Here is a 144,179-nt window from a genome sequence, read left to right on the forward strand (position 1 = left end):
GGCCATCTGCAAGTTATATATTCTTCTGTCATATTTATGGACACTGATAGTGTCTGCCTGGAAAAAAATCACAATTGTTAACTAATAGAAAAATTAGTAAAACTTTTGAATTTCCCAGTACGAAAAATATTGCATATTATTTAAGTGAAAGTCAATTTATAGTTTGTAAATTAAAGACACTAAACCCAGGTCTCACATGACAGCAAAACACTACCTAGCTCACTAAGGATGCATTGTTTTAAGTGAGTAGTTTTTACTTTATGAGTCTTCAGACTTGTAAGGAGCCTGTTTCTAAGAGACCCGTACAAAAAATATATATGCCAATTGCAAACAGCTTTACGTTTGTTGTACAGAATCCCACTTCCTTGATGGAAAATATTTATAGTGTCTGTAAACCACAGCAATAAAAAAAGAAACTTGGAACAACATTTGTCTACTGCATTTTCAACCGCTTTGAGGTTCATAAAAATATATGTGGCCTAAGTAACCTTATGTTCATATGCCACAAATACTGGAAGCACACAAAGAGAGAGATTGTGAAAGGATTTGAGAGTGGAGAATTTTTTATTTACTTTGCTGTGATTTTGATATCACTTATAAGTCTGAAGGACAAGATAATAGATAGGAAGACACAAACTGCATTTTAAAAATTAGAGCTATTAACCAGTCAAGTTTCAATATGAAGCTATTTACAAGTTCAGAAAATTTTATGGATATAAGTCTGCATTGCTTAAGCCCAAGTTTTATCTTTGACTCCAGTTGAGAGAAGAATAACCAAATAATTTTACTTCTGAATTTAAAGTCTTGTTAAAGTACTAATACAAAAGGAAAGTGTAAACAGTTGTTGCTTACAGTTTAGTAAAAAAACATGCAGTAACTTGAATAACAGGTTTTCTCATTGAGCACAGAATAAAATACTGAAATTAAATCTTGAAGAAGAAATAATAGAACCTGACAAAATGATACAAATAATATTAGTGTATCATATGTAATGTCTTTGTAATGGTATGGTTTTATCCTTCTATCAGTGAACTGAAATATCCATGTTATGCTAGAGACCAAGTAAATCACTATTCATGTAGTGGCCCTCAGAAATTACCAAGTAACAGCTAACAATTACAACAAAGTATTACAAAGTGCTCTGTGAAAGCAGAGAAGTATAAGCTTCAGGTAAGCATCAGAAGTGTACATAGTCCTGATGGAAAGCTCAACATGATCTAGCTGAATATTCACATGGACATTGGTAATATTTAGATCCAATCTTTATAAAGGGAGGAAATACTGTCATAGTCATTGATAAGACAAGCAGAGGAGATGAAAGTTGTAAAGAGACAGGAAGGGCAGAATTTGCACACAGCTGAGCACCAGCTTGTTCAGGAATGCCTGAAGTGTCTGACCCACACCAGAGCCCACTAGCTGGAAAACAGCAACCAACAAAGGGGAAAAGGGACAACTGTTGTGTGTAGTCAGGGCTAATGTTAAAGTATAAGAATTTTTTAATTTCCAGCCTCTTCATACTCTTTAACAGGGGTTGTTATGTGTAGAGAATCCACATTAGTTTATATAACGTTCACATGAATATAATTTGAGTAGATATATAATATTACATGACAAAGCCAATTGACATACAATATCTGATGAAAAAGTTCAATTATTTTTTAAAAACATAGTTTCTTCCGCACATAGATCATCAGTATTCAGACAAACAAGTGAAATAACTCCCTTTTCTTTGCAAGCTAAATGTCATGAAATGCCAACAAATACTGATTTTGGATACATCAGAGAATAGTTAGAGGAAAATTCAGATAAGGCTTCTTGCTGCAGAGTCTGGGAAAGAAAGGGAAATTATACCTTTTTCAGCTATTATAATGAGAGTGAAATATAATTTCAATATAACTTAAAACAGGATAAATGGAAGACTGTGAACATACTGGTTATAAAAATAATAAATTATTTTATTCAATAAAATAAATAGTTATACTTGAGTACCTTATAATTAAAGCAATTGATAAGCACAAAGCACACAATTTTAAAAATTGTACAGGGCTAAGAAATCTTTAGTTAAAAAAAATCAAAATCAAATTTATACATTAATAACATGTTGAAGAAGCCATTGCTTTAGAAGGCATTAAAATGTATATATTAAAATTTCATTAAAAGACAGAGACACTGACTTATGCCAGACAAAAAGTAAAAAAACTTACAGAAATGCAATAAAACCTAGCTGTAAGCCACTGAAGTTAGCAGAATATTTTCTGACTTATGCAACTTGGAAGAAAGTGCTAAAAATTCCTGCAAAGACTAGAACAGCAAAAACCTGAACAATACTATGCGTACCTGAACAGGGCAAATACTGTTCACGGAAGGAAGAGGAGAAAAGAAAAGGTACACCTTGTTTATTGAAATACTGTTCTGTGTAAGTGGAGAAGGAAAGAAGAATAAAAATAAAAAGTGGCTTACCACACTTAAGCTTTGAATGCATGTGAAAAGAAAGATGATACTGAAATAAATACATCAGAAAAATCCAGAATGCTTTGGCTTTCAGAAAGAAAAAAAAAAGAAAAATAAACATTATATGTTATAGAGAAATCACCATAAATTGGGGATTTCAGCTATGAAGACCATCTTTTTTTAGTGATAGGTGCAAATACAACCTGAGTTAAAAACAAACTGTAATTAAGCATTAAATGTAATTCACTCTATGACAGAGGACTCACATGATTAAAACAAAACAATAAATAGAAAGTATGAGTGGTTTTGACTTGGTAATGGAGTATTTGAAGTAAGCCTGATGGCACATAAAAGAACTTCAGTGAACATAATTGGAGAAAATGTGTGCATATTTTCAAATGCCAGCAGGGAAATCAGAAAGTAAAAATATGGCTGGAGTAAGCATTTCTATTTTTAATTAACTCATAAGGCTCACACCCAAATGAGGAAAGTTTCACTTGTAGTATATTTTTCAATGTGTTGTCTGTTATAATTTCAACACTCAGAAGCTGATGCTAACAAGTGTGTTTTCTTATGTATTCATCAAGACCAAAAGGGAAAGATAAAGATCAAGAAATAGGTTTAACCTCAAGCTCCTAATTTCTTTTATGATGGCTTAAAGGCAACTGATAACACCTTTTTTATTGTTTTATTTTATGAAATTAAGTTATGTTCAAAATTACTCACTTTCATTATAACACAAGTGTGTGTAGGGGCTCAATCTGGAAATTAAGATAAAGTATTTAATTCTGTAATAGATAACAAGGCCTTCAATAATGATAGTGGTTTTATTATTGCATATGAACTAGTAAAGCCTACTATGTCACAAAAGGAGTTGTGAAATGAAAAGCCATTTCATGTGGTGAGGCAATATAATAAAAGCTCCTGAAATATTAATATTAAATCTGAAAAGCATAAACTTTAAAATACACCAATTAAAGAAGTTCTCTTTTGCAGGAAATTTGCATGATAGTAAATTCTGAAAGGTGAACACCTTTTAACAAATAATAACTTGTTGAACATAAATAGCTGTAAACATCTTTTGTTCAAGTTTTGAGTTCAAATGTATTGGAACAAATTATTGAGAAAGCAAGTCACAAGCTGTTCTGACAAGGCACATCATAGACTGTATTGACCTTATGTGGAAAGAGATATTTCCTAAGCAAAACTGATTTAAAGTATTTCAAAGTGAAGAAGAAACTGCTTAGATGCTTTGTTCAGCTGAACTATTTTAAGGTGGAATGTTTATTCTGCTGTACTTTATTCAGTTGATTGCTTTTCTACTTAGTCCTACTTGTCTACTTTGCAGTAGAATAATTCTTAAAATGTATCATAACCCCAATAGCAAAGAAGTTTTTCTAAAACTTATTTATATGTTATATTTTTAATTGAAACAGATAGGTGACTTCAGGTACTACTGTGGTAAACACTGATTTCCGTGAACTATGCTTACTCCCAGGCATGTGTATCTTTGAAGTTCCACAGAAAGCAGCAGGGGCTCTTAAAACACATGTAGAAAGTACTATTATTGCATATATTTTCAGTAAGGAAAAGGCTAGGGGCAGAAAATTTTAGTGGATTTCAAAATAAGTAAAACAGTAGATCCAACGTAACATAGACTGTTTTCATACTTTCTAAGCATTTATAAAACTAGCTTAATTCCTGGCACTCAGAAGCTCTGAAAAAGTCAAATCCATGTTTCTTGAACCGATTAAGTGAAAATAGTGATTCTAATGGACAGCCAAACTTTATCTACTGCATATGCATTATGGAAACTTGCATTTAAATTTCTGTACTTTTTGAAGAACACTTGTCCTCCTTTCCTGCAGCTTTTTTGTTCTTAAGTTTTTGTATTCTCTCTCTTCTTTCCTGTTCTTGAAACACTTTCCCTTTTCCTCCCCTATACTTGCCTTCATCTTTTCTTATTTTAATACTAGAAGCAATTAAAAAAAACCCACATTCTATACAAGGGGTAACATTTTCACATAAGTTTCATGTATGTTTCCATAAATATTTCAACACAGGTGCCTTCAACTACAGGAATTGCATTTGACTTGGATATCTAGGGTTTTAATTGCCCTGTATTTTCTTCTTTACCAAATAGGTCTGTAATATCAATATTAACATTACTTTCTGCCAATTATGTCACTACCAAATAATGAGATATGGTCACAGCCAAACCATCAAGAGAGCTTTTTTGTAAAGCAACAGGCAAATCAAACCTATACTTCAATTAAAAAAATATTAGAAAAGGATTAACTAACTATCAATGTTTGTCTGATGTCAAAAATACCAAAGTCCCTCCTCACAATAGGCTTACCGGGGTGTGCCTGTCTCCCCATGAGGTATGCAGAATATCAGGGAGAGACAAAGAGAATGCTCTAAAGAAATTATGAGAGTAAAGCAAGTACTATTGATCACTGTCTGTATTTCTATTCTAATTTCTACTCTTTTAGATACATGCTAGTCTACTGAACTTTCAGATATGAAGTCAATCCACTCCATTCTTTCCAAAATATGAGTACTGCCTTTATGAGTGCTGTGTTCCTCCAAGCGAAGTTTTCATAGAACTGGACATCTCATCAGTTATGAAGAGTGATATATTATGTCAATCTCACTTCCTACAGCAACAAGCAATAAAAGTATGTTTAGCAAATGCCTCAGCACTCTTCTTTAATAACTATATATTTTTTCTATTTCATAAGGTGAGAAATGAGTATAGAGAGACTCAACTTTTCTCTAAATGAGCAAAAAAAAAGCATGTGGTGGAATCAAGAGCAAGAGAAATGAATCAGCATTTTTTTATGACAGGATGTTTTTCTCTTACAGAATCATAGAATCATAGAATAGTTAGGGTTGGAAAGGACCTTAAGATCATCTAGTTCCAGCCCCTGTGCCATGGGCAGGGACACCTCACACTAAACCATGCCACCCAAGGCTTTGTCCAACCTGGCCTTGAACACCACCAGGGATAGAGCATTCACAACCTCCCTGGGCAACCCATTCCAGTGCCAGTAAAGAATTTCTTCCTTATATGCAACCTAAACTGTTTAAGTTTAATCTAAATCTGCTTAAGTTTTAACGCGTTACCTGTTGTCCCATTACCCATTATAGTCCCTAATGAATAGTCCATCCCCAGCATCCCTACAGGCCCCCTTCAGATACTGGAAGGCTGCTAGGAGGTCTGCACGCAGCCTTCTCCAGGCTGAGCAGCCCCAACTTTCTCAGCCTGTCTTCATATGGGAGGTATTCCAGTCCCCTGATCATCCTCGTGGGCCTTCTCTGGGCTTGTTCCAACAGTTCCATGTTCTTTCTATGTTGAGGACACTAGAACTGCACACAATACTCCAAGTGAGGTCTCACGAGAGCAGAATAGAGGGGCAGGATCACCTCCTTCGACCTGCTGGTCACGCTGCTTTTGATGCAGCCCAGCTCTTGTCTAAGCATATTTATGTTTAGTAAAACCATTTAATTTAGCTACAATAAGATTATTAGAATGTACTATCTAGTTGTGTATTCATGTGAAACAAAAAAAAAAAAAACAACAAAACAAAAACCCAGAGCAAACATCAAGTACAATTAAGAAAAAAGAATAAAAGATAATGTTGTGGCTCCCTCTCTTGGATAGCATATATCTAGTATTCAATAATAAAAAAACTCAGCCTGTCCTTAACACCAAAAAATAATACAAGGGTCTCTGTTTTTCCCCCATATCTTGATTAGCAGTGATAAATGCAGCCAATAAAACCATTTTTTTCAAAATACAATTATATCGCAGATATCTAAACTCTATAAAAGTAGGCATGCATTTCCCAGCTAGGACTGTAGCTGGAATATTTTTGAAAAATGGTAAATATTAGTCTATCAAGGACCTATAAAAACTGGAACATAAACTTCTCTTATGGATTACTCCTTAGTTTAGCAGTGCTGTTAATACAAAATGAAGGAGAACCATAAACAGAAGATTGATGGAAAACACTTACTGTCTGGACAAGTCACCAGAAAGGAACAAAATTTGTTCCTGCACTGTTATTACTTCATTAGGAACTGTGAGTGAGGCATAAAATAAACGGTCATTTGGGTTGCTCTTTGAAAATTTTCAGCATAACTGTGACACAGTTAAAAGTCCACAGACTTGCGTGTTCATTGGCTTCATGAAATTCTTGAACATATCCTAGAAGAATTAAAAGACATATAACATTTTTAGAAGAATATAAATTATGTCTGTAAAATATAAGGTGTTTTATGATGTGTGAAATGTGATGAAAGTTTTAAACTATCAGAAGTAATCAATCAACAAAAAAGAGTGAATCCAGACAGAGCGTATGGTTTAAGATTTTTTTCCTAATATAAGAGTAGTAATCAAATAATGTTGGTTTTATATATATATTTAATTCTGAATTTAGATCATAGAATCATAGAATCAATACTTAGGGTTGGAAAGGACCTTAAGATCATCAAGTTCCAACCCCCTTCCATGGGCAGGGACACATCACACTAAACCATATCACCCAAGGCCTCGTCCAGCCTGGTTTTGAACACTGTCAGGGAAGGAGCACAGGAACCTCCCTGGGCAGCCTATTCCAGTGCCTCACCACACTAAAAGGAAAGAATTTCCTCCTTATATCCAATCTAAACTTCCCCTGTTTAAGTTTGAACCCATTAGCCATTGTCCTATCACTACAGTCCCTAATGAAGAGTCCCTCCCCAGCAACCCTATAGGTCCCCTTCAGATACCGGAAGGCTGCTATGAGGTCTCCACGCAGCCTTCTCTTTTCCAGGCTGAACAGCCCCAACTTCCTCAGCCTGTCTTCATACGGGAGGTGCTCCAGTCCCCTGATCATCCTTGTGGCCCTTCTCTGGACTTGTTCCAACAGTTCTATGTCCTTTTTATGCTGAGGACACCAGAACTGCACACAATACTCCAGGTGAGGTCTCACAAGAGCAGAGTAGAGGGGCAGGATCACCTCCTTTGACCTGCTGGTCATGCTCCTTTTGATGCAGCCCAGGATACAGTTGGCTTTCTGGGCTGCAAGCGCACACTACTGGCTCATGTTCATTTTCTCATTGACCAACACCCCCAAGTCCTTCTCTGCAGGGCTGCTCTGAATCTCTTCTTTGCCCAACCTGTAGTTGTGCCTGGCACTGCTCTGACCCATGTGTAGAACCTTGCACTTGGCATGGTTAAACGTCATAAGGTTGGCATCAGCCCACCTCACAAGCATGTCAAGGTCCCTCTGGATGGCATTCCTTCCCTACAGCGTATCAACTGAAACACACAGCTTGGTGTCATCGGCAAACTTGCTGAAGGCACACTCAATCCCACTGTCCATATCAGCGCCGAAGATGTTAAACAATTTTGCTTTCTTAGCTATTGGAAGCATACTATCATTCTTCTACATTAATATCTAAGCATAAATCCACATTGCACAGCAAGTTCCATTTTCTCCACATCACGATGAATGCTGCTGTAAGACAACTAGAAATATTTTTTTTGGTAAAAAATGTTCATGAAAAATTCAGTAGCACTATTCAATTACTTCAGTTGTTTTATCTAGAAGATAGAACTTAATTCACTCAAAAATCCTTCCTATTGCTTTCTTATTACCTTTATATAAAAGATTCATGAATTTATATATTATTATATGCTATATATAATATCCAAATAGTTATATATATTATTACATATTCATATATTGTTATATTCATTATATTATAAAGAGCAAACTTAAATTATTAAATGTATATGAAGATTGCATGTTTCCCCACCTTCAGACTCAGTTCCTGATGGGTCTGAAGTTTTCTGAAGTTGCCTGTCGTGGTAGCAACAATAATCTTGAAACTTCAACTGCGGAAAAAAAACCCAGCCAACCCCAAAAGAATTACTTTAGATGAATTCTTTCCCAAGAGAGCTTTAAAACTTGAAGTAAAAAAAATTTCAGCATGAAATTGAGCATGGAAGACAAATTCTGAGCTACTGATCAGAGTTCTTGGTGGGCTTTTCTGTAGGACTGTCAAGCACCAGAGTGGGCCTGACTGACAGCATCTAGGCTACTGGCTCTTGGAGGGAGCATAAACATTTAGGATACAAGGAGCTGAAACAGGCTCCACTAGAACAGCATATACACCCAACACTTATTGCCACATATCTGTGTGATACATTTTCTGTCATTTCATGAGAGGCTGTGGAAACATTTTGATTTTAACAAACTATTATAATTAAAAAATGAAAGCTTGTTTGGTAAATTCCTTGAAAAATTTTACCATCAGTGATATGCTTGTAGCTACCCAGTATTCTGTGGTTCATTTGTCACAGTTTTCAGGAGAAAATAGGAGTTATAAACCTTTAAGTGTAAATACCAGGTTGGGTGGTTTTTTTTTTAATTTTTTTTTTTTTTTTTTTAACCAGGGACTCATCAGAACATCTGATTTCAGTGTCGTGGTATTTCAGGTGCAGCTATTTCACACATAAAATCAGGAAGCTTTGAAATCTCAGTGATGAAACTGCTGAAACAGTTCTATCAGGGACAAATTGCAGGGACAATGTCTGAGGCCTAAACCAGTGAAACTTATCAACTCATAAAGAATACCACTGTTGGACATACGACATGCTGGAGAAAACTCAGTACAGCCTTTGGAAAGAGAAGTCCTGCCTCACAGATATATTTGAGTGCTCTGAAAAAGTTATCAAGCATATAGATAGCTTTGACCTCTTTGATATGAGCTAGTTGTGCTTCTAGAACGTTTTTGACAGGGTCACTCACTGAAGGCACTTAAGCAGGCATGAGCCAGAAGTTAAGGTCCCCGCATATATCAGTGATTGATTAAATGACAAGAACTAGGAGGAAGAAGTGAATAATGAGTTTTCACATTGAAATAAAGTCTGCTGTAGTCTTACACAGGGATCTGTATTAGGGTCAGCAGTATTCAACATACTCATAAGTAACCTGAAAATAGGTTTGAATATCAAAGTGAAAAACTTTGTGACATTCTGTATTTTCTAGTTTTGGCTGCAATAAAATTAATTTTCTTCATAGTAGCTAGGATGAAGCTATCTTTCAGATATGTGCTGGAAATAGTGTTGATAATACAGGGATGTTTTATTTACTGCAGAGCAGTGCTTACAAAGGGTCAAGGCCTTTTCTGCTTCTCACACCACCACACCAGCAAGCAGGCTGTGGATGCACAAGAAGCTGCGAGGGGCCACAGATGTGACAGCTGACCCCAGCTGACCAAAGGGTTATTCCATACCATATATCCTTAAGCTGGCAAGGAAACTGGCTTTTCCAACGCAATTGTCCTTACCATTTCACCATTATTACAGTCCCTAACGTAAGTTTAGCCTGTACGAATTGGCACTCTCCCAGAAAATTCTTGTTAGTGTTTGAGGATGAAGCACAGGATGATTTGGACATGGTAACGCAGCTTTGGAGAGAGACAGGGAAGAGAAGAAAGTTCAGGCATATGGGTTTGAGCCTTTCCATGCAAATCCATCTCTAGCTAGCAATGGGTATAATAACTATAGTAGTTTTATATATATATATATATATACACACACACACATTTGTGGTCTATGCAATGCAGAGAGTGGACACCAAAATTATCTATGGTGAAATTGTTACAGAATTATATAAAAACACACATGTGGTAACCCCCAGATTTTACATTTAAAATTATAAAGTCTGACAATTGTCATTGAGTAATAACCATAATGCCACTAGATAATAACAGGAAAACTTTAACACAGAGCTCTGAAACAGAGAAAAAAAGCTATGTATCATGATGAAATTAAGTAGAGAATATGATTAAGCTGCTGTCTATACATGCATGAAGTTCCTGCCGCTTGAATACTACAACAGATTATGATCACCAGTCTCAAAAGATTTTGAGATCCCATTGGAGATGGTAGAAAGGCATAAAAGGGGTTGAGATCTGATAAATGGTAGCATTCAGCAGCTGCTTAGTTACTTCAGGAATGAAACAGCAACTATGGTCTGCAATTACCAGTCTGAATCTGCCGACTACATTTAATTGGTCAGCAACTGAATTTTTTTTCCAGTCCAGGGAAGTGAATGCCTATTTCCTTGTAGGCAGTAATTAAGTCTGATTTTCACGATCCTTTGCTATAAGAAAAGAAATTTCTAATGACTCAGATGCACTTGAGAAGAGGAAAAAAAAAAAAAAGGAGGATAGGAGGCACTAATAGTTGTGAAAAATCTAGGAAATATTGGCTTAAAGAGTTTTTATTCCAGGAAATGCTGGCTTGTAAGTACCTCTTAGGCCATTATACAAGCTGTGGACTCAGAAAGTTCAGAAAGCTCTCATCCTTGTACATGTTATACTTAGGAGATATGCAGAGGTATGAGACACCTGATATGGAGTCTCAGGCTGCTTCATTAAGACCTATCTGTGTGACTAACATGGACTGCTTCAGAATGAAGCAGCAAGAAAGAGGCATTTGGCAAAAGTACTTAGTCCTAGTTATCAGGACTATGTGCTTTCATAGGATATACCAGGACATTTGGTAAGTACATCCTGTCATTAAGAGTGCTGCCATAAATTAATCTCACCTGCTTCATGCAGAGAGACTGATGAGAATCAACACACCTGGAAAACAGGAGTCTATGCCTACAGATACTGCTTGGTTTTGTATCGGGCAGATAGAGGGCTATGCTGTTTGAGAAAAAACAAAGCAAAGCAAAGAACCACAAACAACAACCAAACAACAACCACCACCCCCCACCCCAACTAAGCAATAAAAGCCTTAAAAATATTTCAGGGTATCAATATCATAGTAGAGCCATCCAGTTTATGAGTGACAGAACTTGAGTCAATCTTAAAGGGGAAGTGAAGAACAGAATTTTGCTTTGATGACAGCATTTATTTGTCTTCCTTTTTCTGAAGGCTATTCTTTAAAAACTGTGAATGTGATGATGAATGTGATGAATATGCTGCATTTGTAACTAAGATGTGATATAAAAACTTATAATATAGCTTCATTATATGGTGAGTGAAATGTGTTCCCTGTGAAGAAAAATTGATAGTAAAGATCAAAGTAGTATCTTCAAAAGGCCTTGTGTTAAGGGTTTACAAGCGCTATATTTCCTAGTTTTTCTCATGCTGATGAAAAGTAGATCCTGTAGAAATTTTTATTATTGGATTAAAAGGTTATGGGTTTGTTTTTGTTTTTTTTTTAATGTGAAAATACACATTTCACTTTTGTAATCCAGTGGCCTGCTGCCTCAGGAACGGGTATTTTCAAAGTCTCTTTTTAGCTTGATTGAATACTGTTGCTAACAAGTGAGAGACTCTTATACAGGATGGCTTGGAAGTGCTACAGGCTTCATTTGTTAGCTGAAGGGAGGATGGTTGGGGGAGAAGCAGTCCAGAAACAATTTCATCTGCACCTTGGAAGAAACTTGTTCCAGGGAAGGGCAGATGTTATTTTCACTGCCCAGGGACAGTTGCTTTAAATCACAGCTCTATCTCTCCAGAGTCTTTGCCAGTGGGGATTGTCCAAACATGAATCAATACATTTTCTTGCCAGATCCGCCTACCCAGAGAATTGGTGATACTGTGTGTGCTATAGAGAAGATGACTCAAGCCACGTTGAGTTGCATTTGGGCCAGTGTCTCCAATATACATACCCTAGAGTCTGGCAAAACACTAAAATAAATGCTAGCTCTCTCTTGTCATAGGAAGAAAAATGTTGCTCCTAATGAACCTACAAAACATAGATTCATTTGCCTAAAGGCATTAATTCAATAGACATTCTAATGCAAATTGCTATTAATTCACTTTCCCTAAAGCTCTATTTATATTAGCGTGATTTCCTGACTCATGTAGCTGAGAGAACTTGCAGTAGTGTCCCAGATAGAAAGAACTGCCTTCAGGTGTTTCCTGACAAAATTTTCATGTGAGTTTATCTCCACTGTATATACTGTTGAACAGATCATCAACCCAATGGGAAAAAAAAAACTTTTCTGAAAATCTGTTCTAGAAGGTTTTCAGGAGGAGCTGCTGAATGGGAAAATGTTTCCTTTTTCATGTGGTCCATATTTCTGTGCCCGAATGGGAACTGAGTACTTGTACTCAACGAATGGGTGTTCATCAGTCAAAAATCTGTTCCTTAAATTTTGGGGATCCCTCAAAATCTACATCAGCTCTCATAGAAATAAATCAGAACACCTTTCTTCATTCTCCCAGGTTCAGCATGGGAGATCAGTCAATATGCACATTATCTCTTTTCTTTTCATCCTTTCAATGTTACCCCCAACCCCGTCTTTACCTATGAAGAGGGAAGGAAAAATGTTAGGAAAATGAAAACAAAATGATTCAGCTATCAGTGATACATCCATAGTCTATATTCCTGTTTGTACAATGACTGCACTCAGAGAATATTTGAGCACTGAAGTCAAAGGGAAGCATGTGTATGCATACATGGACTATCTTTTAATTAGTTTGGGGAGTAATAAAAGTGAACCTACAGTGGCACAGACCTAGCCTCTACTTAAGTCTTAGTGTTACTGTTGGCAGTGTTATTCATAGCATAACTTTCTACTGCCACATCTTCACCATTGTGACTATTCAGTCTAGATAAATTAAAGCTACATCAGATTGGGTTTTTTTCTTGTTTTCAAAAGAAACACAGCCAAATTCAGGAAGATCACTTCCATGTGTGCAAGCTACACAAGTTTTATACTTGCTATGCCTTGTTTTACAGATTTTAAATATCAGATGCATCTTTCCTATTTAAAGATTGGTAAGTGCAGTATGAAGAACTGCTGCTGCAATTAACTCTGCTAATTTTAGCTATACATGAAAATTAAAGCCTGTTTCTTTTAGAACAGAATTTTACTTCACTATTAACAAATGAAGCAAACTAATGTAGGACACATTATCAAGTTGCCGAAGGTTAGCTTTTCTTCATGTCATGCTTGTGAGTGACTGTGCTGTACTAATTAAAAACATTGCCATGGCAATTGCTATAGAAACATTTAAATTGGCATCATTGCTAACAAATCGCTGCTATTGATCCCAGCAGGGCTTATTTCACACTACACCTGAAGAATGTAAATAGAATATTTTACATTCAAAAGGACTTTAAAAGACGCATTTTTTCCAGTTGCTAATGTGCTGAGGAAAATAATGTCTTTCATACAGAGAAGATTAATTTACCTGGAACTGTTGCTGATATCAGACTTCTTACTGCAAGGAGAAACCGTAATGCTTCTAGGCTACCACTACAGATCCTTTAAACAGTAAAAATAAAAGACATTTATAGCCTCCACTAAGATCCTGTGCTTTGCAAAGCTGGGAAAGAATGTAGGTTCTCCACAATTTGGGGCATTGAAAGGTTTAAAACATTAATGCATCATCTTAAGAGACATTCCCAATGCAAGTAGGAAGAAAACCATTTTCCATTGTTCGACAAGAAGCTGAACGTTGTGCAGATTAAATAGTGTAAGCAGAAGTGGAATAACAGAGATTATGTGTATAATTTTGATCAGTTACTTAGGAAAAAAAAAACATTAAAATCATTCTCCTTTGTTTCAGACTCAAGATCTTTGTTCCTTTTAACAGAAATAATTTACCATAATGTTCAGTAGATCCAGACTGATCCAGAGCAATAACTCTTTACACTTAATGCATCCAACTATTGTAAAAAAACACCCCAAAATTCTGTCATTCCAAAATCTGAGTCATATCCTCCCTGACATGAAGGATGTTATTTTTCCTCTTAGTAATAATTAAGTTCTTCTGTTAATTTGAAAATCTGAAATCAGTAGAGGGCAGTACTATACAGAAAACCATACACTTGAAACCATCTCAGATTAAGTTCTGCCCTGGCTGAGACAAAATATGGGAAACTAGATTCCTTCAAGGAAAATAAAACCGATGCACAGTGTATTTTGGTCTCCTGAATAGCTGTGCTTGCTTTTCCAGACTACACCAGAATGCTTTGTTTCAGTATTAAAATAAAACTCAGACACCTTCTGAGTCTACCAAATGCAACTCCTGACCAGCTTGAACAGCTGACTCAGAGACAAGATACCACCTTGAAGTATTTCTTTGAGTACAAAGAAGAGAGTCATAAAAACATCTTAAGCATTTGAATGAGTATGGCAGATAGTGTTTGGACAGAATGGAATGAGGACAATTTCAGGAACTTAAAAATGTGTCATTTTGAAATGGCAAAAGTGAAGTATTTGAAATTCTATTTCCATTTGAAATTACCAAAAAACTGAAGATGTAATCACACAACTCCAAATGGCCAAATGAAAAGGTATTGATACTTCCCCCATTTCAAAGAAGAGTAAAAATAAAAAAGACTAAATCATCTGAGTGTTAAATTTGTCTAAGTTCTGAAATTATATTTTGAAGAGAAAATGTTGGTTTGTGAGACAAAGGAGGATAGGTATGAATGTTTATATGAAATTTCAAAATTTCAGTATCCTAAAACTTCTGGAGAGTGTGGCTTCATACTTCTATCACTGTTTATGGACTAGGATTCCCAAAACAAATGATGCTTTTGCTGCGGAATTGTTTTCCTATGCTTTCTATAATAGAAAATGGCAGCTCAGCTAAAGATATCCTAAACCAAAACCAGACTTGACAGGAAAACCAAGTTATGGAAAAGACTGGGGCATCAAGCATGTTGGTTATACTGCCAAAAAAAAGAAAAACTTATCTCCAGACCCTGCCCCAATAACCACACAACACCTTTGGTTTTGATTAAATGCTGTTTACAAATTTCTACACAAAACATCAACTCCATAAAAATAAAAATAAGCATAATATTCTATATCATGAAAATTCCTGCTCATTCAGTAGGGGAAAAAATAAAATAGATTCCAAATTCAGAATTCTGTCCCAAATGCAGATGTTTGTTAACCCCAGGAGGGTTTCTATGAATCAAAACTTATATAACAAGTACTTTTTCTTTCTTGAACAAGGAATCTGTTGAAGTTATCAATAATAATTTAAATTTCAGCTATTTTGAGTTCCTTTGCACAGAAACAGAAGCAGATCCCCTGGACCACTGGGGGGCTAGCAAAGGGGAAGAAGGGATTGTGTTAATCATGAAGTAACAGAAGAATCAGACTTGCAGCAATTCTGAACAGACAGTAAGAAAAGATAGCATCAGGCTGAGATGGGAGAGAATAGGTTGGAAGGCTTCTTATTATTTGGGCTGTTTAGGTGTGTCAGGAGGCTGCTGGAAGCTGAAGTTTTCAGATGTAGTATTTTCCTCAGAATTTTGCGTTAAATTTATGTCTTTATACAATGTGAGAGAGTGAAATAGAAAATGCAAAAGGAAATATTACAGAACTCGACTTAAAACTCCCTGAGTAATTTTTATGGTTATGTGCAATTCCCACAGGTTATTGTCATGATCACTAGTCTGTTGGTATTGCAACTTACTCAAATATTTTCTCCATCCCCTAGGTCCTACTTAGAAGAGGAATATAATATTCTTCCTGTGAATTATTAGTGGAGTGGAAGCTAACAGCATCTCTGTAAATGATGACGACTTACTCCTTCTTGATGATCTTTCTTTGGAGCTCTATGTTTCATGTGATTCATGTGATGCCATCCCAAAAAAGGACTAACAAGCACTCAGGCAGTGAAAGGCTAACAGGATTGTCAGATAATGATGGAAAAACACTGCACCGCACCAAGCGTGGTTGGATGTGGAATCAATTTTTCTTGCTGGAGGAGTACACAGGTCCAGATACTCAATATGTGGGCAAGGTAAGCCTTGTCTTTAAAGGATTCCATTAAAGGTAATACATCTGACACCGTTGGTATTTTCTGTCCTTCTCCACAGTTGTTTTGCTTTTCATAAAGAAACTGTCCCAGTTTCTCATTTAAGTCAAACAAAGCATGTTATGGACTGTCCGAGTCTTCCTTAGTTATTCAAAGTGGTGGGACAAATGAAGAAGCTGTGAGGAAAAAAAAAAAAAAAAGAAAAAAGAAAACTATTCAGACTAAAATGTTCTGATTTCTTATTACATATGCCCATGCAAGTTTTTTCACTGAATAATTTCTAGTTTTCAACTGTTAAACATAAATATTAGATAAGGGAATAGAGAAGTTATGCCTTAATTCATCTACCTTGTGTGATTTCTCAGTGTACTGGGATGTGTACTTCCTCAAGTAAAATACAGAATTCTATTTATTAATAATAAAATTGCTGTCTATGCATAATTCCAAGTATGGATTAAATGCTTGAGGAAAAAAAATATATGTTTTTCATCATTTCTGCAATAAAGTGAGATCTTTACTTAATGGCTTGAAAAACTATCCATTCTTTGAGACCTACCTGCATCAGCTGTTTCTGACAAAGCCATCTCTTGGTGGTGGTAGCTCTCATATTCTGGTGCCTAACTACCAAATGGGTTGAGACAACTCTAATTCAAACACCTCAAAATAATTTTTAATATTTGCTAAAATCTCTGGCATTATCATCTGGAAAATGTGGAAAATATCTCTCTTTATTAAGAAACAAATGTTAAAGAAGCCAACTCTGGTTAACTATCAACTTGATTGATTCTGGCCTCATGTATACCAACACTACAACCATACAAATCTCTTTTCGATTAAATTAATTCTGACTCACAATAACTGAAATAAGATGACAGCCATAATCCTATTGGTAGATCTGTTTATCAGTGTGTAAAATAGGAAGGTTTGTTGTAGATAAAGGGGTCTTCTGTAAGGAGTGAACTAATTGTATAGAGAGATTTCTAAAAAAAAATGGTTGGAAATAGTCTTGAGTAAACTTGCAAAGAAATGATACCATAATATAGCTCTCCATAGTCACAAGTTATACCTACACACAGAGAAATATATTTTTTTTAAATAGAAAGCTGTCTTAGAAGAGAAGTAAGTAGCAAACATAAGAGTTCATTCCAATTTCATTCCCACTGCTACAGATGAATGGACTCCAAACCATTTATGTCATTCTAAATCTCAAATAAATTAAGCTTAAATCAAGACTATTATCAGCATCTCTTTTTCACAGAAGGAATGCGTACATGATACACTGCAAGAGATGCAAACTTTGCACTTATTCCAAACCAAATAAAAGGTATTGGACCTTATGACTGTGAAGCTAAGTCCAGGAAGGAAAACAAATGGTTATACAGCAGCTGGATCTGAGATGATTCATTTCTTACAACTCAGATAATATGCTGAGATTTTTCACATTTCACTGCAAAATATTGTACAAAGGCCCTGAGGGAGAGGTCAGTACTACTGATTCTCTAAACAGATGGAAATCACCCCATGTATTACCCTATGTTCTAAAGAGGTGGAGTTGGATCGAAGTGATAAAATCCATGTGGTTGCATTAACTCTAAAGCTGTTTATGATACGACAAAATCATAGTTCTGTCTTCAGTGGTATAAAACCACAGTAAATCCATTTGAGTTAGTTCAAATTATCCTATGTTCACATGATATACAGCACCAAGAGGGAACTGCTACAGTGGGAAGTCAAGTAAGGAATTTCTCAAAAAATGAAAACAGAAAAAAAATAAAGAAAACAACAACATTTTTGAACAATTGTGTTCTGAGAAAGGCTTAAAGCTTAGGTTTAGTATTCTCCTGTTCAAAATGATGTTAATTAGCAAACTGGTATGTGTGAAGAGAGCACTTGTATTCCAGCCCATGGGGACTAGTTCATAGCAATTATTGTTGTCCAGTCCCTCTTTAATATAGGTATGCACAGGCAGATGGATTACTGGGGTAGAATAATAAATACTGTACTAAAAAATTAAGTAAATTGAATTAAGAAACTTTATCAGGAAATAAACTTCTAAGGGATAATAGCCATAACATTGTTTGTGTTTCATTAGTGATGCTATTCTGTTGATACATGTCATGTTGTCGGACAAGCTGGCAACTAAGCACCATGCAGCTACTCACTCACTCACTCCCCCTCCACCCTGGCGGGTGGGGAACAAAATAGTTTAATACTTGAAATAAAGTAAAATATAATAGCAACAACAACAAGAAGAATAAGTTTAAATAAAGAGACAAAGGAATAAGTACCCCCCCCACAGAAAAAAAAAAAAGACTAGTGATGCACAATACAATTCCTCACCACCATCTGACCAATGCCCAGCCCACCCATGAGCAGCAATCAGCCCCTTACAGCTAACTGTCTCCAGTTTATATACTGAACATGACATTCAGTGGTATGGAATACCATTTTGGCTAGTTTGGATCAACTGTTCTGGTCATGGTCTCTCACAGCTTTTTTGTGCCCCTCTTCACTGGGAGAGCATGATAGACTGAAAAGTCCTTGACTTAGGGTAAGCACTAAGCAACAACAACTGAAATGTGGCTCTAAAAAAACAGACCTCATAGCAGCCTTCCAGACCTCCTAGCAGCCTTCCAGTATCTGAAGGGGGCCTATAGGGATGCTGGAGAGGGACTCTTCATTAGAGACTGTAGTGATAGGACAAGGGCTAACGGGTTAAAACTTAAACAGGGAAAGTTTAGATTGGATACAAGGAGGAAACTCTTTCCTGTTAGGGTGGTGAGGCACTGGAATGGGTTGCCCATGGAAGTTGTGAATGCTCCATCCCTGGCAGTGTTCAAGACCAGGTTGGATGAGGCCTTGGGTGATATGATTTAGTGTAAGGTGTCCCAGCCCACGGCAGGGGGGTTGGAACTAGATGATCTTCAGGTCCTTTCCAACCCTAACTATTCTATGATTCTATGATTCTATGGCTGTGTTATCAACATTTTTCTCAGACTAAAGCCAAACCACAGTGCTGTAGCAGCTACTGGGAAGAAATTTAACTCTATCCCAGCTGAAACTGGGATAATGTTTTATTTTGTTACGAGTGCGTTCTGTTATTGTCAGTAGGGTAGGATCACTCGGTATGACATAAAAAGGTAAAATTAATTTACTAAGAAGGATGGGTTCATGGGATGGCGAGAAATTCTGTGACATCCACACACCTCTTATTTTCACTGCTCAGGCCCCCAGCCTAGTTTAGACCAGCATCTGGGATCCAGGAGAATTGGATGCTTTGTCCACAGGACTGTCCAAGTCCTGGCTACACTCGGTGTCAGGGGTCCCTGGAGAGAGGATTTTCACCCCCATATCTGAGGTGTTATTGTCTTAGGCAGCTCTTTTAAAAATTAGGTTGTTGGTAGCCAATGGCTTCACTAGTCAAGCAGATCCAGGACAATCTCATTCCCTATATCTGAGGTCAAATAACAGTTGTTACTGGGGTTACTCTCACCCTCTCATCTTTCCAAATATCTTCCAAGAATGGGAAGTGATTAACAGATCCATCATCCCTGTTTTTTGTTCTTTTTTTCCTTCACATACCAGGCTAATTAAACATTTAGGGTTGGCAGATGCAATCATGGTCTCATTTATCCCAGTGGTGTTTGTGGGTAGGCTTCACCCTTTGACAAGAAATTACTAAAACTGAAGTTTGGTGTACCTGTAAAGAAGACAAAAAACAAACTCCATGCAAACCTGGTGCATGTCTTTCAGACTAATAACGGATCTAACCTGGTGTAACAGACTTTGAACAGCTAGAACAGAGCTTATGTTCCCAATTATATTTAGGTAATTTTTAGACAAAGGCAGTGACAGTGAGGATAGGTGATGTAAAATGGAGACTGCTAACTGCATTTAATGCACTTAGCAGAAATAGAAAGTATTGTTTGATGAGCAAAGTTAACATTCAACAGCTGCCAAAAGGCTTAATGTCCAGAACAATTGTAATAAGGAAATTACTCAAAGAACAGACCTAAATCACTTTCACCTTCAGGGACAGGGCTTATATGCATCTTGTGAATGAGAGTTTTCAAGGCCAGGTTGGACGAGGCCTTGGGTGGCATGGTTTAGTGTGAGGTGTCCCTGCCCCTGGCAGTGGGGTTGGAACTAGATAATCTTAAGGTCCTTTACAACCCTAACTATTCTATGATTCTATGAGAGTCATCTCCAAACAACTTAGAATATATTCGTCACACATCTTTCTTTCCTCCTCCCAACTCAGATGACTCCTCTTACGTGCTGGTGCATGCATTAAAAAAAAAAATAAAAAAAAAATGCATACAAGATCTTTACCTATATTAGGTCCTGTTACTTGTACCTGCAACAATGCAAGAAGTCCTTATGGCATTCTTTGATTTCTTATCCTTTAAAATGATATTCAGGAAATGATAAGAGAAAAAAATGGCTCCATCATTGTAGATGTTTTGTGGAAAAAAGTGCACAGATATAAACTTTACTCTGGAGAGTTTGCAACTGAAATATTCAGGCAGACATAAGTAAGGTAAGCAATATTATAGGATCCTAGTGAAAAAAATACAGAAGAAGAAAAGAAATTGTATTTCTAAAAACTACCATAATCCTTCAGGTTGCCTGTTGCCTATTGTGAATGTTGATACCTCCGTGAGATCATCAACATCAGGCATTTTCAGAGGATGTAGTGAGAGGAGCTGCAAAGCTCATGCTTCCTACCAAAAATTCACAAAAAAAGAAAAAGAAAAAGTGAATTACACTATAACATTCAGAGTTATATGAAGGGGTTGAGAAAACGAAACACCTGACTGAATATCATACTGTGGCATTCCTTGATTTCTGGGAATTGCCTTTTTTTTCAATAGGAGAGAGCCACAGTTCTATCTTCTCAGCTCTTACTAACTTTAAGCCACAAGAAAATCCTAAAAAATTAAATCTAAACCACTGATATAAGTCTGGCAAATTTATCGACTTCCTAAACAAACAATCCAAAGGGATAATCTTAAAAAAAAAAAGTTGATGGGGTGATGTTCTTTAATTAAAGAAAAAGCTAATAAAATGCACAGAAGGCTCTAAGCAAGTAGCCCTTTAGGGATAGTTTTATTTCAAAAACTAATATTGATTCTATGTCTCCACTTCTAAATAACTCATCTGATACCATCTGAAAGGCATCAGTTGCGCAAAATGTCAAATATGCTACCTTTTTAACTCCAGACCTTATCTTTAACTCTAGCACCTATGAAATATCCACTGTCAGGAAGAAATGGGACTAATCAAATTCATCAGCCATTTTGGAAAATGCTGTCCTTTGTGCTTTACAACAATATACTTCAGTGATTTCAAGAGACAAGAGATTTTCCCTCCTTTAAGTCACTCAATTACATTTTTTTACATGAAAACTAGTCTCTCCCTATATCAAACTGGCACTTTGCTAATCAATGCTGCTAATCTTGATGGGCAGGTGATATGTGAAATTCCATGCAATGTATGTCAGACCCAAACAGTTGTCATATCCCACAATTTAAAAAATAAATAACAACAACAAAAACATTTTTGTACAGCACCTGCAACCTTTCTTTTTCATTTTAAGAGAGGAAATACAAAATCAAATAAAAAAGAGCTGACACTGCTCAAAATTAGCTGTCCCATGAATAACCTCCTTTTCAGTAACTTCCATAAATATAAATGAAATAGGCTTTGCATGACATAAAGCATCAGTTAATTGGATGCAAACTGAAGAAAAATCTCTGTTCAACTCCAGTTAACCAGTGAGTTTGATTCATGACATTTGTCTGTGCACCTGAGTAAGAAGTATAAAGAAAAATATTCAGAGGATGAGGTTTTTTTGAGGGAAGTTTTCTTTTTTTTTTGGGGGGGGGAGAAGCCAGGTATAACATATAGTTAAATTCAACCATTTATTTCTTGTTGTCTGCAATTAAAAATATTCAGATATCTCCAAATGAGGTTGCCTAATATAGCAGTCCGCCTTATAAGAACAGAGTCAAGATCAGAACGTCATTTAACAATATAAGAAGTCTCAGTGAATTACTAACCTTACCAGACTTGCTGTTATTTAACATGAAACTTCATTCCGTTGCTTGATTATATATACTGTGTGCTTTCCCCCTCCCCTCCCCCCCCCTTATTTAATAGAATTGGAGAGTATTTCCGTGCAAATAAAGACTGAAAATATACTAATGCTGGGAAATATGTTTTCACATTGTTTTGCTGGCTGCCTTTAGTACACCACCAAAGACCAGAGCAGGCTCCCTGTTAACATGCAAAGCAGGAGAGAAGTCAAGAAGTGGGATCGGTGAAGCCCTTTCTCTATTAGTCTTATCCCAGTTCATCCATCACTTGTGCCTTTAATCAATTTATGCAATTAATCCACAAGGATTTCTTTACATCAGTTATTTTCCCTCCACAGAGCCAGTTTAAGAACCACTTATTGTAAGGATGAGAGAACATACAACTGCAATATCCTTTCAGTGTTTCAGGTGTGCCTTCCATTTTGTTATAGATGAATCCCACTTGTCTTATTTGGAAAACTGTTGCATTTAGTACAGTACATAAATGCTGCTAAAGCCAGCATGTTTCTTTGACATCTTTTGAATTAACAGGATGATATGTTTCAACAAAACAACAGAATCATCAACAATCATATGTTACTGACATATAAACATGCAGAAGTGTAATTCAAGTGGGGAAGATTTCATCACATTCTTAATGTGTTCCATTTAGCATGCTCTGTGTCCCAAAGCCATCTTTTAAAAAATAACTCTTGAAGATTTAATAATATATTTTCATTAGAATATCTGCTCTCTCTTAACAAAAGTATTTTCAGATTAAATAAAAGAAGAAAAATTATCGGGTCTCCTGGATCTTCTTTTATCTTGAATTTCCTCTCTCAGACCCCGAGTTTTTCCTTGTCTTTGAATGAATACTGCAGAAATAATTATATATCAAACCAGAAAGGAAAAAAGCCGTAACAACAGAAAAGATCAAAGAAATAAGAAAAAGAGTCTGACTAATATTTAAAAAAAAAAAAAAAAAAAAAAAAGGAAACCCTATCTGGTTCTGGTTCCAAAATTAATAAATTATCTCCACTTATATTGCATTCTTCAGCCAGCACATTTTTTCAACAAATATTTGGTCTAATTTCAAGCAGCCATATCTCTCAGCAGATGAATATCCAAAATCAAATTAAAACAGAAACAAGCAAACATAGAAAGAAAGGTTAAAAAAAATAAATACCAGAAGTCCCTCTCTGCAGATGAATGAGTAACTTAACTACAAGTACCAATAAAGACTCATAGCTTTACTTGTTTAAAAATAACTTATTATCCGAAGGCTTCCAACATGAACCATATTGAAAAACTGTTGCAAAAAAATATTATTTTTGACAAAAAAATAGTAAAAAACAAGGTTCTCAATAAAAGTTGATTGCTATTTTTAAAAAGAAGGATGGTGAGCCAGGGACAAAAAAAAATCGGTAAAAAACAAATGCTGCATCTTCCAAAAACAATAGGACTCTTTTCCTTTGAAGAGGGGACAGCAACTCATTTCTGTTAACCTAAATAATTTTTTTTATTGGAAACTCAAAGATAGTGAAGAGATCTAATCACATCAGGCATAACTTAAGTATAAACAGTTTAAATACGAAATGTCTACAATGTTACATTGTAGTGATAGGTCTAAGCTAGAATTTTACAATCTAATTTGGACATTATATTTCACAAAACAATCACAGAATCATAGAATGTTTTGGGTTGGTATGGACCTTAATGATCACCTAGCTTGATGGTAAATACAGTCAATACAGTGAAGTAGTAGGTAAAGATCACTCAGAGAAATAGGATTATCTTGATACTGGGGCTTTTCATGTCAAACTTTTTAGTTTGTCACACCAAATGCCAAAAAGTCCACAGTGATCACACATGGAAGTAGGAGAATGGCACAGGTCCGTCTGTTCTGTTTTCAAGGATTCTCTGTGTGTTTTTCAAGTTCAAAAGCTGAATTAGTGAAACTGCTTGTGAAAAAACTAAACCAAGAATAAACTCAAGGACCCAAAAAATATTAGGAAAACTTCACAATGTTTAGTAAACTTTTACCTTGCCCCTTTTTTCCTTTTTACTTTCCTCTCTCCCAAGACAGAACATCCTGTATGCAACAATTTTCAAGTAAAAAAAAAAAAAAAAAGCTAAGAACTACTGCATGCCAAGGAGAAATTGCAAGATATTTTTTGAGAATATAGCTAGGCTAAATGACACCTTCATCCACAGCATGAATACAGGCATATGAAGTACCCAGCTACTTCTGAAGCCAAAGCAAAAAAAAAAAAATTATGCTTACCCAACATCCAACATATCAGCAAAAGGCTACTATGTGAAATCTAGTCTATTGTTCACTACGCTTATTGCTTTTTGCTTAATCCTAGTTCCTCTTCACTCGGGATCTCCTGAGTGTTCTTAAAACAGCCAGGGTTTCGACTAGGACAACAGTAAAAAGGGTCTTGGGGTCTGCTCAGTGGAGGACTCCTATGTGGAGTTTTCTGGGATTGAGGGTGTTCACAGACTAACAAAAAACAAGGCTCAAAGTAAAAATACCTAAAATAAAGAAAGCGGGCATGGAAAGTGGAGAGTGTAATACTACTCTGTCTCAAGTGGTAACTACCAGTTGCCATATAAAATACCATTTTTATTTCAGTAACAATTGGCTTTTCTGCGTTTAAAAGCGTCTTAAAATCATAGAATAGTTAGGGTTGGAAAGGACCTTAGATCATTTAGCTCCAACCCCCCTGCCATGGGCAGGGACACACCACCTTAAACCATGCCACCCAAGGCTTCTACCAACGTGGCCTTGAACACTGCCAGGGATGGAGCATTCACAACCTCCCTGGGCAACCCATTCCAGTGCCTCACCACCCTAACAGGAAAGAATTCCTTCCTTATATCCAATCTAAACTTCCCCTGTTTAAATTTTAACTCGTTGCCCCTTGTCCTGTCACTACAGTCCCTAATGAATAGTCCATCCCCAGCATCACTATATGCCCCCTTCAGATACTGGAAGGCTGCTATGAAGCATCCACGCAGCCTTCTCTTCTCCAGGCTGAACAGCCCCAACTTTCTCAACCTATCTTCATACGGGAGGTGCTCCAGTCCGCTGATCATCCTCTTGGCTCTCCTCTGGACTTGTTCCAACTGTTCCATGTCCTTTTTATGTTGAGGACCAGAACTGTACACAGTACTCCAAGTGAGGTCTCACGAGAGCAGAGTAGAGGGGCAGGATCACCTCCTTCGACCTGCTGGTCACACTCCTTTTGATGCAGCCCAGGATACGGCTGGCTTTCTGGGCTGTGAGCTCACACTGCCAGCTCATGTTCATTTTCTCATCAACCAACACCCCCAAGTCCTTCTCCACAGGGTTGCTCTGAATCTCTTCTCTGCCCAACCTGTAGCTGTGCCTGGGATTGCTCCGACCCACGTGTAGAACCTTGCACTTGGCATGGTTAAACTTCGTGAGGTTGACTTCAGCCCATCTTATAAGCATGTCAAGGTCCCTCTGGATGGCATTCCTTCCCTCCAGCCTATCAGCCGAACCACACATCTTGGTGTCATCAGCAAACTTGCTGAGGGTGTACTCAATCCCACTGTCCATGTCACCAACAAAGATGTTGAACAAGACTGGTGCCAACACCGATCCCTGACGGACGCCGCTCGTTATTGATCTCCAGCCGGACACTGAACCATTGACCACAACTCTTTGTGTGCGGCCATCCAGCCAGTCCTTTATCCAGCAAGTGGTCCACCGATCAGATTGATATCTCCCCAATTTAGGGACAAGGATGTCCTGTGGGACAGTGTCAAACGCTTTGGACAAGTCCAGGTAGATGACATCAACTGCTTTGCCCTTATCCAAAGTTCTGTAGCCCCATCATGGAAGGCCAACAAATTGGTCAGGCAGGATTTCCCCTTGGTGAAGCCATGCTGGCTGTCACCAAGCACCTTGCTGTTTTTCATGTGCCTTAGCATGCCTTCCAGGAGAATCTGCTCCAAGATTTTGGCAGGCACAGAGGTGAGACTGAGTGGTCTGTAATTCCCCGGGTCATCCATTTTCCCCTTCTTGAAAATGGGGGTTATATTTCCCTTTTTTCCAGTCATCGGGAACTTCACCTGACTGCCATGATTTCTCAAATATGATGGCCAGCGGCTTTGCAACTTCATTTGCCAGCTCCTTCAGGGACCCGTGCATGGATTTCATCAGGTCCCATGGACTTGTGCACGTTCAGGTTCTTAAGATGGTCTCGAACCAGATCCTCTCCTACAGTGAGCCCAAGGTCTTCATTCTCACAGTCCCTGCATCTACCTTCCAAGACTTGGGTGGTGTGGTCAGATCCTTTGCCAGTGAAGACCGAGGCAAAGAAGTCATTAACAACCTCAGCCTTCTCCAAATTCAGGGTAGCCAGTTTTCCTGATAGCTTCCAGAGAGGGCCTACGTTGTGCCTAGTCTGTCTTCTATTCTCTACACACCTATAGAATCCCTGTTATCCTTAACATCCCTAGCCAAGTTTAATTCTAACTGGGCCTTAGCTTTCCTAACCTGGTCCCTAGCTTCCCGGACAACAACCTTGTATATTCCCAGGATGCCTGTCCTTGCTTCCCCCTTTTTATAAGCCTCTTTTTTCCCTCTAAGTTTCCTCAGTAGCAACTTATCCATCCAAGGAGGTCTCCTGGCTCTCCTGCTGCACTTCCTTCTAGTTGGGATGCAACACTCCTGAGCTTGCAATTGGTGATCCTTGAATATCAACCAACAGTCTTGGGCCCCCTGCCCTCTAGGGCTATATCCCATGGAACCTTACTAAGCAGGTTCCTGAAGAGGCAAAAGTCTGCTCTCTAACAGCCAAAGTCTGCTCTCTAGTCTTGATGTTGGCAAGATCCTTATGCCAAAAAGATCTGTCTTAAGGAAGTTGCCATGATAGGTAACTTGTTCACAGAATATCCCCATCTTCTTATTACAGCTTTGTAGGCTGGTATTTCTCAGCCTTGAATGTTTAACCCGGTGGGAAGAGAAGATCAGCTTAGTGGCAGTCTGCAGAGCTATCATATCTGTTACTAGGCAATCATTTATTGTGCATGAAAAGATGGGAGTGTGAGGAAAATGTACTTCACAAGATACTTTTCAAGTGTTGTATATTTATTGCATTTATGACATAATGGGAGTGATTCTAAAGAGGGGAAATGTTTTGACTATATTGTGGTTTACTGGTACCTGCTAGCCTCGTGATAAAGAGTGCAAAACCCATCAGAGCAAACAATTATGTGACTGCTTAGAAATGTCAATTTGACTGCAACAGAGGGTGGTATTGTGCAATATCTTGTCTGTCAGAGAAAGGTTTATGAATAGTCACCTTGAAGACAAAGAGAGGAGCTGTCAACAATCAACTGTCAAGTATATCATGTCTTTTCTTCCTGTCCAATACACCAAATCCTGTTGATTGCAGGAATCATCACACACTTCAGCCTTTTTGGAGACTGAAAAATATGTTAGTATAGACAATGTAATCATTGAATATAAAGCTACGCTGGGTATCAATCAAAAGAGGAACCTGTAGTCTCAGTTACAGTAATAAAGAATTATGGCCAAATCCTTGCTGTATGTATTGCTCTAGCAACACAAACACACGGGGCTAACTTCTCTCATATCAATCTATGATCAAAAAACTCTGCTGAAATATCTCTGTTCTGTTTTTACACAGCAGAGTGTAATAGAAAGAGTGAAAAAGCATTCCAGCCTCCATGAAAATTTCAGAAGTTATAAATTCCTTCCATCTTGCTTCACATTTCAGAGACAAGTATACCCATTTCACATGGAAGCCATCATATCATTTTTGTCAAATTGGGAGTGTGAGGAAATGATAATCAGGCAGATAATATTAAATGAGTTTTAGTTTTACCTGAAGATAAAGTGTTTCTATGTACTCTATTTCCATGGAGGAAACCTAAGGAGAAATATTTAAGTTATATAACTCTTAACAAAATCTCCAGAAGCTGTTTGGAATGGTTGATTTAGCTATGAGAATAAAGTTTTAGCCCAAATGTTGCCATAAGTAATTGCTGATTGTGGAAATAATTACATCTATAAAATGCAATTCCTAACAATTATCTAACGAAACATTTTCTCAGAACATGTCTATGTATGAAGTGTTTCCACAAAATATCATTAAAAAAAAAAAAATAAAGCTCTGGAATATCATGAAAACAGCCATGAATCAGCCATTTGATTGAAAGCAGGGCTGGGATGTATTGGGCTAAATGACAACACACTATAAAAAGGAGGAAAAAACAGAACCAAATATTTAATAGGTACCTACCCGATGAACAGTGCTTGAATGCTAGAATTCGTGATATAAATGATTGTTTTAACTTTTTCTGATGCATAAAAAAAACCCCACAGAAGTATTTAATAAGATATTGTTACTTTCTACTCAAGCATTTATAAAATACATTTACCTCACTTAAACATTAAATTTGTGGTGATTCTGACCACTTGTAGGCATTTTTGCCTCTTCAAATTTTAGCTGTTCTTACATATTTCTTATTAAGAGCTGAAATAGATTTAGTTTCTACATACTGAGAAATAGTTTGTTCTTATAAAAAGTTCTGGTTTACAACTTGTATGCAGCTTAAGTGGCATTAATATTACTGTATCACACTGTTAAAAATGTTGCAAATACTGTTGTAAGTTTTAAAAATGGTGCTTTTCTGATAGTTCAGTCTTACAGGGATTGTAAAAGTAAGCATACTTTTTCTTTTTAATAAGCACTTGTGATGAATAAATGCTGTCAAATACCAGGAGGTAACAGAGCCGTAAATGTTCACGTGTAACTGGGTCATGTAGCTGACTGAAAGTCTTGAATTAACACATAAAAATAAAACATAGAAAGTATTTCCTTACTTTGTCTCTCTACCACTATGTCATTTGCATTTAAAGTGCTGACACTAGAGGTCTTTTAAATCAATAATTAAGAAAAAAAAATGAAAAAGTTACTGTATGTTTTTTGTAACACAAATGACTAAAAGAAATAACCATGTATATTTATCTTTAATTTTAAACCTATATTAATCAGATATAAACAAATTATGTGGCCAATAAAATTAATATAAAGAGGAACTTCTCATGGAAGCCAGCATTTCTGTACATAAATAGAAGCAGGGGTGTTGCAACAAAACAAATTAAATTATTAAAGGTTTTTAACTTCCTCCACAAGTTTAACAGAACATTAAAATGCATTAATCTCTGTGCATGCTAGTAATTGTGAAGTGGAAGAGGTCATAGTGTTCCCACCCATTCCATGTGAAAGATTTAGAATCACATGCAGAAAGGCATTAAGTGAAGGGCAAAATGTGAATCTACCCCAGAAGAAATTAGTCTTTCAAAATACTGTTAAAGGAGGGAAACAGGACTGATCCATTCTGTATTCATTCTGTTAGAGGTACTGCAACTAATTGTGTTTGTAATTCAGGTGGCTAAATCTGTTCTAACTTAGAAGTGTGTAAAAGAAAAAAAATAAAATATTTGAATATGTGTATATATTCTATATGTATATATATTTTGTCTGTGTATATATATGTATAAAACATTGTTTTACAGTAAAGAAAATACATTGATCTAAAGGGTAACAGAGAAAAGGATTAATAAAACTTTATAATGCTGATGCTATGATTATTAATAATAATTTTAATACTTTACTAAGGATCATTCAACAAAATCAGAGAATCACAGATTTGTGTTGTAAGGGACCTTAAGATCATCTTGTTCCAACACCCCTGCCACAGGAAGGGACACCTTTAATATGAAGGTAAATATCAAATTATTTTATATTAAATGAGACAGGCAATGACATAATATCTGTTATTCTGAGGAGAAAACTTCAGCAGAGTTGCTGAAACAGTGATTTGAGGTCACAAAGCTAGTCAATGACAACAGCTAGATGAAGAACTGAATAACCACTGCACAGGGAGAACATAATGACAGGGCTTATCTATTAAAAAAAAAATCAAGCAGAAAGAATAGCACACATCAGGAGTGAAAGCCGTTTGAAGAAATCCCTTATTTTGAATATTATCAAAACCTGAAGTTCTATCATAAACCATCTCCAAATGGTCAACAAGACCGTGGTCAGCATTTAAGCTAGATGAAATCATAAAATAATTAAACAAAAAATAAGTTTTACTTTGTGCACTGTGTGCTTCTCCAAAGTACAGAGTAATTCGTTAGTCAGCATTGAAGACTCCAGTTCTCCCAAAAATCTCCTTTTTATCATGAAATTAATACAAAATTATCATTGATACATTCAGATCTTTATCTGTTTTCACCAGAAGCAAATGCTTTGACTACCTGAGTTGTTAAACTAACATTAGTTTAACTTAGTTTAACTCATTCTTTATGCACTTCCTTCTGGGCTTCTTTTTCATTGATATTTGGTCTGAGAGTCAGAAAAAAAAAAGGTGAAATCTCTCTTAAGTAATTCCCACACTGTCTAATGTCTCCTTATTAATCTGACTTCATCTGATCAGCTTGCAGATTCAGCTACTGAGTTAAACATACCCTCAATGAAGCAACACTCTTCAGGGCTTTATACTTGGTTTGTGCCTTACGTTTTGCCTATTCTAAGCACTACTTCTCTATCTTGGAATTTTCATCTGAAGCCCCAGGCAGACTTATCCTTGCTCTCCTCTGAGCCATAGTCTTCCTGCTTAATCAGACAGGTGCAATCAGCCTGTGGTTTATGCAGAACGTGAAGCCCATCTCAGGCCCCCTCCAAATGACATTACACTTAAAAGATTCTGTTGTGCTAGGAAAGTAATTACGTTGTTTTGATAATTATTACAGCTATGGCCTAAATAACCAGTATCAAAGGACCTTAGTGACTCCTCAAATCAAACAGTGATTTCACCTACCTTCAACAACTGTTAATTTGGAAGTTTAGCTTTAGATAAACATTTAAGGTATTTAAAGAGTTACCATTTAAAAACCACAGTCTGAAATGAGTATTGAGGAATTAACAGATTTCTTTTTGTGAGGTCTGTATGGTGTTTACTTTATTTATCAGATTGCAAAACAGGGTCTTAAGAAAAATACATCTTTTAAAATGATGATTTGAAGCTTTGTGGTAGAGATCATTGTGATTCAATAAGCATGGAACTCAGAATCATCACTTCTTAGGTTTTAGATCCATTCATATAAAAGTAAATATGTTTTAAGGATAGTAAATATCTTACATTTTTTTGAATATTACTGGAAACAAAAAATAGTTTAACTGCTTAGGACTTCCTGAAAAACATTCAATCCTGATCTGTAGAAATATGTCTACAAGTATACATGTCTACATGAATATATACACATAAAATTGTGATTAAAAAGAGTAAAATACTCCTTTTATTGATGTATTTTTCAGACCATTGTGGATGACCCACAGCTGGAAACAGTTCAGTATAACTTCAGTTAATGCAATACATGTCCAAAGTTAGGGCAATGGGTAACTGAACAGGTACAAAGGCATCAGATTTAAAAAACAAAAGAAACCAGACCCTCCATCCCTGTTCCCCCCATCCTAGTCCCCATCTGCCTCCCCAGTCCCTCTAACATTCCTATTCTAATGTGGCAGTTGTAGATGCTGGGTCTGGGAGGACACGAAGTGTAAAAGAAGCAAAAATTACAGTGGCCAGACTTGCATTCCCTCTCAAACCAGCACCTCCTATTATCTCTGAGATAAAGTACTTGCCTATACAAACCATTGATCTCTCTTACTAACGTATTTCTCACATGCCTATTAATGTAAAGCTGAGTCCAGACCAATTAGTTGTGTGGAGGTTAAGACATAATTTGTCCATATGATGAGCTCTTGCTGCTTTTATTCCTGCCTACCTCTGTGACCATCTTTTGGAACAACACTACATTTTGAGTGCCTCTGAAACAGAAAGAGATACAGCATACAGAAAGAGATTTCAGTCAGAAGATTTTGGTGAGAGAAAAATACCCTTTCTTATTATGAAACGTTTAAAATAATGATGGATTTGCCACCTGTTCCAGAGTTTGATTAAAGTGACAGTGCTTAATTTTATAATGTGCTAATTTCTGACCTGTGGACATAATTGATGACAATAGTCCCTTCCTGAAACCTGTATCTTGTATTATGGAACAGCCAAATGACAGGGTACAGCAAAACATGAAAATCCCAGTTTGGCTTTTTTCATCAGGCTGGAAACCTGCAACCCAGCTGTTGATTTGGAGAATAGAGAGAGGACAACAAACAAATTATATGTGCTGTGAAATCCAGTTCTTTGTGCAGAAGTAAGAATTTAACTACTGTTCTGGATTTAATTAAACTAGTAAACGGGGCACAGAAGATGTAGAAGGTATGCACTCGAGAAAACATCTCTGGTTTCCAGTACTCCATCATGGCAATGGGGAGAATTATGTGGAATTAATTTCCCTATATTGCGTGTGTATCAGCAGAACCAAAAGACTACTGAGAATTCTGCTGAACTCTTCCTGAATGAAAACCAGATTTACCCTTACCTACTAAGTCAAAATCAGCACCTGCAACTGATGTCAGCAGTGTTTTTCACAATAACGTTCTCTAGAGAATTTGTAACAATAGGCAGTTGAACACAAGGACCAGATGCTGCAAAACAGAAGATAAGAAATGTAAATGTCATTTGCCTTGTTTAATATACAGTCACTTAGGTTACCAACACACAGAGTTTTGCTGTTTAATTAAGAAGTTTGTGCTGATGTCACAAATTCAAGTCAGGTAAATAAATTGCCATTTAACACATGCAGAAAACTTTTGGTTAAACACATATAAGTAGGAAAGAAAAGCAGTGCAGATACAACTACTGCAATCCACACTGAAGCACTACTGCAGTTATTGATATCTTTTGAGTTTTTAATTATTTAAAATGCTAATGAAGGAGAATATTGGCTGCCATTTTTGCTCTATGCTAGTTTCTGTAAATGTCAAAGGTCTGAAATCATATATTGGGGGCACTGGTTGATATCCTACCTGTCACTACCATTCAACATATTTTCTGCGAGATTTTAAGGTTGGTTGGGATGCTACAAGCTCTTATTTCAAGTACACTTCTTGCATTTTAGGGATGAATTAATTTGTTTTGGTTTAGGTAATACTCATCCACCCTCCTTCACAATTACTACCTTCTTTCCCACCTCGGTATGCATAACCTTCTTTATTTGGAGTAAGCTTAGAGTGATAATTACGGTCATTTCCTGGGCTCAGATCAATTTGTGCTTTAATACATACTGGGCAGAATTGGAAAAGTCAATCTTTTTTTCTCTTCCACAGCTTCAGAATAAGTAGCACAGTAAAAGCACCATATATGAATACAAATTAGATGTAAATAAGCACACGGCTTTGCAAAAGTAACATAAACATGTGCTCGTGTTTTCTTGTATTTTGCATGATTCCTCCCTCAGCCCAGGAGCTTTATCTAGAAAATGTGATTAAAAGGTGTTTGAGGAATCCTAAAATAGAAAAATTTTCTTTTTCCCCTTTCATTTCAGAAAGGGTCACTTTGGACACACCTGAATAGCATATATTTCCCTGTTCTTTCACATTGCTTACTATTTATGCTTATTGTTTTCACATTCAAGAAGACATAAGCATGTTTGAAAGAATCATGCTATAATCTTTGTCTTCCTAGCTTCAGTTTTCCTCTGCTGACTTGTGATAGTCTCAATCCAAAATAACTGGCACCATTTGCAGTTCATATTTTTATTGTTTTGGCTCCAGGAACTGGAAGATAAAAAAACCCAGCAACCAAACCCTAATGTCCTATTTCTTTGAGAAAGACCTTTGAATTATACACATTGCAACAAAACCCTATCCAGCCAAAACTAACAAAAAGCATGCAGTCAGTGACTGTTCCAACCATCTGATATATATATAACTATACACAAATTTACCATTTTAATTTTTTTTTGTGTAAATAGAGATGCAACCTAAATTTACTGGTGAAGGTGGAAATAAATAATAGAGAAGACTGCAGTAGACTCCTGAGAAATTGCTTTACTCAACTATAATGTGAAAAAGGAGCTAAACCCTTTAGATTATCATAGCTATGATATAGGTTAAATTTAAAAAATGCTGTAAGGACATTAAAATTTTATAGTATAATATGTAGGACTTTTGCTCAAGAACTTCTACTTACACACAACCGTAGAAAGAAAGTAAGGATGAAAATCCAGGTTTCTGGAATTTGGGCCTGGGCATGGGGATGCTCATGAATTTACTTGGCCTCCATGTCAGATATCAATCCACATTTGTTACACATCTGAAAAAAACAAATCCAAAACCAAAGAATTTCTGACTTTAAAACTCTGTATTTAAAGAGGCACCATTTGTGCCTGCCATGTGCACCTGCATTCTAGGTGTGACCACAGCTCCATGCAGCCCTATTCCCTTTAAATACCCTTGAAGAGGTTCTCTTGTGTTCTGATAGTAGCTTCACTGCAGCAACTTCGAAATAAGCATGGTCTTCATCTCCCACTAACAATGCAGATGTACCAATTTAGTGATTCTAAAAAAAAAAAAAAAAAAAAAAAAAAAGAGTTCATTTGACCACGATAACACCCTAAGTTCACTTAAAAACTAAGGAAAGAACATTGTTTGCTATTTCTAGAAGTCATTTACAGGAAAACAGGGTCTGAGACAGAAGACCGTGGGATATGAAGATTCATCTGCTGGAGACAGCTCTGTGGTTGGAGGCAGCTGAGGTAAGAAGTCTGTGGGTTAGCCGTTTTTCTATACCGTGATACAGAGGCACACTGTAAACCATCAAAGTTGTGAGTTCTTATTACAGTACCTACTACAATGTAAACTTGGATCAACCCTCTCCTGGATGTGTCTTCATCCTTCATTTCCCCTCATCCTTCTCCACAAGAGAGAACACACCTCTTCTGAATTTAGGAAACCAAATAAATTTTTTCATTGTATTTCTTCATAACAATCTCAACAGTCATAAGTAGTTCATCTTGCTCATTTTTCCCCTTTTCTTCTGCAAAAATAGTTGTACAGAAATAAATTGCAAATGAAATCAAAAGTCTGTCTGTTTCTTACTTCTAAATGAGGAAAATTCATTCATATAAATATATAATTTGTTAACTGTGTCCATTGATTCTCCCCTTTTCTACTGATTATATGTATGCCTAACTTCAAAATATTAGTCTATTACAAAGAGCTGAGAACCAGATCAGCTTCATAGTTTACAGGAAATTTAATAAATTATAATTGAATTAATAAGAAAGTCTTTTAAACCAATTTTTAACATGCTTTTAAACATATAAGAAACTCTATTCTAAGGTTATGTGGACCACTTGCTGGATAAAAGACTGGCTGGATGGCCGCACACAAAGAGTTGTGGTCAATGGTTCAATGTCCGGCTGGAGATCAATAACGAGTGGTGTCTGTCAGGGATCGGTGTTGGGACCGGTCTTGTCCAACATCTTTGTTGGTGACATGGACAGTGGGATTGAGTACACCCTCAGCAAGTTTGCTGATGACACCAAGCTGTGCGGTTTGGCTGATAGGCTGGAGGGAAGGAATGCCATCCAGAGGGACCTTGACATGCTTATAAGATGGGCTGAAGCCAACCTCACGAAGTTTAACCATGCCAAGTGCAAGGTTCTACACCTGGGTCAGAGCAATCCCAGGCACAGCTACAGGTTGGGCAGAGAAGAGATTCAGAGCAGCCCTGCAGAGAAGGACCTGGGGGTGTTGGTCGATGAGAAAATGAACATGAGCCAGCAGTGTGCGCTCACAGCCCAGAAAGGCAACTGTATCCTGGGCTGCATCAAAAGCAGCGTGACCAGCAGGTCAAAGGAGGTGACCTTGTCCCTCTACTCTGCTCTCGTGAGACCTCACTTGGAGTATTGTGTGCAGTTCTGGTGTCCTCAACATAGGGACATGGAACAGTTGGAACAAGTCCAGAGGAGGGCCACGAGGATGATCGAGGGGGACTGGAGCACTTCCCATATGAAGATAGGCTGAAGAAGTTGGGGCTGTTCAGCCTGGAGAAGAGAAGGCTGTGTGGAGACCTCTTAGCAGCCTTCCAGTATCTGAAGGGGGCCTATAGGGATGCTGGGGAGGGACTATTCATTAGGGACTGTAATGGGTAACAGGACAAGGGGTAACGGGTTAAAACTTAAACAGGGAAAGTTTAGATTGGATATAAGGAAGAAATTCTTTCCTGTTAGGGTGGTGAGGCACTGGAATGGGTTGCCCAGGGAGGTTGTGAATGTTCCTTCCCTGGCAGTGTTCAAGACCAGGCTAGACAAAGCCTTGGGTGGCACGGTTTAAAGTGATGTGTCCCTGCCCATGGCAGGGGGGTTGGAACTAGATCTTAAGGTCCTTTCCAACTCTAATCATTACATGATTCTGTGATTCTATGGTGACATTTTTTTCTATTTCCTCTGTTTTTTCTGGCCACCCCATAACAATTCCTGACGTTGATAATCTATGAGATATCTTTTCCTTCCAAAGAATGCTTCAATCATCTTCTCTACTGTGTATAATAATAGCAGTTTTGAGAGAATTTATGGATTAGCCTTGGACATAGTAAGGATGCATATTCAAATAAAATACTTTCTGAAACCAGGGAATTATGTCTTATAACCGCTATTTGCTGATAAATATTGAGCGCTACATGAGAGTGAAGTGTAAGCTAAAGGAGCAAGATACTTAATTTAGATGAAATAGGATTATGCTACATAACGCTGAGACAATCTGTTGTTTGCTTACTCATTTACTTATTGGAAATTACACTAACAAGGACTCATGTAAATTTATGTCAAGACTTCTTTTGAGAACATCAAGATCTCTATTATCACATCACATAAACATTCAGTTTCACAGAACTGGATAGACAAACTAATTTGAGATGCACACTTTTCTTACGTAAATAAAGAAAAAAGATTGAAAGAGCATTTATAAGTATGCCTATATTTAAAAGATGTACATTGTGACAGAAATAGCCAGTTCTTAGTCCCAATGTCTTATTGGGGACTCCAATGACATTACCAATGTCTTTGTCTCTGGTGATCCTCAGGAAAAAAACATGTTGAGAACCTGTTTAACCAGCCACACAATAGACTACAGAAAAAGAAATATGTGTAAAAGAATATTAAGAAATCAAGATACTCATCATTGCATCTTCTAAGTTATGTCTTCATTCCAATGTATTTCCGTTGAATTGATGCTTGATTTTGTATGGAATTGGAATGGCATTCATTAATGATGTGATCACTACATACTGAGAAATTTAATAACATATTACCTGATTTAGGGGTTTGTTTGTTTACTTTCCTTTAGGTGACCTGGCAGCTCTTTAAAGATATTGCAGAATGAACAATTTATGATATGAGAAAGGACATGTTTGACAAGTTCATTTTTCCACCCATATATAGGTTTTGCTTCTAACATACCCTACCCCAAATAGAGGAAAATGATCATGTACAGTAAAAGAAGATAAAATATTTCAAGAGGAATTGCTTTCTGCTAATAGTAAATGGTCGATCCCCCAGAGCTGCTGAGTCAGCAGAATATAGAGGGGAAACTACAGCAAAGACTACTTCAAATCAAATGGGTGGTTACTATTTTTCCAATGTGAATATCTGAGCCTTCTTCACAGTTATGAACAGTTTGCTAATAAAAAAAATAAAATAAATCACAAACCATTTTATATATATGAAACTCTTTAACTGCAAATAGGATTTAGAAAATTGTTCTTGCTCCTTGGTTTTAATGAATAGAGGGCATGATATTTTGTAAACTTATTATGAATATTTTTGCATGTGATTTGCTGTAGGTTTTCTGTAGAACAATTAAAATTTGAAAAGCTCAAGCCATATTTCATGTTATAAGTTAAAAATATTTGAGCAGTTTCTAGAAGTTTACCAAACATAAAGAAACACAATATAGATTGGTCAAAATTAAATTACAGTATCCTTTTTGAAAATATTTATGTCCCTATAGTTATTTTGCATAAACATCTGGAATCTTATGTGGAGTTTTTCTGTCTCATACGTTAAAAGCATAGTTTGTAATTATATAGTGAGACAATGGTATGATTATTCTGTTTTACATAGTTACTGTTTTATAAGGTGCTGGACAATGTTTTGTTTCATTCATTTGTTCTTCATTATGAATATGGTCCCTTCTTTTTTTTATATAGGAATCTTTTATATATATAGGAATTAGAAGAGGAATTAGAACATGTAGAATAAGCAATAGTTTGCAAGTGTACTTCAAATGAGCTTACCTACAGTAATTTAGCAATAGGAGGTGGAAATCTTCATTGCTAGGAAATCATGTTCTATACCAAATTTACAGTGCTTGAAGATTCTGTTTATCATTTAGTTGAAATAGGAGATCAGTAGGAAGCTTCAAATACCCATCACAATATGAGCTACTTGACATCTTTTTAGATAGTTTATACAGACAGATAAACTAAACCTATTCTCTGAGGTTCTATGTATAGTTGAGAAGCAAGGTAAGGGACTAGCAATGGAGAAATGCAATTTTTTTTCCCAGAGCTACTTGTTAGCGCAGAAAAGATCACTGGTCCTAATGCTTGCTCATCTTCACCCCATTTTAAGAGGTTGCTGACCCTGGACTACCAGCAGAATTGTTCATATGAGCAAAGTGAGGTTGGCAAGCTAACAGTATTTACAGTCAGAGCCTGGATCTCTGTTACTCATCTGCATCTGTCTTCTTTTATTATACAGGACCTCTTCTCAGCAGATGACCAGCTCTTCAAGTCTAGAAAGAGTTTGAAGGAATTAAAAAAAATAAATAGTAAAATTTGCAATCTTAGTATGTAATGTGCTAACTTTAAATCAGTTTATAGTCTCTGAAAAACTCTTTAGTGTAGCAGAATTGCAGTGAAAAAGCATTTAGCAGGTCTTCAAATATGAACTACATTATACCACACTTTCAAGTAACATTATAATAAAATAACATTCCAGTTATATTTTCTGATAAAATGCATATTATGTACTTAATATTTCTGATAAAATTCCACATATATAATATATCCCTGTTTAAACTAAGAAGTTTGGTTTCTGCTCTAAAACACGATAAATAATATAAAAATATCCTGATCCATGGGGCTGATCCCTCACCAAGTTCCCAGACACAGCTTTTGATAAGGCTAGTCCCCCAGGCTAGCTGAGGATGTTAAGGAGGCATGTAACAACACAGGGCATCGTAACTGGTACTTGGACCTTTTAAAGACTCAAAAAGAAGTGGACCTATCTTCATGAGAAAATTAGGTTCAAGTGCTAGCCATCAGTCCTGACATCAGATCCTCATTTGCCATATTTTAAATAGCTTCTACCTCAAGAAAAAATTAGGAAGCTATATTTATGCCACAAGGTAAGGAATATCTCAACAATGAATGTGCAGTTTCTTAGGGACAGGAAATTGTGCTGTGTTGCTTAAGACAGAATCATCTTACTGAAAGAAATAAGCTATGTTTTGTACTTATGATACAAATCAGTCAAGTCTTTTTTTGACAAGAATCAAATGCAAAAATAATAAAAAAATATTTTTAATGAACTTTGTATATTGATGATATAATGCTCCACATTCTGTGTCAAGATACCCATACAATATTTATTTTCTCTGTATTACCTATAGAATTGCCAGGTTGATGGGGACTTTTTTTTTTGAGCCTGTGTGCATGTTGTATGTCATTCTTTCAACCCACTGTATGCAATCGTTAACAATTTTCACAGATATATATTACAGATATACTCAGATACATATTACAGATATACTCTTAATATATTAAGTGCTAAAACTGTTTGGATAGTCATTTTGTTCAGCCTTATCTCTAGAAGAGTTAACAATGCATAACATATCACATCTGGTGACTAATGTTAAACTAGAGGAAAATATCTAAGAAAAAAATCTAAATGAAGAAATTTAACAAAGTCAACCACAATCACCCTTCATAAAGGGGCAGTAAGGGAGAGATGTAATGGGTCTGCTACAAAACATGGAGAGAAATGCTGTTAGGAATACAGAAGCAATGAAACAAGGAACAGAGGGGCATAAAATATAGCTTACCTGGCTCTAGTGACTATCTAGAGTAATACTTTTACTGATACTGAACAATATTTTCTCAGGTGGGTGTTATACTACATTTTTTCTACTCAGAAAAATTAAAAAAACAAACAAAATGCTGGGATAGCCTTCCTTTTGTCCACATTTGAAAAACACCCAGATCACCAGTCTGTGGCCAGATATGATTGTAAGCATGGGGGTAAAACATGCTGCAAATGCTAATAAAACTGAACTGGGGTTCCCTGTAAATGAAATTAGAAAGAGACTTCCGAAAAAAAGAGTATTATGAGAGAATTTCTAGTACTTGGGTCAACTTCAATGGCTTACTTTGGCTTTGGTTTTAGGTACTTTTTCAAAATGTCATATATGGCAAGCTAATCAGTGCCTGTAAGTTCACAGAGAAAGAGTTTTGAACTCTTATAAAGTGTAGTAGGAAAAAGACTGTTAAACCCCACTCAATGCTTTGAAAATTTACCACCTAGTGTTCTTGAAAATTATTTCTTCTGCATGAAGAGGACTAGAGGACTAGAAAGAAGTAATTAACTGAAGAAAGATATTCCTTGAGGTACAAAAAAAAATGCACAAAACCAAACAAAAACCCCCAAACAGCTAGAAACATAAGTTTCTTAAATCAGAATATTTATTGGTGATTTTGGGAAGTCCAGAAGCTATAGTCCTTAAACCCCATTTCTTTTCTGTTGTTAAACTTGTTGTCTTATCGATCGATAAATGGGAAGACAAATGCTATTTTGCAAATAGAAACTTGGGAATTTTACACCCCCTGTCATCTTTAAAAAGGAGAGTTCTGGTAGTTTCTGGAAAGACTACTCAAAGAAATACCATTTTTTGTTTCAAGGTGGTAATTTTAAGTACTAGTACAATATCTTCTACATCCCCCTGTGCTCTTTTGAGTTTGTTTACAGCTATTTTTTTGTGTATGACTTAGTTTCAAATTTGCAATTTTTCTGACAGTGAAATATAAGATAACCACTACTGACCCCGATTATAGTCAAGATTTTACAGACTTATTCATATATGCTGAATGATTTTGCTCGTAATAACAATACGTATATTTATAGAATTCTTCTTTTCTCCCTGAAGCTACACACTGACCAAGATAAAGGAGATGGGAATTTAAAATACATATTAACAGGAGATGGGGCTGGCAGTCTGTTCATTATAGATGAAAATACAGGAGATATTCATGCTGCAAAGAAATTGGACAGAGAAGAAAAGTCCCTATATGTGCTACGTGCCAAGGCCATAGACAGAAAAACTGGAAGACAAGTGGAACCAGAGTCTGAATTTATCATTAAAATCCACGATATCAATGATAATGAACCAAAATTCACCAAGGACATATACACCGCCAGTATTCCAGAGATGTCTAGAGTTGGTAGGTAAAAACTTATTATTATGTAAAATACCAACGGGTTTGAGTTGATTTGGAAATTTTAAGTAATTTATTATTTGAGGCACGTCGTATTTGAGGCACTTAATTCTGTGAATATCCATGTAACTATTTTTGTTGCCACTAATATATCATAAATTATTAATTCTGCTTGTATGTTTCATCTTCACCTACATTTTCATCCTTTTTCTACACTATAGGCTATTCTTTACCCTTTTAACTCACCACAACCACCCAGGAATGCAGCATATATGGTTGTGTTATAAGTTACTACATAGTTTTACCACAGCTGTGAATACAACTTGCATATAATATGTCCTCTTTGTATTTGTAATGTTTAATTTAACAAACCTCTCTGTACCTTTAAACAAAAACATCTTTAAACATGTAAGTATGTAAATCAATTAAGGTCTCAAAAATCTTTCAAAAATATTTTCCTGAAAGTGCAAAAAACCCTTGTTTGTTTGTTTTGCTGTTGTTGGCTTTTTGTGTCCGTTTGGATGTTTTTCAATTATTTTTTTCTCTTTGGTAGCAATATTAGTAGTTGCTGGTGTTTTGTTGTTTTGTTGTTTTTTTTTTTATGGGGATATTTCTGGATTTTTTTAAGTAACAGACATGAACCCCTTCCCCAAAGAAATAAGTATTTTTGTTTAAAAAAAATGTTTTTCTTCATAGATAAAAACTTACAGCTGTTCACAACAGCCACAATGAAAAGTAAAAATGTGGAATCACAGTAGAAGATAGGTGAGAAATATAGCATCAAAGGAAAAAATTCTCTGAGTTTTTTTAAAATAATATAAAGTCATAGATAAGATTCATCAGCACACATTCATCAGCAGTTATCATGATTACCTAAATGTTCTGCTGTTTTATAGAGGAGACAGTGTCTCTGATGAACAAGCATAAAATACATAGGCTATGGGAAACAACTGACAGAAAAATTCTCAAGAGTTATTTATGAATTACTGTAATGGTACACAGAATCAGCCCTGTATGATGGCATTGCTAAGAGACATAATAAAATACCAATCAACATTTGTGACTAATATGTATCTTTGCAAAATAATTTCCAGAAGCTAATAATTATCTCTGAAAGCAGTAACAGAAGTATAATGGAACAGAAATCTATTTTATAACTCCCTTTTATAATCATGAAAATGGAATACCTACAATAATATGTATAATGCAAAGAGTCCAAGAATGGTTCTTTTAAAGATACATGGAAAATAGAGCAATCCTTTCAATTCAGAATTTACTTTGGTGATAATCTGTGAAGGAAAAATGTTGGCAGTGCACTTGTCATATTTAATTTGAAACATATTTGTAAGGAGGGAGCTCTATAGGAATAGATAGGGTAAAAAGCATGATGTCCATGCTTAACCATGTCACTTAGCTCAGCTTCATCAGAGTCAGTGGAGAAGCAGGAATAACAGACAAGAGAATAAGATCCAGTGCTTTGGCAATGGATGTGAATTTTTAAATCTATGAAATGTCTATGTTTGATGAGGATGATGATAAATAAGTACCATCATGCACTTTAAAATGAAAAAGTGTCCATAGAAGACCCAAGTAAAAGTGAGCATTAGAGGAAAATGATTTAAACAGTAACAGGTGTGCCTTAGATTTCAATTTGAAGACATAAAAGGGGTGAGTGTTACTCTTTGCTCTGTTTAGTTGACATATGCATTTGGGGATATGAAAGCTACACTGGAATGGCAATTTTTAGCATTTGAAATATGGCCAAATTTTTTAGTTGGCTCTGGATTGTTGAATTTAAAATAGAATTTCAGGTTGGAGGATTGTGTAAAGTCATAAAGGAAGAGCAAATTGTAAAATTACTGATTAAGCAATATATATTAGAGTTATTGCTGCTGTGAAAGTAAGTGTATCTGAAAGGAAACGACAGAAAACATATTGAAAATTTAAAGAAGGAAGGAAGGGAGGAAGGGAAGGAGGGAGGGAGGGAGGGAGGGAGGGAGGGAGGGAGGAAGGAAGGAAGGAAAGAAGGAAGGAAGGGAAGGAGGGAAGGAGGGAGGGAGGGAGGAAGGAAGGAAGAAAGGAAGGGAGGGAGGGAGGGAGGGAGGTAGGAAGGAAGGAAGGATGGAAGGAAGGAAGAAAGAAAGGAAGGAATGAAGGAAGAAAGGAAGGGAGGGAGGAAGGAAGGAAGGAAGGAAGAAAGGAAGGAAGGAAGGAAGGAAGGGAGGAAGGAAGGAAGGGAGGGAGAGGGAGGGAGGGAGGGAGAGAGGGAGGGAGGGAGGGAGGGAGGGAGGGAGGGAGGGAGGAAGGAAGGGATGGAGGGAGGGAGGGAGGGAGGGAGGAAGGATAGATAAGGGGAGGGGAAGGGGAAAGGGGGAAAGGGGAAGGGGGAAGGAAAGGAAAGGAAATAAGGAAACCTGAGATCCAAAAGTGCAATCCAGAAAACCAGAAGACTTCAGAATAAAAAAAAAAAAATTAAAGGCTCCTTAAGTCTATGTGTTTGTCTACAATAAATGGAAGAAAGCATGAATAATGAAACAAAACCAAGAATCCCTGGAGAAGTGTGGTCATCTTTACTAAAACTACATAAAATGAAAAATGAGCAGGTCAAAAGTTTGGGGGAAAATCTCAGTTTCTTCCTATCTTTCACTTCCTCCTGATGTTGTGCCTTTTTTCTTAGCTATTATATTTATGTTTGCCAAGTTCAACAAATATGACAGCAGATATTTATGAAAGATCAGGAAAATGTCACTAAGACTGAGAAATTGAAGAGGAATCACCACTAGCAGTCTTTCCAGCGGTGTGTGTATCTGTTACTCAAATGACATATCATACTAAATATTTCTCACTGTGTTACTAAATGTTTCTCGGAATAACTAGATCTGGAGCACACAAGGGAAAATAATAAGTCAGCACCACCGACAGAATGTGTAATTTTCAGTACCAATATGCAAACTTCATTCATGTTTAACTACTTTAACTACTTTGACAGTAAGAAAAGTGAAAGTGTAACAGGGATTTTCAGCACAACCTATCCAAGCCCAAGGGAAAATACGAATGCTTATTTGTACACTTGTTTGTGCATACCCAATCTTATAATATCTACACTGCAGCCTTCAAGCTATACATCAGTTAGCTTTGCTTTGCCTGAATAAGAGCTGGTCATATCTCTGGGTACACCTAAAATGCTTTGTAGCAAAGTTAGTATGGGGAGCAATCAAAGCCACTGAATTGAGTTGGCTGCAGTGCCACTTCAGATACATAGCTTTTATGGAAATGATCACGCTAAATGTTCACAGTGCTATTAACTTAAAAAAAAGAAAAAAATGAAAAAAATTAAAGAGATTCTGAAACTCAGTAATATGGAATTTGTCATTAAAATCAGCTACTATACTGAAGAACTGGAAGATAATAACTGCGGTAGCATATTTTTAAAGAGTGCTTGAGTTGACTGGAAGAATCTTGAGATTTATGTCAGAAAAGGTAAATTGATTCAACAAAAAATAATTCTGCAAAAAACCCAACAAAAACCAAACAAGAGAATATGCTAGACAAACCCATAAAGGTTAATCAAAACTTAATATAGAAAGTAAAGGAACAATGGACTTTCAACATTTTTAACCTGATGGAATGCCAAAGCTGTAAAATATAATCTTGACCACACTGAAGAGCAGGTGGATTTGAAGCATCACCTATTCTGATTTTGTTATATTTTAGCAATACTACAGGAAGAAACCAGATAAGCTAAATACATATTATGCATCTTGAGAATAATCTTTTCATTTCCTTTTCATGTAGAAGGAAAAGTACAGCCCTGTTTGTGCTTAAAATGTACTCATTTAAACTTCAAGGCTTACACAAATAGAAGCTACAATCCAAGAATTTTTTCAAAGTGAAAGAAGATGGCTAAAAGAAACCAACATAAAATTAAATAAAAACTAACCTTATGCCTCAATATGAAAACAACTTTTCTCAGGATATAAATCAAGTTATTAAAAAATTTTTTAAAAAGGAAGTTAACAATGAGATGTCCTTTGGAGATCCATCCCTTTGACACCTGGTTCAATATTATTACATTCTCCCATACTTGCCTTGCTAATTTTAATGAGCAAGACTTACTATTTTTTCTCATTAAATATCTTTAGCATGCAGATGAGTAATATTTCATAGCATATTTTTAATCTTTAAATTGATTCTATTACGATAAAGGATAATGCCTAATTTAGCACTCATTTCGTTATACTTAGCGGCTACTTTCTAGATTTATGGATCTAACCAGAACCACCTCCTGGTTCAGAATTTCTTCATGACAAGATATGTATAAGGATAGAGGACCATATTTTAAATGTTTAAAATTTTTTTTTTCACTGCTTTTATTGCTAATATAGTGATAATAAAAGTTACTCTTTAGCTGAATAGTGAAGTTTGATAGAAGGACATTACAGTATATATATGACCATTTTCTACTCAGGAATACAGGATTACAGCATGCCTAAGCCTGCTTCCTGTTTAACAGCTACTCTAAATTATATATATATATATATATGTATATATATAAAATACATAAACAAAAAGAGAAAAACAGATTAAATTGCAGTAAACCACACAGGATAATGCACATTATTACAACCAATTTATTACCTTGCTGTTGTCTGTGAGTACAGTGGAATATGCTAAACATCAATGACACAATGGTTGTGTCAGAAGTTCCATTATCATTGTTCACTATTTATATAGTATCTCTTAAGAATCTATAAGCATCATCATTACTACTGGGTTTAAGGCTGCATTCTTATATTAATCTTTAGTTACATCACATTTTCAGTATCAGGATCATAAACATATATTTGTCATTCGGTATAGAAAACTCTTAAAAGAAAAATAGGAACAAACTGGCTTTATGGTAAATTAAAAAAAAAATAAAGAAAGTGAGGGAGGGAGGGAAGGAGGAAAGGAAGGAAGGGAGGGAGGAAGGAAGGGAGGGAGGAAGGAAGGAAGGGAGAAAGAGAGAAAGAGAGAGAGAAAGAAAGAAAGAAAGAAAGAAAGAAAGAAAGAAAGAAAGAAAGAAAGAAAGAAAGAGAGAGAGAAAGAAATAAAGAGAGAGAGAGAAAGAAAGAAGAAAGAAAAGAAAGAAAGAAAGAAAGAAAGAAAGAAAGAAAGAAAGAAAGAAAGAAAGAAAGAAAGAAAGAAAGAAAGAAAGAAAGAAAGAAAGAAGAAAGAAAGAAAGAAGAAAGAAAGAAAGAAAGAAAGAAAGAAAGAAAGAAAGAAAGAAAGAAAGAAAGAAAGAAAGAGAGAAAGAGAGAAAGAAAGAGAAAGAAAGAAAGAAAGAAAGAAAGAAAGAAAGAAGGAAGGGAAGGAGGGAGGAAGGAGGGAGGGAGGAAGGAAGGAAGGAAGGAAGGAAGGAAGGAAGGAAGGAAGGAGGAGGGAGGGAGGGAGGGAGGGAGGGAGGGAAAGGAAGGAAGGAAGAAAGAAGGAAGGAAGAAAGAAAGAAAAGAAAAGAGAGAGAGAGAAAGAGAGAGAGAGGAAGAGAGAGAGAGAAAGAAAGAAAGAAAGAAAGAAAGAAAGAAAGAAAGAAAGAAAGAAAGAAAGAAAGAAAGAAAGAGAAAGAACCAAATACAGTAACCATCATATTTTTTATTTTTGAATTCGCTTATGTCAGTAAGCATTAATCTTCAGATATGTGTAAAAGACTAAATGGAGACAACTCTCATCTTTCATATTTCAGCACGAAATAATTATATTTTCTTCCTGCATGTTTTTCGTGCTTTCAGATGCTTATAAAAAAAAAAAAGCTGAGTGACTGTCTTGACTTTGCCATGAAAACAAAGCTTATGCAAAATACTTTCCTGACTTGCACAATTTCAGAATGCTAATTGTTAACATATACTCCATTTTAAAATTAATTTTTGAATTAGCTTTAAGAAAAAGATATAGTTCTAATAAACATTTTAGCCACAAATTCATATTTTACATTCTGCTGCTAAAATGAACTATCAGAATTCCTTTCAGTCAAACTAAGCATGATAGCAGAAATTCTGTAGCTAGAATACTTCTAACAATTCTATTTCAATTTGCCACCCTAAGTAAAGAATTTCAAAATCTCTATAACTGTCAGAACTGCATATGGTTCTCTTTTTAAAATGCAATATTTTTAGCCTTTTTAAATTTATACTTAATTATTTTAATGCAAATTTTTATAATGGAAAAAAATCCTTTGTAGGAAAAAGATGAAAATATAAAATAAGAGTTCAATGCCTCATAATAGTTTCTTAAAATAAACCTTCAATGTGAAAAAGACAAAAGCTTCTTTTCATTTAACAGCTTAAAATGTAAAACAATTTTTTTCAGTAAATTTTAGGAATTTTAGTTTTTTTTCAGTTTTGAACCTGTGTTCTGTGAAAATAATGCATAGCATTTTTATTTACAATAGGCTTCCTACATTTTTATTGGAAAAGTATATGGAATGCTTTATAAAATATTTGTGTTTGGCATGAGGCAAAAATTCTTCAGAAGAGTATGAATGGGTACTTTAAAATTTTGTATTTCCAGTTTAAAAAACAAAATAAAATAAAACCAAACCAAACCAAAACAACCAATGCAACAGACTAAATCAGAATTTTTCTTTTTTTCACTTAAATTATTCTACCATTTTTATAGTTATGGATATAATATGGCAGCATATATTAGCTCTTCAAGAAACAGAATAAAACCATCCTCAGAGGAAAATCTGTGAGTTTACAACACTCCCAAATAATTAAGAGATCAAGAAACAAATAATCATGCATTCTGATCCAAATGAAAAGCAGTAGTTTCCTTTTAGGATCCAAAGAATCAATGTAACTGATTTTTAACAATAACATTTGGGGATTATTGTAATTTTACAGCTCTATTCAACATCAAAACATAACATATGGAATCAAAAGTAAACATTAATTTGTATATTATATTTTCTCCTTCAGAGCTTTGTTAATTTTTATCTTTATATAAATCATTTTAAACATTAATGATACTACAACATTCTTTGTTACTGACTGAGGAAAATAACTTAAAAAATATAATACAAGCAATCACATAAAGCTAGTATGCATATATTATGTATACATATTTGTGAAGGCAAAGAGAAAATTGCAATAAAGATGTAATGTTTAGAAAATTTGGGGAATTTCTCATACATCATCAGAAATACCATAGTTTCCTGAAAGTTTATGCAGAATATATTAATCTCACACTTGAAAAAAAGACACTGCACATTCAGAAAAATAAGGAATAAAAAATAACCTTAACAAGATTCAAAACAGTGTTTCTGAAGAATCTAAATCTTTCACAAATTTAAGCTTTACAGAAGTTTTTTAACAGTTCAGATAAGCAGACCTCATGTTACAGCCAAAAGGAGTGACACTCTTCTTTTGGCATCTCTGCTCCTAGTTGTGATGCTTATGCCTTACCCACTGTCCATCTAAACCCCAAAGAGAAAAGTTTAAGGACCTAAATAATTAGAAAACAAATATATTGTATAAGTCAATGTTCTTTTTTTCACTATTTTTGTTCCCTAGGTCAGATCATATGAGGTTATATTTCCAGAGCTGGGCTTAGGATAGTGACAGGACCATGCAAAGTATAGCAAGTAAAAGCAGGAGAGACTCTTTCATCCAGCAGTATCTAACCTCAGCTAAAAATTCACTTCGAATACTAATTTTTCTTCAGCTACAAAATCCTCATATTTTCTAAACAGGACTTCTCACATTCTTTCTTGTCTTTTTTTTTTTTTTTGGGGGGGTGGGGGGAAGAGGAGAAGACACCACAAGTCTTAAACCAGACTTGTCTATTCACCCCCAGTGAGTAACTGTTTACTCTTGGTGTTAGGAAAAAAAAAAAAAATTTGGATTTTGTAGAAGTGTTGTTGACAAGTAAAGGTAGCTAGCACTTGCTGTAAACACAGGAAGGTATAATTCTCATATTTCTGTCCCATGGGAACTGAGCCCCTATCAACTCACTGTTAGAAGTTTGTAACCTCTTCTGAGCTCCCATAAACCTCCATTTGCTCACCCTTGAGATTCTGGTCTGAACTATTTCTTGTAAAGACAAATAAGATGACAGAAGTTCAAATGTTGCAATTAGTAAACAGGACAGGTTACTTTTGAAGCACTATATGGGACTTTAGGCTTTGTAAACTTCAGAGATGAAATTTTAAGGTGACTACAAACTCATTTCATCTCTGTATGTCTCATTTTTCCCACTAATTATTAGGAGATTAGGACAGCTTTACTCCATACATTTGTTGAAATGTATTCAGCTACCACAGCAATGGACATTACAGCACCTTCGGGCTGGTAGTCTTCCTACTAAGTGGAATTTTCAGGCCCAGGCTATGTTACATGTGGCTCCCCTTTATATCTCTGAAACAATTCAACGGAATGCTGTTTCTCTGGCTACTTTATTGCAACAAATTTATTGTTTTGTATGACCTCTGTACAGTGAGAACAAAACAAAACAAAAACCTGAGACCTGGACCTCTCCAGATCAAAGCTTGAAATTAACATTTAAAGTTCCTATATCATATTAACACTAAAAATTGTTTGTTGCATCCATTTTCCTTCTTTTTGTAGATTTTCAGCTGTAACACTATAATCACTAAACAAAAGTGTAATGGGCCTGGATTCTTTACTTAGTACTTTCGCTCATACTTTTGCAATGCAGTGCAATGGGATATATTCTGCATTGTTGGAGATGCTGTCCTCCTGGTAGGTCCTTTCATCTTTTATGGCTTCACACCTACAAAAGTAAAATTCTCACTGATATTCTGAAAATAGCAAGGAACAGCCATGCTGCTTCAGCCAGTATATATATCTCTTGATACAAACATACACCCTTCAGTATAAATGTTTTACAATTCACACCCATGTGCAACCTACTTGTTTAGTTTTAGGTGCCTGAAAAAAATCCTTTTCTTCCGTGAAATGATTTTTGAGAATCAGATTTCTCAAATGTAGGCTGGGAAGACTGGATATACAGATCTAAGTCAGGAATTGTAATTAATTAGATGTAAGTTAAATTTTCTTGAGAACTGGTTATATGTAGCCATAAAATACATCTACAAATTATATTGAGAAGTATTATTTCTTTTTTTTTTTTTTTTATTCTGGTGAAACAAAGCACATCTAAAATGCTTATTTAGTCTAATCTTCTAAAGATATAAGCTTTTCAGTTTTAAAAACCAAAGGCAGCTTTCTCAATGTCTGAATAAATGTTTTAGTTGTTAATGTTAGGAAGCTGAATGTTAGGTTTATATTTTTAAATCATTCTAACAAACACATGCATACATCTGTTTTGAAAGTAAAACACAAAGGCAGGTTCGTTTGAGGTTTGTTTGTTTTTTTTTACCATATTTCTTTATAACTTCTAGGTATTTCCAGTATGTGTAAGTGATACACAATAAATTTCAGTGTACATAAAGATGCTTTGACATAATTTTCAGTCTTCCAAAGAGGCAACAGTTTCATTAAATGAATCAATTTATCACAAAACAAAGGACAAGACTCCTGCACCTTTATTTTTCCCATGTACCACATTTCGTGAGCTATCCCCCTCCACTCCTATCCCTCAGTTTTAGTAGAGCTACTGGGAAATGAAAGCTTTGTCTCATGTGAATCTGAATGATTAAGACTACTTCTATTACAAAGGATTTAGCAGTAGCATATGGCCAGCCTAACAGTAGCAAGCTCAGGAAAGGAGCATTACCCCTGGCAAAGAAGTCCACTGTTCTCCCTAAAAGAGACCATCTAATGGCTCTCTATTGAAGTGGAAAGACTACAAATGCCCAGAATGGATAGATTATTGTTAAATAAGTAAATTTCTCACTTAAAATGTGCCCATACATATATATGTATATACAGTAGATATATATGTTTATATATATTGCAGAAATAAAAGATAACATTTCTTTTAATTAGATAATGAAAAGAGGTGTAAAAATTGACAATAAGTTTCTGGCAAGATAGAAGTTTAATTACAGAAATGGCAGTTGCTGCATGTATGGTTTTCATTGTTCAATTAACAATTCAGCTCGAATTCTATTATGCATCACCATTTTTACTTCTTGACAATTGCATAGTAAGTTTCGAAATTTTATGTGTCATACTCAGACTTCACAGAGTTGAGAAAAAGAAGGTAAGAAAAGTCTTATCCTGGATTATCTAGTCTAACTCCTGATTATTTGAAAGCTACTTCATATTATTCCACTGAAACAAATTTATATTTTAGTAAGTACATGGAACAAGATAAGTTGCATCATTTCTCATAGTAATCACTGTATTTCTCTTAATACCTTTCAAAATTCACATCTGTAAGTTTTCACAATGATACCAATCTTGATGTACATCAAAAATTCAAAGTTTAGCCCTAAAAGTTGGCAATTATTAAAAAGTATTATTAAAAAGTATTTCTTTTTTTAAGCTTCCTTTTTTGCTGAAACCTTTAGAGATTGTAGAGAGGACTTCAGGTAACTACTTTTGAGAAAAGGGCAAAGCAGAAAACTTCATTTCACATCACCCTGAAAGTAGTGATGAAATAACATCCTTATGATTATTTCATTATTTTAGAAATTAAAAATTATAAATAGAACTGAAAACTTAGCTGGAACTGTTGGCTACGCATTGAGATATTTAATCAATAGATAACCACGTTGCAGCCTTTACAAACTTCTACTTCTTTTACCAGTGTCAATGGGGACAAGCTTTTCCTAAGTTTATAAAAAACAGCTAAAAGGTTTTTCCCTCTTTTGGAGTATTCAAGAAATTAAGATCAGGCAAAGGGTCAAGATCATGAGCTCTCATCTTTATAAAGAAAACAAGTGGCAGAGTTCCTGTGACTGACCTGCCGTGGATGGCAGCTGTCAGTCCATAAAACTGGCCTAATTCCACATACTCCTTAAAAGCATTATAGGCAGAAAAAGTGTAACCAAGGTAATTAGCTGCCATATTATGGCATTATTTGTTGCTCTTTCAGCATACTGGTTTCATTAGCAACTAATTCTAGTTGGTACAACTTTATTGTATGCATAGAACCTCCAGGCCCAGAAACATGCTACTGGTGAGTTTCATTGCTATTCTGAATGGAAATGTTGAGGATCATTTTGTAATTAATTCTTTCCATTTTTTTGTTTCCATTTCTTTTTTTTTTTTTTTTTTAAATAGACTGCAGATAATTGCCCTGCCTAAAAGAAGTTTTCTAATTTTAAGTATTTACACCATGTTGAACAAAATGAATATTTCTAAACTGAAGTTCATTTATGATAGATGGCAGATCATTTTATACAGTAACTCTTTAGTCACTAAGAAGCGCAATGTAAAAGCTAGTTAACATTAACACTTAAAAAAGTCTGATTACTTTTTTCTCTGTCTCAGCTCTGCCATTTGACATCACGAGTGTTGTATCAGAAGTGACTTTCTGTATGGTGAGGAAGTGAAAAAGAGCTTCCCAAAAGAATAAACATACACAGAGTTGTTCACTTACCAATACTTCAAACTAATTCTCATTCTTCTTGCTATTTCTCACTTGCTATTGCATCCATAATGCTTTTCAAATTCTCACACAGAGCATCTGATGCACTTCACAATTACCATTGCTTCCAAAAGAAAACTAAAGTTACTGTGTCAAGGTCTTGAACAGCTTGAAGGCAAGGGCTTGAGGTTTCATTCGGCTATAGCCATTCTTTCCTAGTTCAGTTTCAGACATTATGTTACAATGGTGTACGCATTGTTATTACTGGCAATAATCTCTACCCCGAGAAGCATTTCAGGCAGATTAAAGACAGAGTAGTTCAGTTATATTTCATCTTTCTATGTGGTGAGACAATCATTAACATATAACTTACTTCCTCAATGCAAGATCTAATAACACAATCTAAAATGTGACATAATCTTGTCATAAAAAAAAGAAACATTGGACAAAACTTCAAAACACCAAAGCACAACACACACAAGAAATAATCAGAATTATTTCCAGTACCCATCTACAGGAGCTAGCACTTCTAGACTGACTTCTAGACCAGTCATTATGTGAGACTATATACAACCAGAAATAAGAGACAGCATGTTTTCAAATGAAATTTGAGACGGCATGTTTTCACCTCATACCTATACAGCAGACTCTTAAAAATCATCAATTTTGTATAATGTGATTTATGAACTATTACATCTCCTGTTTTATGCCACCTTTTTCTGTCCTATATTTTTTCTTCTTTTTTTATATATTTTTTTCAATATATATGGCTGAACTGCATTTTAAGCACCTTCTTATTTTTCCTGTGTTATTGCTCCTTTGAGTTAGGTTCTTTTATCAAATTGTGTTTATATACAAAAGAGCAAACTTCACCTTGCAGTTCCCTATTCCTTAAGCTTTCTGTCAAAACATAATAGTCATATTTCAACCTTATTTAGCCCTACTCTTTGTATTGAAAGCAATCTGAAGTCATATAGTCCAACTTAGGCAGTAATGAGATCCTTGTTGGTGAGTTTTATGTATTCCTAAGCATTTCAGGCTTAGGTAGTGCCATGTGACTGCTCCTAGTTCAGAATTTCTCCAGTTTATCTTCCAGGCATAGATTCCTATCCAGAGAGAAAAACCTACTCTCAAAAGCAAAAGCATTTTAATAGCTCTCAGAATTTCTGAAAATCACTTAAACTTTCACTCATGTCATCAGCAGGGGCATCTCCATAGTATCTCCATGTGAAAATAATCCTTGGAGCCATGTTATCTATCTGAGCTAACTCTCTGTCCACTTATCTTCCTTAGGCTTTTAGCCCACAGAATTTTAAATTTTGCCTCCAGAGGTTTTCCAGAGCTCTCCCAAATCTTTTCAGCTTGTAAACATAATCCACTTCTAAAATCTTCTCTTGATGAACAAATTTGATGAATGGCAGATTGTCATTATGCTTGAAAACAGGAAACAAGCTCAAGAGCTTCTCCTTTAGAGAGATAAAGTCCTTCCTACCTCTCCACTTACCCCAGCTGGCCTTCTATTTCTGAAAACAAAACAGCCTTTCTGCTTTGAGTGGAGCCCTCTCTTAAATCGAGCTAGATATACATACGTACACACAAGTTCTCTGTAAAAATTAGAACTTTTCAGTAACTGCCAAGTTGAGAGAAGTTGACTTGAGACAAAATAGAAAGGAAGTTGTTTGGTAATGTAAAAAACATCCTGTTTCAGCATTCTTGATCTTTTTTAAATTACTGAATTACTTCTTGAAAACTTTATATGAGAAGGCCAAAGTCTAAACCAAGCATTTTTCTTAAAAATCAAAATTTTGAATTGATCTGAAATCCTACTTTTATAAAAATATGTCAAAATCAAGCTCAAAATGCATTTTCAAGTTACAGAGTTCCCTTTGGAAAAGAAATGTCAGGATTCTGAATGATATTTAAATCACTACATCATTTTTCATTCAACATTCATGGTGGAATCTTGAAACACACAGTTCTAACAACATAGTCTGCTCATTTTCTTCACCCAAGATGGAGAGTACTGTTGAAAATGAAGGTTACAGAAAAAGTTATCAGTAAAAGCAGCATTTTCAAAAAGACGCAGATATATTCTTCTAACTGTCAGAAGCTGTTCTAATTCATGTTAGCTAAAGGAGCCAAGTAAGAACATGAGTTGCATGCTGAAGAGTACGACTTTAAGTGAAAAGGCAGCAAAATGTACATCTCTTCTAGTAGAAGATCTCTTTTCCTCTGTAGGGTATTTACTTCAGCTTTGCAATGTACTCTGATATCATGCTATAAGACCTAATTATAACAAAGGAACTCTTTCAAAGACTGAATTGCACAAAAAAAAAATGAAAGTATTTTAAATACAATTCAGAGAAGAGCTCTTATTTTAAATTCCTTTTCAAATTTATGGTTCACTCCTCATGATTTCTAGAAATCTGTCTTAGTGCGACTCAGTTCTGACACTTGAGTTACACTTCCTAGATATGGAGCGATGTTTTTTCTAATTCAATTTTCCTTTTTTGACTCTACATTCTTACATGCACGTACATGCCTACATACACATACTCACACACAGACACACATACAAAGACACTACTTGAACAGATTTAGTTGTCTTCTCTCAGGTTATCTTCACAATCATGCTTCTGCATTTTTCAACCCTTATATGAGGACTCTATCCACCATGAATGTGTTGTCAAAATGCTTAAGCTTACTGACACAAATGTACATCTAAGCAAACAAAAAAAAGAAAAAAACAAACCACAAAACCAAACAAGTCCCCTATCCCCAATGTTTCAGCGTTCATAAAGCTTGGCAAATTCAATGCTTTTAGCAAACTGCTGTTTCTTGATTATTATATACAGACATAGGGAAAATCTTTGAGAGACAAACAAGTCAATCTCAATGCTATATGAAAGAAGTATTAAGAATTCATCTAAACAAAACCCAAAAAGTAACCTCAAAACAAACAAAAAAGAAAATTAGACATACCTCTTGAGAACTCTGAGATTCAGTTCACATTTTGAGATGGAATAGGCTTGCTAGGTAAGCTTGAATTGAAGTTCACTTTATTTTGTGATGTTTTCACTCCTTAGACTGCTATTGTACTCACTGCCACATTTTCTCTGTCATCTTTCACACCAGTTTGCCTGTGTGGTATATTAGATCATGGTTTGCTGCCAGAGGCCCACCCTACTGCTCCCTCCTCAACAGGACAGGTGAAGAAAATAAGAAGGAAAAGCTTGTGAACTGAAATAAAGACAGGGAGATCACTTGCCAATTACCATCGGGGGCAAAACAGTCTCAACTTGGGAAAATTAATTTAATTTATTGCCCATTTAAAATAGAGTTGGATAGTGAGAAACAAATAGAGAAAGTAAAACACCTTCTCCCCACCCACAATTCTTTCCAGGTTCTACTTCATTCCTGCTCATGTTAGCATCTGTGGAAGTATCTCAGAAAAATGCTACTTTCTAACATAGCATCCCGATTTGCATTTTAAAATATGCTGACTTCTGCTGACTAATATGGGATAAAAGCTGCTTGTGAGGCAATCTAGACTATAAATAAACAAATGAAAAAAATGCACCCAGATTCTATGGGTACCATTCAGGTGACGGTAAGGAATTGGCATAGTTGTCTTTAATTTAAAAGATCCAAACTAGTTTTGCATTATTACCAATTATTTCATTATTCATTATTGAGTTCCTTTGTTTCACTGCCTTTTCAGACCCCAAAAGCTAACATAAGTTTCTTTCCTCATAAAAAAAAAAAAAAAAAAAGCTGCACAAACATTGCCTATTGTCCATGCGGATCCTATTTTTTAATACAGCAGACTGTTGGCAGAGAAGAGAGTGAACTGCATGCTGACAAATTTTCTGATTATATACGTGTTAATTGTTTTTCATGATTGTACCATTAGGTTACTAGGAAGCAGTAGCTGTTACAACACTATTTTTTCACCACTGTACAATGTTTAACAAATAAAAACATCAATAATTTGTAAACTATAATAAGATCTCACTCTATAAAGATCCACTTGAATTATCTGATAGTAACCTGCAAAGTTTCTGTAGGGTTACAGCTTCTATGCTCTCCTCAGGAATCATAATCATATGGCACTTGAACCTCAAGAAACAAAGATATACGTTCCTATGTATATTTTCCTTTAAATCAAATCAATATGTCAGGAAAAGAAACTTAATATGCATTCAGAGTTGTTACAACAGCACCCGAACATCTGTGTCAGCCCAAAAACAGTGCCTAGATCAGGAGGCCACAGCAATAAGTTTTACTCATGAAAATATTTTGAGTTTTTTTTTTTGGGGGGGGGGGGGGGGGGGGGGGGCAGGAGGGGATGGACATATCAATTTCCCTTGATTCTTAACTTTTAGATGATACAGTGGCACATAATGTAAGCAGATTCTACTGACGACTCCTATTTTTTTTATAGGATAGAAAGTGATATTGACTCCCCATTGGATTTAGTTTATTAGCCTTTTTGAAAACAGATAGGACTCATAGAACATTACATTACTCAAGAAAGAGTCTTAATTCTTTTGTCCATATAAGCGCTTTTTCCAGACACTGTTATTGATAGGTTGTTCTTAAGGATTCATTTCTTTCATTTTCTTTACATCTCAGCTTGGCACACAGATGACCTTCAATAGTTTAATCTGGCAAAAAGTAATCTAGATTGCCGATGGCAAGAATCCTCCTCAGATTTTGATGAATTGTGACAAAGCTTTTCTACATCTTTGTTCTGATGGTTTGTTGCAGAGAAAGAAGTAATCTTCCCCTCTTGTCACGCTGTTCAGATAACCTGAAATATTTGGAATCGTTACTATTATGTAGGTAAAGCTATTATGTGTAAAGTGGTATCATGTACTGTGAGAAAATAGATGCATCTAACAGGACCTAATAGTAATGTGAGCGTTCATAAATCTATTTTGATTACTCTGGGTTTCTACTTTCCCCAATGCCTTGTGCACACGGAAGAGTGACAGGAGAGATTATTCACTTTAGTTCCATTAGTCACAGGTAAATGAGTATCTTTTAAATTTACAGTCAAGACATACTTGACTGCAAGTTATCTGGGTGAACTTCAATCTAGAGGAATGTAAGTGAAGAAAAAAAAAAAGAATAGGAAATTATATCACTTAAGTGGACAGTGCTCACTAGACCTTTGTCTTATAAGGAAAGTATAACATAAAAAGTAAAACATAAAAAATACCCAGCCAAAAATAGGGTAAAGAGCTTCTCAGTTGGCCTTCTGTCCTTGGCAAGGAGTTGAAGAACATATACCCTTCTAGTTATTGGGCTGCCTGTGTTTATCCATACAGGCTTTAGATTGTGTTAGCAAAAAGTATCCTGACATCTTTAAAATTGCTTAGAAAGAAAAGCTTGTGAGGAACAGTTTTGTCCTTTCATATATTTTATAAAGATGTCTTTACAGAAGCTTTTATTTGCTTCTAAACCATAAACTATATCAAATGTATTGGCTCACAATGCTGTTAATCCCATACAGCCTATATTCTTCTCATTGTGACCACAGGACATGGGTGAGGCATTTTCATACAAAATAATTGAATGTTAAGAAAATGTAATCGTAGTTTAATGGCAATTATTTGCCAATAGGGGAATAACTTTGATCAAAAGAAAAACAAAATAAAACAAATTCCAGAATTTCTTACTGTAAAACCAAGCTAATTTTTTTAAAATCATCTTAAAAATTAGTTAGGATGAGACAAAATATTTTCTTCAGTCTGACTTCAGATATTTGGAGATGGTCATCTAAGCAAAAAATTAGTATGGGGAAATTTGCTTTAGCTTAATTGACTAGTAAGCCAAAGTTAAGAATCATGATGGTACTTTCCACACAGCAGTTACCTATCTTAAAGTGAACAGTTTCAAATCTGTTTGACCCCCAAAACACCCAATGATGTGTTTGGTTTCAGACACGTCAGTCCCTCCTGTGTACTTGAAACTTGAGTCTTAAGTGATAATGATTTAGTCACAAGGAAGAAGAGATTTTATTTTACTGTCTGCTTGGGTAGGATAACAGTGGATTTGTCCTCCAGTTGCTATTAAATTTTTGGTTAATTCAGTACTGAAACAACGATATGTGGTTTACAAAAAGTAGGTGCTGTCATAAAATCTGCTGCTTGTTTTCTTTTTGTACCCATTTAGGAACATCTGTTATTCAAGTGACAGCCACAGATGCGGATGATGCCAACTATGGAAACAGTGCCAAAGTGGTGTACAGCATTCTCCAGGGACAGCCATATTTCTCAGTGGATCCAGAAACAGGTTAGCAATTCATTCTTACTTTTGCAATGACAGAGGTGTGATGCAGGGATCAAGACACTTTTCATTTGCATTTAAATATTGGAACAAGTCTATGGTATATGGCTTGCCACAAAGCTGATACATATTTTCTAAATGAAAACTAAAATCACAATTAAAGTGTCAAAATAATATTATTGCAGAAGAAAAACCATTTTACTTAGCATGGTAGCACCTGGAAGATGACTGGTAAGTGTAAAAGTCCACAGTTCAGAAAAGGTGTAGGATATTGTAAAGGATACAAAGAGTCATGAAAGTATTTAAGATTATTTTACACCAATTTCTGGGAATTCCATCTGTTTCTCCTTAAGAAAACAAAAGGGGAGCTGGATAATTTCAGAATGTAAGGCTAAAAAAAAAAAAAACCCCAAAGGCAATTCAATTATTTCTAAAAGCTTGTGATAGATTCTTGACCAGTAACAATTTTAAATTCAAGATGCTTTTTGAAACTGTACTCTGATCCCAACAGCTATTAGAAATGAAGCAAGAAGCATTAATGTTTTTAAATTGCAAGGCGTGCCTGGAAGTCCATTTCATTGTTGTACAGGAAATCAGATGAGAAAAAGACACAAAGAAGAAAAAAACTTGTATGAATTTTGCCTATCTATAATCCAAACTTTAGTCTCAAAAAAGAAACAACAACCACCACTCTTCCCCACTCCAGATACCTAATCCTAAAGCACATAAGACTTAACAGACATTGCATTAGGTTTTTCCTGCATTTTATCAAAATTCTTCAACCTTGCAAAGCCACCACACCTCTAAATAAAAAAAAGTTCTTCTGGGCTCTGGATCCTGGGAGGATTTAGGCAATTTCTCTGTTCAGGGTATGGGATTTTTAGTTTTCTTACCTGAGGATCCTACACTCTGTGTGTTGTACAACTGTCTGATACATTTAAAATACATTTATGAAATTCTTGAGATCAGCCACCCAAAAAAGATTGTCTAACACTAATTTTACAGTCTTATCCAAAATTTTTATTATCTATAGCCCTAGATGATTTACAGTGGCCATCACTGGGCATTAAAATATATGATCTATTGCAGTCCAAAAGAATTAAGCTAGAGCATAAAAGAGTTCAGCCTGTGCTATAATATCAAAACCTCACCAGGACTGTAAATTACATAATCCATTAAAATAATAACTGGGCATGATAGCTAAACAAGTAATTAATTCAACAAATATGTTTATATTTTTGTCATTAAAAGAATAACTAGATTGATTTAGCACATCACAAACAGTGAATAATATCTCTGTTACATTTAATTCCCTTTTTCTTAAAATCACATTATATCAACCACAGACTGAAAGGCTTATTTAAGTATACCTTGTGTTGATGGCTGCATTAACATCTGTGCTTTTATTTATATCCATTTAAACCCACTGAAATTAAAGTGGGTGGTGCTTTGCCTACTTCACCTGTCTCTCTTTTTTCTCTCTTCTCCAAGGCATAATCAAGACTGCTTTGCCAGACATGAGCAGAGAAAACAGGGAACAGTATCAAGTGGTCATCCAGGCCAAAGACATGGGAGGCCAGATGGGAGGACTGTCAGGGACCACAACTGTGAACATCACGCTGACTGATGTCAATGACAACCCTCCTCGCTTCCCTCAGAGTATGGAGCATCTAATAGTTCTGTTGCTTTCCAAGAGCCCCTCTAAAATCAGCTGTTTCACTGTCACCATCTGGGATCTTTTCTCTCCCTTTTTTAAAAGTATAAATAGATTCATATAATGGTTTGTGTTGGAAAGGACCTTAAAGATCATCTAATTCCAACTCTCCTACTATGGGCAGGGACATCTTCTATGAGAATAGGTTGATCAAAGCCCCATCCAACCTGGCCTTAAACACTTCCAGGGATGGGGCATCCACTGCTTCTCTAGGCAACCTGTTCCAGTGTCTCATAACTCTCATATTAAAGAATTTCTTCCTAATTTCTAATCTAAATCTGCCCTCTTTTAGTTTGAAACCATTCTCCTTTGTCCTATCACTACTCTTTGTGGCCCTCTCCTGGACTTGCTTGGGCAGATCCGTATCCCTCTTGTGTTGGGGTCTTCGAAGCTGAACACAGTACTGCAGGTGGTGATTTAGAAAACTCTCTCCTGGGCTTGAAGAAACTTGAAAAACACTTCAGTACCACAGCAATAAGTACACTCAGAATAGTAGATAAAGGTCAACCTAGAAGAGATTTTTAAAAATATGAGAAAACTCTGACAGTGTGGAAGAAAGGATTTTAGAAATTGCATGTAACTTTTTTATCTCTGTTCATGACAACAGATTGCTTTTAAAAAAGAGGGTAGAGGAAGTACTGCAGTCCTCATAAAATATAACTTGAATTCACACTCAAGAGTTTACTTGCTGAGAATCACCTTCATATGGGAAACTCAAATAACAATTTTTACCTGCCTTCCTGTTTGACTTCAGGAGGGGATACTGCTTAAACACCTATAGCATGATATAGCCATAATATTTTGGCAAATAAGAATTCTTGAACCCAAATTAAAATGCAGTGTGGCACATTGCATTATGAGCTTTGTTGCTGAATTAAATTTTTAACACTTCCTAGGAAATCAAACATAAAGAAACATCTGGAGGTTTTGATTTCTTTTTAGATTAGTTATGAAGAGGGTCATACCTTCAAAGACCTATCTAGTTTTGGAAGTTTGTTCCTTCCAAAAATAATTATCTTCCATTTTCTCTTATGTGAGGCAACAATAGGTGAAAATGTGGCCCAAAGCTGAGGGTGAATTGCAAATGCAAGCAACAGAATTTAATGTCAATTAAAAACTCAAGATTGATTTCTTGGAGGGACAGAAGAAAGCAAAATGGCAGTGAACTGTGAAATACTGGTTGTTCCAACTGCATTAAGAAGAAACAAATTTTCTGTTTAGCTTTGTTTCTTGAAAGGAATCTTGGATAGTTAAAAGTGGATAGCCTGAACTGAATTCAAATGGCAATGTAATAAAAATCTCATACATTTTTAATTCAATTGTAATTTAAGCCAAAACAACTATCTCTCATGCCAAAACTGTGTAGCATCACAAAAATGAGGAATGCTTTCAGATGTAAAAACACTAGAGATAGTTATTTATCCTGGAATAAATCATAGGTAGCATGATTGAATCTGTTCTTACAGTATTTCTGCCTCACTGGCTGAACCCTTGAATTTGAGAAAGCCTTCAAATTTACTATTTTGCTCCCAGGAATACTTACTATCATCTCATTTTCAGCCTGGTTTAAAGGAATAATATGAATTTTAGTCTGGGTGGATTGCAGCCAGTCTACTGTTTTCACTTACAACCTTGTAACAGCAAATGCAGTTTAGCATCAAGCATTAGCTTCCATTTTGTTACACAACTATTTTAATATAAGGTATTTATAGTGACACTCTTTTGTACCTAGTCTGCACAACTGGAGATGGAAACTCCTTCTGAACTTAGAGGTTTGGTATAGTCCTCGAACTTAAAAGGAACCTTCAGGACCCTATATGTGTCTTAAAAGAAAGCAAGGACATGTAAATATAGGAAACAGGCTAGTTGCAAGAAAGACACTTGACTATACTTCACTACAGGTCAAAACAATTTATACAGCTTCTTAGAAGACCCTTCAAACAAAGACTGTGAATTTTAACATATGCTACTTTTCAGTCTCTTATAACGTGTTTTTTTCAATGCTTCTAGCTCACTCAGTAAATTAATATTAATTTACATAAGAAAACAGATGTAAAGAAACATTAGATTCTGGAATCTCCCGTGTAAAAATGCTGAATATATCATTTGTGGGTTTTTTACATTTTTCTTGGTAGCAAATAACTGAAAGTATTTATTTAGAAACATTTGTGTCTTGATAGTGACAAAAGCTCTTCATTGACTAGTTCTGGATGGTCAAGAAAACTATTTTTTCTGCAACAGCATGTCTTTATATTTAGATTTTCATTGCATATGTTGTCAGAAAATACATATACATTTCTTTTTTTTTTGTCTGTAATCAGATTTCTTTCTAGCAAGCCTTTATTATAAAAGCATTAAATTAAATCAACCATTGAAAGAGCACAAAAAGTATATACAGGGTAAATTAAAGAAAACCTGAGTGAATCTCCATTGCAATTAACTATAGTGATTAACATGAACATGTATCCACATGCTCTTTATCCTGACTCTTTAGTATGTGTTAACAATAATGGATGAATGAATTACTTTCACACAGAACACCTACAAATCTTGAATATATTTTTTCAAAAGAATAAAAGAAAGCCTGTTTTAGTTTAGTGTCTTTCAAAAAAAAAAAAAATCCACACTGGTTTCTACAAATCTCGTGCTTGGAGAAAAGAAACAAACAAACAAAAAAAAATCTCTTACTATTTCTAAATATATATAGAAACATTTCTAGAAAACATATATACATATATAGTTAAGTAATGAAGGTTAGAACTGGTGTCCCACAATGACAACAACAACAAACCATTAAAAGCACAGTAGTAAAAGGCTTTGAAGAATCACTAAAAATTTTTGTGACAGTTTGTCAATCAACTTCAAACCCTGTTTTAAAGTTTAGTATGATGACTAACAACATTTTTTAAAAATGTTTCAAACTTCAAGTTACTTAAAAAAAATCCAGGTGAAACAGAAAATGTTTTTTATTCAAACTACTAAGCTTCTCAGAACAATAAATACATGATTTTGCTCTTCTAGGTACCTATCAGTTCAGCTCTCCTGAGTCTGCACCGCCTGGGACCCTTCTTGGCAGAATTAAAGCAAATGACCCTGATGTAGGTGAAAATGCAGAGACTGAGTATAGCATCTCCAATGGGGATGGATCAGACATGTTTGATATCGTCACTGACAAGGACACACAGGAAGGGATCATAACTGTCAAAAAGGTTCATTTTTTTCTCCCTCTCTTTTATATGAACTTAGCTCTCCAGATGTTACAGTTATTTTCCCTTTTCCAGGGGAAGGAAAGGTAGATCTCACAAGGGGTCAGGCTGCCAAGAAGTTATTGTATTAGTTTTGTCCTTCTCTTTCTTCAGTATCTGTTATTTTCAAGTCTTGAGGGAAATTTACTGGCATGTCACTTCACATACAGCAATATTTCAGTTGCTACTTGCTACTGTCTGTTCAGTATATATACTCTCATACACAGTACTTTAAAATTAGGGCTGTGAAAACCTGGAGGAGTTCAGTGCACAGTGGGGTTTGCCAGCTGAATGCTGCTGTAAGGCTCACAAGGCTTGGAGGCTTACTTGAAGTTTGATGAACTTACACCTTCAAGGCTAAACCGCCACTTTCTAATCTCTCCAACAGTCAGGTATCTCTGGTACCTAAATTCTGTCTTAAGTCCAAGCTTGGTGAAACATAGTGCTACATATTATGTCAATGGAAGTCCACAGAGTAAAGACACGTGCAGAAATTTAATTCAAAATACCATCTCTGACACATTTATTGGTTTCTTTTTAATGTTTAGACTGTTAAGCTCTGAACACTATTTTTGGTTCTATTCTTACTGAATGTATCGGAAACAACTGATACGTATATATGTCTCTAATATAGATTTATACACATATATTTGAAACATGCATATATTTATGTATGCTCATGTGTATATGTGTGCATATGAATTTATACATCAATATGCATATATGGATCTTCATAACATAAATGTTACACAGATAGATAGGAAATCAGAATTCATATTTTTCTTTTCACACTGGAACATGGAGGCCAAGGACAGGTCTAGGTATGGTAATGGGGGAGGAGTAAGGAAAAGGGAAACAGAACATAGAGCATTTAAGAGCTGGGATAATTGTTATTACCAGTGGCGTGAGAGAAATAAGACCTTTAGCAACTCCCACTGTATACTGAGTCCAAAGTCTCTGCTTCTTTCTCTCTATTTTCCTGTGGGTTGGTTTTCTAGGGGTTCTCCTGGTTTTCAAGGAATCGGAACAAATAATAGGCAGAGGGATCATAATTGCCTTGCTGCTCTATAATTCTCCGTACTTTTTTCATAGCTAGAATCCATCCTAATATACTCCACCTTCACCAAGATACATTAAATTTTAGAGCTTTTGCTCCTAATAATGCCTACACTTCTCATTCAGCATTAAAAACCTAAAATTTCTTGTAAAGTGATTCAATTTTCTTTACTATTATTATTTGCTTCCCAGCATCTCGATTTTGAAAGTAAGATGTTATACACCTTAAGAGTGGAAGCCACCAACACGCATCCTGATCCTCGTTTTCTTCAGCTGAGGCCATTCAAGGACACAGCTTTGCTCAAAATTTCTGTGGAAGACATAGATGAACCTCCAGTGTTCAGCAGACCCTGGTATTTAATAGAGGTAGATGAAGATGCTAAGGAAGGAAGCATTATTGGACAAGTTGTAGCCCAAGATCCAGATATAACAAAGAATGCTATAAAGTAAGCCATTACATAACATAAAATGTTTTAGATGTGGGTCAAGTCTCAGGCACAAAGAGTAATGAGAACACAGTGTAACAGGGAGCCACTGAAGTGATTAAGCACATAAGCGCTACTAAAAAGGGTCACACTGAAATATCTATGGGAACTTGTGAAGTCAAACACAGTTAACAGTGCAGGGTATGCTTTTGAAGGCCAGCCAATAGTCACTAGGTGAAAAGAAAGGAGAGTTTGGCATTTAATTCGCATCCTGTTCTAGTACTTCCACCAAAATTTTCATAAGATTATGGTTTTATACCGTGTTTCCAGTGGCAAAAGTATGCAAAATACTCAAAATGGTAGTGTATTTCTAAACCCCCTGCTGGTTGATGGCAGTCAGCCTTCTGTACTTTCATAATGACCTAGACATAATATTGTCTACCATGTTCCACAGTTTAATTATTTAATTATCACATTATATTAAATAAGAAATATTTGCAATAAAGTCATAACAATTACAGGTAAGAGTTCAGTGCTCCAAAATTGCTGTAATTGTTCGCCACGTGCCATTGTTATCTGCAATGACAAACACAGAACTGAAATTCATGTATTTACCATGCAACTGATTATGAAACCTGATTACTGCACTTCTGAACAAGCCTGTTCTGTCTTGCAGCAGTACAGTTTTAGGTAGGAGGTGTGAGAGGAGGAAGAAAAAATATTTTTAAGTAATCTATGTATAAAATCTCAACTGATATTGACTGGTAACTAGTAGACTAATTAAAACACACCTGTAAACCAAGTTTTTCTTTGCAGAGAAAAAGCAAAGCAAAAAGCAAGTGTCATAAAATAAGCTTTTTAAGAACTTTGATCTTAAACAACAACTAATCCAAACATTTTTCTGATGATTTTGATGGTTCTTGTGACATCTTGAAAATATGATAAATCGATACTTAATTGTATTTGTAATATGTATCCTTTCATGACTGACTTCTCCAAGAAACAATTAGAAAAAATATTACCTAAGAATATTAATTTTTAGTTGTTATTCTGGTATTCACTTTATAAGCTAAAATGCAATTTCAAATATGAATCTAACAACTGCCAACATAAATAGTTTGCTTTTCATTCCACTCACTAGTCTTAAAAAATTGTTTCTCAGTATTTGTAAACTTCTCAGGCAGCTATAAGGAAGCTTAGGTTAATTCTAAAGGACTGCAGTTCTTAACCACAGTTAAAACTGAAAAAATTTTAGAGGTGGTTGTGAGCTAAACTAGAAACTGTAGCAGGAGATAGTGATGCTCAGTTGTACTGTGTCTTGACAGATACTCTGTGGATCGACACACTGACCTTGACAGAGTATTCAACATCTATTCAGGAAATGGATCCTTATTCATCTCAAAGCCACTTGACCGGGAAGAAACTCCCTGGCACAACATCACTGTCATAGCAACTGAAATGAGTAAGTTGGAGATCATTTATCTTGGTAGAACTGAGGAAAGACAAATTTTACAATATCTATGATATATCTTGTTTTGTTAGTTCTGCTCTTATTAAGATATTATCAATAGCCAGAGTATCTTTAAACGCACATCTAGAAGTTCAATTTAATACTTCTGGATTATCTTTGCCCATTTATGAAAAGACAATTAGGAGTTCTTGGGCTCAACAAAACCATGTACATGTATATTAGTATATAACTGGTTCCCTGAGAATTCCCATCAAATAATTCAGTTCAAAGCGATGCTCTGACTTTATCGGAGGGTAAGTGTTTGGAAAGATCCTTGGGAAAAAAGATGCGCATGACAGAAATATAGCACATTTTCGGAATTAGCACTTTAAACAGGGGAAGAAATTATGCCTTACCTCAATTGCTTGAACTTATTGCAGAAAATGGCTTAATTTGAAGCCAGGACTAGAGGAAATTCTTTCTTCTCCAAGTCTGAAGAAAACCCTGGCCCTGAGTATTTCATCTGGATTCTTTACTGTTCAGTTGGACTCTTTTAAAAGATTGGATGTCTCTTTTTTTTTTTTTTCCCACCAACTGATAACAGCCATCAGAGGGGAAAAAGAGACACTGATTCTGGCGAACAACTTTTCTTCCTTCCTTCATCCTCCCTATAGATTCCCCAGGAGTTTATGTGCTTAACAGTCTGGGACTCAGCCAATATGGAGAGATTAATTATATCTCCATTTTCTGAAAGACTGATGCTCACCCTCATAAATATTTTTTTTATTGTTTGGTCAAATATGGTCTCCATTTTTGATGTGTGTACTGTGAGATTCATCTCCAGTGAGAGCTTGCCCCTGGATATCAAGATATATAATCCAGTGGATGATAAAATCTACATATCTCCTTTTTTTGGTTTGGGCGTTTTTTACATCTTGGTTAGAAAAGACAAATTTGGTTTGCTGGTTTTGAGGTCTTTTTTGTGTTGTTGTTGACTGACACTGTTTAACTTCTTTACTGACTTGAACAAGTTAATGTTCTTGACAGCTTGCTATCAGGAAATAGCTTTTGCAATGAATAATTTACTGATGTATGGAATGCAAGTCAATAATAACTCAGTGACCTGTTTTTAGTATAAATCAATTTATAAACTTGCTATTATTTCAAAATATGTATACTAAAATAGAATAATTTATGTCAAATATAAATAGTACTTTTATGCATATAGGATGTATGTCAGCACAACATAAAATATAATTGGTTTAGTATAATCAAAACAAAACATTTATAATGTCTATTGGAAAAAATATATTGGATAATTTCAGGTCTTTTCATAGACATAGACTGTAAAGCTTTCTATTGTAATATAAATAATTTTCTTGTTTCAGATAACCCTAAGCAAAGCAGCCAGATACCTGTCTTCATCCGGATTTTAGACATAAATGATCATGCACCAGTATTTTCCAAATACTATGAAACATTTGTTTGTGAAAATGCAAAAGCAGGACAGGTAAACAAATACTTATGTTACTGAAGAACTTCTAATGAAAGTATCGTGGAATGCCACCATGAAGATTTCAACATATCTTAATTCGAACAACTGCAAACCAACCCAGCCTCTTTATTCCCTACCTTCTACACAAGCTACCGATTCAAAAAAGTGGGAGATAAAACTATTTTACCCTAGTATAATAACATATCATATAATTAAAAATTGTACTTTAACGGTTTTTTCATTCCAAATATCAAAAAATATTTTTCAGAACTATTTATGCATAATGCTACAAAACCCCTTATATTGTTTGATAATTACATTTATTTATGAATTTTTTTTCAAAACCTTAGTTAAGGTAACCACACCTTCAAGTACACAAAGCAGGAATATCTTTTATTATGCTTCAGTAAAGATGTGAAAAATAAACTGTAATGTAACTCTTTTCATTGTAAGTTTAACTTCAGTTTGGAATTGGGTTGAATTTGGTCAAAGTTCATGTATATCTTTTTCTAAACTATCTGTCTCGGCATGATCTAAAAAGACAATAAGTATTGTAGAGAAATTAAAGTGAAAATTTTGAACTGAGAAAAGAGGCAGATCAACAGAACAAAGAGCCAGGATATTACAGAAATCTTTTAATATTATTGCCATTACAATGAACACTTATTTGTGTTAAAGCCAGTCAGCCTTTCAGTTTTAAATCCTTTGAAGAAGGGTGTAAGTTTTGCTGATTTTTAATTCTGAATTTACCAAAGAATTGGATATAATAGCAGATTGGGTACCTCAAGGTTGTCTTTCAAGCATGGGCCAAAGTCCGTAGACTCTCAATAGATGAATTTTTGAGTAGAAAGAAAGTCTTGAGATCATTATTTTCACTAGCACAAATCAGAGTGGGTTCCTACTGTAGTGGAGAAAGGCCAGGGTGGTATTCTAAACACATCTTAGGTCTGTCCTTGTGCATCATTGTTTTTATGCTGACATCATCCAACTGATGTCACTGAAAGTATATGGAATGGCTCAGAATGTGGGATATTTCTTTTATCCTTATAGCATAGTGACCATACAACACTCAAAAGCTTTACAGGGCTGGGGCATGTGGATACCCATCAGGAAGCATGCTCATCATTTACTTTGCTTTTTGTCCAGTGTCATATTCAACACTGTCAAGGGGCTGCACTAAAAGTAGTATAGATGGTGTCTGAGATGAGTCTGGAATTTCAGGTCTTGCAGAACTCTAGACAGAGCAAGAAAATGACATTTTCCAGTTGCAATTCAAATGATGTTTTACGAATGGTTTAACTTAAAAAAAAAAAAAAAAGAAAAAAGAGAGAGACCAAAAAATGGAGAAAAAGAGGATACAGTGGATTGTTGTAGTTGCATTCAATTCTACTTATTGTTTGTTCATTGCACCTAATACTGGAATTTAGGTAAGTAGGTTAGAAAGACAGAGAATACTTTGAGTGAAATCACTTGGCTTTGGAGAGGTACTTGACCATTCTTTTAACGATTTTTTTCAATAAAGTCTTACCAGTTTTCATGCAAATGACATAAATAGAGTCAGGAGAGAGAGGATGTGCATATCAAAGGCAGTAAGGAATTAAAACAGTAGAAAAAATTATTTGAAAAATTAACAAAGAACATTTTTCAAAATAACTAGGGTTTATGGTGTCTTAACCAGAGACATAAATTGTCACATAAGAATACAGTTCAAGCCTTATAGAATGAGAATGATTTTCCTAAATTTCCATTTATTGTACCCTCATAGTTTTGTTTTATGATTTATAAGTTGTTTTTCCAGGTGGAATGCATTCAGATGATTCTAGCCATTAATTTCAAACAGCTGCCATATCAACAAATTCTACCTGTAAAAAAAAAAAAAAATCTCTTTGAACAAGGTGAAATTCAGACAAATAAATCATAAAATTTCATTATAAGAACTGATAAAAAGGTGAGCCATGTACTTTAATTACATAACAGAAAGAAAGGTTCCGAAGCTTACAAATGAAATTAATCATGTGCAATTTTATCAGCCAGCAAACACAGGTTTTGCCATATACTTAAACCAAGTTTAATCCAGGAATACTGCTTGTCAATTTCCTTAACCCAGTCTCCATCTAGCATACTCGAGGAAATATCTATTTACATATAAAATTTCGTTTACCTTTCTGGTAAATTCTGTGCTTTCCTAACAATAGAGGTGATAGAGGCCCATTAGGTAGGCATATTGATGTTCAGAACTCCTTTATATCGAGCATATTAATGTAATCTCAGGATTTATTTTCTTTAATTGAAAAAAATCACAAAAATACTGCAAAGAGAGTGTGCACAATGTGTAGCTGTAAGGCATCCAGACTGTTCTGTCTCTTAACAATTGGATTCCTTAAGACAGGCATCTGAGTTCGATCTGGACATTTAGATATAGTTGACTTAGTATTTCAGAAAATAAATTAACTTTTGTATGTAAGACTACTTTTATTTTGGTGTCTAAAAATAGCGATGAATATAGACATACAAACTTGATTATTTTGGCCTAGGATGCTAAGTTCCAGACTGCCCATATCACTCATGTTTAGCAGTCCCCCTAGAATACAATAAAGATATAGGATCATGCTGTGTCCATTTAGTACTAGTCCTCCTTATTTTAACAATCACCTAAAGCAGCTGTCTTACTAGAATCATTATTGTTTCTTCACATGTCATAGCAGTGCTTCTTCCTCTGGTGCCCGTAACAGGAAAAACAGACTGAAAAGATAAATGCATTTAGCTAATTTTTCAAATTTCCTTTATTTAAATCAGGCCCAGCTATTAATCACACCACTCTCTAAATCTCAGGTACACCAGTAATCAATCAAAATGATCAACTATTGCTCTCTGCCATAAAGTGGCATTACTCATTCTCAACATCAGCTGATAGCAGAGGCTGCATTTGTTGTTTTTCAGGTAGCTTTAGGAGGGCCAGAGGAAGAAAACATTCTGGGTTCTCTCCTTTTCCCTGCTACTCTTTTGTCTCCAAAAAAAAATGCTATGACTGGGGAGAAACATTGTCACTAGAGGTGCGTAAATAGCTACATTCATTAGGCTGGAACAGATTTGTCACCGTGCAAGTGATGGCTAATACACAGGCTAAAGAGAAGTATGCTGCAGCCTTCCTTTGAAACAGTTTAGAAATCCTTAATCCTTTGATGGCATGCTAGAACCCCAGGGACTGTTGTGGGGAAGGCTCTGATATAAGTTTTCTCATGCTCTTGTCAGGGAATTAATTGGGTCTTTTTTGCTGGATTAGAGGATGAGTCCTCTCCATGGAAACCGGGAAGATTTACTTGAAAAGGAAACTGATTTAACTGAACAAGTTGCTAGAAACAATTTAGCTAATTTAAACACCCCTCAGTAATAGTATTTAAGAAAATAACCTGTGTCACTTCTTTTGATCTGACACTATATTTTCCTGCCATACAGGGGCTCTTAGACATCAGAATAGGGAAAGAGTTTGCTTTCTCCTCAGAGAGCTGGCAGATTTTTCTCTTCATTAGTCTTCATACCCTCTTTTTTTCTTCAGATGGAGCAGAAGGAGATCACATTTTTCACATGGCCTTTGCTAATTATCAGTTATGAGTTGTTGCTCCATTGTAGCTGCCTTCTCTAGGTAGACACCCATTAGCTTCATTTAGTGAGAGACCCATGCTAACGTCTTTTTTTTTGAAGTAAGAACTGGAGTTCAAGGGAGAATTTTCCAACTTCTGGTTAAGCATTCAGTTCTGCTTCAGCACTGCCAACATATTTGTGGAACAGAGCCAAGACTTGAAAACCAAACTGTTTTGCATTACCAAACATGAAGCTTTATTAAGTAGCAGACATTTTAGAACATTCTTAAGACATAAAGCATCAAGATCAAAGGTTTATTCCAGCTTACACACGTGTGATGGAGACTATTTTCTGCAGTTAGCACTATACAGTTGTATATGCTAAAATTGTGCCTTAACATGTGTTGATTACTCAAGCCACAAAATGACAATATGGGCATCCACTGACAGCTGGATTGATTTTGAAACACTTCTATGAGGGGACACTTGAACTATATTATTATTTTACTCATAAAGTAATGTAGCCACTTCAAATTCTACAAAAAATCTGTATCCCACGCACTTGCACTGTGCTGTGTTATTAATACATTCAAGATTAGTGAGAGATATTTGCCCTAACAGATCATACAGGCAGGAAAAGTGTTAAGAGCAAGAAAGTTTAGGATAAATGCAAATTTGCTCCTTAACCATTCCCTCGAAACATTTCCACACTACTACGTTCCAATGCCTGCAAAAGCACGGTCTCTCTCACAATATGTTTTTTCACAGTTTATTGCAGACAAAGCAGTGAGGTCTTTTCAGATTCCTTGAGATATATTTGTAGCACAAAGCAAGTTCAATAAATTTTAAAAATGACAGGGCCAGTGCTGTGAGATCCAGGGTTTGTTCTGCCCTCTCTTATACCACTTCTGAAAAAAGTGTCAGACAAAACCAAACAGCAAAATCTCCCAAATATTATTCTCTCCAGTGCCTGGTGATAATTTTAAAGTTTTATCTCAGAAGCAGCTGAAAGTAGATAAATGACATTTGAGAATTTCTCTGTTGTACAATATCTAGGTTTAACTAAGAGCATAATAAAACAAGAACAAAAGCCCAACTGATTCAAGTGGATTGAAGGTCTACCCCTCTGCATATCTATAATCATGTTCAAGAAACAACAAAATTCAGCAGCTTAACAACGTATGTCTCCAGTGGTCTTACTTCTCTGAGATTGTGAATCTGATTTTCATGCTATATGACAATTACATTCTTTTAAAACTTCTACGAAAACAGACCATCTTTAAATTCCCATGAAAGTGACATTATTTCTCATTGTCCTTTTTACAATGAGTTTTAAAAGAAGGAATTTTGAAAAAAAAGAAAGTTTAAAAGTATGACGGCAACCACTGATATGCTGCTGTTTTAAAAAGAAGCACCAGCAGATTACATGACATACATTGTATTTGTCTCAAATCTTGTTTTATTAGTAGGAATTTTCAATCAGCAAATACATCTGTCCACCCATAGACCTCATCTTGTTCAGCTTTCTCCAATGGCCCTTTCAAGAATCTTTCTGAAGCATGTTGCTGCATTTTTAAATTTTGAACCCTGAATCCAATGTGCAACTGTACTTTATTCATATGACATGCCAAGCTAGCACAGCCTGAAAAGCCCATCTTAGAAGTGGCTAGCTGATGCTGACCACTACACTGTTAAACAATGCACTACTAGTTTAATGTTTATTTCATTGTTTCCTGTATTCCTTTTAGAGGCAGTCCCAAGACTGAACCCAACCCAAGTCTCCTGCTTGTGCAATTCTCTGTGTCCACAGATGCAGCCTCAGAAACAGTAAGGGCATGCTCTGAAGCACACAGGGACCCTTGTTATTTCAGAATGCCCCCACCTAACATTTATTCCCTTTCTATCTTTAAAACAGCTTAAAGAATACTGGAGAGCAGGCTTCATCTAGGGATGTACCAGATATGCATAAGGAATCTGTTACTGGACAATTTGGTCGACTCCAATAATTTTTTCAAAGATGAGTATGAATAACTAAAACATAGCCCGAACATAAGCTACAATCACAATTTTGTCTGTGTTGTAAGTCATGGCCTTAAAAGTACAGTATGCAGGAGAAAAACCAACCAACCATCCAAAAGCTAGAAAGCAAACACCACCCGCACACCCCCAAACCAGTATATAATTAAACTATTTCCGTATTTGACAAAATTATGCCAATGGAAAATAAGTCCAACCCCCTTAACAGAATCTCTGGCTCGATCATGAATGAAATTCTTCAAGAAATTTTTCCAGTGGGAGCAATTCTTCATTTGCAACTCATCTTATATTGTAGAGCTGTTACAACCAGTTTGTCCTGAGTGCAAAAGAGAAAACTCTATATAAATACCTAAGTTTAAATTTTCAGTACCCTCAAAAACAAATGACCCCTAAAAACTTGAACTTTCTCAATATGATCTACTCAGCTAAGAGACTATTACTGAACATGTGAAGTGCACAACCCTCAAAATAATGACAATAATACTACATTTCCCAAATTGTGCTCATTCACATGGGAAACTATGGAAGAAAGAAAAAAAAAAAGGGATTTGTTTTTCTCTAAGCCTGATATGATTTAAATATGTTTGAGTAAAGGCAATTTCTTGAAATAATTCTTCCCTTATAAAGTTTACAGTGTCAGAGATATTTCTCTGAATGCCTGGTGAAAAGGGATCATAACCCAATGTCCATAACTGATTCAAGAGGGAAGAATATATTTCCAACATGAAAGTAAAAAATGTACATTAAATGGTACTATTTATTTTTTTTTCATGTAACTGTAATACTTAAGAAGAACCACATCTCTTTCATTTCTGCAGTGGTTGTCCTTAACATCATTCTTTTTTTATTTACAGCTGCATAAGTGGGAAAAAAAATAATCCTTAATTAGATAACATTTCTAATTTTTTTTTGCTTATTCATCATTTGGAAAAATTCACCTGCAATCATTTTCTTATTGCTCTTCTATTCTCCAATCTTTCCTTTGGGAAGAACAGCTGGTTCTCAATTTATGCAGCCAATAGTTAGAACAGGTAATAAGCTTGAGGGTTTTGTTTGGTTGGTTATTTCTTTCCTTCTTCTCAGTAAATTTTGAATGTAATTAGATTTTGTTTATGCCTGCTATTATTCTCCTCCATGTCAGTAGCACATAAAGGGAATCAAATACAGATCCTACAAACATCCCACTGATTACATCTCAAAAAGCCTTAAGATACACAACTGCTATTTCTGGTAGCTATGATATCAGGTTGTTTTCTCCTTGAGTTTTTCAGCAAGTGATTGTTCAAACATTGTCACTCATTTTACCTCTCTGATACTTTAATAATTTTTCATTTTTTTTCAAATGTGTAAAAATGTGAGAGAAAAAAATTCTCATTTCAATTTGGTATTTTAGTCCTATCAGTTTTTTTTTTTTTTTTTTTTTAGCAATGTTAAATTTTTGCATTAAAAAATGCAAAACCAAAATCAAGCACTATCCTTGTCTAGCTCTCTGTATTGCTGCTCTCTGTACTACTACTCTCAGAGGCAGATTACAGCAAAGACAAATGCAATGGGACATTGGAGAAAATGTCATATTTACTGAAAAGTCTACTTTGCCATAAACAGCGATTTGGCTAATCTTGGGGAACAAATAAAAATTTAAAATATGTAAAATAAATCTAAAGAGCAACAATCATCAGATGCTTGGAAAAAATGAAGAAACCTTCATATGTAGATATTATTCTAATCATATTTAGAAAAACTGCATAATCCTGCCTTCAGTATAGTCACATCTTCTTGTACATGGCTGATATTCACAAATTACCCTTCAAGACCTTAATATGCCACAATTATTTTTTAATAACAACTTAATATTATTATCTTTAATAAAAGTATTCTAAGATTAATTAGAAAATAAGAGGGCCAAATACTCATTGTGCAGCACAGGATTAGCAGCAGCAGTGTTCTGAACGAAACAGTAAGAAAAAAAAATCCATATTTTTGGTAGCCCTGTAACTATGTTTCTCTAGTACAGAATTTCATCCTGAGTGATGCTGGACACCCTCCAAAATTTAACTGTATCTTCAAGTCCTGCTCAAGCTGATGCTCAGAGAAAGTACATAAGGGAAAGCCATTCTTGATTGCTACAGAGCTTAAAAATTGTATTACTTGTCAATTACTGTATTTCTTGAAGAAGCCATGCTGCACTTCCCCTGGAAATATCTGAAAAACAAGGCTTGAAGTCTTTGATAACAAGTAGCTTTGATGTCTGTGGAATTTCAAGGCACCCTACATACAGGAAATACTCAAAACCTCAAGACAGGCACTGACTTTTACACATCTTTGAAAGAAAGAAGCCTGCTGAGATCTTTTTGCCTTAAAATTTAGGTGTCATAGGAACTCAGCTGTACTGAGTTGCAGCATCCTCAGCTGAAGCTTATTCCCATTCTTATGCCACCAGCCTTTGTCATATTGTGATTGAATGCAAACCTGTCTTTGTAAGTCAAGGTGGAGTGTGGTCACTCTCTAGTGCAATACCCACTAAGGAGTGCAAAGGACATAGCAGTCATTTATATGTCTCACTGGAGTTACTACATGCAATATGGTATGGTGTTATCTGCTGCAAGTCATTTCACAAATCACAGCTATTCCCAGATATTTCCCTTCCTCGTTCTGCAGCTGTTTTTCATAGCCTCACCAAGTCAAAGTGCTGGCATGTATGTGTGTCTACATATACATGAGTACATATCCCTACACATTTTGATGCAACAGGAAAGCCTGTGTAATCTAGAACTACTGATGAAGCCTCTTTTTTTTAGTCCACTCTACTCTGACCATATGATGGTATCATCATCACTAGTTCCCAGCTGAGTGGCCTTGTTAGGGCAGCTATAAAGCTCCACAGTCAGAGGTTTCAATTTAGGAGGGAGTAAAGCATCTCTTTTTATTACCTCAGGAGAACCAAGCATCCTGCCAGTGCAGTACGCTAATTTATTGCGAAGAGCAGATGAGGTAGACTGGGAATTAGACAGACTTAACAACTGGTTTATACACTGCTCCGTGTCATTGCTACATGAAGCCACAGGAGGTTTATGGCTTATTCACAAGGGCAATTGTTTCTGTATCACTGCAATATACTGAGTAAAAACCAAAGTACAGCACTGTCTTGCAGTGAAACTGGTCCCTTTTTCATCCTCCTTTATGTGTTTAAACAATAAACCAACAGTTGGCTTATTGTAACCTCTGCTGTGTTTATGTGGGGTAAATTTGGCTTAGGATATCAGTTTGTGTCTTCAGACAGAGATTAACTGAATTTTTACTGGACATGAAAATCAGAGATCTTATTTCAAGTGCTAGATTTCTAAAATACCATGAAATATTGTTTTTTTTTTTTTTATAGCTAATACAAACTGTGAGTGCAGTTGACAAAGACGATCCCCCTCGAGGACATAGATTTTTCTTTGAGTTGGTGCCAGAATTTGCTGTTCATCCAAACTTCTCCATTGTAGACAACAAAGGTAACTGCACACCAGTACCATCCTCCTCCTTGCCCCAGCCCTAATACCACATAACACTTCATCTAGCAACATTTACTGATTTCTGCTTTTCTGTTCTAGATAACACAGCAGGAATTATGACTAGAAGAAACGGATACAGCCGTAGTAAGATGAGTACCTATTTCCTGCCAATCATAATATTTGACAATGACTACCCAATCCAGAGCAGCACTGGCACGCTGACAATTCGAGTGTGTGCCTGTGACAGCCGGGGGAACATGCAGTCCTGCAACGCTGAGGCTTTGCTCTTCCCTGCTGGACTCAGCACAGGGGCACTGGTTGCCATTCTCCTCTGCATCATTATCCTGCTGGGTAAGTTTTGTGACAAGATGTTTAATTGACTAAGCAAAGGTCTGGTCAGTCCTAGACCCCTGTTATTCTTTAACTTTAATTTAGACACGGGACTTCTTGTAGCTGAGTGACAAGTTTTTCAGTGATAAAAAAATATCAATTATACTAGTTGCTTAATCATTAATTATTTGTGATTTTTATACTCAGGAAATAGCTCAAGAGTATAGAAGAGAAATCTTCAATTGCTTGCAAGTGGTAGAGAGAGCAGCTGATTAAATAAAGTGAGCACAGAAGTTAGATGTATGTTTGGAGACATAAGGTGATATACGAAGAAAACAGAATAAATGCTAGCTCATAACCTGGTGTAAGAACATAAAACCTGCAACTTGCATGTTTTGCTTACAAGAGAAATGCCTCCTTGAAAGTTCCATCATCTCTACATTCCAGTCAAAACCTGTGGAAAACCTCCTTCCCTTTCCACCTATCCTAGCAAAAACAGATTGCCACAGGAACAGTGGCAAAGATTGTAGGTGTCAGTTCATATAATTCTAAGGCGATCACTTTTTTTCAGCTTTTAGACTGGACTCAAACTGCCTCTGGTAAATATTCAGAAGACCACAGAGGGCAGTAGGAGGAAGGCAATGTGTAGGAACTACACCTGTATTGCTGATCTCAGGGAAGCAAGGCTACTTATCTCTAACAAACTGATTAAACATACTGGACATTGCCCAGAAACAGTCTGAGCAGCAGAACTTGAAAGATACCATTTCCAGCAGGCAATTATGTTTCAGATGCTGACAGATCTGGCTCTACACCTTACATAGTTCTTAACACCATGTCAGCAGGCTCCTAGTCTTCAGAGCCGTCTTTCATGTCTCAACAAAGACCATGAAATGTGTACCAGGAAAAACATAGCCTTACTCACTCACTAGGAAAACATCACTCTGATGGGCTGCAGTGCTTCGGCACAGAAACATTGAACTGAAAACAAAAATCAAATTGTGCCTTAGGACCATGACAGCACATGAGACTGAGAACAGGCTCAGGGACCAGTGCTATGCCCTGTGCAAAACAAGTGTGACCACTTCGTGTCTCTTTGAACAGACCCCACTGTACTTAGTCCTTACAGTCTTATCTGTACTCTAGTACAGATACAGCTGAAGCCAGAGTAGCATAAGAGTGAAGAGTATCTAAACAAAATTGTTAGTCTACTGCTGGTGTGATTCTTGGCACCTTATTTAGTTGTTCAACAAGATGTAAGATGTTAGAATAGTAGACTAGTGTCAACATGCCTGAAGTAGGAGACATATATCTAAGTACCTAGCTGTGAAAGACACTTCTTAATCTTTCAGTGATCTAGCCTACTGCTGTATATGAAGCAGCATATGTAAGTGGGCTATTATTTGTCTAGCATCAAGAAAATATGAAAAGAATGGCTCCTGTACAGATACAAAACCTGCAAGTAAAACAGATGAGCTTTTACACTCACAGGATTGTGCCATGACATGTGGAAGATCTGAAATACCCCCTCCCTACCCTCAGTATGTCCAGTCTTCCCTTTTATTTGACAGTACTCACATCAATCAAAATAAAAACTTTGCCTCCTAAGACTCAGCAAAAGTGCTCAGCACTGCTATGTCTCATTTGCAGGTAACCTTGTTGGCCTCTCCTATTTACTCCAGCTGTTGGGGCTACAGACAGATTTTTCAATGTATTCAAGCACTGAATTCCTACTGAAATCAATAGCATTTAGGCACCAGCATATATTTACAAACCTAAACTTCAGTATTTCATCTTCCTCTGAAGAAGTTCACTTCTGTGTCAATCCTTACCTCTCCAGAAGTAAGAGTTATTCAACTAACATTCCTTAAACTAGGGGGATCATGTTTTAAAAAGGAAATATTTAGTATCAAAGGCTGGATTTCAATTCTTGCAGTCATTGAAGCCAAAAATAGTTTTGTCAATAATATTAATAGCTGATGGCCTTCAGGTTCTTATATGTCAGAAGGACAAGTAGATCCTGTTTTCAAAGGTGACTTGGCACTTAGGAATACCTTAATTACTAGCTTTCAAGAATGCAAATTACTTTTGAAAAGGAGATTCAACTACACTTGATGAAATCACTCTTAGTGACTGCCAGGAAGGTGGTACTTCACAAAACTAAAATCAAAGTCAAACCCTAGTAGGATGATATATTTTAAGACGTCATCTGCTTTTCAACTTCATCTTAAGCATACATTTATTTCAAATAAATATTTTAATAATTGCTCCCACAGTTTTAAGAAACAAGTTTTTGACTGCTATAAAATCATTAATATTTTTTTCCATATCAACTTCAACTTGGAGATAGCTTTTATCCCTATTTTTCCCAGTAAAAATCCCATTCCAGACTTAAAAATTTTCCAGTTCAAGTTATTGCAAAATATTTTATTTTTTCAATTTCAAACTTCTAATTTCTTCAATCATCTTTTGTTTCCTTTCAGTATTAGTTGTCTTGTTTACAGCCCTCAAGAGACAGAGGAAGAAAGAACCTTTGATCATCTCAAAGGACGATGTTCGGGACAACATTGTTACCTACAATGATGAAGGAGGTGGGGAAGAAGACACCCAGGCTTTTGACATTGGCACACTGAGAAATCCAGAAGCAAGGGAAGAAAGTAAGATGAGAAGAGATGTTATACCAGAAACTATATTTCAGATAAGACGGACTGCACCTCTTTGGGAAAACATTGATGTCCAAGATTTTATTCACAGAAGGTTAAAGGAAAATGATTTAGACCCAGCTGCCCCTCCTTATGATTCACTAGCAACGTATGCTTATGAAGGAAATGATTCCATAGCAAATTCACTCAGCTCCCTGGAATCACTTACTACAGAGGGCAACCAAGACTATGATTACCTCAGCGACTGGGGCCCTCGATTTAAAAAACTAGCAGATATGTATGGTGGAGAGGACAGTGATAGAGACTGAAAAAGTAATCTGTGACCTGGTCAGTGTTAGTGGAATTCATGTCTATGTTACTAGATAAAGTGATCTACTCTCACTTGGGAATAAAAAATTTACAAAAAAATAAATGTTGTCTTAGTAAGGGTTTGCTTAATCAGTAAGTCAACGTGAATGAATATGAATGATTTAGATTTTAAAAAATCTATAATTCATCCTCTTTGCCTAGGAACCTCTGATGAAAGTTTTTATTGACAATGAAAAGACAATAAAAGGCTTTTTGTGCCTTTAATAATGAGATGGAAACTTGATTTTTTTCTTTTTAATTGCTTTGCGTTACCTTTCCTACTACCTGGGACATTGTGCACCTGCATTGTAACATAGTCTCAAAAATATACTTTAAAAAATATTAATATTACTGCCATATTTATTGAGTTAAAGAATGTCTGTGTGCTGATTCATCATGATATTTTTATATATGTATATTTATATTTTTGTATTTTTATTAAATAAATTAGTATTTATAAAAACAATACTCACGTACTTTATTAATTATAAGGCACTGTCCAATCTTTCTGAACAAATGAAGCTTCATATTGTGAAATAATTAATTTTTTAAATGCATCTTCTTATATTGGATTAGTGGTTGAAATGTACTGTGCAAGAACAATATGGAGAGAGTGCTCTTTAATGGGAATGCAGTGTAGAAAAAAGAAAAGTTATATTGAAAAAGTGATCATAAATAAATGACTTGCAATGTGTATTACTACATGGCATAATAATATAGTTTCATAGTGAAACTTGCTCCCACACACCTTCTTATATGAAGTAACCAGAGAGAGGGTTTAACAGATATATGCCTGGGGATTTAAGGAACCATGAAGGTTTGTTTATTCTTGTAGATATGAAAACTATTTTGTAATATTTTTAATGGAATAATTAAGCAAACATCAATAATGAAAAGAAGCCTTTTGTATTCTAATCTTATTTTGGGTTTTGAGGCAATTAGACAAATCAGACATGTTACTAATAGGGTTTTTTTTTAAGTCAAAGTGAGCCAAACAGTAAAACAAAGTCCAACTAATATTTTGCTGAAGATGTCAATGTTCTCTTTCTTCAACAAAGTGCATACATTTGCATATTTTCTAAAGACTTAATGACAATCTTCAAGTATATATATGTGTTTAAAATCCATTTTCTGGATCAGTTTTTATGCAATGCACACTTTTTTTTTGAAAGCACAGGATAGGAAGAATTTACATAAATCACGTGTCTAACTTGAAAAGTTGCAATGGTTTCTATGCATGCATTTAAAAAAAGGAACACAACAAAACAAACCTCAAATGTATGAAAAAGAATCAAAATTGTTAATAATACAGGATGTACAGTATCCATAGCATTTTCATTTTTAATATCAACATTAGGGAAAACCAAGTGCATATAGATTTCCAAAATGATAATGTTTTAAGGTTTTCACTAGATTACTTAGTTATTTTTCAGATCTTTTCAAAAAGAAAATTAAGATGCAGATTAGCAATATAATGTAGATCACTGAGACACATATCTCTTACCAAAAAGATAATAAAGAGGTCACACACAAGGTCACTTCACCCAGACAGAGGAACACATGCCTGCCTAATGTTTTCCTTTCTACAATGTTGACTTTCATACTATTTGTCTAAAATATCTCTTTGCTATTATTTATTTCATCTCTCTACCATATTCTTCTGTCTTCCCCAGTGATGCATCTCAAGTTTTCTGACACTGAACTACTTTTGGGGGTGAGGCATGTATGTGAGTGTGAGGGGATTGGGATTGCAAATAAACACCTGACACAGCCCACTGTGAGCTGTGTATGGGGTATGCAAACCTACATGGCGAGCAAAAAATTTTAGTGACACAAAAAATTCAAAATAACCCACAGCCATGTGGCAGCCATGTACATGGATCTGATGTAATAACAAGATATTGGTGTATAGCTCAGTGGTTTAAAAATGCATATTTCTTTTTTATTTCTTTTGAAGGTCAGAAGAGAAATGACCAGGTCAAAAAAACAGTTGTGACTGCTAAGGGCCAAGATAAACTTACTAACTCCTGAGGAAATACTGTGGGATTTAGTCATCATTCCAAACAGACTTAAATTGATTTTGAATGTGCTCTCCACAGGGTTAAGAGCAAATAAGCTGAAAAAAAGTAGTGAAAAGGAGCAAAAATGATCACTGAAATATTCTAAGTGAATTTTCCAAGAAAAAAGAAAACAACCCAAAAGTAAATCCACCCCATCTCAAAGTTCGGGTTAAAAAAAAAAAAAAGAAAAAAAAAAGGAGGAATAGATGAACTTGTTGGGTTTTAATATTTACGTATTTTATATTTCTTTTCACTTTAAATGATTTTTTCTTAACATCCTCAGAGTTACAAGCTTATCCAGACAAACTGTCTTATCAGTAAAAAATAATGCTGGAAACAATCTCCCACAAAAGGTTCCATCTTTCAATGAAATGCTGAAACAGACTCCTTACACTAGGTTAAACAACTTAAGTGCAATGACCACCATACACAAAGATGGCTAAATTTTTTGTCATTTCATAAAATGGTTGTTTTCAGAGTAGATGAGCCTGCAGTGCCTTTTCTTATGCATTCATGACAGCAGGCATTAACGCCTTCTGCTCTACCAAAAGCATTTCAATGTCTAATGGTCTAACATACACTGAAAGTTGCATTTTGAAGTCACGTTCACACTTCACTCCTCACTTGTGCTAAGTAGACAGATAGAACATGTAAGTGTTTGGGTCATTGCTTACTGGAATATTTTTACATGTAATGTAAAACAAAACAAAACAACCCAAAAAACAGTATCTGGAAGTCAAATATTTCTATCTCTTCTATGGGAAGAGGAATGGGAGAGAGAGGTAATCTAGAAGAATTTTCCAAGAACACAATATGAATGTTACCTCTCTGCATATGACTGTCTATACATATGAGTGAATGTGTATACATGCATATATTAAAAAAAAAATCTGACTTTATAAGATTAATAAGCAGAAACACTTAGGTACCACTTCAGATACCAGTCTAAAACGAAAAAAAAAAAAATATGGCAGAGTACAAGACACTTTCAACTACATGCAAACGAAAGGACAAACCAATTTGATATTTTTGTTATAAGTTATATTTCACTCTTTGGTTCAGTTTCAGTTCATAATTCTAAGTAGGAGGGATCTGGCTTGCATTTCACTTAAAAATGACTTCCAAATTTGGGATTTTGAATCTTCATTAACATCTCAGAGAAATGGAAATACAGAAGAGAGTGTTGCGAATATCACTGCTCTTGCATTCCAAAGAACTCATGTTGACATTATTTCTGTAGGGAAAGCAAGTGCCTCTGCAGAATCAGCCTACCCGCTGTCACAGGGCACCATGAAGCGAAGAAAACCAGGAATATTTCCTTCTTTGCTTTTACTCCCTGCCCCCCATCACTCCCATTCAAAGCAAAGCACTCCGTAACATCATTTGCCCACTTCAGAAAAATTTATTAGAATACTTTTTAGCAAATTCCAGATCACCAGTAAAAGCAGAAGTGACAATGTTTTCTTACAACTTCAGTGTATTTTTTCTCCTTGCTGCTGTGCACTGTTTTAACGGGAAATACATTTTCAGAGCAGTCCCGTGACTTATAATATGAGCATAATCCTAATTTTATCCATTTTAACTTGGAATTTGACATAGCTCCTGTCATAACACATATTAATATACCTTCATCAAGCTTGGAATGAACTGCATAGTCTTAAAAAGCTTTTTCTTTTAGAGTCAGCGTGCCAAACATTTCTCCCATCTCTTCTCAAAAGGGAATGACAGGCCATATAAAGTAAGCCTGCACAAAAGCATGTTTTGATCTTTGGTGGAAGTAAAATGATCATAACTTGTTCACTGCGTATAGTTCTGTCCTTCAATTTACCTTTTACTTACTGGTAGACATTTAGACTACATTAGAAACAATTTATGATCTTTCAGAGCAGGGCAAGAATATCTTTGGAGCAGCATAGGATCAAAAGACCAGTCTAGGATCCTTACAGCCTTCCTTTCCCTGCAGCAGCAGAAGGCAAAATGACCTTACCAGACACTGCCTCACAGAAGTACATCCATGGCAGTTACTACTGGAAGAAGAAGTGAAAGCTAGAGTTTCACAAGGGAAAATGGTGAAAAGGAAATTAGGGCTGGGATTTTTGTCACTTGAGAATTACTCTTGCAGCTGTTAGGAAGCAGGCTGCTCGTTGCTAGAAGCAACAATAATAATCTATAATGCTTTTCATCCCCAGTTTTTAAAGCTTTTTTACAAAGAAGGTCAGTGTCATTATCACCATTTTACAGGCAGGAAAAGTATTTGTTTGTGCACGTTTCCCCTAGGACGACCAGCAGGACAGTAGTGAAGGTAGGAGCAAAATCCTGCTCCTCTCTTCACAGGCCTTGAGGTCAGCTAACCATTCAGGACGCTTTTGTTTATGTACCTTCACTGCTTAAACTGTTGAGAAATTTTGCTTTTAATTAGTTTTTACTGCTTCACAGATTTTAGATATCTTACAGGAAGACGCCTTTCCAAGGGACATCATAAGTCAAAGATCCTTTCCAAATTAAGGTTTTGCTTTGGACATGTGTTTCTGAGACAAGTCCAAGATAGCTGCAAAGAAGAAGCTGAGGTGCTTCCCTGGGGTTGCTTCCTGCAGGAAAGAGAATGAAAGAGGATTTTGATTACAAGTGGAAAGTGAAAAGGAGAGACAAACCCTAAAAAAGCCCTAGAAACTACAGGAATATGGCCAGATTTGGCAAAAAAAAAATAGCTTTAAAAAGTCAGTCTTTCACTGAAAGCAGACAACAGTGGCACAGAAGGGGTGGATGGTAGAAGAATATCAGGTTGCAGTTCCCAACAAGAGCTGGTCTCTTCTTCTTCAGAATTAGTTTTGTTTCTAAGGACTCCATCAACAACTTTCCATTTGATTTCTTGATGAGAAGTGATTTTTTGATTGCTGAAAGAAATTGCTTTTTTCCCAGTTGTTCCAGATTCGTAATTTAATGACAGATCTTTAGGAGCAAACCTGACCGGCACTTAGCAAAGATGCAGAGAGAAAACAAGACATGAAGAGGCTCTTCATTCTTCTCCCCTGTGTAAGAGAAGGGATTTGTTTCAACTAATGTTCAAATTAGAATACAGGATGTACACTACGCAGCACAGCACAATCCAAGGATCCAGAGTAACAGCCAAAACGTGTAAGCAGCTTCCCCACCTGCTAACACATATGCTGCCATCTGCAACTTACTGACCAAGGGGGAAGTTTGATCTTTTCCAAAGCAATGGCAGCGTACTTTCGTCTGTGCTATGGCTGAAAGCCTTCAGCCTTTCTGTGCTAGTGTCAGAATATTGGTTGTCACTGATGTTCAGCCAACCCTGCACTGTTTTACAGCCAGGTTTTGCACAACACTACCAGTAAGGGCCAGATTTCATGCACAGTATACTTCTTCCAAAAACGTGATATGCTGCTGTACTTAACAACACCAAATTCATTGCAAAGTACTATGAGAGATCACACTGTATTTTTTTTTAGAGGAAACAAGACCCTTGTTAATTTTTCTTGATTTTATGAAAGTCCTTAAAAACTAAATGAAAATCAGTTTTCCATTACATCATTAACACAAGCACATGCCTGCAGAAGTTTTACATAATTTAAAAGCTTGATCTTAAGAATCCTATAAAGTGAGTTTAAGTAAATATTAAAGGGTTAGATAGAATTGTATATAATTTTTATAATTTCTGGAAAAATTCTTCGATTTTTAAATAATCTTGCAAAAAATATGAATCTATGATGTCTTACATAAAGTGAAAAAAAAAATAGAAAGGGATACATTTCTACTGAGCAAATAGGGGCTTTCTTGCAAAAAAGATTTATAAATTTGTAACAGAAGGAAAGTCTGAGGAAAGCAGTAGCATCTTTTAGCCAACCATAGAGGCTGCTTTAATGAAACCAGACAAGATTTTAGACTTATAAATCCCTTCTCCTCAGGACTGACAAAGACTAGAAAAATCTCCAAAGCCACTCTGCAATGTAAGCTTTTTAAGTCCAAATGCCAAACTGATTTTAAATTTTTTATTAACATAAGTTCTCATTTATAAATTGTACATTCTGTGTATTTTGGTAAGAGAAGATTTGCAAGATGATTGTGCTGACATGTCCTACAGATAAATTTAGGAACATTTGCCAATCAATACTTTTTTTAACTTGATTTTATCGTATTTGCATATCTATAGCAGATCAGCTCATGAGAAAACATTCTTCTAATCTCACTTTTCAGCCAACAAGGCCATACACTGTCTGAATTTTGTAAGATAGGACTGTCAACACACCCAGAGAGAAAGAATAATTTCAAAGCAGCTAGTTGAAAATTACTATATAAACCAGTTTGCAACAAAATAGTTCACAATTCATATGCATAATATATAGATATTCTCAGTAAAATTTGCTATATAATTAAATACCTGTTTATCCTGCAGTTGTTGTAAGATATGCAGTCCTTTACAGCAGCACACACAACTTTTGTGGAGCTAAGTAATCACAGCAGACACTGGATTTTAAAAATTTCCTGCCATATTGTGGTTATCCTGACAAAGATGGGACCTTTGAACTGTTAGGTTACAGCCCTGGATGGCAAAAATCAAGAAAAAGAACATAACATCTGACTCCAAAACTTCATTGCTCTAAAGTCAGTTACATTTCCGATTCAATAAGTCTCAGATAAATACAAATCTTGCTTCCAAACAATGCTTGGATGCGGAGTACTGTTACAAGCAACACTAAAGTTTCAACATCATCATGGAATCAGGCCTGCATGATTTTGTGGATGCCTGCAGTTCCATTTAGAGATGGTATTATTCTAAATATCCTAGTGAACCAGGACACCAAAGACAAGGGTGAATACACCTGTGAAAAAGAAAAGTTCATTGGCAGAGCTTCAGTGGTTTCCAGCTTTGAGAAGAACAATATAAAGTGATTATTGCATTATACTTAGAAGCTTCCGATTTAATTTTCTATTCCTGTAGAGCAAATTATTTTGGATTTTGATAGCCATCTGTCCATAGCATCATATTGTTTCTTTATGGAGTGTGATGTAGGTGAATGATATCATGATAAATATGCATAAAGTTATTTTAACAAAGAGTTTATACTGCTTAAAAATATAAATCTAGGCAGCATGAATCTACATAGCATATAAATCTTTGAACCTATATAATGCCTATCAGCAGTTCTGAACAGCACTGTCATATTCTACCAGATTCAGGAATGTATCCATTTTACCTTGACTTCTCTGTCATCCTCTTTTATTGCAATTAACCCCGGGACTTTTACCTGCAGTCTCAGAGTACATAGGAAATTATTTACTGTTAAATAATACCTCGTGCATCTACATACATCAATGTAGTGCTAACATCTAATTTTATGGTACTACTTTTCTCATTGAGTAAAGCTGAAAAAGCAACTGTGGATGTTGTTCTGTTCTCTCTATGTTGCTGCAGCAGATGCACTACTAATCTTTTGTGCATACAAGCAGCCAAACCTGCAGACCTTTTAGGACAGACAGAGAAAACTAATATTCTTTCCCTTTTCCACCTGATACACAAAGAAATTCCACCAGCAGTTCAGATTTTTCAGGTTGGTCTAGATATTGGGGCACTATTATTTTTCCTAAGAGAGGCTCTGTAGGCCAATAATTGAATTATTTTAAAGGTTTCAATTTTTCCACATTCATTTACAAAACAGTGATTCATTCTCATTTCAGGAAAATAAAACACCTATTTCATTATTTTTTTTTTTTCCTAAAGTTTTTTCCTCTGTAAAACAATAATACCAGTAAGCTCTAACAAGTGGCCTCTAGAAATGCAAGGAAAGAGCTTGGTTTAATACTTGTCCTGCCCTGTCCTGGACTATCATTTTAACAGCCTCTAATAGACCTATATTCTGCAAATCTTTTACAATATCTTTTTATCTCATTTATACTTTGAATAGCTTGTCTTTAATTATGATCTGAAATGGCAGTTGCTGTAAGCCTAAGACATTGTCGTGGTTTAAACCCAGTCAGGTAACTCGTTCACTCACTTCCACCGCTACTATCAGCTAAAACAATGATAAGGGAAAATAACAAGGGAAGAGAATACGATACCACCGGCCAAGAAAACGAGTTCCACCCGGAAACCCCTGTCCTTCCGGGTAACTCCCAGTTACCCCCCACCCCGGGCATGACGTGCTGTGGTATGGAATACCTCCCCGGCTAGCCCGGGTCAGGCGCCCCGTCTCTGCTTCCTCACAGCTTCCCCTCCTCCCTGGCAGAGCATGAGCCTCACAGAGTCCTTGGTCAGGGTAAACATCACTTAGCAACAACCGAAAACATCGGCTTCACCAACACTGTTCTCAAACTAGAAGTCAAAACACAGCACTGCACCAGTTAACACAAAGGAAAAACATGACTGCTACTGCTGAACCCAGGACAGACATGATTTCTCAAAAAAAACCCCCTGTGAGATCAAGTTTTACATTTTTTAATTTTTTTTTAAAGTTATTTGACTGTCTTCATGCATAAATAGGATTTGAACAGTTAACTTGTAAAAAAACCACCCAAACAAAATAACAAAACCTGCAGGTTAAATGATATTGGCAACTTAACTGAAATTTAGGATACAACTTCATTTGCAGATGATTGATGTAATGTTGTTTCAGTTTCCTGAAAAACTAAGTATGTTCATAAGAGGTTATAAAGCCTCCTTGTGGCATTTAATTGCTTAAGGATGAAAGATTAATAAATATTTTTTTTCCACTTTGATACAATAAATGAATATTTGGAGAAAAAAGTGGGAGAAAAGAATATTTAGATATACGTTCTTTACTAATTACTGTGGATCACAGATCTCAGATTACAGTCTGGGAGACATCAAAATAAATCATAAAAGAAAGTTACACAGATATCAGAATGATAACATGAAAAGAATAGACATGTGGAAGGATAAAAGAAGATGGAAATCTGGGAGCAAAAATCAACATAAACCATTTTGATAACTTTTTGAAGAAGACAAGGGTCAGAGAGTACAGCCAGACTGATCAAGAGAAAGGCAGTGGACTGTCAGAGGTGTAGACAGCGACCAAGAACTTAAATTGGCTAAACAGAAATATGGTTATATGTCTACATTATGTATTTTTCTTTTAGTAGTAGGGAGAATCACAGAACTAGCAAAAGTTAAATTTGTAAATTGGTTTGGTTGATCAACAGATCAAATATGATCTCATTTAAAGATTTGTCAGCCACCAATCTTATCAATATTTTATTATTTGCTTTCAAAAGATGAGTAAGCCAGACTTTCACTTTTTAAACTACCTCGTTTTTCTTTTAGGGACTTTATGCAGTAACTTCAAAATAATTTGAAATACATTTTCTCATTCTAAGTTGCAAACTTACATACATGTTCCAATTGCTAACAGACAATGCAGTCTTAGGTTAGGAAATAAAAACATTAATAAATAAAAAGGGTATTCCCTGTTTATTAACTGCCATATGACTTTAAGGTCATATATGCTCCGTCTCCTAGTAGAAATATTGTTTTCATTCCTTGTCATGCCTCAAATGCAGCATGGAAGCAGGAAGTCAAGCTGTGTCCTTTTTCTGCTCATGCATCACCCACAGCTCTGCAATTAGAACTTTTAGACTGAAAAGGGAAACAGAAGGACTGAGAAGATTTTGTGGCATAAAAAAATGTAAACTTTCTCCTGATATTGTACAGGTTAAGAAATAATCTAGCCAATGGCCTGTTTGTGAACTACAGGGTTTTTTTGTTTGTTTAAAAAAAATAATACGAATAAAACCCAGAAAAATTTTATTATTTACCATTTAAACTAAGCAGCTTTCCACAGTAGAAATGCACCATTCAGAATTGAGAAGACCAATGGAAAAAGGTCAAAGATCTAAATACTTGCTGTGGTCTGTAAGACATTTCTCTTCAAATACATAGGGTATTCCATTTAAAATTAAGAATATGGTTGTATAGAGTGACTAGAAGAAAATTCAATATCAAAGTACTGATATCAGCTAAACAGGAGAATTACCTCCCCAGGAAAAATGTAGAAGCTTGTTTACTTGTTACAATTTAACTAAGAGAAGAATAAGCAATAATGTTGTAGATAACCATTTTGCTAAAGCATAAAGGATGGAAACAGAATGAAGGAGTAATTACTAAGACAGTATCAGTAGCATCTGCAATATTTAATAACTGTACATAGATTCCCTTTTTTATTACATGGTATTGAGACACAAAACCTGGTCCTGCAGAGCTTCTCCCCTAGCAAACCATTATATGCCTGCAAAATACCCCTATCAAATTACCTTTACAGGGCAAAATCATAGCTTTTTGGAAGAAGGGTCTCATTTCCTAGCACTGCTATATAATCATAAGCCCTCTGGGACATGCTAATGCCAAATTTATAATCCTACTGTGCTTTTTATGCTCGTTTTCAAAAAGAAATATTTATACTAATACAGCAAAATGCTTGAATCAGCCCAGTATGTGTCATTTAGATGTTCTCTCAAAATCCTAAGGAATATTAAAAGAAACGTGCTGTTTCATTGACATTAATGCAAGCATTATACAGAAGAAACCACAAGAAAATATTAAATATTTTTATTTTATTTGGAAAATATTAAACATATCCAATGTATCAACTGTTAATAGCATACATATCTTGTGCTGCTTCTTGGGATGTAATCAAAGAAAAACAAATCACTAATATGTCAGATATGGAAATTCAAATCTCAGTAACATTTTGTATGCTACATTCATATATAAATATTACCATTACCATGTGAACCTTTTCTGTATTCTTTTCCTTTATTTTTTTTTTGTATAATAGAGCACTGAAGTATGTTTGATGTACTGCCATGGTCATACTGGGGTATATACAGAATGAAAGAATGGAAAAAAAAAAAAAAGGAAAAAGAAAATAGAGGAGTATTGTACTTAGTTGTTTTCTGTAGGAAAATGCTAGCAAGTGTAGCATTCTGTGACTGGCTTTGGTTGTTTCTGTCCTACTTCCTCTGCCACCCAAAAGGCTATCACCCACTGGCAAATCTGATAACCCTCACAAGAATAAAGGATGAGCTTCTGCATGCAGAGAAAGAGAGCAAGGCCCTCTAGGTGCCCTGAATCACAGTCTGAGCCACTAGGGAGGAGCATGAAAATAAAGCAGAACATAAAAGGCACATGGAAGAACATGAATTAATTCCTCACTGTGGACTTTCCCACATTGAAAGCTAGGTGAAAAGATGTGCAAGTCATCATCTCAGCACATAGACACAAAAAGCCTGTGAAGATAATCTCATTTAAAGTTTTGTTGCTGTTGCCTTGACACTGAATATTTGAGGGCAAAGCCTTTGACTATGAGGCCTATTTTAGTTTTTTTCTTAATACTTGCTATATTTAAATAGAATACACAGAACACATTAACCTGTATTAAATTATTTTATATCTAGGAAAAGGTTCAATGAAAGCAACATGCCAAAAATATAAAATTAAGCTAAAATTATTAAAATGAAGTTTGACCTATTACACATACTTTTAATTATTCCCAATTTTTTTATTATGAAATGTCAATTGTACTTTTCATTATTATTTTCATACCTAAACAAATATCAGAATTTCTTCTGGAACATAAAGATACTGTTGATGACCATGCCATAATTGTATGGCAAGTTGGAAAACTATTCTATAACAAGATTACAAAATTTTAGGAAAACACATTTCTTCAACAGTTTCTTTGGTCAAGAGTAGGAAAAACATTGCTATAGATAAATAATTTTAGGTTTATATTGTCAGCTCATATTTATTTTTCAATAATTTTTAAAGTATAATGAAGAAGATAAATTTACCTTAATACTGTGCTTTGTTAATATGGCCCTGCAGAACGCTGTTCAGACAAACAACAAAATTAGTTTAACAGCAATACATATTTCTAAACATAAGACTTACCAGTATCGTATTTTTAATACTAGTTAAATGGTCATGAAGAAAACTCTGGAGATGTTATCTGTCATCACTGAATAACAGCATGCTTTCTACAGACACTTAAGTTTAAAGAAAAACAAGTGGTGAACTGCAACAAGCACTGCATGCTTGTAAACTTATTACTGCCAAATACATAGAATCATAGAATCATAAACTGTCACCCTGCATGTGTTGGTTTTGGCTGGGACAGAGTTAATTATCTTCACAGTAGCTGAAATGGGAATATGTTTCAGATTTGTGCTGGAAACAGCATTGATAATGCAGGGATTTTTAGTTATTGTTGGTAACTAAATTGCCAAGACCTTTTCTGCTTCTCACCTCACACCACCCCACCAGTAAGCAGGCTGGAATCTGGGTATGCAGGAAGCGGGGAGGAAGCACAGCTGGGACTGCTGACCCCAACTGACCAAAGGAATATTCCATAACATATGATGTCATGCTCAGCTTATAACACTGGGAGAAGAAGAAAGAAGGGAGGGTTTTCAGATAATGTAATTTGTCTTCCCAAGTGATGGAGCTCTGCTTTCGTGGAGATGGCTGCCTACCAATGGCAAGTAATGAACAAATTTCTTCTTTTGCTTGTGCAAGTGGCTTTCACTTTCCCTTTTAAATGCTGTTTATATCTCAACCCACTTCTACTCTTCCCCATCCCACCAGAGTGGGGAGTGAGTGGCTGGGTCATGTTTAGTTGCCAGCTGGGATAAATAATGACAGAGAAAAATGCAAACAAGGCCTCAAACACTAACTGAGCAAGGTTGGATAGGAGGAGAATTTTCCTCACTGAAAGGGTTGTCAGACACTGGAACAGGCTGCCCAGGGAAGTGGTTGAGTCACTATACCTGGAGGTATTTAAAGGATGTGTAGATATGGTGCTTAGGGACAGGGATTAGTGGTGAACTTGGCAGTATTACGTTAACAGCTGGTCTTGAGGACCTTAAAGGTCTTTTCCAACCTAAATGATTCTATGATTCCATATTGAATACATTCAGGTTATTTCATCAGTTTGCTGTGTTTCAATCTAGTCTCTGGTCAAGACAGTTACATTTCCTACCCTTCTGCACTATTTCTGTAATGTCTTTTTTACTTACATTTCTTATCAGAGTCCATACTGGAATCTGTGATTTCAGTACAGCTTTCCACTTGAATTAATATTTAGATAAGCAGGCAACCTCAGAAAAACACTGCAGCCATCACTGTGCCTGCTGTGCTCTTCAGAGACTTTCGGCACAATACAACTTTCCACTCTCCCAGCTCTCCAACTTGGTGAAGGATGTAGTTGCCCTTGGCAGGGCTGTTCTACCCACCTGAAGCATATTGTATGAAAATTAGAATTCAAGCCAAAGAGACTGCTAGGTAATGCCACGCAACTTAGGCAAACAGAATGTCTGCTTATGTGATAGCCATAAGTTACACTTCTGAAAACAAAAACAGTCCTTTAGCAGTCATAGTCTTTATGTCTTTCCTAGAGACATCTATTTTTCTAGAAGAAGGATATTGCTTTGCGTTTACTATATAAATTTTATACCCCACTTCTTTTCTCCACAGACTGCTTCAAGTGACCAGCACAGATTCTGTTAGCTACAGTCTGGTAGCTAATGGTTAAAGAGGGAACCTGACACTGGGAGAAGTGTATTAACTGCATATAATAAATCTCACTGTGCTAATGCACCATATTTTTACAGGTGCCTTTAAAGAATGTTTAAAACCAGCACAGACTCAAACTGTATCTTGAAGTAGTAAATTGTCTGTGGATTCCACTGTTAATTTGTCCATACCTATGATTGACAGGATATGAATCATCCAGGAGAAAATGTTACAGAGCCAATGCCATTTCACCACTGAAAGTGAGTGTAGAATTTTTTTCAGAGCACTAATTCCATCTTGTTCCCGATCTCTGGGATGCTCAGGTAGTTTAAGACAAGCCTGTAAAGCTGCATAACTAGAGGAAGCCTGTCATGAGTGGTGTCGTGGTTTAAACACAGTCAGGTAATTTGTTCGCTCACTTTCCCCCCTTTCTTGCCTTCCCCCTGCTCCGGGGGGGACAGAGAGGAGAATCGAAAAGAATGCAACTCCCACGGGTTGAGATAAGAACAGTTTAGTAACTAAGGTATAACACAAATCACTACTGCTACCATCAATAATAACAATGATAATGGAAATAACAAGGGAAGAGAATACAACACCTCACCACCAACCAACCGATAACTCGGCCCCCTAGCCCCCGACCAAGCACCGACCCATACCTCCTCCAACCCTGCAGTCTCCCAGCCCTTCCGGCTCATCCCAGTTACATCCTGGGCATGATGTGCTGTGGTATGGAATACCTCTTTGGTCAGTTTGGGTCAGGTGTCCTGTCTCTGCTTCCTCCTGGATTCCCCTCCTTCCTGGCAGAGCATGAGGCTCACAAAGTCCTTGGCCAAACCAAAACATCACTATCCGCTCTTCCCAGGCCGAAAGTCCGAAAGTCAAAACACAGCACTGCATCAGCTTCCAAGAAGGGGAAAAATGACTGCTACTGCTGAACCCAGGACAAGTGGCATATACAAACTCCCTGTATTCATGGTCTACAGGATAACAGAATTCTCCTGTATACTGAGAGGACAAAGTATTTTTACTCCAGATTATGAAATAGCTATCACAACAGTCATGAATTACTTAAATGCAGAGAACTGAACTTTTCACAATACACTATGCACGATAAATTATTTTGCAGCAAATGTATTTAAATAGTAAATTGCAGTTTATTCTGCATTCACATGAAGGTTTTAGCATCTTTCCTTAACTGAATTTCCAGCACCAATGCCACCACCCCTCCTGGGTCAATAACAATATTTTAAAAATCATGGTGTTTTTATGTCAGAACTGGTGATTTGAAATGAGTGTCTTTTTTCTCTCATTTCAACTGCGTCCATGTTTTGAATGAAAAATGTTATTCTGCAATTGTTATTGTTAATCAAACCTTCTATTTCATATATTTGTATTAAAATATGTTTAATCTTGTCATTAGAATTCTAATTAGTTATGCTCACAGAATAATAATTTGAAAACAATGTCAAAGAATATTGAAATGCAAATATACATGTGTCAAACATAAGCATGCTCTGAATCTTTACTAAACCATAGTTAAGATTTTGTTAAAATCTGTAGCACAGTTAATTGTGCTACATAACTTGACTCTTCTGGGGAAATAAAAGAAGTATGAAGCCTCCACTTCTTAAGTGTAGGCTGATACTAGGTTCTGTTCTGTGAATTTTTTCTGCAGTCATCTCTAGAAAAGAGTGATGTCCTCCTGCATACACATCATGCAGACAAACACCCTCAAATCTTTATTCAATAGGCTAACTTTACTATTAGAGAAAATTTAATTTTATTCTCTACTGAAAAGGATAACATCTCCCTGTACACCAGGAAACGACTGTAGACACACTAATAATTTTGTTAGTCCTTATTGGTAAAGCAATGCTTCCTCCAGCCTCCCTAGTGGTATTGCATCACTGCTAGGATTTGTTCATTAAACCACTAAAATACTAACCCTATGCTACCATAATTACTGCCAGAGAGTTTATTCTAAAGAGCAATATGACCAGTAGCTATATTCTGTCACAGCAAATCAATGCACATAGACAAAAATAAAAAGCACAGTGGTTAAAAACATGGTTTAAGCCATGTTTTGCAACCTTGGTTTAAACACAGCTATGCTAAAATCATTGCTTTCCTTTCAATTTGTAAAAAAAATTAAGCAGCTGTCTTTTATGTAGCTATTTTACATTATCTGCATATTCTTTCACAAAGATGCCAAACTTTCTGTGAAATCATGTATTAGTAATAATTCTAATTCCAGGATTAAATTTGTAACATGGCATTCCTCACCTTAAAGCATGGAAAAAAACATTTAGAACTTCTCATTGTAAAACAATATTAGGAACCTACTAAACATTGACAAAGAAACAGAGGAAGACTGTAAAGCTGAACACAGAAAATGGAAGACCATCATCTAACCTTGTTATCTTATAAGCAGAAGGTTTATCAATATAAACAAATAGCCTGAATTTGAAAGACAAAAATGGGCTAGATTGGTAGGATAACTAGGATTGCTATGGAGACAGTTCAGGGAGATGGGATTTTCAACAAAGTCAAGTACTAAAATGAGGTTGAGGACCTTTGTTAGCAGAGAATAAGAAGACACTAACTACTTCAGGGAGAGTGGTTTCTATGGAAGCAAGAGCAGAACAGAATTTGGACAACTAAATTTCTTCAGGGTAAGAAAACAGTTCTAAGGGATGTGATAAGCAACAACAAACTTCATAACCTTGTAAAAAAAAAAAAAACAAAAGAAAAAAGAAAAGAAAATCAAGAGTTCAGCATTACAGAAATTCACACTGCAACACATAGAGCAGCCAGAACCCCATGATGCTAGAATGAGAGAGAGAGAAATGGAGAGCTTACTTCCATATTAGGTTGTTTTTTTCTTGACCTTTCTTGACTTGTCCAGAATCAAGAATATAAGCAAGAGATTTTTAAAAAGTTGCAAGACAAATTAAAAATAAATTAAAAAATAAAAGCAAGAGAAAAAGAGGTAAGAAGAGGAAGTAAAAGGATGCAGACTCTTTGTATCTTTCTGGAAGACTTAGCAATGAAGAAAAGAACAGGAAATTCTGACTTACTGGTAAGGCACCATAAGAATACTCTCAGATATTGTGAAAAATTACTCTTTACAGTTGAAGGGCACAGACTGTATTTGCTAAGATCAATCAAAATATGAAGTTGTGTTTCATTATCATTAACACTGTTATCGGCAAGGAAAAAAAAATTAAAAAGATGAAAGAAAATCTGCTACAATTCCAAAACCATGGATAAAAGATTTACTCTGCTGTTGTTTCCTCTGCTGAGTAACACATTAAAAGGGACTAACATATATATACACTGCAAAACAGGGTCTCATTTTCTAGGCTACTTAGTTAACTGGCAGTAACTTTACTGATATTTTGATTAAACTATGACCAGTGCTGCTGACAGCTGTGTAACTAGATAGACATTAATGTTACACTGTGAGCATTTTTAATGAATTAAGTCTTTCTGCTTTAATGATAAAGGAAAAAATTCAAATAGCAGCACAGGTTTTATTGCATTTTCATATTTGTGTTAACATGTATTTCACCATTATATTTCAATGCACAGTTTCTTGTCCCTGTGACTATTAAGTCCTCTCAGTTTTTGTATAAAGCCATTAATCTGGAAGAAATTTGTTGCTGACATTTAACCAAATTAACATTTTTGCTAAACAGCATTCATCAATATGTTTCTGAGAAAGCAGTGCTCTCCTTTTTCTTACATAGATACTACAAAACTATCAAATGCAGATTTTTATTTCTGGCTTTTACCAAAAGAATTTTCAGGGTGTCGTGGTTTTAGCCCAGACGGTAATTCATAACCACACAGCCACTCGCTCACTCCTTTTTCTCCCCCCTATTCCTGGTGGGATAAGAAGGAATATCGAAAGAATGTAAATCACACGGTTTGAGATAAGAACAGTCCAGTAACTAAGTTATAACACAAAACTACTACTGCTACCACCAGTAATAATAATGATAAGGGGAAGAGAATATAAAACTAAAAAGGGTAAAGAAAACAATAAACATGAGTGATACACAATACAATTGCTCACCACCCACTGACCAGTATTCAGCCCAACCTGAGCAGCAATCTGGGCCTTCCAGGTGACTCTCCCCAGTTTATGTACTGGGCATGATGTGCTATGGTATGGAATACCCCTTTGGCTACTTTGGGTCAGGTGTCTTTGTCTCTATTTCTCCCTGGCTTCTTGCGTCCCTCTTCACTGACAGAGCATGTGAAACTTGATGTGAAGTCCTTGATCGAATTAAGCATTACTTATGAACAACGAAAACACTGGTGTGTTATCAGCATTGTTTTCAGACTAAAGCCAAAACGCAGCACTGCACCAGCTAGTAAAAAGGAGAAAAATAACCGTTACAGATGAACTCAGGACATTAAACTATTCCAAAAAAAGATTACTACATAAGCATCTGTACTAATCTTATACACTGCATACTAAAAATGAAAAAAATGAAAAATTTTCATTTTAGAGGCAACTGCTGCTATTACAAAGAAAACAGAGATCACTTTAATTGGAAACAGTTTATTCTACTTTCTTTAATAAAATATCAATAAACATAAATGTGAAAATGAAAACTATTTCTATTGCTTTATAACATATGCAGCAGTCTGTACAGCAACAGTCAGCTCTGTAAGCTGACAAATGCCATTTAGGCAGTAGTACCTGTAATTTCATTAAATAATGACAGTATATAGTCAATAATCTACATATATATGTAGGTTTTGCTTTTGGTATCATCACTTACAGTTTCTTCATTTTGCAATTCATTCCATATATCTTAAATTAGGATTTTTTTAGTTTTGTGGGGCTTGTTTTTAAGCAATTTCCACAGTATTTTATTGCCTCTGACTCTTGAAATATGAAATAAAAACATTTTCTCTGTTTCTCAGGTGGTGAATTGTGGAATGGAAAAATAAAATAAGTATCTAAATAATTTGTTGAGATTGTGAAGATATTTGACATTCTATACTCAAGTACTTTCATTCAAACTCCATTTTAGCACAATTTCAGTATTCAGTTCTCTTAATCTAGATGGAGTATTAGTTATATTAGTTCAGTGTCCTTCTTCCATTAATTACAAGGGAAGTTTTAAATGCTGCTCACCAATCCTTATAAAGTCATAAAGCTAACAAAATTCTTTGCAATATCTAACTCTACTGAGCACTCTTCAACAAATTTTTATTTCTGAAAATATTTACAGTATCTGTAAGCATTCAAGAAGGATTAAATTTCTCTTTTTGCAGCACGAGGACTGAATATTAGTGGATCTCATAACCAGCAGCTTAAATAAATGCCTTCTTCCTGCAGGTCATTATATATTTGCCTGGTTTTTCATCAGTTATATTGTATGTTTTGTTTCCAAATTTACATTTCTATTTCCCTCTTTTGATAAACAAAAGAGAACAGAGCACTGGAAAAGAGCACAGGAGACATTAGGCATGCCCAACCTGCAATCACAACCAATTTATGTCTGACTGAAAGGGCACATTGAACTTTTTCTCAGTGTTCAACCCCACACCATGGGTCGCATGTCCAAATTCAGGACACTAATTATCACCACTACAGTGCATTGTTGTAAGAGGAGACAAGATATTGAGGGCACAGTCAAACTCTTACACTCATGAAATAACAACAAAATAGAATTATTTAATACTGCTCCCAGTCTTTGACCGAATACAGCTTTCTGAAATAGAAAAATAATAAACGCACAACAGCAAATGATGCCTTAGGCATTTCAGTATGACTTTTATTGAAGTACAGGTGATAAACCAGTATTCTGAATAATATTTAACTAAAAATATATGCTTTTGCAGCTAAAAACAGGGAGAAAAGTTCAATGAAACAGGGAGAAAAGTTCCTGAACTTGAAACCACTCAGAACTCAGCTTCATATTCAGCTTGCAGTATTTTATTCACTTTAGTTAGCAGATTATAATGGTATCATGGAATTTAGAAACCCACACATATTTTGAATTATTTCTTCTTGTTCAAAAATAGTAAAATTGTGATATTAACTGAGAAATGCATAAGAACCCTTTCTTTATAAGCATTGATATGCAACTGAAATACAAACCACACTGAAATATTACAGAACTTGCTGATTAGTCTGGAAGAAAGTCAGGTTCATGGAGAGATAAGAGATTCTACAAAGAAGTATGCCTGTAGAACCTGTATTTTATCCCCTAGTGTATATGTATTACAATACAGTATTTAATTGCTATTTATGTAATCTCTCCAGGGGACCCTCTCTACCCTCTCATTTCATAAACAGCATAGCCGGCTTCATACAGGCAGAGTTATTTCATATTTTCCTATACAGTTGTGACTTAATGTTTGTCAAAATTTATTTAGTGCACAGTGTGAAGATAAAGTACCAAAACAGAGAGTTATCCATTTTCTCCTTATAGATCGAGTCACTGTACGAGACAGATCTGGATATCCACCACGTATCTTTATTCAAGAATTTTTCCAGAGTAGAAACCAATTCTTTAGGCTACAGTAGACAAATGACATATTGTACATATTACTTCTCTATAGCATACTAATTTCAGTCTACCTCAGGTTTAGAAATCTTTCCAAGAAGCTTTGCACAAGCACTGGAAAATACAGGAAAGAGGATGCATTACTGCAGGATGCTGCTGTGAATTGGTGTGATGTGGCATGTAGTTACTAGATATTCTCTTTTAGTCATTCAGTGGTATATAATCAAAAGCCTTGCAATCCTGACCACAAAAGTATTAAAGCCTATGATCATAAAGTGCATTCCCTAATCCAAGGATATTTTTCTGACTTACCTGAAAGGTTATTTGCAAAAAATATAAAAATTATTCTGAGAGCAGGGACAGAAATATGAGCTTGGCTTTTTACAAATAGGTGCTGTACAAAAATAGGTTGTTCAACTATACTCACTTCAAAGTTCTCTTTCCATCTCAGGAATCTTAATTTTGTTTTGTTTTTCTTGCCCGGTACTAATAGAGTTTGAAATATATGAATGAAATGTTCCCATTCATAGAATCATAGAAACATAGAATCATTAGGGTTGGAAAGGACCTTAGGATCATCTGGTTCAAACCCCCCTGCTGTGGCCAGGGACACCTTATGCTAAATCATATCACCCAAGGCCTCATCCAACCTGGTCTTGAACACTGCCAGGGATGGAGCATTCACAACCTCCCTGGGCAACATATCCCAGTGCCTCACTACCCTAACAGGAAAGAATTTCCTCCTTATATCCAATCTAAACTTCCCCTGTTTAAGTTTGAACCCATTAGCCCTTGTCCTACCACTACAGTCCCTAATGAAGAGTCCCTCCCCAGCATCCCTATAGGCACCCTTCAGATACTGGAAGGCTGCTAGGAGGTCTCCACACAGCCTTCTCTTCTCCAGGCTGAACAGCCCCAACTTCCTCAGCCTGTCTTCATCTGGGAGGTGCTCCACTCCCCTGATCATCATCGTGGCCCTTCTCTGGACTTGTTCCAACAGTTCCATGTCCTTTTTATGTTGAGGACACCAGAACTGCACACAATACTCCAGGTGAGGTCTCACAAGAGCAGAGTAGAGGGGCAGGATCACCTCCTTTGACCTGTTGGTCATGCTCCTTTTGATGCAGCCAAGGATACAGCTGGCTTTCTGGGCTGCAAGCCCACACTGCCTGCTCATGTTCATTTTCTCATCAACCAACACCCCCAAGTCCTTCTCCGCAGGGCTGCTTTGAATCTCTTCTCTGCCCAACCTGTAGCTGTGCCTGGGATTGCTCTGACCCAGGTGCAGGACCTTGCACTTGGCATGGTTAAACTTCATGAGGTTGGCATCAGCCCACCTCACAAGCGTGTCAAGGTCCCTCTGGATGGCATTCCTTCCCTCCAGTGTGTCAACCAAACCACACAGCTTGGCGTCATCAGCAAACTTGCTGAGGGCGCACTCAATCCCACTGTCCATGTCAGCGACAAAGATGTTGAACAAGACCGGTCCCAACACCCATCCCTGAGGGACACCACACGTTACTGGTCTCCAGCCGGACATTGAGCCATTGACCACAACTCTTTGTGTGCGGCCATCCAGCCAGTTCTTTATCCACCCAGTGGTCCATCCATCAGATTGATGTCGCTCCATTTTAGAGACAAGGATATCCTGTGGGACAGTGTCGAATGCTTTACACAAGTCCAGGTAGATGACATCAACTGCTCTACCCCTGTCCATCAGTTCCCTAGCCCCATCATAGAAGGCCACCAAATTGGTCAGGCAGGAGTTCCCCTTAGTGAGCCCATGCTGGCTGTCACCAACCACCTTGTTGATCTTCATGTGCCTTAGCATGCCTTCCAGGAGAATCTGCTCCTAGATTTTGCCAGCCACAGAGGTGAGACTGACTGGTCTGTAATTCCCTGGGTCATCCATTTTCCCCTTCTTGAAAATGGGGGTTATATTTCCCTTTTTCCAGTCATCGGGAACTTCACCTGACTGCCATGATTTCTCAAATATGATGGCCAGCGGCTTAGCAACTTCATTCGCCAGCTCCTTCAGGTCCTGTGGATGGATCTCATCAGGACCCATGGACTTGTGCACGTTCAGATTTTTAAGATGGTCTCGAACCAGTTCCTCTCCTACAGTGGGTGCAAGGTCTTCATTCTCACAGTCCCTGTGTCTCCCTTCCAAGACTTGGGTTGTTTGGTCAGAGCCTTTGCCAGTGAAGACCGAGGCAAAGAAGTCATTCAGAACCTCCAAATCCTGTGTAGCCAGTTCTCCCAAGAGCTTCCTGAGGGGGGCCTACTTAGTGTCTCCAACTCCTCTCATCTCCCCAGCCCTACAATAGTTTGTTGGTTGGAGCTGAAGGCTAAAGGTACAGATAAGGTCACTACAAGCAGTTCTCAAAAGTGGAGACATGACCTGACTTTGTTTATTTACTTTTATTTATATATGTATACACACACGAAAAGCAACATTAGCTGTATTTTAGGAGGGAACTTGGATCTCTGTTCAGTTCTCTAAAAGAGCATTTAATGGGTGCCTACCTTCCCAGCAGAGGTGGAGGAAGCCACCAAATACAAATATATATTTCCTGAAGCTGTGCACTCTAGTGCTGTGAAAGGCCTTCATGCTGCTTTCAGTGTAAGTCTCTAATGTGCACTGAACAATTAATTAATACACACATGTCAAGCCCCATACCTCCACTTGCACACCAAATTCTCTGTGCCCATGAAGGTCATGGGCATGCAGCAACGTGGGCATCACAGTTATCTGTCAGAATGCTCAACATGGATGCTACAGTGCAGTATCGATTTTGCAAAAAACTCTCACTTTTCTTCTCTACCTCTTGAAAAAAGTTCTGAACAGAAAACAGGATGTTCCCAAAACAAAATAAAGAAGGTGGCAATGTCTCAGCTGATGTTTGGGATAATAATATCAATGTCAGACCCAGAAATGTTATGAAATTTAACTGGAAGGTGTTCAAGTCTTTTGCCAGATGTAGTCCCAAAGTACTTCTCATGAAATCCTAATACAAAAGTTTCAAACACCAGAGACACAGGACAATGGTCCCAGCTATTCAAAAGTTCCTTACTTTTCATAAAGGCTATTAAGTAGAGATTACCATTATTCAAAACACACAATATCACTTTTAATTTTTTTCCCATGAGGACATACTAATGTAGCAGCTGTAACTTCTGATTCTTTTCCTCAGGTATGGTCGGAAAAAAAAAAATATCCAAGGTTTGATGACAGTTTCAAATATGAAATTCATTGTTCACTTAAACAAAAACAAAAAAAACAAACAAACAATCCCTTGGTACTTCTTTTTCTCTGGTGAGGAGTATGAACTCAGAAGGCCAAAAGTGCAAAATGTTTTGACACAAGGGTAGATTAACAACACAACTGTAAAATAAAACTTTCATTTGGAATGATTGAAATCATCAACACAGGATTCTGCCTGTAAAACTACAGTGGCTTTCTCACATTTATGGGATGATGACACTATATCAAAGAAGTATTTAAGGTTACTTAACATGCATGGACAGGAAAAATATAGAACACAACTGAAAACCTTATAGGAATTAGAAATCATATTTGCCCTATTTCTACCTTGTTTAATAAGATTGCCAAGTTACAGCCTCCGTAATATTTCAGTGATGAGTTTTGTCCACATCGCTTAATATATTTAACATAGCAAACACATAGGCTTTTGTTACCTTCCCTTTAAAAGCAAAGAAAGAAAAAGCTATGTGGTAGCAAAACATCATTCCCCCACAAGTTTTCTGAGATTAATGTGCTGAGTTTATGGGGAGTGTGTGGAGGTTCTTTTTGTTTGGGGTTTTTGGGGGTTGGGTGTTTTTTTTTTGGATGGGGGGGTTGGTAACTGATTATCATCAATTGATGTCAAACGAACACTAGCTAGCATTATATAACCCTGTAAAATGTCATTCAGTTTATTGTACTAACAAATTGGAGTCATTGTCCATTATCCTTCACTCTCCACATGCAGTTAAAGGATACTACTTACAGGAATTTGGCTTGATAAACATTTCATGAACAAATGCCAAGGGCTCCTTACCTTTCCTAACCACTAGACAACCTTTCACTGAACTATAGTTTGTTATGCTGGCTGCTACTGGTGGAACAGCTAATGTGCTCTCCTTCAGAGTGAGCTAGGAGAAAAAAAAAAAGAAAAAAAAAAAGACATTTGTATTGTCTTCTTGCTACAACAAAATTATGAACCTTTTGATTTGCCATATGCCAAAGGAAAAGCTTTGACCAGCTATTCAATAAATACAAGTGATTACAATGTTTTTAATTCCCACTTGCATGATACTTTTAGTATGGCAACTACTGTGAGGGTGATGAGGCACTGGAGCAAGTTACCCAGAGAAGGTGAGGATGCCGCGTCCCTGGCAGTGTTCAAGGCCAGGCTGGACAGAGCTTGTAGCAACCTGGTCTAGTGGCAGGTGTTCCCGTCCATGGCAGGGGGGTTGGAACTAGATGATATTTAAAGTCCCTTCCAACTCAAACCTTTCTACAATTCTAAGATTGAATATTTGGGCTAGAATACTATGAGAACACAGTAAAAGAGCAAATGGTAAGTATCCTGGGTTCAGCAGTAGCAGTCATTTTTTCTCCTTGGTAGCTGGTGCACCACTGCGGTTTTGACTTTCAGCTGGGGAATGGTGTTGATAGCACCAATGTTTTTAGTTATTGCTCAAATATTTGGTCTGGCCAAGGACTTTCTCAGTCTCATGCTTTGCCAGGGAGGAGGGGAAGGCGGGAGGAAGCAGAGACAGGACACCTGACCCAAATTAGCCAAAGAAGTATTTCATAACACAGCACGTCATGCCCAGGATGTAACTGAGAGTTACTTGGAAGGGCTAGTGCTCTGTGGGGTTGGACTAAGTATCGGTCAGTGCCCGGTCAGGGTGGGGGGGGAAGTTATCGGTCAGCTGGTGCTGAGGTGTTTTATTCTCTTCCCTTGCTATTTCCTTTATCATCATTATTATTGGTGGTAGCAGTAGTGATTTGTGTTATACCTTAGTTACTAAACTGTTCTTATCTCAACCCGTGGGAGTTGCATTCTTTTGATTCTCCTCCCCATCCCTCCGGGAGCAGGGGGAGGGCAAAAAGTGGGGAAGTGAGAGAGCGACTGCATGATTTATGGCTGACTTCATTTAAACCATCACAGTAACTTGGGACAGAAAGATAATGAGACAGTCTGATAGGAGCTTTTGTTGGTAATTAGGACATTCAGCAAGGAAAAAACAAACAGAAATGAGCAGATCTAGCATGTCAGCATTGTAAGTAAGCATGGTCAAACTAAGGAGCTGAAGCCACACTGTGATACCAGAATTATGTTATTTTGCTTTCTTTGTTCTGCCTAGTTGTTCACAAAAATCACCTTTTTTTTGTTCCAGAAATCATCATCCTGTACTCTGCTTTTGAGCAATTTTTAGCGAAATTAACTAGCTTGCTTATGCAGAGAAACACTACTTTATTGTTCATTACACACCCTCACTCTTCTCCTGCAACACTATTGCTTACAGACTCAAAACTTTGCTGTAACTTTTAAAGGCAACACTAAGCATTCCCTCAGCATCCCCTGGCTTGGTCTATAACAAAAAATATTCACTTTGAGTAGGAGTCTGCATTCCTTGTAAAAGTAGCTTGCTTGATGGCTTCAGTGGGAGTCTTAGTTGCAGAAAGAATTCAAGATAGCACTTATAAATATGATGTGCAGCACTTCTGTGTGCTTCACAGGGCAGACAAATATAGAACTCTACATGCACATAACTATTTTCAGAGGCTACTGAACTGAATTTATTTAAACTCACTATAACCCTAAATATTCTGTTTGTAAATATGTTGAGATCATTCTTGGGGAAAAATAGTTTTATGCTTAAACATAGAAAGATAAAAGCGAGTGGAAATAAATGGCATCATTAGGCAATGCACCTCTCTCTTGGGAAAGTTCAGTAGATCATGGAAAGCCTCATGCTTTAAGAAGCGTAGTTACTAATCATTTCCATATTCTGATAATGTTAGAATATCAAAATACTTAAAAGTAAATCAATTTTACTATTTAGGAATTTCAAATAGATAGTAGAAGCAAATGGATTCTGTTCCTTATGTGTTTACTTACAATGTCATATAAATAAATAATAGTAAAAAAAAAAAAATAGTCAAGCAGCCCTTTAGTTCACACAGTTGACATCTCTAAAAAGCTCAAAAAGCTTTTTAGGCTGTTCCTGGCTCTTCATTGCAGGCCACCAGAGGAACCTGGCTCAAAAGCAGCTGCCACAGCCAAATTAGATCTGTCATCCTCACAGTGCAGCACATGGTAACAGCTATTACATAACTTCAGGAACAAAAGGCAGTGGGAGAAGAGGCACCCCACTGACAACCCCTATATACTTTGCAGGAAGGCTCCTGGACCTCGAGACAAAAACCAGCAAGCAGGTACAGAAGATTTTAGAGTAACAACATTAAAAACACTAAGAAACAAGAATTTTAATAGTTTCAGAGATTGCAATTATTTTAACAGGGTACAGGAATTGGCACTGATAATGAGAGTTCAAGATAAATTAAATTCCGAACCAACAAAATTAATTCTCTTTCTGGAGAAGATAATCTAGAGAGGAAATAACTGCGACCTAGCTGAACACAAACCACCAACAGTTAATAGAAAAAAAAAAAAGAAAACAAAATTAAAATGAAACAGTACACAGAAGTAAGTTATAGTGAGAAATTGACCGATTTTTTGGGAAGGGTTACTTATATCCACCTGCTTGAACAATTAATATGGATTATTTATTTCTGGTTTTGACTATGGGTAATTTTAATTTCTTTCTGACCCTAAGCCAACAGTGTAATATTTCATTTTCAAACACACAAGAACTTCAACTGTGTCTATAAGGTTATGTCACGGTTTAAGCACAGCCGGAAACCCAGAACTACGCAGCTACTTGATCTCCCCCCTTCCTCCCACAGCTCCCAGAAGGATGGGGAGGAGAATCGAAAAAATGTAACTCCCACAGGTTGAGATAAGAACAGTCCAGTAACTAAGGTATAACACAAACTACTACTGCCGCCACCAATAATAATAATGATAAGGGAAATAACAAGGAAAGAGAATACAACTCCTCACCACTAGCCAACCAATACCCAGCCCTGCCCAAGCAGTGATCTCACTCTTCCTGGTAACTGTCCTCAGTTTATACTGGGCATGATGTGCTGTGGTATGAAATATCTCTTTGGTTAGTTTGGGTCAGGTGTCCTGTCTCTACTTGCTCCCAGCTTCCGCTCCTCCCTGGCAGAGCATGAGATTCAGAAAGTCCTTGGTCAGACTAAACATTACTGAGCAGCATGTTGTTTTGCTTTTGGGGAAGAGGGATTCTGTTGTTTTCTTGTGGTTTTCTTTCCAGGAAAACCCTCATAAACTTAAAAGTTTAACTAAACTCAATGTGACTTCAGCTTTTGGGAGGGTGGGGAAAGGGGAAGAAGAAGAGAGAAAAAGGATGCAGAAGATGTAAACATAATTAATAGCTCCTTGTATATATCCTGAAAGATGTAATTGCTTATGAGAGAGGGTACTGGAATCTCAAGTTTGGAAGTACATTTGTCACAGTAAAACTCAAGGAGCACTTTGAACTGTCAAGTGCATTGTGTAAGCATCTTGCAATGTACTGCATATAACATTTATAAAGGGCCCTTTACAAGAGACGTAAATTTCACGTATGGTTTTAGCCTAAAGGCAACACGTGTTCTGTTGTTGCTTTTAATGTCACACTATATCATATGCAAGTTATAGGTACATATCAACATCTTGCATTGTATAATCCCACCATACTTCACTGAAATGTTAAGCTTTCAGCACTCTCGCCCACAGTATGGTAATTACAGCCATTCAAGCACTCAAACTGGCACATTTTTTTCCACAGAATATCATGGGTTATTCAGATATTTCACACACCACCTCCTCCTACAATTTTCTAAGTAACACTAAGATAGATAAGAAAAGTGAAGATGGCAAGCAGAGTGTGTCAGATGAGAGACTAGGAAAGCAGACCTTTATCCTCAGTTCTGTTCTCAACCTGCAACACCAGACTCCAGCCACTTGTTCTCCTTCTTCCATCATATGATAATATAACATGTTCCTCTTTGATCTTTCCAAGCATATTTCAAGCTATTTTGAAGACTGTGTATATGTAGTTTTTATAAATCCTTTTAAATATTTTATAGTTTTAATGGCTTCCTGAAGTATAAGAGGCTTTTAAAACTTAATATTCACATGGCCTATCCTCTCATGTCTATCTTCAAGAATGCTGTGAAAACCATGCTGAGTGCCCTTGCTCTTTGTATTACCCTCCTGGAATTTCATGGCTTCCTGCATGAATAGTCATACTAATTTAGTCAGTAAGGAACACCTTGAATATTTCCTGCTAGGAACTATGCCTCTGTAATGGACTGTCACTCTGATTTTAGAAAGCATCGAGAAATGGGTGTGTTGTTTCTATTTTTATGCTAGCAATGACAGTTTTACAAAAGTGTTTTTTCCCCTTAAAAAACAAAACAAAACAAAAAACACCTCACTTTTATTACGGTGTTAATTAGGAGCTGGAATTGAGAAAATTCCTGGAAGTACTAAAGGCTTAGAGAAAATGTTACAAAGAATAATTGTGCTGGTCCTGCTTACTTTAGCTATCCATTTGAGTTTGAATTATATATTTAAGTGCTTATAGTTGCATACAAAATATATTCACAGAAATTCATCGTTTAGTTTGGAAAAGACCTTTAAGGTCAAGTCCAACCAACATCTCACTAAAAAGGACAACCTTAAAATGTAAGAAATAAAAAATTGGTGATGTGTTTTGGACGTAGGTGGAGAAACAGGGATTAGGGAACTAGTGAATCATACTGATATATCTTTCAGAATTCATGCAGATTCACCAACTAATAACTTGTCACGATACTTAAAAATGTATCAGACATGCATTTGATAAGAGAAATCATTTGCAGCCTGTTATTCACAGCACACACAACAGCCCAATGATGTTATTCTTCTGCACTGTGGCTAAATGGACAGATGTAAATGAAAGTTGCAATGATTACTATAGAGGTGACTTTTAACCTCTTTTTTTTTTTTTAGCAATGTTTTCTTCTGCAACGTCCTTCCAGTAAGTTGATTTAGATATAAATAATTACATGGATGCAATGGAATACAATTCAGTGGACTTGTGTAGCCATACAGGACTGAACAAATAGAGGCTTTCATGAGTAACGCACTATGTTTTTATCCTTAATTTTTCAGCAAGGAGATTTTACTATGATACTTAACAGAAAATGAATCTAAAAGTTAGAAAAAAAAAACTATATAATGAAGAATTTAAAGCTATTAAAGCACTATGGCAGGTTGATTTCCTATTTCTCTTAAGAATATCCTATTGGGGTAATTTAGTTATTTTGTAGAAGCACAGAAGTATACATAGATTCAGCATGAAGGAAACTTGTTCCTGAACATCTCTTCTATACATAAACTAAAGTGTCAGGGACTGAACAGGGGGTCTGAAGTATTTAAACTCAGTCAGAAAATAAGGCCTTTTAAAGAAAAAAAATATCTGCTGTTATCAATTTCATTAATATTCAAACGCAGCTTGGGACAATGTGCTCAGATATTCCTTTCTAGTTGCAAATGGTTTTCAAAGGTGAACATTAATGACTTATAGAGGAGTGAATAGGGGTGAGATAGCATCATTGTTTGAAGCCACCATTATCAGGAAATGCTTCTTCCTCCAAACTGCTCTTTAGGTTATCTACAGATTATTAGTTCAATGTCATCCATTACATGTTAATAATAGCACCAGATTAACTACAGGGCAATATTCCTTTTTTTCCATTACACAACATGTGACACTAAATCTACACATCTTCTTTTAGCTGTTAAAAAGAATTAATAACCTCCTCAACCAAAAGCTATAAGTGGTTTGCAAGATTGTGCTATTAGTTTTATAAATTCTCATCACATTTGCTATCAAAGTCAGGGGTGTCCCCTTGCTCTCCTAATCACCTGCTGTGATACTGCTTATGACTTTAGTCCATCTTCTTCTCTCCATGCTAGCAGAGGGTACCACTGGCCCTTTACCAGCACTTCTCCCTACTCTTTCCCTTCCAGCAGTTTTGAGAGGCTGCATGCAAATATGGTGCTGCAGGATTACAGTCCTGACAGTCATCAGCCAGGGTAGACATCTTTGCTTTGTCCTGCTGCCTAACTTTGCCAATGCTGTTATTAGTGCACTGCTCATGCTGGTGTAATGTGTAACTAACCAATTAAATCTCCACTTTGCCTTAATCCAGCAATTCCTATAATGCTTGTTTCACTTCCTACTACTTGTAATAAATCCTCATATTCCTCATTTTTTTGAGAAAATCCTCCATATTGAACTAGCAAATTTAGAAGAGTCTTGATGCTGATAGTAAAAGGTGAATGCTAGATAACAGTAATTTCTAATTTCCATGGGATTTGTCTGAAATGTTTCATACCATAATGATGGCTTTCACTTTGCTTTTATGAATTGCTGTCTTCGTCCTGGCTTTTTGTGTTCTTTTTTTTTTTTTTACCTCTGTACACAGAGATTTGCAACGTATCCATTGTTTCATTACTTACAAGCCATACTGACACCAGCATTAAGGGAAGTAGAGGTGGGAGGATTTTCATTGTCAAGCTTGGCAACATCAGAATTGCAAGTATGAGCTCTGCCTATTAAAAGAGCTCTTTTGTTTTGTGCCAAGAAGCCAGACAGCATTTGTCACTGCAGTAACACAGAGATAGGAGCTGCTTTGTTGCTGAACATTCAAAGGTTTCTATCTTCCTTTCAATAGGTCCAGAAACTCCCATAAAAATCAACAAGGCTTAAGCAGAGCTTCTGGGTTTCATTCTAAGACCAGTACCATTTACCTGTCTCACAGAAGAAGCGGTGTCCTTTGTGTTAATGTTTTACAACAATTCTTAATAAAGCACTTGGGTTGACCTTGATCCAAAATGTTGAATTTACAAATTAACTTGTGTGAACTATTATACTAAAAATATAGGAAGTAGCTATTTACAACATTATTTACTACTTTTTATTTCAATGTTATCTCTATTAAACAGTATTGACTAGCATGTATTTAAAAACATTTTTTTTAATTAAAAAAGATAAAGAAAATGTATAATATGAAGTAAAACTAAATTTGTTTGAATGTTGGAAGAATTACCTTATTTCTAATCTAAATAGGGCATTCTTCCTCATGACATTAAATGAGACTGGACAATATACCACAAGGACCTATGCAGCATGAGAAATGAAAAGAAAACCTTGACACAACAGGTCTTTTTCTCCTTCATGTAAGAACACCATTTCCCCTATTGTAATACCAATTATTATATTATTTCTCCTATTATTATACCAGATTTCCTTTTTAGGCCTAATGATGGAAAACAGGGGTGACAAATATAATTTGATGTTGATTAATTTAGAAGTGGTTTTATACTGCTTTAATTTTATTATTTCTCTAGCCCAATTTGTGCATTAATTTATATTTTCTTGTAGCCATTTGTGATGAGAATTGAATATATTTGGGACTGTTTACATCTCTCTGCCTCAGCAGGGGTGGAGTATAATAAGGGAGAAGATCTTGTTCTATGTAAGATGGGGGAAATACTGTGGGAGAAAAGAAGAAGAATTTCAGTCAATGATTTGTAGAAAATAGAAACACAGGAAACACTGTCTTATGGCAAGCAAATTATATTCTTCATGTGTATATTCCTTAAAGGCAACATTTGCATACTTTGAGAATCATGCAGAATACTCTTCTGATCTGTTTTCAAAGTCCATGCAAATACTTTGCAAGACTGGCAGAAACTGTCAACAAGGCTTCAGCTGACTCAATTGGTTGAAAAAATTTCAAGCTTGTTCAAAACATATTGAATTCAAGATTTCTAGCAAAGAAAAAAAACAACAAAAACCGAATAAAGTCTCTATGATGCCATGAGCTTTTTGCCTAAAAATGCAAGATGCATTTTAGAAACAGAGATATGATCAATACACACAAGATCGTTGACCAGACTGTACAATGAATACAACTTTGATTTTCACTAAATGACAGAAAACAATTACCAGATATTGAATCAAAGTGGATCTGTAGAAACTAATGCAAAGTTAGCAAATATTTGGGCTGCGAATGGAGGGCTTCTGGAAGAAAATACTGTTCAAAAAAGGAAGATCTAAAGGAAGGAAATTATCTAGAACCTATAGGAGAAAAAGAGACACAGAATGGAAATGTTTAACAGAAATTATAGAAAGCAGCCATTAAAATGATGAAGGTTGTTTACCCATAAGTATCTTCTAAGTCTTCCTTCCCATTACTTTAGCTTTAGTTCTTCATCCCCCAGACACAAGAAACAACATTGCTGCTGCAGATAAGCACACCATGGCTTGTGGGAAGCATAGAGTTGTCTGTCAGCATGTTGCAGCAGCTGAGTGTTTGGCAATGGCTGATTGCCAAAATTAATAGCTGCTTTCCTCATAAGCAGAGCTAAATGGTGATGGGAAGAGAAACTCTGTCTTCTAATGGTTACAATTAAAGAAGAGTTAAAAAAATTATTGACAGATGAAGTGTGAGAAAATAAACTTAGTGCTTTAGGAATGCAAACTTAAAAGTCCTTGAAGAAAATGAAAAAAAGTCATGCACAAAACCCTTAAATTGTACAGCTGAAGTGATCAACCTGGCATACATAATCAAGTAATATGCTTAAGATTTTATAATCAGCATCATCTATGCCTGGTAGAAATGTAGAAACAGGGTTAAGGGTAAAAAATAAAAATAATAATTAAAAAAAAATATATAAATAAACTAAACTCCTTTGGGGAGAAGATGGAAAGCATGTAACACTGTATGGCAACTATGTTTACAAATTGCTCTTTCTATTCCTATATCTTCCTCAAAACTTCTCTCATATGCCTCCACTGGATGCTCATGCTCAGACCATAGGATCTTTATGATATTTCTTCCCAATACATCTCATTTTCATTTGACAGAGAAACTGAGGCAGCATGACTTGAATCTGTATAAGGCTGTCTTGCAAACCACAAAGAACTGTTGTGATTTAAACCCAGCTAGTAACTCAGTACCACACAGCCACACACTCACCTCCTCTGTCTCCCCCACTGGGGGATATGGGGAGGAGAATTGAAAGAATGTAAAATCCTGAGGTTGAGATAAGAAGGGTTTAATAACTAAAATAAAGTATGACATAATACTAAGGGAAATAACAAAGAGAGAGATAAAAAAAAAACAAAAAGGGAAAGAAAAAAAAAAGAAAAACAAAACAGTAAACACAATACAATTGCTCACCACCCACCCCAACCCACCCCTGAGCACCAATCGGTCCCTTCCAGGTAAATCTCCCCAGTTTATACACTGGGCATGACATGCTGTGGTATGGAATACCCTTTTGGCTACTTTGGGTCAGGTGTTCTGTCTCTGCTCCCATTTCTTGTGCCCCTCCTCACTGGAAGAGCATAAGAGATTGAAAAGTCCTTGATCAGGAATGTATCTGTCACATAAAAAGAACTAATGCCATTGCTTATTAAAGCTGCTTGGCAAAATTAATTTTCCTGTCTGGGAAAGACTAGAATTAAAGGGCCTTTATTTTGCTTTTAATTTTCTCAAATCATGACTAAGCATTGCTGCTGGAGAATTTCTCTTAGACTAGAAATTCCAAAGCATTTAATTCAGAGCAATCAAAATATATTGATTCACCAGTGTTGGAATAAGATCATAACAGAACCTAAACAGAATTAATTACTTAAAATAAAGCATTACAATATCCTCTACTGATGGAAGCATTTCCAGAAAAGCCAGTAAGTCTGCACATGCTCAGAATTCTGATCTTTCAAAATATGAGTTGCGGTACCTATAGACTGAATCTACATAGCACTGTATAAGTGACCTTGACATCAAGGCTTGTGTTAAGTTCCACTCTATTTACCCACAGAAACACAAGGGTAAGACCCAGTTTGAATCAATTTGCATTCACAAAGGGAAAACCCAGAGCATGCCCTGCATCTAAAGTGCATTCCATTACCTGTCATCTAGGTAGGCTTCCAGAATGCACAATCAGGTACTCCCATCCATCTTCTCTGACACCTTCATGTGATCAATATCAAGCCAAAAATCCTCATATGATGTCCTTCATGTAAAGGCCCAAATACCATTTACTGTGACGGTGAGATTTCAGTATTCTTGCAGGAGTAATACTGATAGTTGAAGCTGTGTCCTGGGAGTAGAGTAAGATGCTCCAGCCCAGAGACATTCTGGAAATAGACTATTTGTTAACAAAAGCTTGATTATGTACAATAACAACATATTTTTTTAAAAACTACCAACTAAATGGCTAATACTTTCAAGAACAGTGATAATTGAAACAATGAAGATAAGACCAGAACAGAGGTAAAATGATGCATTTCAATGACCTTTCCAAGCAATATTTCAGTGTGTAAACTCAACTACAGCAAATGACTTTAGTGGGAAATCAATACTACATTTAATCTTAATTTATAAGATAGCAGCTTCTCTGAGGTATTTCATAGACTGCACACACACAAGTGTGCAGAAATTGCACAGCATTTCTGAAGGGAAGGAAGAAAGGACACCACGATTTTGCACAGTTGACAAAAAAAAAAAAATTGATAGACATTGAGAATTAAAAAAGGGAATTGAACTTCTCACCTTTAGCCTATGGACAATCACAATAACTGCTGCCATTGACACTAGGGAAAATATTCAGCTTTCATCTTGGTTTTACAAGCAAATCTTCAAGCACATTATCACACTTCAAATCAATGCTGCACAGTTTGTAATCTTTCATATGACATAACTTGAACTAGAGTAAAAAGAGAGCATCTTTAACAAGACTGAAAAGGAATTTCAATTGTGTTTAACATTGTCTTTTGAACTGAATACTTTTGCAGTTGCTCCTTGACAATGAGCTGTCCTCCTTCCGCTTGTTTCACAAGCTCTGAATATGAATCCAGTGTACCAAAAGTTAGTAACAGATGTATTGCACGTTGATGCACTGTACCTGCCAAAAGTCACAGGCAAACCAACCCCAGTAGCAAGTTCAGAGGCAAACTGGAAGACCAAGCTCAAATTACACAAATCAGTGGCCACAAACTCAGAGCAACTGTCAGTGGTGTGTAAACTGCTGTTTCAGTTACAGAATCGCTGCATATATGTCTGATTGAAGTAGGTTTACAGCACCATAAATAAAATATTTCAGTTCTTTGTGTTAAATAAGAGTGTCTTTCAACAGCTATTTATTTCTGTAAGCTATATAAAGGACAACAGAATTTGAGTAGTCAGAAAACAGAAATTTGACTCCAAAGAAATTAGCCACAACTTGCTCTCTTCCCCTGCCCACCCTTGCAAAACGGGGGAAAACAACATTAACCCCCCACCACCACCAAACACAGCTTCAGGGCTGTTTTGGAGTTGTAGGTTTGGGCACTCAGTGTTTAGTGGTTTTTGGGGGGAGAGGAGTTTTTCAGCTTTTCTGGGGGGAAGGAGGAATCAGAGGAAATCGAGAATGAAAATGGGCAAAAAAATAATAAAAATGAGAGAGAAACCATTTTAGGTTCCATCCAAAAAGTCCTGAAATACATTATGGATCTGCAACCAAGATTAAAACTTTGAATATGGCAGGACAGTTTTCTTTCATCCTCTTGTATAACTTAGCCCCCATACTATTGAATTTTTACAAGAGAATAAGTGAATCTTGCCACATCCTTTCTGACAATGTCTTGATATCTTTATCATGAATGACATTGCCACAAATGGTGATATTTCTGTTTACGATCATATTTAACTAGAAAGCTGATAACATTAAAAGAATATGTTTTGCACAAAGTCAAAAAGTTCTCAGAAGTTTTGGGGCATTCAAAATGTGCTAAGGTTAATCAAAATAAGAAAAAGAAAGTGGTGTCTCTTACTATCATAAGACAGCAACTTAGATTCCCACAACAGAATGTTATTTTACCTTCTCCTCTGCTTCACAACACTATCACTGCTGTTTTTTGTTTGTACTGTCTTTTAAATTACAAGTAAGAAGTGTATATATGCTGCTGCTTTAAGTCTCAGGTGGTGAGAGTGGAGAGGGACTAAACATGCAGAAAACACCTCTCACTCTTCAACACTGGATTATGAAATTGTCATCACTGATGTATGTTGTATACTTGCTGCACACTTGGAAGCAGCTGAGGTCTACATTTGGACTTTCTTACACTATCAACAATTCTAATAATTGTATGGTGAGTCTCAAAATATTTGGTGCACTTCCTAAAAACTCTGCTCACTGAAAAAAAGTGTTTTCATGAGAGTCTCATTAAAAAAAAAAAAAAACCAAAAAAAAACCAAACAGTCATTATGTCTTTACGCTTGCAGAGAAAAGCTTCAAAACATTAGAATCTATTATAATACTTCAAAACAAATAAAATAAGCTTCCTAAAAGCCAATATTAAAAATTACTCTTCAATTTTAGTACATCAAAAGTAGCCATTAAAAATACTAATGTTGATACTTTTTCTAATCCAAATTCATTTTTTATTTGTTTATGTCAGATTTGTTTTCTCCCAAGTATGCAGAAGTAAGTATTGTCAAAGATGTTTGCAGTATTTTCATTGCAGAAGTCAGAACCCAGGAGAAGGAAAGAGCCTAAAAGATGCAATGTAGTATCATTCATCAGCCATTTAGAATGCGGGGGGTGAGGGTGAGGCTGGTAGTTATGTAAACCAGTTAAATCACAAGCATTGCTACTGTTCACAGATTCATATCTTAGTTATGGTGGGTGAAAATCAGACTATAGCCACTCTCTTGTAATGGAACTCTGACATTGAGAAAGATAAAGGAAAAGATGCCATATACTTCAATTAGGAAAAGGCACTCACGTTTTTAACAGAATACAAGATGCATTCTGTAAGACTGAACATATAGTGAGTATAGTTATTTGATCCCTCACCTCCTTTTTTATAGGGAGTCACTATGGTAAATTTGGAACTCTGTGGAAACCAGGAGGAATTAAAATATTTGAAATCTTACAGAATCACACTCTTACATTACAGATGTTTTTACAAAAGGATTTAATCAGCAGAGGACTGCTTGGACCTCTAAACACAGAGAGTGTCATTGCTGGGCCAGCTTTCTTGACTCTTCATCTTAATCAAGACAAAATGCCCCATGCTATTTTGAATGACAAGCCTCTTTGCTAATGGGGATTTATTTTGAAAGCAGCATAATGAATTGAACAATTCTGAAGTCAGTTGTAAGCACAAAGAGCAGTAATTAATGTTTCCAACTTCTGACTCTAAAAAATTTACATAGTCATTGAGCTGGCATTCAAGCTTTCATGACTGAATTAGAATTAAACATTTACAATGAGGTAGTTTTGCATGTAAAACAAAAATTATAGTTTCTTTTAAAATCTTCTCACTTGTAAAATTAGAGAACAAAATGAAATTTTTTACAGACTATCACTTTGGGTTTCCAATCAGTCATATACAATCGGCTGTCCCCCTCAGGAGAAGGGCCTTTTACAGTTACAAGCTGCCAGGAAAATACAGTACTGGTTTAACATCCTTAGTAAAACTAGTATGCAAAAGGTAATGTACTAGTTTCTTGAAAAAAATAAGCTTTTCAGATTATTTAAAGTATTTTTTTGGATAATAATAAGCATGAACTTTAAGACACTTCTTGACATTATCTCTAAGCCAACACAAGTTAGACCAAAACATATCAATATTATCCTGTCATAATATCACAATACATGAAGAAAAAAAATCACTTGGTCACAAGCTGTGTTCAGATAGTGAAGTATATTGAAAATAATTATTCTGAAGTTTTGCATGAATCAGAGATCTTATTTGTAACTGTGACACAGTTTTTACAGAACTAACCAAACTGACTCTGAGACAACAGTGCTGAAAAACACAGTATTTCACAGGTCTTCACAAAACGCAGAATCACAGAAGCAGTATCAGCCTGATAGAAGTAACTAAACAGCAGAACTGGGAAGTCTGTTTTTCAGTACAGTTGACAGCAACTTTGATAACAGCAAGAGAAGAGGCAACATCCATCTTGGAGATGGATATCAGAACAAGAGGAGAGGAACTAAACATTTTCATGACAGTCATAATTCTCCTTGGCCTTATCACCCCTATTCTACTATGGTAAAACAAACAAACAAACAAAAAAAAATCAAAAAAGTTCTTCAAAAGGGACTTAATGTTATTCTACATGTGAAAGGCTGTAAACAACAAGACTACTAAGAAGTTTTCATCCAATTCCAAAAGTAGACAAGTGGTTTTAAAAATTCCTTCTGAGTACTCTGTAGGATGCTTGCAACAACTCCAATTTACATGCAACCCTTGGCTATTTTAGAGCTACAATCATAGAATCATAGAATCGTTAGGGTTGGACAGGACCTTAAGATCCTCTGGTTCCAACCCCCCTGCCGTGGGCAGGGGCACCTTACGCTAAATCATATCACCCCAAGGCCTCATCCAACCTGGTCTTGAACACTGCCAGGGATGGAGCATTCACAACCTCCCTGGGCAACCTATTCCAGTGCCTCACCACCCTAACAGGAAAGAATTTCCTTCTTATATCCAATCTAAACTTCCCCTGTTTAAGTTTTAACCCATTACCCCTTGTCCCCTCACTACAGTCCCAAATGAAGAGTCCTTCTCCAGCATCCCTATAGGCCCCCTTCAGATACTGGAAGGCTGCTAGGAGGTCTCCACGCAGCCTTCTCTTCTCCAGGCTGAACAGCCCCAACTTCCTCAGCCTGTCTTTATAGGGGAGGTGCTCCAGTCCCCTGATCATCCTCGTGGCCCTTCTCTGGACTTGTTCCAACAGTTCCATGTGCTTTTTATGTTGAGGACACCAGAACTGCACACAATACTTCAGGTGAGATCTCACAAGAGCAGAGCAAAAGGGCAGGATCACCTCCTTCGACCTGCTGGTCACACTCCTTTTGATGCAGCCAAGGATACAGCTGGCTTTCTGGGCTGCAAGTACACACTGCCTGCTCACGTTCATTTTCTCATCAACCAACACCCCCAAGTCCTTCTCCACAGGGCTGCTTTGAATCTCTTCTCTGCCCAACCTGTAGCTGTGCCTGGGATTGCTCTGACCCAGGTGTAGGACCTTGCACTTGGCATGGTTAAACTTCATGAGGTTGGCAATCAGCACACCTCACAAATGTGTCAAGGTCCCTCTGGATGGCATTCCTTCCCTCCAGCGTATCAACTGAACCACACAGCTTGGTATCATCGGCAAACTTGTTGAGGGTGCACTCAATCCCACTGTCCATGTCAGCGACAAAGATGTTGAACAAGACCGGTCCCAACACCCATCCCTGAGGGACACCACACGTTACTGGTCTCCAGCCGGACATTGAGCCATTGACCACAACCCTTTGTGTGCGGCCATCCAGCCAGTTCTTTATACACCCAGTGGTCCATCCATCAAATTGATGTCTCTCCAATTTAGAGACAAGGATGTCGTGTGGGACAGTGTTGAATACTTTACACAAGTCCAAGTAGATGACATCAACTGCTCTACCCCTGTCCATCAGTTCCCTAGCCCCATCATAGAAGGCCACCAAATTGGTCAGGCAGGAGTTCCCCTTAGTGAAGCCATGCTGGCTGTCACCAAGCACCTTGTTGATCTTCATGTGCCTTAGCATGCCTTCCAGGAGAATCTGCTCCTAGATTTTGCCAGGCACAGAGGTGAGACTGATTGGTCTGTAATTCCCTGGGTCATCCATTTTCCCCTTCTTGAAAATGGGGGTTATATTTCCCTTTTTCCAGTCATTGGGAACTTCACCTGACTGCCATGATTTCTCAAATATGATGGCCAGCGGCTTTGCAACTTCATTTGCCAGCTACTTCAGGACCCACAAATGGATCCCATCAGGACCCATGGACTTGTGCACGTTCAGATTTTTAAGATGGTCTCGAACCAGTTCCTCTCCTACAGTGGGCGCAAGGTCTTCATTTTCACAGTCCCTGTGTCTGCCTTCCAAGACCTGGGTGGTGCAGTCAGAGCCTTTGCCAGTGAAGACCGAGGCAAAGAAGTCACTCAGAACCTCAGCCTTCTCCAAATCCTGTGTAGCCAGTTCTCCCAAGAGCTTCCTGAGAGGGCTACGTTCTCCCTAGTCTGTTTTATATTTGCTATGTACCTGTAGAATCCCTTCCTGTTATCCTTTATATCCCTAGCCAAGTTTAATTCTAACTGGGCCTTAGCTTTCCTAACCTGGTCCCTAGCTTCCTGGACAACATCCCTGTACTCTTCCCAGGTCGCCTGTCCTTGCTTCCTTGCTTTTTATAAGCCTCTTTTTTTCATTTGAATTTTCCTCAGGAGCTCCTTATCTATCCAAGGAGGTCTCCTGGCCCTGCTGCACTTCCTTCTAGTCAGGACACAACACTCCTGAGCTTGTAGTAGGTGATCCTTGAATATTAACCAAGAGTCTTGGGCCCCTCTGCCCTCTAGGGCTGTATCCCATGGAATCTTACTAAGCAGGTTCCTGAAGAGGCCAAAGTCTGCCCTTTTGAAGTCCAGGGCAGTGAGCTTGCTGCACGCTCTTCTCACTGTCCTGAGGATCTCAAATTCGAGCATCTCATGATCGCTGCATCCAAGGCTGCCCTGGAGTGTCACATTTCCAACTAGCCCTTCCCTGTTGATGAGCACGAGGTCAAGCATGGTACCTCTCCTTGTCTGCTCCTCTATTACTTGCAGAAGGAAGTTGTCTTCCACACAATCGAGGAACCTCCTGAATTGCTTTTGCTGGGCTGTACCTTCCTTCCAACAGATGTCAGGGTGGTTGAAGTCACCCATGAGAACAAGGGCCTGTGAGCGTGAGGCTTTTCCTATCTGTCTATAGAGTGCTTCATCTGCAGGTTCTCCTTGATCAGGGGGTCTGTAACAGATCCCCACACTAATGTCTCCTATAGCTATATTCCCTTTAACCCTGACCCACAAACTCTCTGTGAACTGCTCACCTGTCCCCAGACAGAGTTCCATACTCTCCAGCCTATCCCTAACATAAAGGGCAACTCCCCCTCCCCGCCTGCCAGGCCTGTAAAGAGCCTGTAACCTTCCATTCCAACACTCCAGTCATAGGAGCAATCCCACCATGTTTCTGTGATGCCTATTATATCATACCCCCGTAGACGTGCACACATCTCTAATTCCTCTTGTTTGTTCCCCATGCTACGGGCATTTGTATAGAGGCATCTGAGCCGAGCTCCAAATGAAGCTGGCTCATTGGCTGGAGCGGCTGGGATATCTCTACATTGCTCCAAGCATTTACTATAGGTTCTGACAACTGACTGGGTGTGTTGGAATGGAATGTTGCCCCCCCCTCCCTCAACACATCTAGTTTAAAGCCTCCTTGACCAGTCTGGCAAGCCTTCTACCAAAACTGCTCTTTCCCTTCTTTATCAGACCAGCTCCACCAGCCCCCACTAGACCTGGCCTACAAGCTTGGGTCCCGTGTTCAAGGCACCCAAACCCCTGACTATGACACCACCCTTTTAACCAGTTATTAACCTGCCTAATCCTCCTAGCTTTTTTTAGGTCCTCCCCTGTACCCTGGAGAATTGGTGAAAAGACCACCTGAGCTCCAGAGCCCCTAATCACCTCTGCCAGGGCTCTGTAGTACTTCTTTATGTTCCCCAGGCTACTACTATCTATATCCCTAGCCCCCACATGTATCACCAGGAGTGGATAATAGTCCATGGGACTTACTAGAGCAGGCAGCCTCTCTGCCACATCCCTGATCCGTGCCCCTGGTAGGCAACACACCTCCCTTGAGATGGGGTCTGGCCAACAGATGAGTGCTTCTGCCCCTTTCAGCGTAGAATCCCCTACTACTACAACCCACGTCTTTTTCCTAGAGGCACCAGTAGAGATCTTCTTTAGCAGTGCATCAGCTGGCTATTTCTGGTGCAAGTGCGTTTCCTCATTAGCCCCCTGCAAAATGAGGACAGCAAAGCGGTTCTGGGTGGGGACAACAGATTTAGGAGGAAGCTCCTTGCTTTTGGTTGTCCTTTTCCTTCTTTTTTTTTGTTTTTTTTTTTTTTGTCACTAATTCCCAGCTTCCCAGGTTAACGGCCTCTTTCTTTCCTGCATGAGGTAGAGGTGAAGCTCGAGGCCCCTGCACAGTCTGGGCCAGGAGCAAGCATTCCTGCTTCCTCTCAGCTTCCCTGACATCTTGCAGCCTATTGACAGCATCCCACAGCTCAGCTCCTGCTGAAGGAGGACCTCCACCAGGGAGCACCGAGTGCAGCCCTGCCCATTTCACACCCTCCCCTCACCAGACCAGTGCAGGCACTCTCTACACCCCGAGCTCTGCACTGCAGCCTCCCCTCTCATCGGCTCTGTCTGGGTGCCTACGCTGGCCACTGCCGGGGCAGCCAGAGCAGAGCTCCCGGACCGGGCCCTGATCATATGATGAGTGCTCACCATCCCGCTCACCTGCCCCCACAAACTGCCTCGCGGCACTCCCTGGGGCAGGTTTTTACCCAGTCAGGGCTGGTGCCGCTGCTGCCGGCTCCTGGGCAGGTCCTGTCGAGGACTTGAGGCTCCCTCGGTGGCTCTTGTCACTCTGAGTTGAGGCTCCTGGATGCTGATCTCCCCCCCGCTCCGGTGTTGAAAGCTTCCTCTCTTGAGCTACTCACCTCAGCAATTGACCCAAATCACTCACAAAACAGTTTATCATGTTCATGCTACTCAGTAAAATGTTCTACTTATTTTTCTAGGGTCACTATGATTCTCAAAGGAGCTCGTTAAAGGACACTTCAATACAGAAGTATCAAGATCCATTGAAGACAGAAGTTTCATACTAGAATTTGTAAAACCCATTTCATGAGCTTTATCTGGATTCTCTTGACTAAGCATCATTGATTTCATCCTGATGAAGCTCAACAGTGTTGTAGCATGTTAAGGCAATTCCTCATAAATATTAACGCAAATACTTCTAAGCTCTTTTCTGGATTTTCAATGGTAAAAAAAAAAAAAAAATACGGTGTCTATTTAAAAGGCTCCTTTATTAAATAAACCAACACTTTCAAGAGAGGCACATGTGAGTACACTGTAAGGTGTGTTGCAGAAAAATCTAAAAGACCTTTTAGGAAAAAGCCTGAAGAGGTAAAGTTTATGAGGTAATGTTGAGATTCAATTTCCAAATGATAGTTTGTAATACAGTCAAATTACCTCTTCCACAAATTAATTTCATATTTTGAAGCACAGCCTACCAGTTTTTGCTGACCACTGGTGTACTGATAAAGACAGAAGGATGAAATATTTTCTCATATAATGGGAACCTAAACACAGTTCTCCTACACAGACAACATGAATCACATCAACTTGCTAATACCTCAAAGGAAAAGAGTCATTCTGTATTAATTTACATATACTGTATTATTCAAAATATGTTCTAGATCAGATAATTGAATAGTGTAAACCTGATGATGTCTATTTTAATATACATATTTCTGTAATATCTGGAATACCATTTTACTTAAACCAGCTCAGTTTATATTAAAAAATAAATTAAAAAAAAAAAAGTTGGGTAGATTTATGTGCTAGGAGCATTGACAAGAGTCAAAAATAAGCCCCAAAATACAGAGCACCATTTTGCCTCAAAACAAATAGTTCATGAATTTGACACAACAGCAAAATGAGGGTTCCCAATACCTGACACAAAAAAATTTGCATTTTCTTCTGGTGGCACTCAAGTTTAATAAGTGAATAATAAGAATAAAAAAGGTGCAATTTCACATACTACACAGTATGCAAAACTGCCCCCCAACCAAACCATGTCGTGGTTTAAACCAAACCAGACAACTCGTTCACTCACTTCCCCTCGGTTCTTGCCCTCCTTCTACTCCTGGAGGGATGGAGAGTCAAAAAAAATGCAACTCCCAGTTACGTCCTGGCCATGACGTGCTGTGGTATGGAATACCTCTTTGGCTAGTTTGGGTTAGGTGTCCTGTCTCTGCTTCCTCCCGGCTTCCCCTCCTCCCTGGCAGAGCATGAGGCTCACAAAGTCCTTGGCCAAACCAAAACACCCTTGTTATCAGCTCTGTTCTCAAGCCAAAAGTCAAAACACTGCACTGCACCAGCTACCAAGAAGGAGAAAATGACTGCTACTCCTGAACTTAGGACACCATACCAGCCCAAACCTGCACATCTACTGTTGCCTTGGCTCTCATCCCCTTTGCTCCAGGGTACATGGCCAGGCAGGTGTTTAGCCATTCCAGATACGAAGTGTAGGGAATGTTGGAAACTGGCTGTGACCCTCCTGAACACATTATAGCACTTCTTCTGTACAAAGTGAGGTGAATTGACTCAGTGCAAGCAGAAGGAGACAATCACAGGGCAGGTGAAACTGGGTGAACTAGTAGTGAATAAGTGTCCCCTTATGGGAACCAGGGCTAATTCTGTTTCAGCATGCAGAAAGAATTCTATCTGAGAGAACAATTGCCAGTGAAAAATATTCTAAAAATTATTTCACTTCATCCTAAGGCAATTTCCCAGGCACCCAAGCAAGTTCTATATTGTTCCCAATGCCTCTAGTGATTGCACTGGATCAAAAGATTCAGTGAAAAATATTCTTTCTTTACTGTTCAAAATATACATCCAAAGGGTAAAATCTAATAGATATTATTAATTTCAACTGTAACGGTGAAAATCATCATGGAAAGCCAGTCTTCCAAAAGATACTACAGCATATGCCTCTGTTCATTCAAAGTCTTCAGCCACTTCACCATCATGAAATAATTAGGTATTAATTATATGTCATGTTTCTAAGTCAAATATGTTATGCCATGTTGAGTACGATACATTTAGATTCAGGATACCTAAATGAATGCAAGAAAACCTACATGCTAATCTCAAAGTAGCCAGAAAAATACCTTTTATGAGGCAGTCTTCCAGACAGGTGAAATATCAATGAATTGTCTTCCTGGTTCACATAATCAAATCTTCCTTGATCAATATTCCTGCATGATTTTAATGCTCCTCATTAAAGAGATAATACAAATCATACTTGTCCAAAGGCCTTCACAAAGCTGGTACAACACAGAAAGTCAAATGTTTAAGATCAGTGCTCTGTTTCACCTTCGCATTCTTGCTTTTGAGAGATTACCATTTCTTTTTCCAACACAAATTGATTGAGGGTTTTCCTTGTTTGGTTTGGGTTGTTTTTTGTTTTTTTTGTTTGTTTGTTTGTTTTTTTTACTGGGGAGGGAGGGGGTGCATGGGTTTTTTGTTTGTTTTGTTTTGTTTTTTCCCACCCATACAGAAGCTATTAGAACCAAACTTTCCCCAAAGCAAAATCGAATTTGCCAGTGTTTTTCCTCCAGGTTCTACCCTTCCCTGCACTAGTGCATTTGAGTTCCTCTTGCTTTTTTTCTTATTGTCCCAAATGTAAGATTTTTTTTTTAATTTATTTAATAATTGCCAAAGTATAATTTCCTATAACTGCATGACAATGTATAAACATACACTTTATCTAAGGTACGGTAGTTATGTGCTTTATGTTACATTTAATTCTTTATCACACAAGTAAGAGGGTCCAGGTATCTCCTGAAGATAAATATCTTGTAAAGCATGTTATACTATATGTCTTGCTATACTAGAAGATATTAACTAAAGCATGATATATATCTTTGAAACCAATCACGACTTTAATATAAAACAGACTATGCTGAATAGGATGGACGCTAATCAAGTAACATTTTTATTTGTATAGTCAGTTCCTTAAGGAATCACTGAGGTTTAAAGTTGTTTTTCCTAATATTGAAGACCTCCTAGTATTGTCACGGTGTTAATAGTTTTACTGGCAAATAACACTGTCATAAAATATCTCTGCACATGTCTCATATGTCAGATAGTATTGCTTTATTTTAGGTTCATATAGGCTGATGTCAATCTTTGATGATCCTGTTTCTTTAACTGCCTGTATATATGCTCAAACACTTGTCTGTGAATATTGCTAACTTTTTCAGACAGAAAAAATAATCATACACATTGATCTCAATTATTTTCAAAATTTAAAAAAAATAACAAACTTTAAAAAATGCTATTGAAAGGGAAGAAACTTGTTTCTCTACGTTTTCCATACCCATACATTTTTGAACCCTCATTACTATAATAACTAAATTTTTTAAATACATTTTTAGAAAACAGATAAATTATGTTAAAAAGATTTTAACAGTAGAAGCGGAAGCCAGTATGCAGCAGGGAAATCATTACATAATTGCAATCACAGAAACACAGTATAATGATTCACATGGTTGGAGTGCTGTAATGAATGGCTACAGGCTCTTCAGAAAGGATAGACAAGGCAAAAGAGGTGGAAAGGCTGAGTTGTATGTCAGGGAGTGCATCAACTGCCTTGAACTCAATGTTGTGGGTGAGAAGGCTGAATGTGGCTGAAGATCAGGGGGAAGGTCAACCAAGTAGATACCCTGGTAGGAGTATGCTATAGACCAGGTAGTCTAGGTAACCAGGATCAAGCTACAGATGAGGTGTTCTTCAAACAACTGGGAGAAGTTTTGTGATAGCTAACCCTTGTTCTTGTGGGGGACTTCAACCTATCAGATGTCTGCTGGAAGTACAACACAGCAGAGAAGAGATACCCAGGAGGCTCTTGAAGGGTGTGGAAGGAAGCTTCCTAACCCAGCTGGTTACTGACGCAACTATGGGAGGTGCCTGGTTATATTTGCTATTCACAAAGAGAGAAGAACTGGTGGGTGATGTGATGGTTGGAGGCCATCTTCAGCAAAACAATCAGGAAATGAATGAATTTTCAATCCTTGGAGAAGTCAGGAAGAAGGTCAGCAAAACCTCCACCTTAGACTTCCAGAAGGCTGATTTTGGCCTGTTTAACACACTGGTTGGCAACATTCCTTTGGAAACATTACTGAAGGACAAAGGGGTCCGGGAAGGCCAGACACTCTTTAAGAATGAAATCCTAAAGGTGCAGGAGCAGGCAGTCCCTATGTGCCAAAAATCAAACTAGCGGGGAAGACCAGCTTGGATGAACAAGTAGATATTGCTTGAACTCATGAAAATATAAAAGAGAATTTATTACCTGTGGAAGAAGGGACTGTCACCCCATGAAAAGTACAAAGATATTGGTAGGTTATATAGAGAGAAAGTTAGAAAGGCAAAGGCATGGATGGAACTAAACCTGGCCACTCTCAGAAAAGGGGCCAAAAAGTTCTTTTACAAAGGTATTAGCAATAAAAGGAGGACCAAGGAGAACCTCCATCCTCTACTGGATACTAGGGGAAACCTAGGGAATGAGGATGAGGAAAAGGCTGACTTGATGGTGCCTTAATGCCTCAGTCTTTAATAGTCACACCAGCTAGCCTCAGTGTATAAAATGGATGAGTTGGATGGCAGAGCAGGGGAGCCGACTGAAGTTCCCATAATTCAGGAAGAAATGGTTAGTGACCTCCTGCTCCACTTAGATGTATACAAGTCTATGGGACCTGAAGGGTTACACCCAAGAGTGCTGAAGGAGCTGGCAGAGGAGCTTGCTAAGCCACACTCCATCATTTATTAACAGGCCTGGTCTAGTGGGCAGGTTCCAGAGGTCTGGAAGTTGGCCAACATGGTGCTTCTCTGCAAAAAGACCAGGAAGATGACCCTGCAAACTACAGTTGTCAGCCTGATCTCAGTGCAGGGTAAGGTCATGGAGCACATGATCCAAAGAGAGATCATAAAGCATGGGCAGAAAAATGGAGGGATCAGTCTCAGTCAGCATCGGCCTGCAGGTCATGCTTGACCAACCTGATCTTCTACAATAAGGTGACCCACCTGGCTTATGAAGGACAGGGTGTGGACATTGTCTATTTGGACTTCAGTAAAGCATTTGACACTCTCCCATAGCATTCTCCTGGAGAAATTGGCTGCTTATGGTCTGGATAGGTGTATTCTTCACTGGAGTAGAAACTGATGGATAGCTAAGCCCAAAGAGTGGTGGCAAATGTTATCACATCTAGCTGGCAACTGGAAACTAGTGGTGTCCCTCAGGTCTTGATGGTAGGGCTAGTGTTGTTTAACATCTTTGTTGATGGTCTGGATGAGGGGATTGAGTGCACTCAGTTGTCTTCCACACAATCGAGGAACCTCCTGGATTGCTTGTGTCGAGCCATGCCGTCCCTCCAATAGATATCAGGGTTGTTGAAGTCACCCATGAGAACAAGGGCCTGTGAGCGTGAGGCTTTTCCTATCTGTCTATAGAGTGTTTCATCTGCAGGTTCTCCTTGATCAGGCAGTCTGCAACAGATCTCCACACTAATGTCTCCCATAGCTATTTTCCCTTTAACCCTGACCCACAAACTCTCTGTTGACTGCTCACCTGTCCCCAGACAGAGTTCCATACTCTCCAGCCTATCCCTAACATAAAGGGCAACTCCCCCTCCCCACCTGCCAGGCCTGTCTTTTCTAAAAAGCCTGTAACCTTCCATTCCAACACTCCAGTCATAGGAGCCATCTCACCATGTTTCTGCGATGCCTATTATATCATACCCCCATAGACGTGCACACATCTCTAATTCCTCTTGTTTGTTCCCCATGCTATAGGCATTTTCCCAAATAACAAGTGATGGGACAAGTGGTAAAGACCTCAGGTTGCACAAGGGGATCTTTAGACTGGATATTGGGAAAAAATTCTTCACTGAGAGGGTGATCAGTTATTGGAACAGGCCTCCCAGGGAAGTGGTGGAATCACTATCCCTGGAAATGTTGAAAAACCCTGTAGATAAGGCCCTCAGTTATATCACAGTATCACAGTATCACAGTATCACAGTATGCTAGAGATTGGAAGGGACCTCGAAAGATCATCTAGTCCAATCCCCCTGCCGGAGCAGGAACACCTAGATAATGTTACACAGGAATGTGTCCAGGCGGGTTTTGAATGTCTCCAGGGAAGGAGACTCCACAACCTCCCTGAGCAGCCTGTTCCAGTGTTCCGTCACTCTCACTGAGAAGAAGTTTCTACTCAAGTTTAAGTGGAACCTCTTGTGTTCCAGTTTGTACCCATTACCCCTTGTCCTATCATTGTTTGCCACTGAGTAGAGCCTGGCTCCATCCTCCTGACACTCCCCCTTTATATATTTATAGACACTTATAAGGTCACCCCTCAGTCTCCTCCAAACTATAGAGACCCAGCTCCCTCAGTCTTTCCTCATAAGGGAGATGCTCCACTCCCTTAATCATCTTCGTTGCCCTGCGCTGGACTCTCTCCAGCAGCTCCCTGTCCTTGAACTGAGGGGCCCAGAACTGGACACAATATTCCAGATGCGGTCTCACCAGGGCAGAGTAGAGGGGAAGGAGGACCTCTCTCGACCTACTAACCACCCCCTTCTAATACACCCCAGGATGCCATTGGCCTTCTTAGCCACAAGGGCACAGTGTTGGCTCATGGTCATCCTGTCGTCCACTAGGACCCCCAGGTCCCTCTCCCCTACACTACTCTCTAACAGGTCGTTCCCCAACCTATACTGGAACCTGGGGTTGCTCCTGCCCAGATGCAGCACTCTACACTTTCCCTTGTTACATTTCATCAAGTTATTCCCTGCCCAACTCTCCAGCCTGTCCAGGTCTCGCTGGATGGCAGCACAGCCTTCTGGCGTGTCAGCCACTCCTCCCAGCTTAGTGTCATCAGCAAACTTGCTGATAGTACACTCAATTCCCTCATCTAAATTGTTGATGAATATATTAAATAATACTGGTCCCAGTACTGACCCTTGAGGCACTCCACTAGTTACAGGCCTCCAACTAGACTCAGCCCCATAGACTACAACTCTCTGGCTTCTCTCCTTCAGCCAGTTCGCAGTCCATCTCACTACCTGATCATCCAGGCCACATTTCCTCAATTTAGCTGTGAGGATGCTGTGGGAGACTGTGTCAAATGCTTTGCTGAAGTCAAGGTAGACCACATCCACCGCTCTGCCATCATCCATCCACGGTGTTATTTCCTCATAAAAGGCTAAGAGATTGGTCAAGCATGATTTCCCCTTGGTGAAGCCATGTTGACTGCCCCTCATCACCCTCTTATCCTTGATATGCCTTAAGATGGCACCAAGGATAAGGTGTTCCATCACTTTCCCAGGGATGGAGGTGAGGCTGACCGGTCTATAGTTACCCGGGTCCTCCTTCTTGCCCTTTTTTTGAAGACTGGAGTGACATTTGCTTTCCTCCAGTCCTCAGGCACCTCTCCCGTTTCCCAAGACTTGGTAAAGATGATGGAGAGTGGTCTAGCAATGACTTCCACCAGTTCCCTCAGCACCCGCGGGTGCATCCCATCTGGACCCATGGATTTATGGATGTCCAGATTGCTCAACTAGTCTCTAACCCATTCCTCATCGACTAAGGCAAACCGCTCCGTTGACCTGACTTCATCTAAGGTCTCAGGGGTACAGGGCTCTTCAGGACTGCCTGCAGCAGAGTAGACAGAGACAAAGAAGGCATTCAGGAACTCTGCCATCTCTGTATCTTCTGTCACCAGGGCACCCATCCCGTTCATCAGTGGGCCTACATTGCCTCTGTTGTTAGTTTTGTCTGCCATGTATTTGAAAAAGCTCTTTTTGCTGTCCTTGACCCTTCTCGCCAGGTTTAATTCTAAGGAGGCCTTAGTCATCCTAGCTGCCTTCCTAAATCCTCTAGCAGCAGCCTTATATTCCTCCCAAGTGGCCAGCGCCTCCTTCCATGACCTGTAAACTCTCCTCTTCCACTTGAGCATACCCAGCAATTCCCTATTTAGCGATGCAGGTCTCCTGGCCCTCTTCCTTGACTTCCTACGTGTCGGGATGCTCCGATCTTGAGCTCGGAAAAGGCAGTCCTTGAATGCCAACCAACTATCTTGGGCCCCTTTACCTTCAAACAGCCTTGCCCATGGGATTTCCCCTAGCAATTGCTTGAAAAGGCCAAAGTTTGCCCTGCTAAAGTCCAGGGTTGCAATTATACTTGCTATTCTTCTGGTCCTACCACACAAGATCCTGAACTCCACCATCTCGTGGTCGCTGCAACCAAGGCAGCCCTCAACCCTTACTGCTTCGACCAGATCCTCCGTGTTAGTGAGGATGAGATCCAGCAGCGCTCCTCTCCTGGTTGGTTCATCCACCATTTGCAGGAGGAAGTTATCATCCATACACTGGAGGAACCTCCTGGACTGTGGCTGGGTTGCTAAGCGGTCCTTCCAGCAAACATCAGGGAAGTTAAAATCCCCCACGACGACCACAGCCTGTGACTGTGAGGCCGCTCTCAGCTGCCTGTAGAAGGCCTCGTCAACTTCCTCACCCTGATCTGGTGGTCTGTAACAGACACCTACAACAGTATCCCCCCTGCCAGCCTGCCCCTTAATTCTCACCCACAGACTCTCAACTCGCTCGTCATCTGTCCCTGGACAGAACTCGGTGCATTGTAGTTGCTCCCGTACATAAAGAGCAACCCCACCACCCCGCCTGGCTGGCCTGTCTTTCCTGAAAAGGACATAGCCCTCCATGACTATATTCCAGTCATGTGAGCTGTCCCACCACGTCTCTGTAATTGCCACCAGATCATAGTCTCCTGACTTAACAGAGGTTTCCAACTCCTCCTGTTTATTTCCCATGCTGCGCGCATTGGTGTACAGACATTTCAGGGAACGAGCTGAGCACACCGATTTCACCCTAGGATTGTAGGAGGCCTCCCAGTCTTCATTAATTCTGGAGCGCTGCCCCACTGGGGCAAGCCCAGCTACAACCCCATCCCCCTTCGACTCTAGTTTAAAGCTCTCCAAATGAGCCCTGCTAATTCGTGCCCCAGCATCCTTTTGCCTCTGTGAGACAAACCTTTCTCACTTGTCATTGTCCAGACTGGTGCTCTATAAAACCAGCTGTTATCAAAGAATCCAAAGCCCTGCCTGTAGCACCAGTCTCGAAGCCAATTGTTTATGAACTGAATCTTCCCATTCCTTCCCACATCATCAGTGGAAGGTGGAAGGAGTGAGGAGAAGATCACTTGAGCCCCAGACTCTTTCACCATCCGCCCCAAGGCCCTGTAGTCTTTCTTCATCCCCCTCAGACTGCGGGAAGCAGCTTCCTCCCCACCTGTCTGGAAGACCAGCAGCGGGTAGTAGTCTGTTGGGTGCACCAGGTTGGGGAGCGCCCTGGTGATATCCCTGATCCAGGCTCCAGGCAGACTACACACTTCCCTATGATGAGGGTCAACTCTGCATATCGGGCCCTCTGTTACTCTCAGAAGGGAATCTCTTACTACAATGACCCTTCTTTCTTTCTTATCAGAGGCAGTCTTGAGATGTAAAGTCGATCGCCTTTTCCTATGTGGCCTTGTGGGCTGGCCTTGCCCCACATTCTCACCTACCTCTCCTTCAAGATCCAGGGCCTCGAACCTATTACGGAGGGACACCTGGGGAAGCAGGGCAGGAAGGGGGGAGGGTTTCCCACAACGTCGAACTGGAACTCACTTCCAACCCTCGTCATCTTTTTGATCCCCTACCTCTGTGCAACAGCTACAGGGCAGGGGCTGTCTCGGGCCATCCCCCTCTGTGTGAGAAGGCAGGGGGTCCTTCCCATTTTGAGGGGGTATCTCCCTGGAACTGTTCCGACTGGCACGCCAGGGAGTTACTCCACCAGTTGATCTCCCTTTCACATTCCCTGATGGTCCTCAGTGTCTCAACCTCCTCCAACCAGGCTAAGCAGATCTTCTACCTGCTCACACCTCACACAGGTGGAATGCTGTCCTCGCTCCGCCAGCAGCAGCAGGCTCTGGCACTCCCTGCATCCAGAGACCTGAACAGCCGCGGTTTGGGACGGGGTCTCTGAGTTGCTGCAGTCACCTTACTGCAAGCTCTCTTTCTGGAGGCAACCATATTGGTCCGCAGTCGGACACCAGCAACAGGGTCAGCAACACAACCTGCTTGTTCCTCCCTGCGCCCAGTTGGCAGCGTCGCTGCCCTCTCAAAGGCTCTTTCAAGGCAAGGGGCAGGGGGGTGGTCACCGTCATCATGGGAACGCCCCCCGCCACGTCAGCCTCTCTCTCGCAAGGGCTGCTGGGGCTTCGGGGATCGGGAGATGTCGGGAATCGCGATGTCTCTGCGCTCTCCCCTCTGATTTTCCTAATCTCCATTGACCCTCACGGTCGCTGAAGCGTGCCGGCTGTGGCTCTAGGTAGGCTAGCTCCAATCAGCTGACTGAATCATATGCTTTAACGGTAGTCTTGGCAATCCTGGGGTAATGGTTGTACTGGATGATGTTAAAGGTCTCTTCCAGCCTAGATGGTTCTATGATTCTATGATTCTGTTAGTCTTTACAACACCAATCTAAAGTAAAACAATGATATTATTTCTGTTTTACAGCTGGGAAACCAGAGCACAGAATATCTACACAACTTTGCTGTACCACTGGGTCAGATTAAGAGAGGACTCAAGTCTTCATAGCCATGGGTAAGCCCTCTCCTGGATTTCTAGCAAACCAGTAATTTGCCTTACCAAATAGCAACACAAGCAAGTGGGTGAAATCTCAAAGCAAAACCATTTGTCAGAGAATGACAAATGAGAACTGAAACTTTGCACATATAAATATTAGCTTTACACCAAAAGCTTTCTGAAGACGTATTTTATCCACATGGCTCCACAACTCTTACAAAAGAATCTGTAGATGTATTACGCAAGCCAAAGAACAAACTTCTATTTTAATACACATCTAGTTTCTCTCATACACCTGTCTTCTTTTCCTGCATCTTTAATGTATAAAGGAAACATGGGGAAGACTGGGAAAAGTGCAGTTTTTAAAGACATCAAGAGCACACCAAATGCAGGAAATTTTGTATCTCAATGTCAGTCACAAATAACCACATACACCACAGGAACTGCTCTGTGTACAGATGGCCCTGAAGGCCTGATAAATGTCACTGAAGAAAAAAGAAAAAAAAAAAGAGAAAGGTAAAAATTTCTTTCTGGTAGCATGAAGAAATAAAAAGAATTAGAAAATTATCCTGCACTGTAATATAGCATGGAATCAGCACCATCTTCCACTTACACGTGGTCAGGAGACACTCAATATGGCTGTTGCAACACTGTTTTCAAGACTGAGAACAGGACTGAAAAAGCTGCAATTGGTTCAAAACGCGTCACCTCACTTATCTTCCCTGTGTAATCTAGGATATTTTCAGCATCCCTCCCATGACATTTTAAATGCTAAACGTCTCTTCACTGAACACCAGATAATATTTAGACTTTTTACCCATAATTTTCAGCCTTGTAACTGCTAAAATTTTCATGAGTAATTCTTCAGTATTAATACACACACTCGGAGAAGAGATACTACTTCCTTTTACTCTTTTAGAAGTCAATGGAACAGAGAATGAATGCATCTGAAGAGTAAAAAAAAAAATCTCTTCTTCACTTAGAAAATTCTTTTAGCAAACACTTCAAGAGGTTTCCAATGAACTAAATACTTCCTACCAAAACCAACTTAGTAGAAAATCCAAATTTCTTCTGAAAGAAAAGACTTGATTGGTAAATACTGCCATTTTCAATCTATTTTATATGAATATGCTTTCATGTGTAAACAATTTAAACCTTAAAGATTGAGAATGATTTCTGAATGGTATTAGTGATACCTACCCTGGAAATGGCTGAGTCTGATATATCTTTCTGTCTGGCCTGACTTAGTTTTAGGTAGCACATAAAGGTATCTTCATTCTGATTTTGGGGACTTTGTTCTAGAATGGGATAAATTAAAGAGTAAATCAAAGGAGAAATTTGAAAGTGAGCTGAGGAGAAAATAAAAAAATAAAAAAATAAAAGAGTGAGAAGCTATGCCAACACCTCAGCTCCTGAAGGAAAACCCTTCTCTACAGGCCCATGTTTCACCCAGAAGGGCATAGGCTTGTATGCAAGCAGCAAAGACTATAGCTTCTGTCTCTTCCTAGGTAACACTTACCTCAAAGGGAACTTGCATGAGCAGTAGTTGAAAAGATTAGCATATCCAAAGTCAGCCCTTGAGCTGGACACTTAAAAACAAAACAAATTTCTTTTGCCTGCTTTCTTTCTTACCTCCCATGAGCCTACAGAACGCAGAATCACAATCTGCTGTTCTTTTGAGAAGAGGGAGCTTAAAAGTCAGCTTCAAAATTCAATGGTAAGCACCTGCTGTGTGTTTGCTCTAAAATACTTATCACATGAAACCAGTTTCAGTGGACTGAGGTTTAAGGTATAAGCACACTGAGTGGAAACAGATTGCTCACAGCTTATTTCTACCTAAACATCTTTTGATTACTTTTGCTTAATATAGAATTAGAGACCACATTGCTCTTTGCAACAGTACCCTCAGGACCTATTCTTTTATTCTTACTTTATTAGTCCAATTTGTTCTTTGAACCAGTTAAAAGCCTAACCTTTCAGTTTGTGCCAAATTACTAGCAAGATACATTTCTTTTACCCATTATTGGGAAGCATGTTTTTTGCTTCTGATTCTAAAAAAGTCCTAAACTCCAAAGCAGATGCTTCATTATATGACGACTTTATAATAGTACCCATGTTGCTATAGGAAACTCAGCTTCTTACACCTTTGAAGTAATTAGGGCTAAAGCAATTATTGTTGCTTATCGTAAGACCTGGTTGTATAATGTTTGTCAAACAATTTGATGAATTAATCCATAATAATCATTTGCATGAGCTTAGGGTTGCTGGATTTCTTATTTGTTGAAGTGTGACAAGAAATTCAGTATCATACAACAAACAATTATGACAGTCTCTGGTGCAGAAGTTTAGATCAGAGAGAGATCAAAACTGGGAGAAGACACAATAATGCTGAGGGAGTGAGATAGCTTGCTTTATGAAACAGAAATGATCATGATAACTTTAATTTTTATGCTATATTTACTATTTTTAAGATTACAATATTAGAATAAAAGATTGCTACAAAAGGAAAGATTCAAATATATAATGAAAAATATATGCTGAAAACAGAAAGCAGTGCTTTTTCCAAAAGGTCTACAGGACTTAATCCATTCTGAAGGTAAGTCAGAGTGAATACGTGCCTAGTTACCTTTGTCTTTGAAAACACCACCTATACCTCAAACACAAAATTAAGAGTTTCATTGTCATGCAGTCACAAATCTGACCATTGCTGTGGTTTGTCTTCTCACTCTAGGATCGCTGAACCTTCTCTTATAAAATCAGAAATTCCTGAATACATTCTTTGGATTTTTGTTTTTTCATTGGTGAGTATTTGCTTCACTAATCATTAACTTGATCAACACCCACTGTAATTTTTTACCACCGATTCTATGAAGATGATCCTTTACCTTTGGTTGCAGACACTGTACTTTGCATCGATACAGCAAGTTACCTCTCCGTAAATTAATGCAGCATTGTCAGTGTAGGAGCAATATGTGCTCAGTTGCCTAAATAATGCTTCAGGATACCAGTAAGAATTTGTCACCTGGATCAATTCCAACTGGATTCCAAGTCAAGATACAGGTTCAGGTCCTGGATTTCCTAAAGATTTCTTCTGTGAAACCAAGAAAATAGTTTCATTTTCTCTGTTCAAAAGTTCTTCATAAGCAAATGGTAGGGATAATATCCTCCTCTTACCAGTTGTCTGTCTGCTTCTCATTAAAGTTATCCTACAACTAGACCAACTGAATGTACAAATTGGCTGATACACAGTTAATCTTACAACGATATTTATGGCATTATTACCATTATTAGAACACCTGCATTGGAGGATTTCATTCTCTGGAATTGTAAACATTAAATTCATGTTGAACAAAAGCCCTAAATATAGCAAGAATGCTGACTTTGTTCCCAGAGGAAACATGAATCTAGGTTCTTTTCTTTCACTGGAACTACTGAAAGTAGCACAGACATTTGTCATTAACCCTGACACTATCTCAGAGAAAATCAACGTATCTGTAGTCTTACTTTTGAACAACTGAGATTGCCTTTTATGAAAAACAAATGGTGGACATGCTTCAAACCTTAAAAGATTTCCAGACATGACAACACTAGATTATTTACTACTCAGGTAATTGATTTGATGTAAGGGCTCTAAATGAACCTAAAACTAATGTTGACGTCCAGTATAAATGGAGGAAAGAGAGGTAGACTAAAACATAAAAATCACTGGAGAAATACAGAGGTTCAGGAAGCCTTATGCTATCAATATCATAGAAGACAAAACCTCCAAGACCCCCCAACATTAAAGAAACACCTAAGGGACCCTTCTGAGACTACATTTTGTAGCCAGTTATATGGGTTGACAGATGTAGGAGAGGAATACTGAACACTTATTGCATTGAATACAGCAATACTATACAGGTAGTTCACCCTTCTTCCTCTTGATCAGTACAAGAAATAAGTCTCCCTCATTCTGACTTTAAAATTTGGGTGGGCTGTGCAGATTGTTGTCCCTCTCATACTAGGCTGCAGCAAAAAAAAAAAAAAAATGCTCCTGGGCTGCATCAAAAGGAGTGTGACCAGCAGGTCGAAGGAGGTGATCCTGCACCTTTACTCTGCTCTTGTGAGACCTCACCTGGAGTATTGTGTGCAGTTCTGGTGTCCTCAACATAAAAAGGACATGGAACTGTTGGAATAAGTCCAGAGAAGGGCCACGAGGATGATCAGGGGCCTGGAGCACCTCCCATATAAAGACAGGCTGAGGAAGTGGGGCTGTTCAGCCTGGAGAAGAGAAGGCTGCGTGGAGACCTCCTAGCAGCCTTCCAGTATCTGAAGGGGGCCTATAGGGTTGCTGGGGAGGGACTCTTCATTTGGGACTGTAGTGATAGGACAAGGGGTAATGGGTTCAAACTTAAACAGGGGAAGTTTAGATTGGATATAAGGAGGAAATTCTTTCCTGTTAGGGTGGTGAGGCACTGGAATAGGTTGCCCAGGGAGGTTGTGAATGCTCCATCCCTGGCAGCATTCAAGACCAGGTTGGATGAGGCCTTGGGTGATATGGTTTAGTGTGATGTGTCCCTGCCCATGTCAGGGGGGTTGGAACTAGATGATCTTCAGGTCCTTTCCAACCCTAACTATTCTATGATTCTATGATTCTATGAATGTTTGAAGTCAGATTTTTGTTCTAGATATAGCTGAAAATTAACCCTGGATGTTAAAGTGCTTGGTTCTGCAGTTTAAAAATTTCCACTGGTATTTACTGATGCAAAGTACAAAGATAAAAAATACTTAGGCTTCACAATTCTATGTTTTTACGCGTAATATTCATAGACTCACAGAAACATGGAATGGTTTGAGTTGGAAGGGATGTCATCTAGTTTCAACACCCCTGCTACAGGCAGGGACACCTTCCACTAGAACAGGTTGCTCAAAATCCCAGCCAACCTTGTCATTGAACACTTCCAGGGATGGGGCATCCAACTTCTCACGGCAACCTGTTCCACTATTTCACAACGCTCATAGTAAAGAATTTTTTCATAATGCCTAATTTAAATCTACCTTCTTTGAGTTCCCTTCTCACTACATGGCTTTGCAAGAAGTCCCTCTCCAGATTTCTTGTAGGCCTCCTTTGGGTACTAGAAGGCTTCTCTAAGGTCTCCTGTGAGCCTTCTTTTCTTCAGGCTAAATAAGCCCTCCTCTCTCAGCCTGTGTTGGTAAGTGAGGTTCTGCAGCCCTCTGATCATCTTTGTGGCTCTCCTCTGAACTCACTTGAGTAAGTCCATGTCCCTCTTATGTTAGGGACTCCAGAACTGAATACACTGCGGGTGGAGTCTCATAAGAGCTGAGTAGAAGGGGAGAATCAACTCCCTTGACCTGCTGGTCACACTCCCATTGATGCAGCCCTACATACGGCTGGCTTTCTGGACTGCAAGCGTACACTGCCAGGTCAAGTTGAGCTTCTCATCAATTAGCACCCCCCAGGTCCTTCTCCTCAGGGCTACTCTCAATCCAGTCTCTGCCCAGCCTGTATTTGTGCTTGGGATTGCCCCAACCCAAGTGCAGGACCTTGCACTTGGCCTTGTTGAACTTCTTGAGGTTTGCAGTGGCAGAGCTCTCAAGCGTGTCAAGGTTCCTCTGGTTGGCAGCTCTTCCCCCCAGTGTCTTGGGGCACCACACAGCTTGGTGTCATAGGCAAACTTGCTGAGGGTGTATCCCAATCCCACTGTCCATGTCACTGACAAAGATCTTGAACAGAACTGGTCCGAGTACAGACCCCTGAGGGACAATACTCATCACTGGTCTCCATTTAGACATAAAGCCATTGACCACAACTCTCTGAGTGTGACTATCCAGCCAATTCCTTATCCACCAAGTGATACTCCAGTTTAGAGACATGAATGTTGCCCAGGACTGTGTCAAATGCCTTTCCCAAGTCCAGTATATGATGTTAGCGCTCTTCCTTCATCCACCAATGCCATGGCCCCATCATAGAAGGCCACCAAATTGCTAGGCATGGTGTGCCCTTAGTGAAGCCATGGTGGCTGTAAAGAATCACCCCTTATTGGCCATGTTCCTTAGCATAGTTTCCAGGAGTATCTGCTCCATGATCTTGCTGGAAAACAAGGTGAGACAGACTGGTCTGTAGTTCCCCATTTTTTTCCCTATTTAAAGATAAGGGTTATATTTCCCCTTTTCTGGTCAGAACGAAATTCACAAGACTGCCATGACTTCTCAAATATGATGGATAATTGCTTAGCAACTACATCCACCAGGGCCCATGACTGATATTATATATATTGCCAGGAGTTTATAAATCTTAAAAGCTTCCTTATAACAAAAAAAAAAAAAAAAAAGGGAAAAAAATTAAAAGCCACAATAAAAGGTGGATAAAGACTATAAATCTCAGTTAATAGCAGAGCATCAAGAAAAAACTAGAGAGCTTAAAGGATAAAGGTGTTTTCAGTATCAGTTTAATTTGCATGTGTTCACACTGAATCATTCAAGACAGATTTTAAGCGTTGTAGACTAACTTCAAAAAGGAATCTCAAATGTATTTCATTATTTTTTAAATTATTAGATAAGTATGCATTGTAGTTTTTATATTTCTCTGAATTTTCATGGGTTTTTCTTTTTAGCTTTATTATCTTATTTTTAGCTTTATTTTAGGTACAATGTTCTTCTTGGATGAATGGTCATACACTCTAAGAACTAATTTTACCCAGTTACTAAGTTGATCCTTTCACCACACTTGCATAAATAACAGACAGAATTGTAGGGGAAAGGATTATTTTTTCTTCTTTACTCACATATGGCTTACAGTTATCTAATTACACCACTTCAACTTGCATCAGGTTTGTCCTTAAAAAATGTAAATAGAAAATACAGTTCACTTAAAAAGAAGCAGAATCCAAACAAAAAAGAAAAAACTTATAAGCCAATGCGAAATAAACTTAATCATATTGAAAATGGCCTATGCTAAAAATAACTGAGAAAATAAAAGGCACTATGGCAGTTATCTCAAGTAATGTGACCTATTCTGAGTGGGCAAATTAAAAAAAAAATTGTTTAGTCAAAGTCAGTGTTAATAATATCTGAAAACCTTAGGCTGATTTTGATCTTCTTTTTCATTCTTGTTTCAGTTTTAGTATTTTTTGTATAAGTGTACATCTAGCTAATGAGGCCAGATTTTTTTTTTTTTCAGTTTCAAGCATCGCTCTTTCTGAAATACAGCTCTTCAAGATATTGGGTATAATTGCACGTGATTTTTTTTTTTTCATTTATGTTTTTGCTTTCATTTATGGTTGGAGAGTGATTTTCTAATGTAGCTAATGTCTGCTTATCTGCTGCTCTTATGTTGTCTCGTTGATGAGATTTTCTCCTTTTTTGTGGACTCCTTTCAACATAGAATATGCTCTTCCTAAAATACATGTATATTTAGAAATCCTTATATTGAATAAATACTTATGGGTCAAATCCTCAAAAATGCTGTGGGCTTAGAGAAGAAAATCATGAAAGGGAGCTTTTTTGGCAATATCCGGACTTTTCAAGGCAGTTAATACCAGGAAGAAACTGTAGAAGCTCTTCAGGAACTACATTGCCTGCAACTTTAAAGGTTCAAAACCCTAAATATCTTTTCAATACTTAGCTGGAAAATTTATAGTTTCCTTTTTAAGTTTTTCCAAGGTTGCCTATTTGAAAATTATTACTTTTCTATGAAAATGAATGCAGAATGAAACAATGAAATCTGGAAATGCTATTTAGAAGTACCTTGTGGTCCCTTGTAGGAAGGGAAAAGAGGACATCCTCTGACTTCATTAAAATCCATTCTTAATTACATTTTGTTTCCCATAATGTATCCTGATGCAAATTCTTTTTAGGAAATAAATTACTTTCTAAACTAAGCAACTATGAACATTATACAGCTAGTTCACTCAATAATTGGAAAATTCTAATATAGGAATCCAAATTTTGCCTTCCCAAAGTAATGTCATATTTCTGAATTGAGGTTCGGCGTATGGGATGCTACCATTCCCCTTTTTTAGATGCAGTTGCACTATTTATGGGGTACTCTAATATCTTCATCAAAGATGAAACTCTACGGTCTAACCAATTAGCTATTAACCTAACTGGACATCTGAATTATATGTCCTGGTTTAAACTGATAGAATCAACTATGATTCTCTGATTCTATCACTTTAAATGAGGACGTACAATTCAGATAGTTAGTGTTCATTCAAATATACTGTGTCAACAAAATAAAAGCAGAGCATCCCTGTTCTGAAATATCCTAGAGCACCCTAATTTAAGCCTCTGTGGGATTCAGACAGAGAACAGATGTGAAAGATGTCTTCTATAACCTGAGCGAGTTACCAAACTACAGACTAATAGGCAAAAGCCAGAAACTAACCTAGTGAACTTTAGGAGCTTCATTTTTACTGTCTTTCCTTCTACTGAAAGTACCTGAAATAAAATACTCAAGCCTTGTTTTATGTTAAATAAAGCCTATTTTTAGTAGGAAGGTAATTTATTTATGTGTCCTTTTCAGTATAGGCACTCCCTTCCTGGCCAGACTCTTCCTTCACAAACTCATAGAAAACTGGTATCTATCCCACAGTCATGGTAAAGGCATCAGAACCAAGAGTGGTTTTGCAGCTGTTCAGAAACTGTCAAAGTGAAATGGTTTTACAGCTTGCTGCTGCTTCGTCTCCAAGCTTGCTTGATTTTGTTCTTTTCTAGCTTATATCATGTCAAACAACATGGCTTAACATATTATACTCAGAATTTTGACTTTTTCTAGTGTTCATTTTCACTCCCTTACTGCCCCCTCATGTTGCAGTTTCACATTTCTTATACAGCTCAATCTGCACAGCTTTGGAGACAGTATATTCTAATGTGCAGTAGTACACACTAACGCTGGGTCAGCTCTAATATCACACAAACAAGCATTAGAATATTATTTTATCTTCACAGGTTTCTGACCATTATTCCACAAGAACATAAAATGATAACAGCACAGTCAGCTGAGAAGGAATTCCAAACAAAATGGGTATGTAACAGTCTACACAAAAAAAACTGAGTACTGAGTTGAGACAAA

General features: G+C 37.2%; 1 protein-coding gene across 2 annotated transcripts; it reads left to right on the forward strand.

Moving 5' to 3' along the window:
• The first annotated feature begins 15,976 nt into the window (after positions 1-15,976).
• LOC130593923 (cadherin-9) lies at positions 15,977-81,701 on the forward strand. Of its 2 annotated transcripts, XM_057399424.1 has the most exons (11): positions 15,977-16,242; positions 41,516-41,810; positions 59,481-59,600; positions 61,086-61,253; positions 64,330-64,517; positions 65,802-66,055; positions 67,360-67,496; positions 68,873-68,994; positions 77,977-78,094; positions 78,194-78,445; positions 80,908-81,701. In XM_057399424.1, the coding sequence occupies exons 1-11, from the start codon at positions 16,012-16,014 to the stop codon at positions 81,393-81,395; spliced, it is 2,373 nt and encodes a 790-aa protein (XP_057255407.1). In that variant the 5' UTR covers positions 15,977-16,011; the 3' UTR covers positions 81,396-81,701. The 2 variants fall into 2 exon arrangements, with proteins under 2 accessions (XP_057255407.1, XP_057255408.1); XM_057399425.1 differs by lacking the exon at positions 41,516-41,810 and having other exon boundaries at positions 16,106-16,242; positions 80,908-81,700.
• Positions 81,702-144,179: the final 62,478 nt, after the last annotated feature.

Source organism: Pezoporus wallicus, unplaced genomic scaffold (assembly GCF_028554395.1).
Source record: "Pezoporus wallicus isolate ANWC-B61680 ecotype Strahan unplaced genomic scaffold, APGP_CSIRO_Pwel_v1 contig_818, whole genome shotgun sequence".
Lineage (NCBI taxonomy): Eukaryota > Metazoa > Chordata > Aves > Psittaciformes > Psittacidae > Pezoporus > Pezoporus wallicus.

Bases quoted from the DNA above. Each gene is read 5' to 3' on its own strand.
- LOC130593923 (XM_057399424.1), top strand. From the start codon at position 16,012: ATGATGACGACTTACTCCTTCTTGATGATCTTTCTTTGGAGCTCTATG. The intron at 16,243-41,515 runs GTAAGCCTTGTC...TTCTCCCTGAAG, and splicing joins ATACTCAATATGTGGGCAAG to CTACACACTGACCAAGATAA. The intron at 78,446-80,907 runs GTAAGTTTTGTG...GTTTCCTTTCAG, and splicing joins CTGCATCATTATCCTGCTGG to TATTAGTTGTCTTGTTTACA.